This window comes from Rhipicephalus microplus, chromosome 5 (genome assembly GCF_043290135.1).
Source record: "Rhipicephalus microplus isolate Deutch F79 chromosome 5, USDA_Rmic, whole genome shotgun sequence".
Lineage (NCBI taxonomy): Eukaryota > Metazoa > Arthropoda > Arachnida > Ixodida > Ixodidae > Rhipicephalus > Rhipicephalus microplus.
In genome coordinates this window covers 31,723,413-31,867,591 of record NC_134704.1, presented here as the reverse complement: position 1 = coordinate 31,867,591, position 144,179 = coordinate 31,723,413, and positions in this window count along the sequence as shown.

Here is a 144,179-nt window from a genome sequence, read left to right as displayed (position 1 = left end):
CTGACTTATCCCGTTTCTTTCCCTGCTTTCGTTCGTAACTTCCTTTCTGTTAGTCTTCCATATGCATTCCCCTAATGAAGCGTTGCCTTCTCACTACACTTCTCCCTTTCGCTTGGAACGCCATCAATGCCATTCCAAGCGCTCCTTGCTGGCACAGGGTGAACACAAAGCGATCCCTAACACATGTGATGAGACCGTACCCCTGGTTCGGCTGTCTTATCACGCCGTCTTACAAGTTCCCGCTAATGAGAATGCCCGTGCATTCGTAGTTTTGATTCTCCTGTTCAATCAGGAAGACACGACACCTTTCGACAAGCGCGCGAGGCGCAGAAAAAAAAAACTGCTGACGAAAGGCGTACAACACGGTGCGCATACGTAACTCAGAGCCGCCGCGAAGACACGGAGAAGCCGGTCATTATGGTTACGTTAATGGAGGCACCTCGGCTGCAGTTGCAAGCTACCGCGGTGGAACTCCGATTGTATCGAAGCGGCACGGGCGCACATAGAAAACCGTCCGAAGCACGGGTCTGGCTGCATCCAGACAGCGGCTCTTATCTCACCTTTCATCTTGCAGGCGAGGAAGATTATGGCCCGCTGACTAACAGGCAGAGCACGATTTCTATCTGCTCCCTATCGGCTGCCACCGTTGCCCGGCATGCCGCATACACCGTGGACAACACGTAAGCGCAAGAGTCCGCCAGGGGAAAAAAAAATAGAATACCAAACCGTGAAGGAAAGAAGCGCAAAGCTACCGAAGTCAGAGATGGGCACACCACGTGGCGCTCCATAGCTGGGCGACAGGCTCCGCTCTGCAGATGTACACATGCAGACGACGCACATTACCCTCGAAAACCGTCCATTAAACAGATGCTCTATTCAGTTACGTCCATTTGTAGGTGTTTCTTTCATCCGTAAACTCCCTCGAATAACGCGATTCACGCTGGCCTCGAAAAAAAAGACGCCTTTTTGCCGCGTCCAGCGTTACCCCGAGCGCATTACGATGTGCGAGGCCGTGTGTGGTACATCGCTACATATGGAAAGCGTGAGCGCTTTTTCGCACTTATTGCGTGTGCGTGAGTTCGGAACACACTTTTGTTTGGTGCTGTTGTGAAAAGAGGCCACACGATGTGCAGTGCATTCGTGCGCGCCGGTCGTGTTGAACACGTTCACAAACTCGTACACGACTGACTTGCTGGTGTCTCGTATACAGCATGTGTAACGCCTTCAGAGGGGACCAGATCACCCTCAAGAAGTGTGGACTCCACGGAGGTACCTTCGCGTCACGACTTCGCACCAACCGCGGCGAGAAAATAAATGCACGCATAAAAGAAAGAAACACGTGAGGAGGTATATGACCGGTCATTTCTTGAGCTTCAGCTTGTTCCTTCTCGGCTCGCAAAGATATCTCTCTAGTTCTACCATTCCTCGCCAGTCCATTCGTCCGTCCTATATGTTTATCAACTATTTTTGCTTTGTTCTCGAACGCCATCTGCCTGCAAAGTAAAATAACGCTAGACTCGTGACCCAAACTGTGAACGCGTGTCCCTGCGTATACCTTGCTTCCTGCAACCCGCCTCGCTAACATCTCTTCGTCACTCGCGCCTCGAAAAAGGGGGAGTCGATGTGAAACCATTCCTTCGTATGCGCGCGTGCTCACAGACAGTTCTCGCTCGCCGCCACTTCAGAGCGCGTCGTTTCATCTCACCGTTTCATCTCCGCTGGCAACGCTGAAACTGTGGCGCATACGTGCCACCATAATCTCGTTAATGCACTTCTTTCTGCTTCCATCCTGTTCTTTAGCTTCTCTTCTTTGTGCATTTATCTATGCTTTCGGCGTTTTTCCGGCATGACCCGAACTTGTGCTCAGTGACGTTTTCTATACGTGCACTTGTGATATTCCTCGTCTTTTTTGATGCTACTTTTTTGTAAGCGCTGGTAAACGTATGCTTGGAGCTACGCTGCTACGCTCAAATCGACGCTTAATGTTACGGGCCGTCGTGGGTACGAAACCTTCCATTTTGCCGTCTCGCAGCCATGGTGCCACGTAATCGAACACGAGTACGCGCATTCTCTTTTTCACGCGGCTCGCTTCCGCTCTCAACGTGGCAAATGTAATGACGGCTTTCGCGCCACCCTGCCGTTCACGATCGGACGGGCACGCGGTAGGAGGGGTGAAGTTTACACGCGTACATTCTACAACGCACCTATCTGTTCCTCTCGGGGGGCACGCTACCGGCAACTCGCACGTCGCGAATCCACCACGCTTTTTGCGACCTGTTCCACGCAGTATAACAGTAGCGCGTGCGTGTCGGGGGGAGCTAACGCACCGGACCCTAATCAAGTGAGACGCTCCTAGGTGCCTATTAGCGTTTTTTGCGGAAAGGAAATCGGCGTATCGTGTCATCTCACGTGCGGCACGCGGTGATACGCGCACCCCGCCGTCTGGATGTAAGCACCGCGTGGAAGACCAGGGTGACCGACTGTGCAAGCCAACCCCCTCACGCAGGCAGGCCTCTGCAGGAAGCATCTGTTCGTGCGTGCACGAAACCTTTGGTGGGACAGTTTTCACGTTCGGTTGTAGAACGTTGAAGATTTTGTTCAGATTTCGTATCCCCCGGGCAGCCCGTCGTTACGAACAAGGGGGGATCTGTGCGGGCTACTGCAGGAAACAGCAGGAACAATAAAGAATGCACAAAAGGAGTTCCGATTCCCCTCTTCAATTTACTGTCATTCCATGCACCGAGACATGGGCTCGAATGGTTCGAAATTGGAATGGTTCTAGCAGCCGGCTTCGTACGCATCATCAGTTGTATAACGAAGGCGCGGTGTGTTCTTATAACGCAAAAAGGGGCAAGGTGTGACGTGATCTGGAAGGGGCGTCATTCGGAAAACGCTTATTAATGTTTATTGTTGCTGTTCTCTTATTTCTTTTTGTGCTTTTTGTCCGGAGACAGTATGGACACATTCTGAGTCACTCATGGGCTTCTGATCAGGTCGCTCGATGGCCGTGCTAGCTCTTAGCACCCTCCCCACCCCCCTCGCATACTCTGCACGCCAGCAAATCCGACTACGGATGAGGCTATCGAGTAACGTAGTGGAGCACAACACATCCCATTGTTCGCAAGCGGGGTTGGAAAGGTGAAGCTGACATTGTCGGTAGTGCAGCTTCCAAGACAGGCAAGGTGACGTGAGCAAACTCGCGGATGTATTTATGAAGTTCAAAAAACGATGTAAAGACTTCATTGTCCCCTCTTCTCCTCTGCATGCCATTTATAACAGTTTTTCCGATCCACGTTACTTCAATTTTTTTCGGAGGCCACAGAGGAAAGTCAACGTGTACAGAACGGAAACGAATGTGCTTCTTATCGACATACATACATACATACATACATACGTACGTACATACGTACATACGTACATACATACATACATACATACATACATACATACATACATACATACATACACACACACACATACATACACACACACATACATACATACATACATACATACATACATACATACATACATACATACATACATACATACATACATACATACATACATACATACATACATACATACATACAACCGTGAGGTAACGTTTGGAAACCATCTACTAGCAAGAAAAACGTACAGTGTCCTCACTCTGCAACAAGAAATAACGAGTGCGGCGCGTTGGTACCGCACGCGCACGTAGTGTCGTATTCCATGTATCACTTCATTTTACCCGGCAAGGCCCGGATGCGAAGTAAAAAAGGTAAATAATCGAATTCGTGTACCACTGACTGACAATATACACTTAAATACCAAATATATATATATATATATATATATATATATATATATATATATATATATATATATATATATATATATATATATATATATATATATATATATATACTCCTCAATACTGCATGCAAAAGGGGTGCACCACTCAATCCCGAACCCCTTCGCCTCTGTCGCTAACGAGTCGCCAACTTTCATCGCGTTTAGGAACGAGTGAGGTGTCATAAGCGGACGTTCGTTGCGCTAGAGCACGAATAAGGAACATCCCGGGGCTGCCTTCGTTCGACTCGCCCTCTTCCTCGCCGAGACACCACCAGTTGATTGCCCGAGCGCACTCCGGTGCTGCAGGCGCGCAACATGCTGCATTCATGCGCGAAGACCCACAGGCCCGCGGGGTCCACGCATAGCTTGGCGGTGCGATGAATCAAAGTGAACCAGCGGAAGGCCTTCGGGACAGGCGAAACGTATATACATACATACACGCGGGAAAAGTTCCGACGCCTCGTTTGTCCTGACGAACTCCTCGCCCTTCTCGTCTAGTCGCCGTGTCATCGCGGACTCTCAAGCATCGCAACATCCGTAATACAGACAACGGTATATATAGTTTCGTCACGCAGAAAAGAACCATAAAAAAAGAAGAAGGCAAGAAAATAAAAAGGGAGAAACGTAAAGATCGCGCGGCAAAACACGTCTGCGTTATCTACGAGCCGAGAGAGACACACGAGCAAGCGTGCCCCGCGCGTCCCCGTTATTTGCATCTGTTAATTAAGCATATTGTAGTCGCTCGTCAGAGCGCACACACGTCCCCCTCGCGGGCTCCGTGACAGCGCTCAACCGTGTGGCTGGAAAAGAAACGACGCAAAGAGACGGCGAAGGCTGCCGAGGCATGCATGGTTCGGGGTGCGACTTCCCGGAGACTGATGTTGCACGGGGCACACACGCACACATAGACACCAAGCTGCCTAACATCCTCCATAGCATCGCCTCCACCTTGCTACGCATCTCCCCTCTCTCTCTCTCTCTCTCTGAGTGCACTCCGCGCGACGCCTATACACTAAGTGCGGAATTAATTAACTGGCTTATGCAAATGGGTCTCGATGCGTCGACGGGTCTCACGGCGCGCATGCAGCGCGTCTGTATCGACGTTCGCGCGCTGCTCTTTATGTCGCCGCCGACGCTGTGTCGCGAGTGCGTGCGTCTGTGTGTGCATAACGCGTGCCCATACGTGCTGCTGCTGCAGCCCTGCGGCGAAGCCTATGCTCTGCGGGCGCCCCTTAATTATGAGCCCTCCTGCGGCAACGCAGAGTGGCGCGCCGACACACCGGAGTTTGAGTCCGCTCTTTTTGTTGACTCTCCGTGAGCAGAGGACTCCGAACGTTTGGGCATCGCTTCTCGTGCGCTTCGACTTCCTTTATTTCGGGCATTCGCACCCCCTCTTCGTCATCTAAATATGCTGCGCAGAGCGGCGTATAATGATGGCCGCACGAAACGGCTGATATGTGTACACTCAGGTTTTGAGGAGCTCGGACCCTTGGTGCAAGTGCATGTTATAAGACACAAAAGGTTGATAAGAAGCACGGCTGTCTTTCCCGTTCGTGTCCACCTTGGGCTTGAATTTTCAATGATGTACATAATAATATTTACATCCCAAAACCACGATATGATTATGAGAGACGCCGTAGTGAAGCTCTCCGGTAATTTTGAACTTCTGTTGTTATTTAACGTGCACAGGCATTGCGCAGTATACATGGGCCTGTAAACCATTTCGCCTCCATTGAAATGCGACCCCCATGGCCGAGGTTTAACCCGCTACCTTCGAGTTAGCATCCGAGCAACCTATAGCTACTGTTCCACCTAGGTGGACATTCAATTACGTACATTCACCGACTATGTCGTGTTTCTGTTTCTGCTGCATGTTATGGTGCAAGGGCTCACAATGTGCACTACATCTACCCACCTGCAGTGTGTGTTTAGCAGTACCCCCTAGTCACGAATATCATGGCTAGACGTGGTGCTGCCCCTCCACGGTGGTCTAGTACATAAGGTACTCGGCTGCTGACCCGCAGGTCGCGGGATCGAATCCCGGCTGCGGCGGCTGCATTTCCGATGGAGGCGGAAATGTTGTAGGCCCGTGTGCTCAGATTTGGATGCACGTTAAAGAACCCCAGGTGGTCGAAATTTCCAGAGCCCTCCACTACGGCCACTCTCATAATCAAATGGTGGTTTTGGGACGTTAAACCCCACATATCTATCTATCTATCTATCTATCTATCTATCTATCTATCTATCTATCTATCTATCTATCTATCTATCTATCTATCTATCTATCTATCTATCTATCTATCTATCTATGTATGTATGTATGTATGTATGTATGTATGTATGTATGTATGTATGTATGTATGTATGTATGTATGTATGTATGTATTCTGATCTTCCATGTCTTAAACTAAGCAGCAGCAGCAATACTGATTGCAAACGCCTCGCTTTACTAAAGCTTTGCCTTTCATATCATTGCGACATCACTGTGTTTCAGTTAACCTTTTTCCTGTCAGCTCGGGCTGTTTTCATCGTAGTCACTTGATACCCGCGTAATCGGGGGGCATACAGTCTTAACGTTAGATTAATGTTGTACTCATGTGTTCGAGCGCGCGTTTCCGTGGTCGCTTTTGACGCGCGCACTTCCTCGCGAAATGTCGACGCAGCTGCTGTAGTCATCCATTTTCGTTACTTTCCGCTCGAGCTACCGTAAAACCCCGACCTGCTTGGCCTCGTGTTCTTCCGTGTCTTTCAATTTAAGCGCAGGGGCATGGCGCGGTCGTTGTTTACCTTATGACATGAACTATTTTCTGAGATCCCGCATTTTAAAATAAGTGCTGTGGCGTGTTTGGCGTGCTTACATTCTCCTTTACCAGCATTTGTTAGCCCACACAAGGCTGACCGAAGACGCTATGCTGGGCTCTTTTTTCGAAGAACCACCTGCACTTCACTCATTGCTCTTCACGAAGTTTGTATTTGTTATTACATGTGATGCATTTCTTTGCGTATTGCGGGCACTTTGAGTATCTATCTATCTATCTATAGATCTATCTATCTATCTATCTATCTATCTATCTATCTATCTATCTATCTATCTATCTATCTATCTATCTATAGATAGATAGATAGATAGATAGATAGATAGATAGATAGATAGATAGATAGATAGATAGATAGATAGATAGATAGATAGATAGATAGATAGATAGATAGATAGATAGATAGATAGATAGATAGATAGATAGATAGATAGATAGATAGATAGATAGATAGATAGATAGATAGATAGATAGATAGATAGATAGATAGATATCGCCCCGCCGCGGTGGTCTAGTGGCTAAGGTACTCGGCTGCTGACCCGCAAGGCGCGGGTTCGAATCCCGGCTGCGGCGGCTGCATTTGCGATGGAGGCGGAAATGTTGTAGGCCCGTGTGCTCAGATTTGGGTGCACGTTAAAGAACCCCAGGTGGTCTAAATTTCCGGAGCCCTCCACTACGGTGTCTCTCGTAATCATAGAGTGGTTTTGGGACGTTAAACCCCACATATCAATCAGATAGATAGATAGATAGATAGATAGATAGATAGATAGATAGATAGATAGATAGATAGATAGATAGATAGATAGATAGATAGATAGATAGATAGATAGATAGATAGATAGATAGATAGATAGATAGATAGATAGATAGATAGATAGATAGATAGATAGATAGATAGATAGATAGATAGATAGATAGATAGATAGATAGATAGATAGATAGATTAGTGGCACTTGCGACCAAATTCACGGCAACATATAGGTCAGTATTTTTGAAATATTTCCAGCAGAAACTACAAATCTTTCCATTCAAGCGCTCCCAGGCTTAGCAAGGAGAAACCATTAACCCGACTTTCACCCAAGCGTGTCGCATAAACGCCTCCTTCTAATTTCATACGATGACTCACGATAGCGATTGTTCGCGCTTGATCGCCCGGCGTGAAATTCGACGTGTGCGATCGTTCGAGCCAAGACACGGAGCGATGACGGCTCGGCGTCGACGGCTTCCATCTTCCCGCCGACGGTGACGTCATGTCTTTTCGCAACCCATCTAACGTCGTTTCGAAACGCCGTATTCGGCGCGCACTTCGGGACGACGCTCCTTGAAGACGTCGAATGAGCGAAGTAGCTTCGCTTGACGGGGACGCACCGTTGTGCGTGAATGTTCGATTGTACTATACGTGCCACCCACCGTGCGATGCGTTGCGCTTGGAAAGCGTGATGACCCATTGTAGCGCTAAGGTCGCTTTTTTTTTCGTTTCTAATGGATAGAGAGAGATGCTCGTGGAAAAGGGAATGCTGAGATGGCTGGAAGGCTGGTTGGTTAAATATTAAATACGTTTCAGCCAATATGTTTATACTCGCGATGTATTTATTTATTTATTTATTTATTTATTTATTTATTTATTTATAGTGAGTGAGTGAGTTCAGAAATGTCCTTGAACAACCGGATGCCAAATGCAAAGCCACGCTACATTCATATTCATATACCTCGCCTCATCAAGACAATTTACATAAGAGATGTGCTCATAAAAAAAATGGCAGCATATCCACGGAGTGAATGATGCAGAGCGGGGCGAAGCATTCGTCCGTCCATGCGTCCGTCTGTGTGACCGTCCATGCGTCTGTTCGTGCGCCCGTCCCTGCATTCGTTCATGCATCCGCCCCTGCGTCCGTTCATGCGTCCATCCATGCATCTGTCTGTGTTTCCGTTCGTCCATCTATTCAACACTCCAAGTCCCACCATCTCGCATCTTTTTATCATATATTCCCCATATAGAAGCACCGCCATTCAGTGGACATTCCAAGGACTAAACGAGAGGTGGCACACGCACTCTTTCTTACGGCTTGCGCTTCGGGTCTAATTCCCACCTTCAACCACCTTGAGTTCATGGTATATACGAGTTCACTGTATTCATGGCACTGCGGCCCAACGCTCGCTAAACCTTTCTAAAACTAAGGAGGTTACACCCAGCGAGTATAATGTAGCAACCCTTTCTTGTCCGATAGTGCTCAATGTGCATGCCAATGGCTGCTAAAGGGGATTGCAGCGTGCGTGTTGACTAAAAGCCGAATGCTCCTGTCTCCCATTCCCCATTAGCAGCCATTAGGGTGTACATTGAGCACTATTTTTATTGTTAAACAACGCACAAAAGAAATCTCTCACCGGCACCACCTTGGAGGTCAAATGTTACACTTATTTCGGGTATGTGCCACTGGTGGTTACGCACTACGAGGGACGCCCAAGCCACGCCATAAGGAGCTTCGCCCCTAAAAAGGAAACATGGTGACTAGCATCAAGCATGGACGAAAAGCGTTGAGTCTGCAGGACAATGACGGCTGACAATGAATAGACGTAAGCCATAACTATGGGGTAAAAATCCAGAAAATCGCCTCATACAGATCAAACAAGTAGTCTGCCGAATCTTTAACTATTGTGTACGAACAGCGGAGCCTTCAACTACCGTGCGTCTCATAAACACATCGCATAGTTTTGACACGTAACACCCCCCCCCCCTGTTTTGAAAGCAAGAGCCTTAGATGCTTTTTGAACACGAAAAGGCACCGTTCAACACAAGTGATGCAAAAAAATCATCATGTGACATCGTCCGCTTATGACGTCATTGTGACATCATAGGTCACGGAAAAGAGTGACATCATCACACGATATTCTCACTCGTTACAGCGTTGGGCGATCCCGGAGGCTCTTTAAGATCACGTGAACAGAGACGCTCTAGGTGCCGACCAGTGCGGACGCGCGAAGATCGGCTCCTGCTTTCAAGAATGCTTTCCTGTGGTATTCACGAATTTGTCGCCGAGTTTTTGCTCTCATCGTGTGCCTAAGTTCTCAAGAAATCAGCAGATACCACCTTTGTGCCGGTGAGTGGACTTTTAAACCGTTTTTTGGGACATTTTTACACGGCAACGCCACCGGGGGATTTAGGCCTAACCAAGGAGGCGATTGTCGCCGATGCGCCGGCCCGGCGCCAACGCGACTCAACGCTCTGCGCGTTCCAGTATCTGCAACTGAGAATGGAATACCAAGTAGATGGAGAGGACATCTCTCCAGAGGATTGCACGGAAGAAATGGGTTGGAAGGAAGCCGAAACGAGACGCTCAAGGAATAAGCAAGCCGCGGTTAGCGTTCCTGCTGCCAAGGGTTCGACCGAGGCCGGCGTTGCGGGAGACGCTCGAGCCAGTCGTAGTAGGTATGACACCAAGCATACAATCGTGCGAGCTGGACGCATGCCGCCACTACCTAAGAACTTCAGCAAAATTGTGCTACGACCACGTGGAGGATTAAACATCTCGAGAATTGGCACTGGAGCCGTGGCAGACGCGATAGTACTGGCGGCCGGCGTCAAAGAGGAAGAGGCCATGCAGGACATCATCTGTTCCAACTTGCAGCAGAACATTATGGTGGCAAGCACTCCGGACCAAGACAGAGCTTCAAGATACCTCAAGGTCAAGCAAATTGACATTGGAGGCAAAGTTTTCGAGGTTAGCGCGTACGCCGCGGCACCCCACGACACTTGTAAAGGAGTGATTCGCGGGATCCCCGTAAGCGATACTCAGGACATTTTGACCCGAAAGATTGTGAACGCGAACAACCCGCTTGCGCTGCAGGCGAAGAGAATCAAGGACACCGGGACAATCATCATAGCGTTCGAAGGACACAAGGTGCCCAGATTCGTGAGATATGGACCTTCACTTTTGCAGTGCTCCCTTTACCGCAAGAACATCGATATTTGTTACGTCTGTGGAAAGCTGGGACATCGGTCTGACGTCTGTCCGAACCCAGCTGAAACAATCTGCAGAGGCTGCGAGATCAAGAACCAAGATAGCCTGCACCAGTGCAATCCAAGATGCAGGCTGTGCGACGGTCACCATCCCACGGCAGACAAGGAGTGCAAGAACAGGTTCTTAGTGCCATACGTCGTCAGACGCAGACGTTGGGAAAGATCGCGAGCAGCCGCAGAAGCCCGGGACGCATCAATCACATCGAGTCCAGACATCAATGACAAGCAGCTTATTCCAGCCTACGGGACCCAGAGCATCCAGACTACACAAGAACAGGAAAGGCGGCCCCACTCCAGGGGGAGGTCGCGTTCCAGAAGAGGTTCTAGACCCAAGGCCCGCTCCCAATCACGGGGGCGCTCGAGTTCTCAAGGGCACCATCAGGGTCGGGATCAGCCTGGGCGGCACCCGAATGGCTAGCTGCCTGGCGTTCAGTTCAAGATCACGGCTTCACACCCGGGGAGGACGCCTGCAGTTACTTCGAAAGGCAGCTGGGCTGAGCGAGTGCGCAACGGCGGGGCAGAGGTGATGACAGGTAAGCTGCCAGAGCATGATAGAATTGCACAGCTAGAGCAAGAAAACGCGAGACTTACAAAATCGGATGAGAGGCTATCAGCTGAGTTAAAGGAAATAAAAATTCTTCTCACTAAGCTAACCAGCGCGCAATCTTCACAGCCAATGCCTCAGCCAGTTGATGTCCCTGTGGCTGAAAACGTGGGGGACTCGAGAACCGCGAAAAAGAGGGCAGTCATGGCAGAACACGTGGAAGCCAACCAAACGACCATGTCAGATATGAAAGAGGTGTTTGACACGCTCAGCAAAGTAGTAGCCAATCTTAGCGAGCAGATGGGTAGGCTACAATCAAGCGTGGCGGCACTGGAAGAGCATATGACTTTGCGCATTACAAAGCTCGAAGCAGATCTGCACAACAAAGCAAGGCCTCCTCATGCACCAAGCTCACCCCTTCGGCCACCAATACTAGTGGTACCAAACCTGTCGACAGGTGCAGCATCAGGCTCTGGCCGCCCATGTAATAACCATGATGGCAGCGCTACGTGAAGCATTTCGTATCTGGCAATGGAACTGTAGAGGTTACCTTAAAAAGAAGGCAACCCTGCAGCAGTATATCAGGAGCAGCCAAGAAAAGCCTCATATTATATTATTACAAGAGATCCTTTCACCGCAAGCAACGTTGCCTGGATTCCGGCCTGTAATAGGGGATACTGAAGGGAGGGGAGTCTGCACCTTCGTATGCAACAAACTAACGCACGTAACCCACGACCTCAAGATAGAAGCAGGCCGGTTGGAACACGTCTTGGTAGAGATCGTGCCGGGTACCAGCAACCGTCAGAGCATTTTCATTCTTAATATATACAGCAGTCCAAAGGAACAAAAGCAAGGGTTCAAGACGGTTCTAAAGAAAGCTGTTAATATCGCCGGGGAATGTCCACTCGTCATAGCAGGTGATTTCAACGCCCCTCATCATACATGGGGTTACAAGTACAACACTGGTAAAGGAAATCGACTTTGGCAAAGTGCCAGTGAACTTGATCTCACCCTAATCACAGACCCCAGCCTACCAACAAGGCTTGGTACATCTTGCTGCAGGGATACCACCCCGGACCTTACATTTGTAAGGAACATCAAGAAGGCCCAGTGGATGAACCTTGCTGTAGACCTAGGGAGTGACCACTGCATTCTTGCCACTACCTTCTCCGTGGAGCGTAAAAAGCAGAGAGAATTTCACTTCACAGACTGGGATAAGTTCAGGAAGATAAGGATGGAAAGGGAACAAGATGGCCACAGACAAGGCTTGGAGCAGTGGGTCAAACAGATTAAAGATGACATCAAATCCGTCTCCTCCACCATTACCACAGATTTTCCGGTTGAAAGAATGGATAGCCGGCTCGCTCATCTTCTTGAGGCAAAGCAAGCACTACTGAACCGTTGGAAGGGTCAGCGCCTGAACCGAAGACTGAGGAAGAAGATAGCTGAGGTAAACAGATCAGTCGAGGAACATTGTCGTGCACTATCGAGGCAGCAATGGGACGAAATCTGCAACTCCGTCGATGGTCAGATGCGCAATGGCAACACATGGAATATGTTAAAGCATCTCCTCAACGAAAACACCACCAAAACAAATCAAAAGCGTGTTATCGCTCGAATTTTGCATAAAGAGATAGGGCGCACTACAGAACAGCAAGTTGTCCAGCAGCTCGTGCATAAGTACCTCCCAATCAAAAGAGGATTGGCACCACCAAGTAGACAGTACCAGGGCACGCCAAATCCAGGTCTTGAGGGCGACTTTAACATCGAGGAGATCAGAAGAGCCTTGCATGATCTCAACGGCAGGTCGGCCCCTGGCCCGGACGGTATATCAAACAAGGCCCTGCATAACCTTGATGACGATTCAATTGAAACCCTGAGGGATATGATCAATTCAGCATAGAAAGAAGGCAGGGTGCCAGAGCAGTGGAAGCTGGCCAGCACGATCCTTATTCCTAAGCCAGGAAAGCCCCCTAACTTGGACAACATGAGGCCAATATCCTTGACATCATGTATCGGCAAGGTCGCAGAACATGCCATACTGCACAGGATAAACAAGTACTTGGAAGTTAACAACATATATACACACAATATGGTTGGATTCAGGGCAGGGCTATCCACACAAGATGCATTGAAGCTTATCAAACACCAGGTTATTGACAATGAAACCAGAGACGTGAGAGCCATTCTGTGCCTAGATCTAGAAAAAGCGTTTGACAACATCCACCATTCATTCATGCTCGAAGCAATTTCCAAGCTTGGTCTAGGGAAAGCCTTCTATGACTACGTATGGTCCTTTCTTACAGATCGGAAAGCCGTGATGAAGATTGCAGATATCGAGACCGCATCAATCGAACTAGAAGCAAGGGGCACGCCACAAGGGGCAGTGATTTCACCAATGCTGTTCAACATTGCCATGATTGGACTGTCAAAGAAATTATCGAGCATTGAAGGATTGAAGCACAGCATCTACGCAGATGACATTACCATCTGGTGCACAGGTGGAAGCGAGGGGCAGATTGAGAGCGCTCTGCAAGAGGCGATTGACACCGTAGAAGACTACCTTCGCCCTTCCGGGCTCAAGTGCTCCTCGAGTAAGTCAGAACTTTTGCTTTATCGGACTGCACGCCGGGGACCGAAGCCCAGGGGATGGAAGCCGTTAAACCAGATAGACATCCATCTCCGTACAAATCAAGGGGATGCCATCCAGAGGGTCGACTCCATCAAAGTCCTGGGAATGCTGATAGAGTCTACCGGCGCCAACAGCAAATCTATAGCCAAGTTAACTCGGAAAACAGACAGTGCGGTGCACCTCATACGCAGAGTGGCCAACAAAAGAAATGGGATCAAGGAAGACAACCTCATCAGGTTGATGCATGCGTTTGTTCTAAGTCACTTCACATACGAGGCAGCAATGCACAACTGGTCAAGAGCAGAGTCCGAGACACTGAATGTGCTCCTCAGGAAAGTTATCAAGAAGGTCCTGGGCCTACCCATACATACCAGCACCGAGCGTCTGCTTGAGCTTGGCATACACAACACGCTCGAAGAAATAGCAGAAGCCCAAGAGAGAGCACAGTTTGCAAGGTTATCTACTACAAGGTCGGGGAGAATGATCCTGCAGGAGCTGGGCCAACACCCAATAGCAATCAGACGCAATTACAATGATATCGCCGACAACATCAGGGAGACTATCACGGTATCTCCTATACCGAGAAACATGCATCCAGAACACAACGTCGGAAGAAGAGTAGCGAGGGCCAGGACTATACTTCGTCAAGTCTCAAACGAGGAACGAGGGGTCGCATTTGTTGACGCGGCTTCCTACGCCAATGGGAAAGCGTTTGTGGCAGTGGTAGTCGATGGGGCTGGCCATGTCGTCAACTCAGCGACGGTCAAGACGAAAGACCCAATCATTGCGGAACAAGTGGCCATCGCCTTAGCACTCAAGATGGATAACATTGAAGTCGTCTACAGTGATTCCATGGCAGCACTACGGGCGTTCGCCAAGGGGACGGTCTGTGAACAAACGCTGAGAATACTGCAAGGCAAGAACATAACGCATCATCTTCTGAGTTGGTTCCCAGCTCACCTTGGACAAATCAACGATTCCCCTCCCAATCTCAACGAAGCAGCACACGAGGCGGCGCGAGAACTCTCCAACCGCGCCTCCCCGGGGATGCGTTCTACCGGTGAAGGGGATAACCGGGAAATTCTTACAACATATAACGAGCTCACTAAACATTTCTACCTGTCTAGAAGAATTTTCCCTCCACCTCACAAAAATCTAACCCGGCCCCAAGCACTTACATTAAGGCTTTTGCAAACGTGGATGTACCCTACTTTGAAAATGTTACACATCATGTACCCTGACCTATACCCAAGTAATCTTTGTCAACATTGTGGGGAAATAGCTTCATTAGAACACATGCTCTGGCAGTGCACCAAATTCGCTCATTTATCGCACATCACCTCTGCCAGATGGGAGGCGGCAATCCGCAGCTCGTCCTTGGCAGATCAGCTCTGGGCTGTCCACCAAGCCCGCGAGGCGGCTGAGGAGCTTGGCATCTCAGTCCCCACGTGGGAGCTGCCCGCAACACAGTGATCTGTGTTTTGGAGGACCAAATAAAAGTTTATCCAATCCAATCCAATTAAGATCACGTGACGTGCAGAGAGCTTCCGATGCCTCCGATCCCTGAGGCCCGGTTCAGGAAGCTTTCGGGGAGGTGATCAATACTGCGACAACGGACATTACAATCAAGTGAGAAGAAGAAAAGAAAGATAAAGAATGGCATCTTTCAATTTTCTGCCTGGCAAATTCATAAGAACTCGTATCACTTTTGATTAATAAGAACAATAAACTTTGACATCAGTCAGCACTGATTTCCTTTGCAATAGACATGAGAAGATGATTACACGGGACAATTTTCATTTCATTTCATTTATTCAACCTTAAAGGTCCGAAGACATATTACATGAGGGGGCGTCGTACATCCAGGTTGTAAGTTCCTAAGCAATGTAACAATATGAGGGTACACACTGATTACAATGAATAAGCAAGAAAAGCCTGCTTAAGTCAAAGTCGGCCTTCCTCGGTGAAACAGCTACGGTGCTCACCTGCTAAGCTGACCCAAAGTTCGATGGTTCGATCCCAGCATCGATGGTCGCATTTCGGCGGAGCTGAAATGCTAGAGGATAGTGTACTGTGCCATGTCAGTGCAGGTTAAAGAGCACCAGGTGGTCGAATTTCCGGAGCCTTCCACTATTACGTCTCTCGTATTTATGTGGTGGTTTTGGAACCTAAAACTCTAGATGGTATTATTAAGGGTAAAGGCGAGCGGCCACACTGTCTGCCTGCGTTTATACTCTGTTTGAAAATAAACCTCGTCGTCTTGAACCATCTCGAGCGTTTATATTGGGCTCATCGCGGCGTTAAATGCGATGAGCCAGAGAACAATAAAGCCGAAGCAACAAGCTTTTTGTTTGTACTTTTTTTTGGTCGCTGTATTGAAGTCAGAGCATCCGTGCACGCATTTCCGCGTCACGCTGAACGCATGACTACGCAAGAATAATGTCGCTTCGAAGCTTACTCGGGGTGGTGTCAGGCATTTGCAGAGATATATGTGTGTGCTCGCTTATAATGACAACATTTTCTTCACCACTCTGTCACCGCTGCCCACTTCTCTCTTTTCGGGGCACTTCATCACAACGCGGCATCATCGCAAACTGTCGTCATGCGGAAAATCGTCTGCTCGGAAAAGAAATGAGCAGGGTTCATTAGGCACGTCAAGTCAGCCTCCCTGCTGCACACCCTTCTTTTTACGCATGATGAAAGAAAAGAAGCCATGTCTAGTTGATGCCCCAAAGGTACCCTTTGGGAAATGTTTTAAAGAAGATTTAACGAACAAGTCTTGCAGGTGTGCCCAATAAGCAGTCCTAATAAAACTATCGCAGCTTCGTGGGAGTGCTGGCAAGCCTGAAGATTGATTGGTTGATTCATTTATTGATTAAATAATTGATTGATCGATTCATTGGTTGATTGATTGATCAATTCATTGAATGATTCATTGACCCTTTTAAAATGGCGCAGCCCTCCATGTGGGATCGGCCATGAAATTAGCGGTGTCTTGCTCTATAAAATAATTTGTTCATAATTTCAAAATGTTTAGCCAATGGATAATAATTATATAACTTTTCAGATTGATTAACAAGAAAAAGAGCGGAGCTGGGTGGCCTTCGTTGTTTGTCTTTGTCTTTCTCTCTGTTTGTGTTACCGTCGTTTTTTGTATCTGTTGCTTTCTGTTTTTATACCTTTTTGGTACTCTTTCCTTTTCTCTTTCTCGCTCTTTTCATCTTTGTTCATCTTTCATTTCTTTTTTTCTACCTTTTTGCTTTTTCCTCTCCCTCCCTTTTGTTTATCTCCTTCTCATCTACCTTGCTATGTTTTCTTCTATCTCTTTTTTCTGTCTATTTCTATCTCTTCCTTTCTATTTCTATGTGGGATAATCAGGGTTAACAGTGGAAGTGCCTCAGACGGGCTAGCCGACGTTCTAATAAAGGACCTACCTTTTTCAAAGGCGCCTTTGAAGAAGATAGGTTCCCCTATTGGGACGTCAGCCAGCCAGTCTGAGGCACTTGCACTGTTAACCCTGATTGTCCCACTACGTTGTTTACATCTGTCGGCTCTCATCTCAATTTTTTATTTCTATGTCAATTTCTGTCTATCCTTGTTTCTACCTCTTTCTCAGTCTTTCTGTGTTTTTTTCTATCTCTTTATTTGCTTCTCTGTATTTCTTCATATCTCTTTCTTCCTCTTTCTGCCCCTCCCTGTACCTTTCTCTGTTTCTCTTTAATTCTCTCTTTATTGCTATCTCAGTCTCACTACCTGTCTTTTTTTTCTATCTATTTTTTTAGTTACGCAACAAAGGAATTCATCTCACATGGAATTCACTACACAAGAAAGACAAGAGAATAACCGCAAGAAATAATTTAGAAGACAAGACAGAAAATTGAAATTATAGTTCCAAAAAGAAACATTTGCTGCGAAATCAAGCCTTTGTTGATAATTCTTTCAAGGATCTCGTATCCCGAGAAACTAGAGTTGGAATTCGCGACACCGCAGTAATAAAGGTACTTCTCACTATGGTGAGTAAGGTAATGAATTACTTCTGGCGATTAATTTAAAAAGAAAGTTACTCGAGACCTTCTCAGCTAATTTTGACTAAAATACAAGCGTGTCCACACCACTTGTAGTAAAAAAATCATAAAAATAGGAAATAAAAAACAATGATCACAATGATCCGACTTCCCAAATCTCAAGCATGAAAACGAGGCAAACCAATTCTAAAGTCGCGGAGCACTCGAACTCGAAATCCTGATTAAGTTTGCTTGAATAACTGTTGTTAGAGGTACTTCAGTGTCCGACGCGGTGGTTTTTAGTGCTTGGTTACCGTGCTCGGCTACCAGCTGACTCTCGTCTACTAGTTGGCAGGTTCGATCTCAACCGAGATGGTGGCATTTCGTCGAAGGCGAGGTGCTAGACGCCCGTTTACAGTGCGATGTCAGTTCATGTTAAAAGAACATCAAACGGTCCAAGCCTCCGGAGCCCTCCACTACGGCTCCATTCCCTCATAACCATGTCACAGTTTTCACACGTAAAACCCCAGATATTGCCATTAAAGGTGTTTCAAAGTTGAAGTTTCGCGACTTTTCAAAAGTAATAGTATTGCAATGTCATCATCGTGGCCTTCGCGATTCTAGCTCCGGCTGGGTGCCGTTGCAGCGTGCTGCAAGAGACAATCGCGGAGGCCACGGTCATTACTTTCGACCAGCAGTTATTTTGTAAAGGTAATTATCTTCATGTAGTGTGTGTTATGTAAATATTAAAAAAATCTACGAAGGCATTTAATAGTGTAATATAATTAACCTTAGAAATAATTTCACCATCTCTGCGAGAAACCTTCACCACAAGAAGCGCAACACGCATTGCTCACGGCTACGCTGCTTGGATCACAGGAATTTGCGCGCATAAAAGAATTACGCTGCGCCGCTTCGCGCCCGCCTAACCACTATGTTTCCCCTCCCGCTGCTTCCTAGCCAGGCGACCTCGGCACATCGAGGAGTTTTCCTCAAACCGAAGGAACGCCTGTCCAACCTTGGAAACCGTTTCTTTTCCGCCGGCGCCTTATAGACAGTTCCACGATGCCCTCAGACGCGGGCCTGTCTGGATATACACAGCGGCGCGGATATCCGCCAAAGAGACACGGCGCAACAATAAGTGAAGCCTGGATCGTGGCAGCCGGGGACTCGGCGGAGAGCGCGTACAACGTGACTATACGGCGGCGAGCTCTCACACGAAACGCCGAACCGGGCCTATGCCGACCTTCACACGTTGCACTTTCATCTCCGCCCCCGCGGCGGCCAACGAGTATTAAGCGCTAGCCTCGCGTCTCGGCCCTTTTCACTTGCCAACTGACTATGAAGCAGGCCCGCGCGATTAAATGGACCTGTCATGAGCGGCCCGGACGATTGCACGGCTATAGGCTCGCAGGCTGGCGGACACTATACCAGATAGAATGTACACCCTACCCCATTGTGCACCGGGAATATGCGGCCTATATAGGCCAATCACTGTTTGACGCGCCCTCTGCATATCGAGGTATATTGCGTTTATTGAGAGAATACCGGAGGCCCGTTAGAGGCCCTAGCAGGGGTTGGTAAAAGTACGTTACAACACTAATGCATTATGTATGCGATTCAGTTAGATACACGCAAAAAAACAAGGTCGTGATATTGATAACAAAACAGAAACTAAAAGGGTGCTTATAATGTGTCTACAAACTAGACAAGAAATACCAACACAACATAATGTAACAACTTTTCAAGCACCTATATATTCGCGCACACGATTTTTCCTCAGAAAATAATCGCCGCGTCATTTTTAAATACTTTCTTTTTGTGCGAGTGCTTCGACTAACCCAAACTTACCAGTGATGATAACTATATAAACAACACCCGTGTTTTTCCGCATCGCTGAATGCAAGGAAGTGTTATGCTACCCGCACGTCGTAGGAAACGGTTATCGTTTCGAGGTGGTGACCCTAATTTTCAAGACGCTGATGAAGTCACCTGGCGAGGCTTTCAAGGCTTCTCGTGATGGATGTGTGACAAAGAATGACGACGTATAATTGTTACAGCACGCTGCTTGGGTGACGTTTCAACGCTGCGTTATTGAGCACTGTACGTCGGCGTATGCGTACACGTCGCCATGCAGCCTCCCAAAGCTCAACTCCTCAAGTCAACCAGAATAATAGCTTGTACCTGTTGCAGTCACCTGGAAAGAAGCAAGTCTATTGATGTCACGGTGTCATCAACACATTGACGCTCAGACCCAAGTAAATGTCGCACATTGTGTCTGTTATAGGGCGCGCACCCGCTCACAAGCTAGCATAGAGATTTAGGCGAGCGTCCGCAATAACTCTGCTGACGCAGCACGCCTTTGAAAGCGGATGGTAGCCTGCGTCTGCAGAGTTGCGGCGAACGTTCAACTGAATATTTCTAACCTATCCTGAGGACTCGTCACATTTTCTTTTTGTCATCTGAATTATTTTCCCTCCCCCGTCGACACCACAGTTCACTTATGCTTTTACTCTTAATTTCTTTAAACATTCAAAAATTACTGAGCTGTCAGTTGGGGCAATCTGACGTACTTCTTTACTATCTATCTATCTATCTATCTATCTATCTATCTATCTATCTATCTATCTATCTATCTATCTATCTATCTATCTTCAATATGCTAGCTCCCAATTTTTCCTTCATTCATGCTGAGAATCGGACCTTCTCTTACGTGCCCATCAGCGCGACAATTCGATTGCTACAGGCAACGACGACATCCATGCGTTCATATCCGGCCAACAATGGAACGCGGCAATCTGATATGACAGGTGACCTTGATAAAAGATCGACTTACCATATATAAAATGGCTGATCGCCGGTAAGCCCACGGTCTAAGGAGCTCCAGTTATTGAAAGCAACGGCGAATACAATGCGCAAGTGACCAACGCACTTTTGAGGCCCCCCTTTCTGTAGGCTCACCGGCATACATTATAAGCGTACAAGATCAAGTAACATTGCTCGTACCAGAAAATGAGTTGTAATACCTCTCTTGACGAGACGGCTCAGTGCTCTCCTAAGTAGAGTACGACGTACTCACATCGTTAAACATTTTTTTCTAAACAATTGTTATAGCAATGCATTTTCAAGTGTGTGTGTGTGTGTGTGTGTGTGTGTGTGTGTGTGTGTGTGTGTGTGTGTGTGTGTGTGTGTGTGTGTGTGTGTGTGTGTGTGTGTGTGTGTGTGTGTGTGTGTGTGTGTGTGTGTGTGTGTGTGTGTGTGTGTGTGTGTGCGTGCGTGCGTGCGTGCGTGCGTGCGTGCGTGCGTGCGTGCGTGTATGTGGTGGTCAGTATAGGTTTCCTGCTGAGAAACAATCAATTGTCACGTTTTCGTAAGGGTATAACCTCCACTCAGGCGGACGCTACAAGGGAAGGCACGCGTGCGCAGACACCACGGTGGCTTCCTTCGCTGTCTGCCGCGGAGACGAAAGAGAAAACCGGGGGGAAAGTCTTACTACCAGCATGCTGCATCGCGAACCAAGTGATGGGAAACACGGCCTCATATATGGCGGGGAAGGTTGCTCGAAGAGGAGGAGGTGAAAGTTGATGGTGACCGGGGTAAATTATATGCCTGCGGTCGTGTAGAGCTGTCTCGCAGCGCGCGAGGAATTTTGCGATGTTCGGCACGAAGCCGCGGACCCGTGAGAGGCAGCAGCAGCAGCAGCAGCTCCAAAAGCTGCCCAGGCCGCGCTGCTAGCAACGCCCCCTCAGCACGTGCGTATAGCCGGCCCGGTCCGCATTAAGGTCTTGCTGCTTCTGCTGTGCCGAGGGTCTCGCATTTCGCTTCCTGTGCGAGCTTATTTACTATTATTTTGTTATACTTCAGTTCGGCCCTCTTTCGGTCAAAACGCCTATAGTTCGCGTTCATCGGTGTTCTTTTGTTTTGTGTTTTCGCGTGGCGATCCCGTTGCGAGCTCCTCTTGCACCTATTGTTGCCTTCATCGCCCCCTCCCTCCCCTTCCACCCTCTTGTCTATATATATAAGAGAAGGGAGAAGGCGTGTACTGGATATTCGCTTACCGCCATGTTTTTCCCCGGCAAAACACGTTCCCTTCTGTATTCTTAGATCTCGGTTTTTTTTTTTTTCTGTGCTCTTCCTAACTTTCCCTGTGAGAGTGAGGAACGCGGACATTGAAGGTTCCGGAACGCAAAAAAGAAAGCAAAACAAAACAGAAATATTGAAGGGACGACGCTGTTGTGTGTTTTAACGCGCTTCTTTCGCTTCACCTCCTAAAGGTGTACTCCCCTACCTTCTCCCCAACGAAAGGGGAGGAGGGGACAGGGCAACCTTTAGGAGGCGGAGCACGCGCAATTGTTTTCGGATGCCGCACTTGCTTGCGTCGGCGCGGGCACCACCACCAACCACCGCGTATACCGAAACTACTTTTCCTTTTGTTTCTATGCGGTATCTGTGGCACCGCTGCAGCCCACCGACACGGACCTGGGTATGTAGACTTCGTGAGCGGCCGGTAATTCTCCGCGGGCCTCGCGCACGCCCCTGTAGGATGTAATACAAGATGGGCCACTTTTTTTTTTTCTCTCGAAAGCCACGAGCTTGAATAAGACGACAACGCTGGGAAACGTAAAAGAGACACATACAACAGCCCGCTAGAGGCATCGCACGTGATGCGTGAGAGGAATTAGTCGGAAAGTACAACACTCGCACGAAACACGTACGCCTGGAAGTGTATAGTTGACATTTACATCGTGCATATATCACGACGAGATCCTTTCCGAAACTAACTCGGTTACATTGGAATACCAAAGGGGGTAGGTGGCGGAAATGGGATGGCTGTGTACTTTTAATGCGATAACGCTTAAAGAACTCGTTTCGCAGAAATTCTGGCGTCGGCGTCGTTGGCTGTGAGCGAGAAATCCTCACTTTTGCTTGACGAAAAAAAAAATTGAGGAAGATGCAAATGAAATAAATAAAAATTCACAGCATATCCACGGAGTGGATGATGATGAGGGGGGGGGGGGGGCGAAGCGTCCGTCCGTCTGTCCATCCCTCTGTCTGTCTGTCAATCCGTTCGTCCGTCCGCTCCTACCACACTAGAGCGCGCATCATACAACTAGGCGGCCACGTACCATGAGAGATATACATAGAATGGGCAGACCCACTGCTTTAGGAACTTCGCCCTTAAATATTCGGGATCTGAGTGAGGATCGAACACGGGTCGTCTGTGCGACACCCGAGAGTTCTAGCACACAGTCACGCCTCTGACCCGCCGCGGTGGTCTAGTGGCTAAGGTACTCGTCTGCTGACCCGCAGGTCGCGGGATCGAATCCTGGTTGCGGCGGCTGCATCTCCGATGGAGGCCGAAATGTTGTAGGCCCGTGCACTCAGATTTGGGTGCACGTAAAGAACCCCAGGTGGTCGAAATTTGCGCAGCCCTCCACTACGGCGTCTCTCATAATCATATGGTGGTTTTGGGACGTTAATCCCCACATATCTATAAACCAATCACAGTCACACCTCTGTTTGTGAATACGGTGAAAATAACTTCGTCTGCTTGGAAATTCAGTAAAATTAACCTTCATGCTTTACAAACACGCGCGTCATGTATGCATGCTACATAATCCAACATGAAATATCGCCATACTAACGCGTTGTACAGGCGTACACATTGCCATCGGGCGTCACAATGTGGGATTATTGTAATGACTTGATAGTTTAAAGCCAGTCACCCACTACAAAAATCTCACTCGCTACTACTGCACTTTTCAGGCCACGTAGTGAGTTTTAAAATATTTCATTCACTAACCCCCATATTCTAGAACGCCCCTTCGCTCAACGCTTCACCTTCACTTGAGAAAGCCGATGGGAGCGCCCTCTCAAATCACGTGCATATCAGCGATAATGTGTTGCGATTCTCGAGTAGCGCAGAATCATTTTGAGCCGAGTTATGGCGCAGTGCTCAACTCTGTCAAGTGAAGGGTGAAAGTTAAGTCGAGGAGCGTTTGCGAATGCGGGGTAAGTAAGTGCTTGAAGTACGCGCAAGAGAGAGAGAGTAAAACTTTATTGAAGGGGAAAGGGAGAGGGGCGTTTTAGAGCCTTTATGGTTGGGGCCCTACGTCCAGGGCTCCACTGGCCTTAGCCGCCCGCCGGACTTGATCCAGTAGTGCGAGCTGCACCCCTGGGTCCGAGCTAGCGAGGTGTGCCTCCCACTGCTCCATACTAGGTGTTAAAGGTTCGCCAAGAAAATTGGTTATGTCGCTTGGTTTACGATCGCACCCCCACGATATGTGGTAGAGAGTCGGTCTTCCACCGCACCACGGACATACAGCCGGGTAAAGAGTTGGATGTATCGCGTGTAACTTCAGTAGGTGCGGAAATACATCCGTTTGAATTTTTCTAAGGTCAGTGGCCTCTTCCCCATTAAGGGATCTGTGAGGTGTTCCACATTTTTGACGCGTGAAGCGCTGGTGAGCTAGAATCTCCCTAGGTAAAATTGGCATGGTCAATGAAAGAGATGGATTCTCCGCTCGGTTACAAAACGCACGAGCTAGAGCGTCCGCCCTTTCATTGCCTTCGAGACCTGCGTGTCCCGGGCACCAGATCAAGCGATGGTGGTGAGTGAGTTTGGATCCTAGCAGCCTCAGCCCCATTGCTGGAAGGCGGCCCCTTAAAAAGAGCCGGCAGGCTTCCTGGGAGTCGGATAAAATAACTGATGGCTCCCCTCTACGCTCCTGAAACCTTAAGGCTAAGGCTATGGCCATCGTCTCCGCCTTTGTAGCCGAGGTCGTGCGTACGGAGGCACTCGTTAGCAGCGTCATGTTGTTGTCGACAACAGTAATTATGTGTCTCTGCCAATCGAAACTGGCCGCATCGACGTACGCGACATTTGAAGCTGAGCCGAATTGCTTTCGAAGCCAGTTTACCCTCGCAGTACGTCGCTCAGCGTGAAAGTCGTGATGCATATTTTTGGGCACCGGTGCGATTGAGATTCGCCTGCGGACCTCTTGGGCTACGTCGACCAGCTCCTCATCAATGTGCTGTGGGTGGGGCGAAATTCCTATTCTAGTGAGTATCGCCCTGCCTGCTGAAGTTTCACTTAGACGATTCCTCTGAGACATGAGGACTGCGGCACTGAGCTCAGCATAAGTGTTATGTATACCGAGAGCTAGGAGCCGCTCGGTCGGTGTGCTGGTGGGTAGACCAAGTGCTGCCTTAAAAGCGCTTCTAATGAGCACATCCACCTGGCTCTCCTCACTTCTGTCGAGTGAGTGGTACGGTAGGCCATACGTCACTCTGCTCAAAACTAAGGCCTGGACAAGCCGGAGAGTATCCTTTTCTTTCATGCCTTTTTTATGATAAGTGATGCGACGGATCATTCTAGCTATCTGTTTAACCGTAGTCTTTAAGGTGGTTATCGTGTGACTGGCTTTGCCATTGCTTTGGACCCAGAAGCCAAGTATACGGGCCTGAGTAACCTCGGCTATGGCATGGCCGTCTACCTGTAAGTTTATGTCACCGTTACTTTTGTAATACTTACTGTGTATTCTTATGAGTTCAGATTTTTCAGGCGCACAGCTCAGCCCACTATTTCTTGCGAACTCTGCCACAGCTGTCGCAGCAGCCTGGAGGGTCTGCTCTTTCAGCGCCAGTGAACCCTTCGTAGCCCAGAGTGTGATGTCGTCCGCATACAATGTATATCCAAGGTGCGGGATTGCTTCGAGCTCGTGAGCAAGTCTGCGCATAGCTATGTTAAAGAGCAAGGGGGAGATGACTGCCCCTTGCGGTGTGCCTTTATTTGGCATCGAGAACGGCACCGATCTCGTGTCGCCTATCCCAATAGTTGCCGTCCGCCCAGAGAGGAAGGATTTAATGTAGTTAAATGTACGTTTTCCGCAGCCGATTGTGTTGAGTTCAGAGAGAATGGCCTCGTGCGAAACATTATCAAAGGCCCCTTTGAGGTCGAGGGCCAAGACCAAATGTTCGCCTCCCCTGGGTACGCAACTCATGACCTCTTCTTTTAAAAGGAGGAAGGCATCCTGGGTTGAGAGTCCGGAGCGAAAACCAATCATGGTAGCGGGAAACAGATTTTCTTTTTCAATGTAATTTTGAAGCCGTGTCTGTACTACTCGCTCGTAGAGCTTGCCCATGCACGAAGTAAGCGAAATGGGCCGCAGGGCTCCGAGCGATGGTGCTTTACCGGGCTTTGGTATAGTTATTATTTTGGCTTCCTTCCACTCCGGAGGAACGTGACCTTGGGACCAGCAGTGGTCGTTGAGAAATTGCGTTATCTGCTCAAGAACCTCAGTGCTGAGGTTTCTTATCATAGCGTTTGTTATACCATCCGACCCCGGCGCAGAGTTCCGATTGGCTGCCTGGGCTGCCGCGAAAACCTCTTCTTTCGTGATTGCGGCGTCTAATGTGGCATTCTCGCTACCGATGTACTCTAATGTACTTGGCGGAACCACATCAGTACCGATATAACGGTCTTTAAGCGCCTGGATCAACTCTCCGTCGGTGCCGGGGTAGCTGTGTACTATTCTTTGAAGAATGCGGTTCATGGAGGATTTAGATTTGTCCGGCTCCAGCATGGACCTCAGTATCGCCCACGTCTGGCTAGTCCCTAGTGTACCGCGGAGAGAACCGCAAAACTGCACCCAACCATCGGTGGCAAGTTTCGTGGCGTATTCATTCGCTTCCTCCGACAGAGCAGCGATTCGCCTGTAGAGGCAGCGGTTGAGGCGTTGTTTTTTCCACCTCTTGATCAGGCGTCGCCTACTATCCCACATGTGCAATAGGTGCCGGTCTATCGCAGGCGCCTCAACTGTGCGCGCTATTTTCTTAGAGGTGGCATCATGCGTTTCTCGAATGAAAGCAACCCACCCACTGACATCACAGGGCGTTTGCTCCGGCAGAGGGCGCTTTCGAAAGGTCACCCAGTCTGTCATCACAACGTCACCAGCGACACGACGAACTTTTGGTGATGCTATAGAGGTGCTAAGAATATAATGGTCACTACCAAGATTTTCATCGAGGTTTGACCACGTGGCATTTTTAATGTTGAAGGTGAAGGTCAAATCAGGGTACGTGTCCCTGCTAATGCTATTACCAAGCCTGGTGGGTGCTGTTGGCAGAGTGATAAGGGTAAAACCTAATTTAGACGTGGTGTTCTCTAATAACACTCCCTTGGGTGAATCCCGGACGTAGCCCCAAGCGGTGCTCGGAGCATTAAAGTCGCCCACCACCACTAATTGATCTCTGGTGCCAACGGCTCGAACTGCCTCGTTTAGGAGTGGGCCGAAGTCGTCATTCCGGTTTTTGGGAGGACTGTATATGTTTAAAATTTTCGTTCGTACTTTTCCTCGTTTTTGTGGGAAGACATCGATAATTTGGTGATTAATGTCAGTCTGATCGTAATGATCTAGCGCGACTGTCATGAAGTTACTCACCAGCGCTGCAACGCGGGGGTATTTTGGATCGTATAATGTGTAATATCCCTGCAATTTGACGGGACGGTTCCCAACTTCTTGCAGGCATATTACATCAGGTGGGATTAGTGCCGAATGGATGTAATTCTGCAATGCCGCCGCTCGTTTGTGGAACGTGCGACAATTCCACTGCCAGATTTCTAGGTGGTCGGAGTTTTGCGTGGAATTAGTTCGCGCCATGGTGACTACTGCCTTTATTGGGGGGTGTCTGCTTTCTCCGTGATTCGACGGTCCTTCGGTAGTGGACTGCTCGCGGAGGTAACACTGACCCGCTTGTTGATGGCACGCTGAATGCCTACAACTGAGTCATTAACGTATCGTCTTTGTTGTTCCGTTTCTGCTGCAAACTCTTTCCTGTACTCCGAAAACATTTGATGCATTTGCTGCATCATCTGCTCTCGGAGTTCAGACGCTGCTCGTTGCTGTTGTGATTGGAGTTCTCGCATTAAGTTTCGCAAGCTCTGCAACTGTTCCCCCATCTGTAACTGGCTAACGTGGGCCTCCTCGCTAAACCTCTGAGGTATGTCTACTTTCGCCGTTCCTCCCTCCAAAGAGTGGGCTACGGTTGCCCTGGAGATAGCATGAGTGGCGTTGTTGTTCGCCTCTAAGGCGTTAAGCCTGGCTTCAAGTTTGGTTTCTAAAGATGATATGATTTTGTGGAACTCCCGGCGTTCCTCCTTAATCTGGCATCGAAGTTTCTCGTTTTCTAAAGCAAGCTGCTTATTCTCGGCAACCATTTTCTGATATTCGGGATTCTCAATTAAGGGAGCAGATGGAGACACAATCCTCGCCCAGCTCACCGTGTTTGCTGGCTGGCAGGCGGCTGCCTCCGTCCCCTCTTTGGGCGGCGTCAAGATTTGTACCAGCGCTTTCTTCTTCTGCTGCTGATGCTGCTGCTGTTGCTGCTGCTGCTGTTGCTGTTGCTGTTGCTGCTGTTGCTGCTGCTGCTGCTGTTGTTGTTGCTGCTGCTGTTGCTGCTGTTGGTGCTGCTGCTGATGCGGCTGTTTGTTGAGTTGTTTTCTGGACGCAGACTGGGCTCGACCCTTTGAGGAAGCCCGTGACTTGGATCTTGAACGTGAGCGTGATTCCACTGACGAGTCCCGCTCGGAGCTGAACCAGCGTGGATGGTGCCTCCGTTTTGGCTGATCCACTCGGGACCTCCTAGGCGGAACGTGTTTAAGCTTCTTCTTGCACATTTTGTCACCTGTCATATGGTCCTCACCACATATCACGCACTTAGGGGTACACTCGTGTCCTTGTGCGGGTTCACTTGTTCCACACGTGGAGCATACATTGGCGTCGGGCGTTGGGCACACGTCAGTTCGATGCCCTGTGGAGTGGCATACCTTGCAAGCCTGCCTCGTAGGCTTGTGGGGATAACAGATGGCTTCCGCTCCCATGAAATAGACGCACCTAGGCAGTGTGCTGCCCGTGAAGGTAATGATGGCGGTCTTCGTAGATCCGAGCATGCGTGCCCGCTCAATCTTGACCCCCTGTGTTCTCACACGGAGATTCGCCATGAGTTCTGCTTGAGAAGTCCCCGACGGAATACCATGGACTATGCCTCGTAGGACGTCCTCAGGATCCGCCACATACGAGTTGAATGAGTGCACTCGTCCCCTGATATTCAGATGCGTGATCTCTCGCAGCTCTTTGGCTACATGCTCGTGGGGCGTCGATACGATGATAATATTCGAGCCCGGGTGGACGCGCAGCATGAAGCAACCACCGTCGAAGTGTCGGTGGCAAGCGTCTATTACAGCGGTGGAAAGTTCATAGCCGAGTACGTCTTTTACGGCGAGGCCTTTGTGAGGCCTAAGGATGATCTTTATGTCGTCCTTTGGCAGGGGCGGGAGCGGACGGCGACTTCTCGTACGACGTCGGCGCTTCACCTGATTTCCCTGCTTCGGTGGGCTGCTTGACGAGGCGTTGCACTCCACAGCTTCTGACGCGTTTTTCTGGTTTTTCTTCTGGTTCTTCTTTTGCCGGCGTGTCAAAACCGTGTGCCAGCCATCCTCCGTCCATGCGGCACCATCCTGGCGTTCCCCTGCAGACACATTGTCGACTTCTTCGGACGAACCCTGCAGTGACCAGGTCTGAACGTCCATTTGAGTGGTTTCTGTAGCAGACTCCTCATCTGTGTGAACCAGTGGCTGCTCCTGAGGAGACCTCGGTGTTTCCTGAAGAGCGTCCATCCGCCGACGCTTGAGACGCGACCACGACGCAGAAGCCGCTATGCGGCGGTGCGTCTGGCCGGGCGCGACGGTCGCTGCCTCGAAGTTTTCAGCTTGCAGAAGACCGAAAAACAGCCACTCACCGCTGAAATTCGACGTTCACTGTTCGCTGTACTTCACGAAATCCGATGCACTTCAAACAACCAGAAATCGCCGAAAAACCATAGAAAAACTGCGGAGCCGATGCGACGCGCGTCCGCACACCGTGGCCCCCTAGCGGCCAATCTCCAAGTACGCGCAAGAAACAATGCCGCGATTGCGTTCGACTTTTAAATGCGTAGCTTAATGGTCCCCCAATTTTTATCTTCATATGCATGACGATGCCACGTACTTGAAGAATGGTTATCATGTCTGCGGTTTGACGCGGAAATGACGACGCTGTTCTACAAAGCCTACAAAGGAGAGACTTCATGGGTGCGCTTCCATGACGGCGTGTTTCGGCAAGAAACCGGGAGTTGTTCTACGACTGTCGAATGCCTCACTTTCAGACACAACAAAACCCTGACGTCAGGGCATGATATTCTTAGTAAAAGCAGTTTCTGCGGTTATGTATGTCAGGAAACTGCTACCTGCATACCGTAGCACCACTATAACGCCACTTCCCAATTCACATTCTGTCATTGCCATTCCAGAGCCACATATCTTGATTCGGAGTATATAGGCAGAGCACTAAAAACAAAGTATGTAGTAAAGGGGAGAAATGCAGACATGTGTAGTATATCTATAGTCTATATACATTTATCAACCTAACTTCGCAGTCTAAACCTTAAGCATCATCCTCGGAGCTGTTTGTTTTACACGCGTGCAGCCAGCCAGATGCTTTTTGTTGTTGTTGTTAACATCACTTCGTCCTTACTTTTCTCTCATCATCTATTCTTTCCCATCACGTCCAACAATAAATCAGACAGAAATCCAACTCGACATACAGATACGCGAATGAATCTGTCGAGCACAAGTCTTTCTGCTGCGCTAAGGTAAGAAAGAAAACAAGAACAATTAGGTTTCTCCCCATAAATACACCCCCCCCCCCCCCGCGCAACGCACGCAATGATCCAAACAGCAGCGTTATTGCGCAGGATTGCGCTGCCATCTGTCATGATTAGCCGAGGCACAACGTCGCCAGGAGCACGTGCACTATACTCCTACTCTGTGCGGTTCTTCTATCCTTCACCGAGATTGACAGCTAGACGACTTGGGTGGGAGCCCTGGTCTGAACCTCCTTCTCTCTCTCTCTCTCTTTCTTTATCTCGCACGCACACACATGACGTTCCTTTCTACGCGCTTCTTCGCCGCACGGTCTTCTTCACCGATCCCACAACGCGCCACCATGCATTGCACATCCGGCCCGGCGAAAGCGACACCCGGGCTAGCATATGCATCCCCGATAATTAACCCGACGTCGACGCGACCGTGGCGCTGCTGGGGCAGCCGTTAATACGAGCAACGGAAGGGAAAGGGATCAGGCTATAGCATAGTCGCTCCGGAAAACAGTGCGAGCCCGTTCCTAGCCACATATGCCCGCCGTCGCTGCTTTTGGCACGTTAATGAGGTCCTTGACGCCCGCGCGACACCGTAACGCCGCGAGTGAGTGCGCCAGCGGCGACGGAAGCCGAACAGCGCGTAACTTACAGCGCTTTCTTTTCACTCCCGATGAAGAAGCTACACACGCAGTGTGTGATACGGCGGTAAACTTTTTCTATGCCGACCTGAATGATGAGGCGGCGAAAGGTGCGGAAACCACGCGCAATGGTTTTCTCAGTGCGTGTTATAAACGTCAGTCAGCGGTGGTGGACGGTGACTAATAGGTCCTCGTACGCGCCTTTCGAACTGGAGTATTTGTTTAGAAATGACCTCTTCACGGTGTCAGATGCGAGCATGGTGTGCTTACAGGTAGAAGGAAGGAAAACGCGAGAGAGAAAAAGGAAATGCGGGGATGTTAACTAGCTCGGCATAACCGCTATGCCAACCTGTACAGGCTTTAACTTCTTCAGATTGAACTTCTTCAATTAGCTGTAGAGGGAAATCCAGCGCTTGAAGCTGTCGTGTGGATAAAAATTGTTGGACATGTTGGACTCCGATCTGATCCGAATGGGTCCGGATTGATCCCAACTATAGCCGAGTCTAACTAAAATGAATGCAGCACGATGGCGGGAATGCAGAAACACCAATATGTCTGAAAGCCAACGCAAAGCAGCTAAACCCTGCGAAAGGCTGTACGATACGGCAACACGAGATACTTGTCAATCTCGCACAGTCGCATCTTCAACGAAAACCGTACAAAACGCGGGTGCACCCAAAAACAGACGAGCGGTACTCGGAGATTTCCAACAGAGCACACTATAGCTACTGCGCCACGCCGCCAGATTGCGGTACTCGGAAACGAGTGAAAATTGACGCTTTTTTCCTACTGCATGCACTTGTGTGAGCTTGGCCCACCGTCTACGTGTAAACAGACTCGACCCGGCAAAACCTACGAGACAGGGGAAAAAAAACTACTCGACTGTACATAACAAGCGGAACTCGTCACCGCTATTGCGTTTCAGTCGTTGCACGTTCTCCGACCGTGCCGTGTGCAGTCATCCTTCATCGCGCAGCTCACACAAGGCGCTCGAAGGGGTCCAACGAAACATGGCTCCCTGTACGCAACCATGGAGAAGAAAGCCCAGCGCAGACCTATTACTGTCGTTCTGATCCGCTAAATAGCTTTCTCCGGCGCGCGCTGGGCGTCTTGTCCGCACCACCGGGAGATCGAAAAAGGAGCAGCGAGACGCCAATGCCCGAGCTCGGGGTCAAGGCGCCCCGCCGTGGAGAGAAGCAATTAGAGCCGACCGGAGCCGTGGCTAAGTGACCACCCACGTCCCGCCGGTCAGAAAGGGGATTAATGCTCGGCATTCGCGGGTTCGTGAGCCCTGCCTTCCACTACTCCGGGCCACTTCGCTGTGGGCGCCCATTTAGCTTCGGTTCGGCCACATGTTGCGTGCAACGCGGCTGGACACTCGAATAGCTCCGTAAGCCGTAGGCAGCACCCCCCCCCCCCCTTGCCAACTCCCGCGTCACCCGACAATGCCAGTCGATCGGTCTCGAAGGTCTAAGGCGGTGTCGGTATGTCGGCGGCAATCTCGGCACACGTGACATGTGTGCAGACCCGGGAAGCTCCAGTTCCACACTCCTGTGGGATCAGTTTGAAGTTGGACAAGTGCTGATACACAAGGTGGTTAATATAGTTCTTCCTTTTGTTCCGTTTCATCGTTGAGAAGGAGTAGGAACACGGAAGCTTCGCGAACGGTAAATAGACACGTTTTGTCTCTGTTTACTTCAACGAGCGTCTTTTGTGTCATTACGTCATAAATACCGTCTTGGATTGTTCGTTTCACGTTCCAAAGTTCGTGTAAAGCAATAAAATAGTAAAAAACTTTAAAAAAATAATCCGCATATGGTGACTGCGCCTTACGCCCTATCTATCTCGCTCACACTTTCTCTATCACTCATACGCTTAACGATATTACGTTTCCTTTGGAATCGAATAATACCTCTTCAGACATTGGTTTCCTTACTGGTACTTCTAAATATCATTGCTTTACATTCAGGTGTGCAACTATATAGCTTAAATGGCGGCGTTCCGACAACGCACAAACGATGTATTAGGCGTGCACTGCCTCGCAGATTCCGCAGTATAAGCGCGGAGAAGCCACGGAAAGGGATCGGAGCAAGCCTTTGCCACGTCAGCAATACCAGTGGCGTGGCATAACACTGCCGAAAAAAAAAAGCCGAGGCTACTGCTGTTACAGTATGGAGGATGGTTATTCCGCATAGTGTGTTATGCGGTGCAGTATCGCCCGGTCAAATTCGTACGAATGTTTCTTATCAGAATCATCAGTGAGTACGCCTACTTTGAGATTTTCTTAGCCTGCACTCGATGCTGTTATTTTCGGAGGATGCAGTTCATCTTGGAGTTCTCTTGAAGACCCTATTTCGGTATCTCACTTTGTTTTGTTTTTTAACGCACACCAAACTTTCAAAAGTAGGTCGTTTTGCGGACGAATCATTGGTAATTCGAGTCATCAGATTCATGGCCAGAATTTTTTCGAGGTTGATTTAATAATTTCTTATTTATGTTCTTGTGTGTTCCTGTATGCGAGCGTTTCGTGTGTGTGTGTGTGTGTGTATATATACGTGCGAAATTGAAAAAAAATATATATATTAAAAAATTCGAAAAGGGAGTTTGGTCCCCTCCTAGGTAACCCTTTACTCCCTGGCTGTGCTACCGTCACTGTTCCTATACGTACTGGCACGAGTGTTTTGTCACGTGCTATTTCAGAGCTACCATGTAGTTCAATAGACTCTAACGTGTTACTAGCCGACCACATTAAATACAGCAAATGGCTGGGTTCGGCGTAGCACTGCACGCAACAGCCGAGTCACAGGCGCAGCCGCCGTGCATAGTCTCTGCTGTCGTTGGAAACACGGGATTCCCGGTGTGAGCCTTCCTTCCGCCAGAGCGCGTTCGCTCGAGCGCGCGGAACAGGTCTCCCGTTCGGCGGGTTCCGCTCCATTGGCGAGTCTCGCCACCGAGGCGTCGGCAGAGAGCGGCGAGACGAACCCGATGAAAACGCCGGAGCCCGGGCCTCCTCCTTTCTGGCCACGAACGGCTTGATAGAGTGCCCTGGTGGTCGCGACTGGGAGCTCGCCGCAGCGAGCCACGTAGTGCAACGCAGGTACACGCCCGCGACTGGAAGCCCAGCCCACCCGGCGACTGTGGCGACGTTTTTTGTTTGTTTGTTTTACCTCGCAATCGGGCATTCTGACTCATTTTGTGTGCACCGAAGGGTGAAGCGAAGTCAAGCTTGGTGGTTCTCGCTGCCGACTCCGCGCGGTCGAGAGACTGGACCCTCGGGCTACGCCATCTCTCTGCCGTGCTGCCGGTCACGAAATGGGAAGATCGACTCGCGCCGTATATTCCCAGTCGAAGTTATCTTGTTCGCTGGAAGCACGAACGTCGCGACCTTACAGGCCTCCCTGCCAAGCCTCTCGCTGTGGCAACGTGAGGTGGGCCTCAACTGAGCTGATTTTTTAGGTGAACCGCAGCTATATGTTACTATATGACAGTTGTAGTCCAACGCGGCCATATACAATCTGTCTTGCTTCAAGTATTTAAGATTGGTCGCAGAGCATTCGCTTGGATGTATTAGAGCCAGTGATTGTGCTACAAGAGTAATACAGAGAGATTCCTAAACTATGAATGCTATAGCCACAAATTGCAAAGGCTCGCGAAGAACGGCAAGCAACTCGAAACTTGCACCTCGAGCTGAAAGCACGATCGGAATGAGCATGCACAAGACGAGCGCTGAGTAAGTACTGTCACAGCTCGACACTTAAAGCGCGCTGTTTCAATAGAAAGAAAGGCGAACGAAATGAACGCACAAGTAATCACAAAACAAGCGCGAACGACAGTCGCTATCCTTACTTCTTCGTGTACGAGCAGCGTGCTTCTTTCGTAAACGCTGCCGCGGCAGCGAGCGGAGTGACTTTCGTGTCTTCGAGTTCTCTTGAATCACGAGTCTTATTTAATAAGCGCGTGCAGGATATACCATTGTTCGAGGAAGTGGCACTCATCGAAACGTGAGAAGCATGGAGGAAGGAGGCGACGACCTTCAGAGCACGCCCAACGCTAGAGCAACTGTATATGCTCCCTAAACGTAGCATGTACAGTTACTCTACACAACGCGAACTTGTCGCGCCATCTCGCTGCTGATGAAGAAAATGCCCTGAAGTTGCGAAGCCCCGGGGACCTCCAAACGGTATATGGCGTATGTATATTGCTTGCCGTTTGCATTCTCCACAACGTACGTTACGCGGCGAAGTGGTTAGCGCTGCGCGTTGCGGATCGTGAGGTTGTTAGTTCGACACCCCGCGACAGAACCTTGCATTGTCGTTTCCTTCTTCGTCATTTGTTAGTATATATTTTACAACGTCATATCCCTGACGGAAATACGTCAGCAGAGCCATGGTGGATCCCGGCGTAAAACATCTTTGTGTTCACATAAAGCTGTCCCTGCCCTGTCGAGGACATGGCTTCTTGTTAAACTGTTGACTATGGTGACAACTCTGTGCCTCTAACTTTCAAACTCCCCTATCCATTTTCGCCCAGTAAAGTAGCATACCAGTTTTCTAGACTCGTTAACATAACTGCCTCCACTCTCTCCCCTTTCATCTCTCCTTGGCAAAATCAAGCGAGCTCCGTCCACCCTAGAACGTGTGAGCATGCATATTGGCCGCGCATATATCAAGAATACAAACCACCCAAAGAAAGAACAAAATATGAAGACGAGCAGTTGAAGCACGGTTCCATGGGGTGCCTCCAAACAAAGTTTCATGCTGGCTTCCACGGTCTTTCACATGTTGCCCAGATGCTGTGAGCCGAAAGAAGGAAGCACAATTAATTAACATAAAGAACGTCACAGCTAACTGCAGCTAGAATTTATTGCGCGTAGACTTGTCATCATTTCGAGTCCCCGCGTAACCTCGAACTTGAGCGGGCTTTTCTAACAAACGCGTTTGGACGATGCGAAAACCTACATCTTGTAAGATGGCGTCCAGTACCCTCAAGACTCTTCTTTATTGTCTCGAGTATGTGCCCCACAACTAAAACTGGAGCGGTGATGATGAGTATGTACAGATGAAAAGATGGAACGAGTAATGATGCTCACAATATAAACATGTAATCCACAATCAAGGAAGAAGGGGCAATGAAGCTCGAAGTGGGGACGTGTCAAGAAGCAAGAAGGAATACCATTGCAGCCAACATCTCGGCAAGACGATTTGCCACCTTCGTTCCGGCATGTCGAGAAGTCCCAGGGACGAAATGTTGGTATCATTAGTATTCCGTGTTAGAAGACCTCGCATGCCATGTCTAATATATGGTTGCATTTGGAATGAAATTTTTCGGGCTACACTTTGAAGGGCCTATATGGAACGTAGGTACGAGCTCGTGGAAAACCATAAGCAGCGCGAAAGGACAAAAGGACAGAGAAAGACCAAGCGCTTAGTGAGTTTCTGTCCTGTTTGCACTATTTTTTGTTCTCTGTGGATAACTAGCTCTTTTATGTTTCTTTTTTCACTCAATAGTGTACCGAAGCAGGCTCATATCTTTGCAGAGGCACCCGGCATCGCAAGTCGCAGCTCAAAATGATCGTGCTGTTGGTGAAAGACCACTGCTGCCGTGGCGGCGAGTCTTCAGACCAGCCGCTACGTACGCGACCTTCGAAAGGCCGCCACCCAGCCCACACCAATCAGACCTGACGACGTGGACCGAAGCCTCCTGGGAGGAGAGCTTGACCGTGTAGAATGATCGGAAACACGAGACGGGGGCCCACCGCCACACGGCCGGCTCGCCCGCTGGGCCACCATGCGACTCGGCAGCACTCTTCGCCCGATGGCCAAACATGGACTCCCGCTGGGGCCCACACCGGCCCCGTATCGCCGTACACATACTTCTTCGACTCTCTCTTCTGGGTCCGTGCGCGTCATCGGCGCAGTGCGGTAAGCCGCACTTCCTGAATGCCGGCTACATGCGCGCCCGCCGGGGCAATGGACGCGCCCGAAGTGGGTATAAGAGCACGGTCAAGTTGTACGCATGCATGCCGGGTCTATACGCCACAGAACCTCCCGCGGAATTCTCCGCGAGGACAATATAGTGCGTTGTATGAGGAAGCTCCCAACTTGGCACTATCTCCCGTGGTGGCTTAGTTGCTATACATATTGGTGACGATGATGACGAAAAGATAGGAGACAATAAAGACTATGATGTTAGACGTAGCTGCAAAATGAATGGCTACCCTGTGATATTTCGTTGCTAAGTACGGCGCCGCGGAACCCAGAATCAGAATCCTCACAACGGTGGCCTCGTGCATTTTGGATGAAGCGAAACGCAGTTGCGTCTGTGTGCAACAATAGCCAGCCATTTTCTCGGGAGGGGGAGGGGGGAGGCTTACACTATTGGTAACACGCATTCGACCCACCACATCGAATCACGGTCGCGGCGAGCGCATTTCGATAGAGGAGAAATGCTAGACACCCATGCTCTTATATTTAGCTGCGCGTTAAAGAGCACAAAATGGTTAAAATCTCCGGAATCCTCCCCATGTGGTGTCGCTCATAATCGCATCGTGGTTTCGGGACTTAAGACCCGAACAAGTATTATCATTTTTACCATACCCTAAAAAACCCACGTGGTCAAAAGTAAGCTAGAGTCCTCATGATAAGTTGGTGAAAGATAGAGAAGGAAATACAAGTAAAGGCGGGCACAATGACCTTCATGCATGGCTCAACACTATGATATCAGTGGTATGACAAGATAAATATGTATCTTTTCGTGCCCGTCAAATCGGATTATTCCGACGGCGAATGCAGAGCCGGTTTCCTTCGAAAAACATCGCGACAGCGTTTTTTTTTACCTCCGAGCAATGTCTTCACGCAAATCGTCGCTATAGGGCTCATCGAAAGGAATACTTGTATAATATGCACCGGATGACTTCGTGGTACACCGTCGCAGTGCAGAATTTGCCGTATGGGAGCCGCTGCAGCCTCCCTTCGAACAAACGACATCCGTGTATCGTGCAGTAATGCCCTCAGATCGGCGCTGTAGTAATGGTGCACGCCAGGGCCCCACAAGCCGTGTATACACCTCCATCTGCGCGAAACCGAACTGCGCGTGGGACTCCATAAGGCACGGAACGAGCGGCATACCTCGGTCTCCGCTGGCTATAGCATGCAGGGAAGAGTGTCAGCATCGCAAACGACCTTTCGTTTCTGGAAGTCATCTTCGGCTGCGTATATAAACCGCGCAGGCTTTCTTGTACATACAAGGCAGCGGAGGAGAGTCATTGCGAAGTCGATTTGGAAGTCGATTTCGAAGAAACCCGCCTGGAGTCGTCCGGTGCGCGCTTTCTCCACACGCACGCCCTCTCCATTACATAACACGCATGCGCAGCGTGCAAGTTTGTCCTCAGAGAGCCGAGAGACGCTGGTAATAACGACTAGAACAGGCACAAAACTCGCGTTTGCATACATCTTTCACCGAGCAGTGAGCTCTATACTGAGAGCGAGAGTGTGTTGGGCTCCGCCTTTTTCTGGTATGCACCGTGTGCAGCTGTCATTGCCAAGGAGAGTCGCGTTATGCCCAAGAAAGCCGTGTTATGCAGCGATGACGAAGCGTCGGCGCCGAGAGATGCGTCGGATTTTCGGGCGGTCCTTCATTTGCGTTTCTGCCGCGGTGGATCGCGTGAAGCAAGACGAGCTCACGCTTTGCATTGACTCTGAATTTCTCGGAGGTGAGAGTCTTGCGATGCATACGCCGGAGAATGTGAACACGCGTGTGAGTGTTTGCTTAACGTTCCGAGATCGCGCCTGCAGTCAGCCGGTTGAGTTGTGCATCGATGTTTTGAAACCCTGAAAACCGTCTAGAGCGTAAGCGCGTGAGAACCTCGGCTAGAGCGTAAGTCTTCTCTGCCATCAACGAAGCTGTTGACGCAAGCTTGCTTGCCCCGGCATATCCGGTGATGTCCCTAATATGAAGGGCAATAGACGAAAAACAACTTGGAGTAACGTGCATACACACTAAACAAAAATGACCTGAAATAACCTCAAAAACTGGGTAAACCATTTGTCCTCTAGCGCACTACCTTTCCTGGGTTTTTTTTACCACCTCCTATCGAGGTAAAAATTTACTCTCGTGCTAACTGAGTTTTTGAACGTAGGGAGAGTAGTAAATATTTACCCCAGTGAGGTTTTCAGCGAGTACAGAGGGAGTAAATTTTTACTACCTTCACAAGGTTTTTGAGGTGATTACTGGGACTTATTTCTGGTGGCAAAAAAAATAAAAATTGACGGGTGCATTTGGCCAGAAACGACAAATTTATTGAATAGCAGAACTGATTGAATTTATTGAACGGCAGAATTGGTGACACATAGATTCACATACAGACAAACACGCACACACAACAAATGCAGAATTATACACCACTAGAACAGACTGCACGCGTTGCTCAACTACACTTCGACAATCCGGTGTATATATGGGCACGACTTTTTGACCGGCCAAGTAGTACCGGTAGGAGAGCTCTTTTTTTCCATCGATTAACAACAACGCTTGAAGGTGCAAGCGTAAGCTTCAGATGGGCTGCAGGACACTAAATCTCACACCGAACTTTTATTGTAAATCTACACGATCTCACCTTTTTGATTATCCAATAATTTCTTGGCACACCGAGCTCTTTGCCCCACGCGTGTTAGCACTGCTGATGCACAAGTCCATAAAATATGCCTAAGTACACACAAACCATGGTAGCTCAATGATTTTAATAGAGCGACGGTGCACAAACACAGTAGCAGCACGTATTCATCACAACGGGCGTAGAGGAGCGGTGCACGCCTGCACACAAGCTTCTTACCGACGGTGTTCTAGGCCTTTTCGAGGAGCACGGCTATCCGATGAAACACAGCTGGCGATCACAGAACACATATCCTGTGCGAATTTCATCGTCATTTCAGACACAATTTAACGCGTGACCGCTATCTTGCGGAGACGGGGCGGTGTATGCATACTTCCAACGAAAGATCACCATCCGGGCAAGTCCGGGTTTTCTTCGTGCTCACCGGCCGCCGCTTGTTGGTTCCGTCTGCCTCTTATCGGCTTCGTGCTACATGTTTGAGAACAGTTGGTGCATGAGGTGGGCAATTCGGGCAGCACTTTACTCGTGCAGACATCGCCTACTGTGGAACAAAATATATGCGATGCTTCTTTCACCTGCCCCGGCGACACACTCCCACTGGTCACTGGTGGCCGCGGCTCGGTGCCGACGACAGAGTGAAGCATTTTGCTTATTGCTTTACCAGCAGGCAAGCACGGACGACGACAGCAGATTGATTTTGTTACCACTGGCAGATCTGGAGATATCCGCGAATTGGAGATATCCGCGACGTGCAGGTTCGGAGGCGCTCGGAAGAGCACGGTCGCTCGATGATGTAGGAAACACGTGAGATCCATCAGCCCAACCAGACACACAGATACCGAGCTTCTTGCACTGTCTGTCTCCAAAGCCACCGCCGAGCAAAAGCAACAATTTGCGAAAATATGCAGGACAACTTTCCACGGCAGGTTTTCTTTCTTTTTTTTCTCTTTTGAGAGGCCCCCCTCCGTCTTTTTCTTTTTTTTGTTCAAAGAATGCTGTTCTCGCTTGTTGTGCTTATGCTGCCCCCAGTTCCAGTAAAAGTGCGCTGACTCGAAGTCAGTCCAGAGGCACGGCGATGCAAAAAAAAACAAAAAAAAAACATCTGTGGGCTTCACATACCTTCAGTATTCACTGAGAGCGTCACAAGGGGGGGTATGGGGCAAGAGCCGCCGAAGCAGCTGCACCTTGCAGTCACGTGGTAATAAACTCTGAAACGCAGGTTAAAAATCACGTGATAGAAAACTCCCTAAGTGGTAAAACTGGATTTTGACATCCTTTTACTACTTGCCTGAGAGGTGGTGGTAAAACTATGTCATGTACCATCTTTTACTCCTACGCGAGGTAGTAATTTTAAACGCAAAGGAGTTTTCAGAGGTCATGAGCCGGAAAAACCCCAAACTCGGATAGTTTTTGCTTACAGTGTAGGTGTGCTCATGGGCAAGGGCGCGAGGAGGGCGCCCACCTAGTAGCCGAAGAGGGGTCGCAAAGTCAGCTTCACACATTGACGTAACGCAGGTGAGGGGGGGTTGTGGCCCGTGGGAGGGAGGGTCCAAAATTAGCCTCATACATTGACATAATAGGGGCCCCGCCGCGGTGGTCTAGTGGCTAAGGTACTCGGCTGCTGACCCGCAGGTCGCGGGTACGAATCCCGGCTGCGGCGGCTGCATTTCCGATGGAGGCGGGAATGTTGTAGGCCCGTGTGCTCAGATTTGGGTGCACGTTAAAGAACCCCAGGTGGTCGAAATTTCCGGAGCACTCCACTACGGCGTCTCTCATACTCATATGGTGGTTTTGAGACGTTAAACCCAACATATCAATCAATCAACATAATAGTGAAGGGAGGGTGCTGCGGCAAATATACCCCCCCCCCTCTCCTGAACGGAAACATTCTGCACCCGTATGGTACCATCTGCACTCCCGTTATGCTTGCAGAAATATAACCTTAGTGCTTACATCCCCCCTCCCTTCTATCTGCATTCAAATGCTTGTTGCTTGACAAAGAAATGAACCTTTAATCCATTCCGTCATTCAGACAACCACAAAAGCACACACGAGTATAGTTTTCTCGTCCCTGTCATTTAGCTTGCGTTACTGTCAAGTATAGCTGCCCTTTACCCAGCATCTCAGTCCGAAAAAAAAAAGAAAAAGAAGAGATTCCGCGTGCTCAGGCAAGCAAGCAAGCGGCATCCGGCTCTCACGTGATGCCGAGCCTCGCGCCATCATGCGACCCCACGGTCGGCAACATCCCATGCAGAGAGCTCCGATTAACGACCCGCGAGCGTCGTTTTTTGGCATTTCCTGCGCATGGCGGCCGTCCTCCCATTTACATGCGGGCCTGTCACCGTCGGCGCTTGTACTACATACATCGCCTCCTCGTGACTGATTCACCGGCCACCGCCGCTAGGCGGCGCCACGCACGGCGACACCGACGTCGACGCCAGCCTGTCTGTCTCTCTTATGTCGGCCGGGGTTATTCATATGTATTCAGAGAACTCGACTCGAGAACAAAATACCTGTCTTCGGAAAACATGGCTCTTTTTTTGCGCTTCGTTTCGGATTTACCTGCCTGCGCCGTCTCTTTAGCATGCGTGAGCTCCTTTTTCCCTCCGGTTTGCTTCTGCCGCGGCTCTTCTCATTATGCAGCGCTGAAACTCACGTGAAACACACGCGCGTGCTACGTAAACAGTGAGAACAGAACGCGCGAAAGTACAAACAAAACGGCGACAGGACCATGGTTGTTGTCGACGCACGCAGGCCCGAATTTGTCATCCCGCGAGCTTGAAAGCGAGTCATCCGCCGCGTACAGCTCTTTTTCGCGCTTGACGTTGTTTATATGCGCGAGCCAGGAGAGAAACGCGGTAACCTGCGGGGTAGTGCGTGAGAAAGGGTAAAACACGAAAGGGGAGGAGAGAGAAAAATGCGAGCGACGTGCCCCGTCCCCGGGCGTCGCTAGTTAATCTCCGTTATTATAAGCGCGCGCCCGGCGATTAGCGCGGTATACGGTGACGCGTTAGTAGCGAATGCGCTTTTGTATTTAAAAAATATATCGTCACAACGTGATACAAACGCGAGCCGAAAGAAAGCCGAAGCCGAGATGTAGAGCCAGGAATTGCAAGTTTGCTACGTTAATTCGGTGAGGAGATAATGTTGCCAAACAGATGACTCAATCAGAAGTAAAAGAAACTTACATGAACGTAGGCGATCTGTTTACGATCCCAGAGAGCGTACGCGCTGCTTCTTGTAACCGGAATTATGAGAGACATGTTTTAACGACTGAGCAGCAAGGCTTAGCAGACCGCGCATCCCTAAATGCGTGACCCTGCATTATAATTGGAATGTTATAGGGAAGGTTTAAGGCATAGACATGCGCACCTACAGTGAGTTACTGACTCTGGTTCAGTATAGCTCAGCACCGTCCGTGTTGAGCTAGCAGCCCTGCGCGACTCGCGATAAATTGGGAATAGAATGGAAACGTTTATTAAAGGGGAAAAAAAGACGAATAGTTAGAAGCTGGTGCTGGGGATTTTTAGTCCAGGGCTCCACTGGCTTCAGCAGCCCGCCGCACCGGGTCCAAAAGTGCCGCTTGGGCCTCCTTATCCTCGGTGGCCAGCAAGGTATCCAACTGCTCCGTCCTGAATTTTCGCGCCGGAATTTCGAGCGTGTTAATTTCGGGTGGCCCTAACTGACATTGTAGTTAGAAAATGTTCCTAACGATTTAGAGTACTTGGTACTCTATTATGAGAGAGCAAAGAGCCGTCCCGTCGGTACGCAGAAAACGTATGTTTAAAAAAAAAGTGGTTAACAATTTCGAGTACTTGGTACTCTACTACGGGAGAGCACAAATCCATCTCGACCTGGTGTGTTTAGAGAAAAATGTTGAACAATTTTGAGTGCTTCGTACTCAACTACGGGAGAGCACTGAGCCGTCCCGCTGTGTACACACTACACAAAGGTATCCACAAGCGTTAACTCACAATGGGCATTTTTCGTTGAAGTCCCGAAATGTGGAAAAAAGCTTCTATAGCCTTAAATAACGCGCAGGTTAATTTGCAATGCAATGCGCTATTTCGGAACAAGCACCGACAACGTTCAGTCTTATCATGTAGCAGTGGGATCTAAAGCAGAAGGAACACACAGCTTTTATGCAAATTTTCATATAATTCGCGTAGCAGTCAGGTAATTAACAATATTCCGGGTTTTACGTTCGAAAACCGTGATGATTATGAGTCGCGCAGTAGCAGAGGGTTCCGGAAATTTTGACCATCTAGTGATCTTTGACGTACACGGACTTCGCGCACGGTGCATCGACCTCGAGCAATCAGCCTCCATCAAAACGTGACCACCGCGGCCGTGATCTAACCAGCGAACTTAGGGTCAACAGTAGCTAGTATGCCGCGACGTTACAGCTTCAAATTCAGTTATCTAAAGGGAAAGCGTATATAGAAGACGTGCCCCGCCGCGGTGGACTAGTGGCTAAGATACTCGACTGCTGACCCGCAGGGCGCGGGTTCGAATCCCGGCTGCGGCGGCTGCATTTCCGATGGAGGCGAAAATGTTGTAGGCCCGTGTGCTCAGATTTGGGTGCACGTTAAAGAACCCCAGGTGGTCTAAATTTCCGGAGCCCTCCACTACGGCGTCTCTCATAATCATATAGTGGTTTTGGGACGTTAAATCCCACATATCATATCATTATATAAAAGACGAAACGTCTACGCGAGTTGTCTAGCAGCTAAGGCAATTCAGAAAAGGCTTTTGCTAACACTGCAAAAAATATTTTCCCTTGATTACGTAAAAAGGCGTAGGTAACATTCTGCCAACCACTTCCGTAAAAAGAAAATAGTACACCAGTGGTCACGTAGAACACATAGAACGTACAGCCCGTATAGCTTTCACAGAGAGCTTCGTAATGAATAAAAAAAATGGCAGCATATCCACGGGGTGAGTGATGGAGAGCGGGGCGAAGCATCCGTCCATCCATTCGTTCGTGCTTCCGTCCGTCCGTCCGTGCGTCCGTCTGTGTGACCGTCCGTGCGTCCACCCGCCCGTCCGTGCGTGCGTCTGTTCGTGCGTCCACGCGTCCATCCCTGCGTTCATCCATGCATCCGCACCTGCGTCTGTCCATGCGTCCATCCGTCCGTGCAGCCATCCGTAGGTCCGTTCATGCATCTGTCTGTGTGTCCGTTCGTCCACCTATTCAACACTTCAAGTACCACCATCTCGCCTCTTTTGCGCATATGCGCCGCCATCCAGCAGATATTCCAAGGACAAAACGAGAGGTGGCACATGCACACTTTCTTGCGGCTTGCGCTTCGTGTCTACTTCCCACCTTTAAAACCTCGAGTTTATGGTATATGCTATAGTTCACTGTATTCATGGCACTGTGACCCAACACTCGCTAAACCTTTCTAAAACCAAGGAGGTTACGCCTAGCGAGTATAACGTAGCAACCCTTTCTTGCCAGATAGTGCTCACGTACATGCCAATGGCTGCTGATGGGGAATGAGAGATGGAGAATTCGACTTAACGCGTACGCTGCGAATTTTTTATTGCTCAACAACGCGCAGGAGAAATCTCCCAACGGCACCACCTTGCAGATCAAAACGTGAGACTGGTTACACACTACGACTACGACTACTAGAAGGGACGAACGGGTGCCGCTTTAAGGAGCTTCGCCCCTGAAAAAGCAGCGCCAGCCGGGTTCTGTTCCATGTGTGCGTCGGCGAGCCGTTGAGGCTACGGTCCCCATAGTCAGGCCAGAGTAGCGACTGCCGACGGATGAGTGACGATGGCAATGCGCCCGCCGCGGTCTCTTTCCGCGATGCAAGCCTAAACCGCCATTTGGGAACAAATTCAGTTTCGTAGAACAAAAGCGGTGCAGAACACGTCATGGCGATGGATGCGGTGATGGTATGCGACGGCCATATTAGTATACATTTCTGGAGGTCATCCGTATTGCAAATGATTACTTTCGCCTAATTATTTTTTTTGATGGAGGAGACACTTGTTTTTTGCACTATTCAGCAAAACATAATTGGTAAATGTGTCCTGTATCCATTATATTTGTGAAGTGGTGAAGTCTGTGATTCTTAAATGTGTGCTATATCCTTGATGTTCGCGAAGGGGTGGAGTGTGTTTATTTCCTGAACTCTATGTCCACTTTTCTCTTCGTAAATACGCGCCATTTTTCTTTTTTTTTTTTTGCAGTGAAGCTGTTGAGACGCAAGCACTATGAAACTAAATGTAAATGAAACACTGTACAATGCTGTACTTGCGTTTTCGTATGTGATATATAATAGAGAGTTTCAGAATAGCGCACCATAAGCCCTTGCGGTGCGGTCGCTGCTACTGCGCATGCGTTGTATAATGCGAGTCGGCGTTCGCGTTCGCGGACCGCACGCAGAAAATTCGAAATTGCGTGTGGTCGTGGCGGCCCGCATGTGGCCCGCAAGCGCTGTTTTCGAGGCTACGGTGTAGCTGCGATCGTGCGTTGCGGTTCGCAGCAGGGCAAACGCTATTCTAAAGCTCTTATGGCGCCCGCTTCGCCCGCAATGCCCGCAGCGCTTGCAAACGGTATTCTAAAGCTCCCTAATGTATCACGCGGTCCTTTGATTGTGGGTGAGAACGAGTTTATCAAACGCTCAATAAACTGTTCTACAAAAGAGAGAGAGAGAATAAACATTTATTAATAAACAGCAGCAGTAAACTGTTCTACAAAAGAGAGAGAGAGAGAGAATAAACATTTATTAATAAACAGCAGCAGCTGGTCCAGCGGGCTCGCAGGGTCGCGCAAGGCAATGGAGCCCTGGACTGAGGGCCCCACCCAAAGAAGGCTACAAAAGAGAACAATTACTTCCGCCGGAAGATGTTCGGTGTGCGTTTATGAAAAGCGAAAAGAAACGAATTACAATGTACTGTATGTAATCATCGGTGTAGAACAGTTGCGCTCAGAGAAACAAGGAAGTGGTTTAGAGTGTTGTATGCTATGGCCGAACGGCTTTATAACAGAATAGTTGATGATCCATTCAGCACTAAGTAACCTACTAGGTATGAGAGAGCGATAGGCCATCGCTTACGCCGAGTCGCGGCGTTTAGAACAAGGTATTGACGGTTTAAAGTACTGTGCGAGCTCCAAAAATTTGTTTAGAAGATGGAATAATTAGATTATGGCGCACCCCACTAAGAAAGGTGTGAGTCCCTACACGCATTAACAAAGTCCAACATCCCTCTGAGACTTAGACGACGTTATTGCATGCAAAACGCATAAATTCCACCCTGAATTTTCAGGTATTTATAAAAAAAACGATTCTTGACATTTTGGGCAACTGAGTACTCTAATTACTAGTCAAAAAAAAAAAACTCGGGAGAATAAAAAGAAATGCGACTTTTTTTTGCAAAAGAAACAAATTCAGAAACAGGGCCGAGCTGAACTTCATGGTAACGTAAAACACGTCCAAGTGTCTTTAAAATTTCAAAACGTTTGTAATCGAAATGATGTCATTCCTTATTCTAACGACGACTCAAAAAATTAATTTCGATTAAAAAAATTAACTATATCCTGCACCTGCTTGAATCCAATTGACGATTCATTAAACCATAGCTCTGCGAACGAAACAGACCACATGGACGCATTCAACCTGCTTCATTTCTTGCTTTTGTAGCTTAAGCTACACTGGTCGAGGCTGACCAGTTTCGCGTGGCTTATCGAGAGCCGTGCTGCGCATGCTCAAGGAGCAGTGACGTCACACGACGAAGAAGGCCTGGAGGCTCCTGGAGTGACGTGTCACTAGTGCACAGGCTGGCGCTTGAATTGCGTGAGCTCGCTTGCTAGTCCATATGATACTGATGGATATGACACTGATGGATATCACAGATATGGACAAAACGTGAATAAAAAGGGTACGATGCCAACTTCCCTACTACTGCCTGCTGTTGTTTTTATTTTGAGCTTTGCGCCACAGTATCATGTTCTTCGAGCTTTCGCTCCAAAATGGTAGTTTGAAATGGAAGATAAGGAAAATGGAATAAGGAAAATTGATAATAAGGAAAGTTGTTCGGCGCCGATGTATTCCTTCAAAAAACAGAAGTGATCCCAAATGGTCAGGCATAAAACCAGCTAAGAACAGAAAAAGTGAACCATTTTTCAAAGGCCTTTAATAATTAGAACAAAAAAAAATCACAGCATATTCACGGAGTGAATGATGATGAGTCGGGTGAAGCGTCCGTCCATGCGTTCGTCTGTGTCACTTTCCGTGCGTACATTCATGCGTTCACCTGTGCGTCCATCCGCCTGTCTGTGCATCCAACCGTGCGTCCGTCCCAGTGTTCATCCGTGCATCTGTCCGCCCGTCCGTGCGTCTGTCTGTCCATGCGTCCATCCGTCCATCTATCCGTGCGTTCGTCTAATCGTCTGTCCGTGCATCTGCCTGTGTGTCCGTGCTTCCACCCATGCGTCCGTTCGTGCGTTCATCCGTCCGTCCATGCGTCCGCCCATGCGTCCGTCCATGCGTTTGTCTGTGCATCTGTCTGTCTGTCATCCGTCCGAACATCCACGTGTCCATCTATTCGTCCATCTCTTTGTCTGGCTATCCGTCCGTGTGTGCGTCCGTCCGTTCATCTGGTGAACGCTGCAAGGACCGCCATCTTGCATTTTTTGATCATATATTCACCATATAGAAGTACCGCCATCCAGCGGGCATACCAAGGACTAAACGAGAGGTAGCTACCTACTAGTACTACTACTACTACTTCTACTACTACTACTACTACTACTACTACTACTGCTACTACTACTACTACTACTACTACTACTACTACTACTACTACTACATACATCGCGTACGCACAACCCACGGCTTAAGGAGCTTTGCCCCTAAAATGGCGTGCGGTTCCGTACGCAGCGCGGTAGTGTTGCGGCCAGTTTGCGGTAACTGCCAGCGCAAGAACAACCCCAACTCGAAGCCTCCGAAGCACCACATCTTTAGAGAAAGGTGGAAAACAAACAAAAAACACTCTAACCTTACCGCCATTTCTTCTTTTCTCCTGCAATTCCTCTGGAGAGCTGTCCGTAACCCTAGCTCCGGAGCTATTCCTCAGTCCCGTGCAAATCGATGCGTGCGTGCGTGTTCGGGACCATCTCTAATGCGCGGGGCGTCGCCGCAATGGAGTTGTCAACCTTACCACCCCTGACGAGCGAGGACAAGAAACGAACTAACGACGTTTCGGGTGAGCGTGCCGCGTCCGGGGCGACGGTGTCGAGATAAAGAGACATTTACATGCGCAATAGCCTTTCTCCTCCGCGCGTAGTTCTCCGGTCGAGCTGCTCCCACGACCGCGCCGGTGCCTTTTCATCGTCATGGTCGGTCGTGGCACCACGGACGCAGGAAAGACAAGGCGCCTCCACGAGCACTGGCACCTTGCGCCTCGGGCTGCCACTACCACGGCTGCATGCACACGACGTGAAGTAATTAGGACGACGGGCAACATGAAGTCATTACGGCCCCGGCAGTGCGTGCTCAATTTATCTGTGGTGGTGGTGGTGGCTGCCACACTCGTGCACCACCACCACCACCACCACAGTGGCAGCATCAGCAGAACCCAACACCACAACCGACGTTATACAACACACAACCACGGCGCGTCTGCGGAGCCACTTGACTGCCTGCGCTGCGTGCCATAGGAGGGTGAACCATTAATGTTCGTTGCCCCGCTCCTGGAACGAAAATCTCTCCCTCCTGATGGTTCGCTTCGCATCCAATCTTTCTTATAAGAGATGCGCATGTGCGTGCATGTACACGAGTTGCGGTGGGTTGTGTAGCGATTGCCGCAGGCGCGGCGAAGAAGAAAGCAGCTGGCGACAGTTTAGCAGAGGTTCTCGTCCGGTTCTGACGGACGGATGACGGGCTAACAAATGACCGCCATTGTCCGAAACGGTGGCAGCCCCGGCTGTGTAGCCGAGCTCGAATCGGATGTCCATTGCGTTCGCGCATGCGCGCATTCCCCTGCGTCTCTTTGGGCGCTCATCCACCGCCCAAGCAATGCGAGGCCTGCAGTTTGATGTTTGCCAGCCATTTTCGACGCTCGCCATTCCGCCACCGGTCATGACTTTCGATCTTTACGTGCGAGGGCATATCTTTTGCGTACACAGACCGCCACCCCCGTTCTCATCTCCACAAGCGTTTCGTGAACTATGAACAGTGAACGACGGTCAGTGGCAATGTTTGGCCTATACCCTCTCTACTCACGTGCTATACTAGTACTGGTTGAGATATAGGCAATTATAGGTACAGAAATCACGACTAAGGTCACCTATGATTCGCTAAACGTTCCTGTTAAAACGCTGCTGTTGGCTATACGGCTGGGTTACTATACCGGCAAATGACGTAGTGTGCGCTATCCTGCCATATATGTGAGAGGCTAATAGGTGATAAGTGTTGGCAAACATAAGTTACAACAACGTTGCCTTTATTGAAGCCAACTTAAATCTTCATTGAAGTTTAATTCAATTATGTTCTCGCATATATACGAGAAAAAAAACGAAATGAAGTGCATCTGTCCGAATTATTCTTGTACCCGCCATCTATCTATATACTTCCAGCCCCACAATAGCATTTCATACTTTCGGATGAGTGCAACTGTGAGTGTGTGCACCTCTCTCTCTCTCTCTACTTTCAACACTCAAACTGAACCATCTCTTGCCCCTGTGTAGGGTAGCAACCCAATTTTTATTGCCTGATTACATCCCTGCCTTTCCGCTGTATTCTGTTCGTTCTTTAACGTCGCGTATCCCAAGTATCTTTCTTTTGTATTCATTTTTTGCCTGATTGTAGCGCCCCACCGCGGTTGAAGCGGTGCAGCAGAAGGATCTACTGCAGCTCTTCGGCGTTTGTTTCAGTCCTTTTGAGCGTCACTGCATTGTGGCCCTTCCGCGACTGTTGTGCGTCACTGAATCATATCTGTAGCAGCGATCTCGTGCGGCTCTCGTTCGAGACGAGAGGGTGTGACACGGGTCCCCTTTTGTGGGTTGTCGTCCCAGAGTGCCCGCGGGGACAACGCGCTTCAGTTCGCACGCATTCTTCTGTCTCGTTTACGTTATTATTTCGTCACTTCACTGGTTTACGGTTCTTTGCTGACGCTGTCGCGAAGCTACCGGAGCTCCGAGGAACTGCGGCAGGCTTGCCGCTTGAGTGTCGTGACGCGCATGACATCAGATTGCACTTCTTTCTTTCTTTCTTTCTTTCCTTCTTTCTTTCTTTCTTTCTTTCTTTCTTTCTTTCTTTCTTTCTTCAGGCCGTTAACAAACCAGACAGCGAACAAGCTCGTGCTTACTTTTCTGGACACGTGGTAACTAGCCAGTTAACAAGAACAAGGTGTTCGTTAACTTAGTTACGTAAGCGTTTAAGTTTCGTCTGTCACGAGCTCACTTGACTAAGTGAACGGTCAACTTGATCAGATTACAGTGCTGTGTTTGGAAAAAGTGGTTAACGATTTAGAGTACTCCGTGCGTGTAATGAAAATGGCATAAATTGTGTTTACAAAAAGTGGGCAACGATTTAGAGTAGAGGTACTCTTCTATGGAAGAGCATAATGCCGTCCCGTGGGCTTCACACTTCATGAGGAACTACGCCGTTCACGCATGGACCGAAAAGGCAGCGATTGTATCGGTGCCTTGATACTATATGCCGCTCGAGGCAAGCCTGTTTCCAGCCCGCCATGAAGATCTAGTATTTGTGGCGGTCTACAGCTGATTAAAAGGTAGCGACATCGAATTCCGGCCGTGATGGCTGCGTTTCGATGAAGGCAAAATGGTAGATGTCCATGTATTTAATTTAAGTACTCGTTAAAGAACCCCACGTGGTAGGAATTTGTGAAGTCCTCCGCTACGGCGTCTCTTATAACAGAACTGGTAGAGGCATTGTGCATGAGCACGCTGTTAAAACAGACAGACAGACAAAGAACTTTATTCAGGTCCTGAGGAACTGCGTTGTAACGGCCCCGTTTAGGGGGAATCCGTAGCAGTCGCGGGCCGCTCCCACGTAGGAACCGGAAGACCGTGGCCCTCCGCCCTCTCGCAGGCCCTCTGGACAGCCCGAAGTTGAACCAAGAGGTCGCCGCTGTTAAGGGCTTCCTCCCAGTCCTCTTCTTTGTTGAACTCTGCGTCACGTAACGCAGGACATTGCCAGAGCATATGAGGTAATGAGCAATACGTCTCACCGCAGTCCGGACAATGCGGCTCGATGTTGGGCGAAAAATGGCTGAACCTGCCACGCGAAGGGAAAGACCCCGTTTGGAGCATCCTGTAGGCCGATGATTGCGGTCGCGTAAGTTTAGGATGAGGAAGTGGAAAAGTCCTCCGAGATAGATGATAATGAGTCATGATCTCGTGGAAAGTGAGTAGCGAGTCCCTGTATCTTCCGGCGTCCCCGCCTGCGAATCCGCCGGGACCGCCGCGGTGAGCGATAACTCGCGCACGGTCATGGGCAAACTCATTGGCGTTGGGGACATCAGGATGTACGTTGGCCCCCATGTGGGCCGGGAACCATGTAATGGTGTGAAACCCGGCAGCCCCCTCACAGCCGAGGATGGCCGCTGCCTCACGCGAGATCGAGCCCGAGGCGAAAGCCCTAGCTGCGGAACGCGAATCTGTAAAGACATTAGGACGCGATGGGTCCTTCATTGCTATGGCGATGGCGATTTGCTCAGCCACCATTGCCGAAACCTTTCTAACCGAGGCAGAGCATAGGAGTGTGCCACTATGATCGACCGAGACCACTGCGAAGCGATCCGAACGCCCGTACTGGGCTGCATCGGCAAAGGACGCGAGATGCGGTCTGTTTGCAACTGATTTTAATAAGGAACGGGCCCGAGCTATGCGGCGCCCTACATTGTATTGTGGGTGGACATTTCTTGGAAGTGGAGCTACCGAAAACGTGCCTCTGATCGAGGGTGGCAGTGTTACATTACGCTGGTTAGTCGCCGTAGGACCGCAGCCTATGGATTCCAGGATGCGCCTACCAGCCCTCGAGGACGATAGTCGCACGACCTGAGCCATCTGCTGGGCCTCGATCACCTCCGAGAGGGAGTTATGCATGCCCAATTGTAGGAGCTTCTCGGTGCTAGTGTGGATAGGCAAGCCTAGAACTCGCTTTATGCTTTTGCGCATTAGTGTATCAATTCTTGCCTCTTCTCTTTTGGACCAGCGCAACGCCGAAGCGACATAATTAATGTGGCTCATGAGAAATGCATGATAGAGCCGAAGGAGATTGCTCTCGCTCAGCCCGCCCCTGCGGTTCGAGACCCTGAGTATGAGCCTAAGCATGTTCTCCGTCTTGGAGGTGATGCGGGCTATAGTTCGTGAGTTGCCCCCCTTGGACTCTAGTAGGAGTCCGAGGACCCTGATGGAGTCCACCCTGGGTATTTTATGCCCATCCCGTGTGTATACAGCTATGGGAATCTGTTCTAAAGGAGTGAGGTTCCTCAGTCCTTGTCGGGTGGGTCTGTATAGTAGTAACTCAGACTTTGCCGATGACAGGCTCAGGCCCGAACCGACTAGAAAGTTCTCCGTGATGTCTAATGCCTCTTGGAGCGCCTGCTCTACCCCGGCGTCGGACCCTCCCATGCACCACACGGTGATATCGTCCGCGTAGAGAGCATGGTTAACCCCGCGCACCGTAGCAAGTCGCTCCGAGAGGCCCTTCATGGCAATATGGAAGAGTAGAGGAGAGATAACTGCCCCCTGTGGGGTGCCTCTCGCTCCCAAGGTAAATTCCGTGGATTGGATTTGACCGATCCTAATGGTAGCCCTGCGATCCCTGAGAAAAGACCTAACGTATGCGTGGAACCGTTGCCCTAGACCCATAACCGAAATTGCCTCAAGCACAAACTTGTGCGAGATATTATCAAAAGCTTTGGCTAGGTCTAGAGCTAGTATGCCTCTAGTATCCCTGGTGTTGTTGTCAATTATTTGTCTTTTGATAAGGAGCATCACGTCCTGTGTGGATAGTCCAGATCTGAATCCTACCATATTGTGTGGAAATAGCTCTCTGCTTTCTATGTACTCGGATATCCGATGGTGAATCGCATGTTCGGCCACCTTGCCTACGCAGGACGTAAGCGAGATGGGTCGCATGTTCTCCAAAGCCAGAGGTTTGCCTGGCTTTGGGATAAGCGCTACCGAAGCTGTCTTCCAGGATTCGGGGACGTGCCCCGTCTCCCAGATCTTGTTGACTTCCTCGGTAAGCTTCTCGATGGATTTGCCATCCAAGTTACGTAAGAGCTTATTTGAGATTCCATCCGGGCCCGGTGCAGAGCGTCCGTTGAGCTCGTGGAGGACCTTACAGATTTCTGGTTCAGTGAAAGGTGCGTCCAGCTCCGCCACCATTCCACCCCTGTAATGTGGATAGTCCGCATCGCCGGAAGGGCCCAGCGGAAGATAGCTGTCCGCTAACCTCTTCAGGAGGGCCTTTTCGGACACTCCCTTCGCTTTTTGGTTGTGAACGATTCTGTCAATAGCCAATCGCTGATTTCCCTTCGACTGCGACTCATCAAGTAATTGTTTGAGGAGGTTCCATTTGGCCCCCACTCTCATCTGTCCGTCAACTGAAGAACATACTTCATTCCACTGCTGTTTGGAGAGTTCAATAGAGTAGGCTTCGATCTCGCGATTAAGTTGCGCAATTTTCTTTCGAAGTCGGCGATTGAGCCTTTGCGTCCTCCACCGGGACAGGATGGAATTCTTAGCCTCTAAGAGATGCGCGAGGCGTGCATCCATCCGATCAACCGTCAGGTTCGTTTTGACAACCTTGGTCGCAGCATTAGCATCCTCCTTGAGCCTTGCAAAGAGGCTGTCTAAGCTGTCGTATTCATCCTGGTCCTCCTTCCGCAATTTACGAAAGGCATCCCAGTCCGTTACTTTAAACTCCCTGGGGGGAGCTGCATTGACTGCTAGGGTAATAGCCACTATGAAGTGGTCGCTACCTAGATTCTCTTGCAAATTTTGCCACCCTGCTCCGGCGACGTTCTTGACGAACGCCAAGTCTGGAGTTGTGTCTCGGACCACCGATGTGCCAATTCTTGTCGGGTATTGCGGGTCCGTAATCAATTCAAGAGAACAGCTAGATACGGCCTTTAGGAGGTTGTTGCCTTTGGGGGACTGCCTGGCGTATCCCCAAGCGTCGTGCGGAGCATTAAAGTCTCCCGCTACCACGATGGGGGCCCCCCTGGCCAGAGCCACCGCTTTTGTTATGATCGACGCGAACCCCTGCCGCTTGTCCGATGGCGAGCTGTACACATTCAGGAGGAATACGCTGTTCTTGAGCCAGCTGTTGGGGATTATTTCGAGGATAATGACCTCAGCCTTGCTGTTGCCAAGCTGTAGTTTGTGCTCTTGAAAGGAGCACTTTTTTGCGACCAAGGTTGCCAAACCGCGCTTCCCTTGCTCGCGCACCGAGACGACTCGATAGCCCGGGAAAGTTAGCGCATCACCGAGAGTTTCCTGTAGCATAATTACGTGCGGTTTGACCGCCTGAGAAGCAATAAAGTGCAGCAGTGGAGCCCTGCGCCTTTTGAAACTGGCACAGTTCCACTGCCACACGACCAGTTCATTAGTTTTGTCCGCCATAATTACTGTTTTGAGACAGCCAATCTCCTGTCGGGTTGACTGTTACCGCGCCTGCAGGCGACTGTGCCCTGTTCGGGCCTATCGGAGGCGAGCTACCCGTAGCTAGCGCTGCCTGTGTACCTTCAAGAGACGACACCCTTTTCAGTAGGGTAGTCATGCTATCAGCCAATTGTTGAATCGATTGCTGCATGCTTTCCAGAGCCTTGCTGTTGGATTCTGTCTCCATAGCATCCCACTCCCCTTGGGGGGGTGAGGCTCTACGTTTTCCCGAGCGCGCCTGCACGTCCCCTGGTGCGGGAATCTGTTGTCTCTCACCCTGCGAGGAGTAATGTTTGCGGAACGACTCAAGGTCAGCCCTCAGCTGTTGAATCTCTGCCTTAAGGCAAGCATTCTCTTGGATTAACTTAGCTACCCTGGGGTCTTCCCTATGCTCTGGCAATGGTACCCGCGTTACCTCTGGTGGCGGCGCCGCTGGCTTCGGCTTGGCTCGATCCGCCCAGGTAGGTACTTCCTGGAATCGTGCCCGGGAGCAAGAGCGCTCTTTGGTGCGAGCGCGGCCCCTGGAGCGGTCGCGCCGGCGGCCAGCCGGCGTGACGGAACGCCCCTGCCTGGGAGCACTTGCCACGCTGGAATCCCTTGACCGGTCCTCTTCGGCCAGCTGTTGCTGAGACTTTTTGACGCGCTTTCGGCGCCGTCGTCTTCTCCGTCGCACGACGTAAGGAACTTGAAAGCGTTCTTTGCACGTTCTGTCCGCCGTCGGATGTGGGCCTCCGCAAAGGGCACATTTCGGCGAGCACTGGTGATCGTCGGGTGGAGACACGAGCCCACAGCCCCTGCACACCCTCTTGTTGGGGTTGGGGCAAACATCGGCCCTGTGACCAAGTCCTCCACACGCGTAGCACACGTCGGTTTGGCGCTTGTAGAGCGTGCAGCGCAGCATGCTGACGCCGCATATGACATAGTTTGGTACCTTCATGCCGTCGAAAAGCACTACCACAGTGGTGGTGTTCTTGATCCTTTTGGCTTCTAGGGCCTTCGGATTTCGCTGGTTGACAATCATCGTTTGGAGCTGGGCCTCGCTGATGTCAGTGTCCACTCCTCGTATGACTCCTTTACAGGTGTTATCGGGGGCCGCAACATATGCCGCCACATGGTACATTCCTTCGCTTATCCGAATCTGTTGGATCGCGGCGTAGGCGTTTGCGTTCTTCTGCTCCGGTGTGGAGACTACGAGAATGTTCTGGGCGATGTTTGGGCAAACGATGTCCCCTTCCGTCTCTGCCGGGGCAAGAGCAGCCGCCATGGCAATAGCCTGTGCGAGCCTAATTTGGCTTACTTTTCTGACGTCAAGTCCGTCCCTCGGCCTGACGATAATTCGTATGTGGTCCCTCGGCAGCCGGGGGAGCCTCGATGCAGCTGCGAGGCGCTTCTTTGCACCTTGCGGGGCTGCCGTGCGGCGGCCTCCCTTCGAGCCCACATGTGATGCGTTGCCCGCGGAAACTGGCGTTTCTACACGAGCTTTCTTGTTCCTGCCCAGCGCTGTCGTCCAACCTGGGTGATTGGCTTCTTCGTGAGAGATTTCCTCTCCTTCCACCATCGCTACTTCGGGCATGTTGCCCCTTTTCTCCCGTCTCTCGCCGTCGACGCTAGGCTTAGCCCGGTAGGGTTAGCCGAGCCGCGGCGCGTTCCACAAGAAAAGTTCCAATAATTCTGCAAAAGGACCACTCACCGAAAAAAGTCCGGTATCGACGTGATCCTCAGAAGAAACTGCGTCGAATGAAACGCAGCTCGAGCACAGGCACCACAAAAATCCTAACGAAAACATTAACAGAAACGGGAGCCGATCTTCTCGCGTCCGCACTGGTCGGCGCCCCCTGCGTCTCCCCGCTGTTAAAACAAGATGCACAGGAGTGTAAGGCGACGCGAAACGCTGGCAGCCATTCGGTGGCACTTTAAAATATTGCAAATATACTTGCCTGTGTCTCTCTCGTGTATTTGTGCTTCCCTTGACAGTGCCATGCTTTTGAAGTTTGAAGTTTGAAGTTTATTTTATTTCTTTCTGATACAGAAAGAGGAGTAGGACCTAAAGGCCGTATTGCCTGACAGAGGCTCCTACTCCCATGCGCATTCGGCATGCGTGTACATGTTTGCATGCGATGCGAGGATACAAACAATAGAGCAACTAGAACAAATCAAAACATGCATGTACATAATTGTCAGTGCAATTAAAGCATTACAGGTAGACATCATACATGAAAACTCTTCATGAAAACAAACATATCATACAGACACTCCAAGAATATATACCTATACGCATTAAATTGTGAACTTTCAGATTGTAGCACAAACTATATATGCGGTACACGTAGAAAATTAGACAGATGTATTTTATTGATAAGTTATCGATGATAAGTTAATTCTTGGGACGTTAAGCCCCAAGAATTAGATTAGCCTAAACTTGTTCCCGATCACGTGCGACTATTTGTACGGCGGACACCACACTCAAATGGTTTACCCATCAATATGTCGCAGTTAATAACAGAATATAACAAAGACGCCTGATTGTGTATATACGCCACTGTGTATGAAAATACTAGCGTGAATCCCGTAATTCCGCACATTCTTAGCCGATTTCCCAGCACACTTCGATGTTATTGTGCTATATTGAAAGCGAAAATGCTTCCCGAGACCGTGCTATCCTGTCATTTGTCGTAGAAGCTCACAGAAGAAAGATAAGCAATACAGAGTGGCGTGCTCATTCTTAGCTCGTGGTCCGAGTTTATCGCCCCCATTTTCGCAGCTGTGCAGTGCGTTCACGACAGCTGCGGAGTTCATAGCAGTATCAAAAGAGATTTTATAATTTTAGTCCCTTTTCTTTTTTGTCTAATTTCTGCTGTCGAGAGACTTCTTTTGTTTTGGACCGCTGTCATGTTGTGCAGAATGTTTCGCATGCCTGTAAAAACCAGCCAGTTCTTAGGGGAGCATGATTTATTGCCGGCGGTGCGTAAGCCGCGTGACCGAGAGAAAAGCGTTTTCTCACGCGTGAGAGGGCACATGTTCGTTGAAATTCAAGCACGCCAGATTCTTCGGCAGATAGAGAGAAGAGACACAGCAGTGCATGCTAGGCTGAGTACCTGGAGCATGTCTTTGTTCTGCTCACAAACATCCTGAAAAACATCCTTGTCTGGTTTCGGGGTTTATCGCAGAGGTTTCAGAAGTTTCCAGCTATAAACAATACATCGCCCACTCTCTGCGGAGTCTGCGGCACAAATCCGGAATATGCGAAGCAGATTGTGTATGCGAGGTTAACTATACCCATTACTTAAGCTCAATTTCTCAGTTCTACTCGCTTTTCATCTATGAAAAGTTAAACACACGCGCGCACAAAGGGAAAATATTTCAGTGTCAGCAGGAGAAGAACGAGTTGAGTGGTTACGAAGCCACCATAACTGTACCAACCTTCTTTTTTTTACTGTTTTGTCAATTGTTTGCGCAAACAAAATGGTCGATGTCGCGACCATAAGTGTGCGTCCGTGCTCTATGTTCACCTTTGTGTGTTCCTGACTATATTTACATAACTTCGCTTTCATAAGGGCTGATTTTCATAGGCCGGTTGCATCCTTTTGCTAATTTCTCCACAGTAACCTTTGGAGTCTTGCGTTTGTTAAAATTGTTTCCGTAGTTGTTCGCTGACATAATTGTTGCAGGGTCCTTAAGAACCATTGGAACATTTTTACGAGGGGACACACATGGTGTATATATATTGTTACCATGGCATGCATGGGAGGGTGACTGCGTCCACCTCGGTGAATCAGTGGCTATGGATGGTCAAAAGTTCCGGAGCCCTTCAGTACGGCGTCTCTCAAAATCATATCGTGGCTTTGGGACGTAAAGCTTGCATATTATTATTATTATTATTATTATTATTATTATTATTATTATTATTATTATTATTATTATTATTATTATTATTATTATTATTATTATTATTATTTGCGCCTGCATCCCCACATGTCCCTACTGTCACCCTTATGATCTGGCTTGCCGCAGGACGCTTAAGGAACACACTGGTTTATGATACACGTGACTATATACCGCATATATGACGCGGATGCCCAGTGACAGGCTACTCGGTCTCAAATTATTCCCAGTCATCACTCGGCCTGGCGTCCACAACGCCGAAAATACGTCCAAAATGTGCTCCGTACATGTGTTCCTTGTGGTTGCTTGCTCAGATGAGCCAAGAGGCTTTGATGGCGTGCGCTGTGCAAACTGGCGTTTTTTCCTGCGCAACCTATAGTCGTGACCGCACGCTCTGACTGTCCCTGCCCTCGGCGGAACCTTCGCGATCGTGTCTGCACGCAGTGGATGGAAGCCGTGGGGCTTATTAGACGCGCGTGGCGAACTTAAGCGTCGATGACGCCACCAAGCCACGCACTGCGGCAGCACTATTCGCAGCTGTGTTTGCGCGTTTCGTTCGGTTTTTCTCGCACGCGATCGGTAGACGTGTATACAGCTTCGCGCTTCTTCTCCGTTTCGCCTTCGGGCGCGCCGTGCCACCACGCGGCGCAGCCGGCGGTGAGCGCCGTAATTTGGGTCAGAGGTAACACACGCTCTTCGTTCGAGGTGCGCGCGGGACTGACCTTTCTTCGGAGAAGGGCACGCGGGACGTGCAACACGTGGCATGGAGTGCTGCGTGCAATACACCGCCGCTCTGCCACGAACGCTCCTCCAAATACTCGCCAACGGTGCGCACAGTTCGGTGCAGCTCGGTGAGACGACTCCCAGGAAGTGCCGATTGGGCTGTTCAACAGCACGACAGTTGTATAACTTTTAATAATGATTGTGGGGGGTCTTGTACGTCCCGAAACAACGACATGGCTAATGAGCGACGCCATAGTGGAAGGTTCCCGAAATTTAGACCACCTGGGGTTATCTCACCTGAACGCAAGTACACAAACCTTAAGCCTTTCTCCTCCACCGAAATGCTGCCACCACGACCGGAATTCGATCCCGCGACCTTCTGATCAGTAGTCGATCTATAGACCACCGCGGCGGGTAGCACGGGCGTTTTTGAACTTCTCTGAGTATGCATTACGTGGTATATCAACTTACCGATGGACGAAACCATATGAAGTGAACAGGCACTCGACGACTAGGAAAGCGTATGGGCCGTTATCGACATTTTCCAATTTAAGTTTGACAATTATGAGAGACACCCAACTGTCATTGCAAGGAAAAACGATTCACTGCCACTGGTATGACATAGCCTCCGCATTTACGCAGGTTGGATCGAAGTTACTTACTGATAGAACGCGTCTGTCACTACTAACTGTTTTTCGTTATATTTTCCACGATTCCTGGGACGCTCCCTGCGTCCCGCCTTGTGGCGATGGCAGCGGCGACTTCTACAGGCCCACGTGGTCAAATGTCAGCGCCCTCAAGCTCTTCTGTGGCTCAAGGCTCATGGTCCATCACCAGCGACGGCTCAAGAGATGCTCCTGCTCTCGTGCCCATGGACGAAGAACGAACTGCTGGCCCGTCTGGCTACAGCTCAACATTTGTAAGCTCCGCAAGGAAACGAGGCTCTTGGTGCAGCTCCAGTGAAGACACGGACATCTACTCAGTCGACGGCGACGACTCATCAGATGGCAGCTTCGTGTCTGTGATGAGCCGCAAGGCCAAAAGGAGGCTAATCAAGACGTCATCACCAGCAAGCACGTCAACCGTGAAGGCAAGGAATGAACGCTGGCCGCATACCATTCTCTTCATGCCCGTGGATCCTTCCGCCAGCCTTCGAAAATTGAACAGGCAAGCCATTTCCAATGTTCTTGAGGGAATAGCACAGAATGAAATCAAAGAGGTCCGGCTAAACACACGTAAGAACGTTTTAGCCGTTGACACAACACATGCAGATACGCTGGAGAAGCTTCGAATGATGACAGAGTTTGGAGATGTCAAAGTACGAGCGGTCGTACCGATGACTGGAACCTGCACTGCAGGTGTCATTTACGACATTGACTTGGCAATCCCAAACACGGATCTACCCATTCTGATAAAACCAGCGTACGAAGGAGTGGTCATTAAGCATATAAGCCGCCTCGGGAACAGCCGCTGCGTTAAGCTAGTCTTTGAGGGCGACTCAATCCCTACGCACGTCAAGGTAGGACATTTCCGGCATGTGGTACGGCATTTTGTCCCAAAGCCACTTCAGTGCCACAAGTGCTTCAAGCTCGGTCATGTCAAGGGCGTCTGTGCAAACTCCACCGTATGCCCCCGGTGCGCGGAGGCGCACACGGTAGACACCTGTTGTGCAACAACTTATAGGTGCGGCAATTGTCGAGGTACGCATGAGGCCACGTCTAAGGAATGCCCAAGACTCAAGAAAGAAATGGGTATCCTGAAAGAAATGGTCAGGGATAACTCAACCCATAGAGAAGCTTCACAGAAAATCCGGCGTCGATGTCGCCACCGACGGAAGCGCTCCAGTCATGGTGATATTCATGCACCAATTCGGTCTACACCACCATCAACATCTAGTAGAAAGCCAGAGAGTACAAGAAAACCTCCACCGGCGAAGCCTCTCTCCCCTGAAGACTGGCCGGTGCTTGCGAACGCACGGCCTTCCGAGCAGCCTTCCCGCTCTCTGCTCCTAGTGAAAGCCAATGCTGCTGATGACGAGGCTCCAAAAGCAGATCGTCAAATTATTCCTATGCTGCGATCCATTGTGAGTGTCATCAGAAGTCTTCTGACAAGCATCGACACGCCAACTGCTAGGAGCGGCCTACAGGTGCTGGACGCGTTGAGTCCGGTCCTTGCAAGCCTCCAGTAAAGCCATGGCCGACAATAACAAGTCGTTCCGTCAGGAGGTCAGAGAAGCGTCCATCTTTCAGTGTAACGCAAGAGGTCTGAGATCTCGCATATCTGATTTTCGCCAGTTTGTTCATCTGCACCGATTTCCCATCATGATTATATGTGAACCGAAATTATCGCACCCAATCAGATTATCCGGCTACGAGTCATTTTTCTCTTCAAGTGACATCGAAAGTAGCAAAGTTGTTGTATTTATTCGCCGGGAACTTACTTACGTCGTCCAGCCAGTGCAACCTCACGACAGCAATCAGTATGTGTGCTTGTCTGTTAAAAAAGGAAAAGTGACATTCGCACTTCTAGGCGTGTATATATCCCCATCAGGTCATTTCGACGCCAACAAACTAGACGGCATATTAAGGGCACATCCGGGTCCGTGGGTTATCACCGGGGATTTCAATGCACATCATCCCATCTGGGGAAGCTCAAGGCTTAATTCAACGGGACGACGTCTAGCATCATTGGTTTCCAGCCATGGTCTCGTCCTTCTGAATGATGCCAGTCCTACGTTTTTACGAGGCACTACATATAGCAGCTGCCTTGATTTGTCCTTTGTTTCACGCCGATTTGCTACACGGGTAAAGTGGTTTTTGGACATTGAAACACACGGAAGCGACCACATCCCCACTTACCTGAAGATCAAAGGTATTTCGAACACGTACTTCTCTACCACAACACAAAGAATAGATTGGAGTGTGTTTAAGACTCAACTTGAGGATGCTTGTGAAGAAGGCCTGTCTAATGGTCTTCAGCAAGCTATTAAGGAAACTGCACATGCGACTACGCGCACAATAATACGCTCTTCGAAGTACTCTGAATATGACCTCGAGCTGGAGCGACTTCGTGCGATACGCCGTCGTGCCGAAAGACGATACCGACGCACCAATTCCACAGACGATCTACGGACAGCCCGGCGCATCCAAAAAAAGATACAACGGCGCCTTGACAAATTAGACACCCAACGATGGAGGAAATTTTGTGCGTCGCTAGATCCTCATAAACCACTGTCTCAGATATGGAGAATTGTGCGAGGCCTACGTTCTGTTCCAGAGCAGCGTTTTCCCTTCAAAGCACTTGCACTTTTTCATCGCCGGCATGAAATTGAGGTAGCAGAAGATTTCTGCGCTATGACCGTGGGCCAGACAGCGTACACAAGCCTACATACAGTGAATCAAATCCCTCACTCACGGGACCCACGCATGGATCTACCGTTTACATCACAGGAGCTCGATGCGGCGCTCGTCTTATGTAATAAGTCGTCGTCAACTGGCCCGGATGACATCTCATACAAGATGCTGTGCAACCTTGGTAAACGGGCACGAGAAGCACTCCTTAACATCTTCAACGATTCCTGGCAAGCTGGCGTCGTTCCGCAAGATTGGAAGATTAGCCGCTTGGTACCGATCCTTAAGCCTGGCAAATCTCCCCTGGACATTGCCTCTTACCGACCGATCGCACTCTCAAGTTGCGTAGGAAAGGTAATGGAGAGAATGATCTTGGCCAGGCTTGAATGGTACCTGGAATACTATGAGATATATCCGAACGCCATGGCTGGTTTTCGCCGTCACCGATGTTCGATCGACAATGTTATAGATCTCGTCACATATGTCCAGCAACAAAAGGCAGGTAAACGACTATCTGCAGCCATGTTCCTTGACGTAAAAGAAGCATACGACAACGTTCTACATGACGCCATCCTCGAAGCCATTGAGTCTGTGGGCCTAGGCGGGCAACTGTATTGTTGGACACGCAGCTATTTACAAGGGCGGACGTTGTTTGTGAACACTGCAGGTGGTCCAACTTCCCAACACCCAACGCATCGTGGAGTCCCGCAAGGTGGCGTCTTGAGTCCAACCCTCTTCAACCTCGTTCTCATTGGTCTTGTAGAACGATTACCAAGTGTGGTCAAGTTATCCGTGTACGCTGACGACATCTGCGTCTGGACATCTGGCGTGACAAGGCCTCAGGTACGCGCAAGACTTCAGAAAGCTGTGACGTTGGTATCATTGTACCTCAAGGACCAGGGTCTGAAAATCTCGCCAGCGAAATGTGCATTGATTGCTTTTAGTCGAAAGCCAATGAGACCATACGCTATATCAATCGATGGCCAAGTCATACCGTATGTCAAGACGCACAGATTTCTAGGCGTATTCATTGATAGAGACCTCTGCTGGGGCCCACATGTGGCCCACTTGAAGAAGAGGCTGACAGAAATTGCTAACTTATTCAAGTATCTCGGAGGAAAAACCTGGGGGACTTCAGTACATGCAATGATGCAATTGTACAAGACGCTTTTTCTTTGGCTATTTGCGCTACAGTTTGCCTGTGTTGACCAACACGTGTAGAACCAACATTCGGACTCTCGAAAGCATCCAGGCCATGGCTCTGCGAGTTTGTCTGGGGCTACCGCGATGTTCATCATCAGCTGAGACAATCTAGATCGCTAATGAATACCCGCTGAAGACGCATATCATGATGGAAGTGCTCAGAGCACACGTGAGGCATCTTACTCGTGCCCCTGCCCATCATCTAGCTTCACTGCCAGAAGCCCGACCTCGTGCCTCATTCTGCCAGACAGTCTTGTCATATCGCACACACATTCCTGCGGGATATACAACTCCATCGAGGATTTCAACTCCCCCATGGAGTATGACCTGTGCACATGTGGAACTCACGGTTCCAGGCATAGGGTCAAAAGCCCGGCTCTCGTCTCCAGCGCTAAAGCAGCTTTCTTTTCTCTTGTTATGTGAGAAATACAGTGACCATACTCATCAGTATACTGACGCTTCAACTAAATTGGATGGGTCTGCAGGATCGGTGATCTTTCCTGCAACAGAGACAACGGTGAAGTTTCGTTTATCCCACCAGACATCATCGACAGCTGCGGAACATGCTGCTCTACGTAGCGCAATTGAAGTCATTAAACACCAAGAAGCCAAGAAATGGAGCGTGTTCACGGACTCTAAGGCAGCACTACAGTGTTTGACATTCGCCTTACGCCGGGGACCTCATGAACAACTAGTGCTGGAAATTAGAGAGCTGCTTCACCACCTCTTCGACGAAGGACACAGAATCACGTTTCAGTGGATTCCAAGTCACTGCGGCATATTGGGCAACGAACATGCCGATGCAGCTGCCCGATCAGCACGCGAAAATGGTGAAGAAAAATCTATACCATTTTCAAGGACTGATGCTGCAATGACCATCCGAAAAATCGCTAATGCAGAATTAAAATCCCTGTGGAACACCGAGTGCTTACGGCACACGCGACTGCGTAGACTGGACACGTCTCGTCGACTCCGGCCTCCGTCTGGATTCTCCCGACTCGAGACAACGGTGCTTTGCCGACTATGGCTTGGTGTCGCCTTCACCAAAGCTTTCGCCTTCCGAATCGGCATGGAAGACAGTGCTGCTTGCGGTCATTGCGGCAGCGATGAAACTATGGAGCACGTTCTCTGTCACTGCCCTCGTTCCAGCGTGTAAAGACGGCAACTAGCTGCTGCGTTAGCTCGCCTTGACGACAGACCTTTGTCTGAACAATCAGTGCTGGAAAGACGACATGATTTGTGTGCTCACAGAAAATCAGTGAAGGCCCTACTGAACTTTTTGCGTGGCAGCGGACTATTGTATAGACTGTAGCACCCCAGCTACCCCCCCCCCTTTTTTTTTCGCGCGCGTCTATTTCCCTCTTCGCTTTCTTTCCAATCTTTCTTCCCCATTCCCCCTTCCCCTAGTGCAGGGTAGCAAACCGGATGCTCCATTTTCTGGTTAACCTCCCTGCCTTTCCCTCATTTTATTCTCTCTCTCTCTCTACGCAGGTTGGCTATTACGAAAAAACACCGCCCGTGCATTTCACGAAACGAAACTGTTTTTGGAATTTCTCATGGTGACGCGTGGCCTCATTGAATTGTTTTAGTTCATTGAATGTCGTGGCGTTGTTGTGTAATGTTTTGTATTTGTAGAGCGCTGTATATGTAATTCGCAGGGTACCTAAACAGCAATAACTACGAAGACGAGAAGAACACGAACGACAGGACTGGCGCTTTGTGGATTTAGTTCGTCCACGCCACTCACACTGTTCACGTATATACCTGCAAAAATGAACCAGCTCGCCCAAATTGAGGTGCTGTTGCGTAAACCACTTCCTATACTGGCCGGCTGAAGCAGCACGCGAGACTTGTACGAACACAGACCTGATTCATCACCGCTAGCTAATTCGAGAAGCACCGCGCGTCCCAGCTGCTGTTGTGAACATCGCACATATAACATGCAGAGTTTACGAAATAGATTGTGCCATCGAACAGGCTATACGGCGGTCGCTCTGCGGCCGCGCAAATTGCATTCAGACGCATCTCGGCGAAGAAGCGACTGCGCACAACTCCGAAGACACCGAAGAAACACGAGAGGGTCAGAAAGCACCAGTGATAAAAGAATATATCCACGGATCTGCGTATATAAAATGACCAACACGTCGTGCTCTGTGATGGACACGCGTCTTCCTTGCGTGGTTTTCGTACACGACGAGCGCATTATGCACGGCTACGTTTATAGCCGCATCGGCTTGGGCAGCGCTGGCTTTGCGTCAACAATTATCGGCGCGTTGCCTTACCGTCACTACATATAGAGAGAGAGAAAAAAGAAAGGAAAGAAAGAGAGGCGCAAGTCCTTTCTTCTTTCTCAAGCGTTTGTCGGAGTCAGCCGTCGTCCCTGTCCTAGATGCTGTCTTCGCCTGTCTGTCTTCTCATCGTCCCACCCACCTCGCTGATTTCCGCTTCTTCCTCGCCCATCGCGCAGCTCTCTTGCGTTTGCCTTTTAAGACGAAAGCCTTCTACACCTTATAAATTGCGAAAAATTGATCGTCGACGTTATCACGAGTGATCTAAGAGATCACCGTCACGCGATGACGCCGCCATGTGACATCCACGACGTCACGAATCGCCTAAATTTGTGAAATCTTCGTGATGTGACTATCACGTCACATAAGTGCACTGGAATTATGACGTAATGAAATGATGTCATCGTGACTAGGGCGATCACGGAGGCAGTTCAAGACCACGTAAGGTAAAGAAAGCTTTCGTAGAAGGGTTGGATAGGATCGATACATGGGCTGACAATAAAAGCCTTCGAAACCACTCGAAAGTCTTGGGCGAATTCAGAAGGGGCCCTGTAAGCTGTTGTCGTTTCGCCTGCTGCTGCTGCTGCTGCTGCTGCTGTTGTTGTTTTTGTTGTTGTTTTTGTTGTTGTTGTTGTTGTTGTTGTTTTCGTCGCATGGAACAGCAAACAAAAGCGTCACTATACCATGAGTACTTGTTTTGATGTCATGTTTATGTTTTAAAGTCTGTGTGTGCGTTATAGAGAGAGTAAAAGGAAAAGAAATCGACGGATAATTACGGTCTGGTGAAGTAAATGTGTGCATGAGAAAGAAAAGGCAGCAGTAAAGATGCTTCACAAGTTTAGTCATATTTTGTTCTGTCTAGGCGACTCACCTTGCGTACCTCAGGACATCCCCGCAAACTACATTAAGAAACCCCAATCCTGTTAACTCGCATCCAGAACACTCGATATGATTCAAGTCAACGGCCTCATAATAAAATATGTGAACGAAAGTGTTCACGTCATGCCGAGCAACACAACAGCTACATTTAACGTTGCGTTTGCGAACATTGATTGCGTATGCGAACACCACACGCACTGCGCATGTGAGCAGCATCACTTAACGCACACCACATCATAGAACAGTTGTCTATACAGCTCCCCACTTGTTCATCGTGGATGTGAAATGTACAGGGTTGCCTAAAATGCTCTTGCCTCGGTAACCGGATGCTTGTATGTTCATATCGGTAGCTTCGTCGCCTATCTGACACCCTATTTCCGGTCTGTGTTAATTAAGAGTGTCGTAGCAGCATTTGTCATCCTGACATATATGCTGTATTATCAGTACTCTCCTTTGTCCACAGCAAATAGTCATTTCCAATGAAACAAACAGTGCAGATACGCCTTGACCGGGAACTGGGACAATTGTTGTTCTTTTTTGTTTACTTGTAGCGTTCCGGGCGGTTGATGAAATTCGACGCCCGTCAGTATGACTCCTCCAATGCATTGATTGTGCGCATGCATGCTGCGCATAGTTCGATCCCTATCGTGTGAACAGGCTTCGTCATTCCCATTGTCTTTGAGGGCGCGTAAGAAACACAAAGACTGGCTAGCCAGCCAGTACTGTATGCTATGCCACTCACTATTCATTCACGAATTACACTAAAACGATATCGCGTGATCCCTTGTCCAAACGCACAAACCAATGCATCTCCGGCGCAGTGCCTGCAGTCGAGATTGAAAAGTTCCACGGGTACGTTTCATCGACTGCGATGCTGCAGACTTACGGTGTATCAGAGTGGGTGAAACAAGATTTTCGCAATTTCTCGAGACCAAAAAAAATCACATATAAAAATTTAAAAAAATACAAGCGATATAGCAAAAGCTGTCAGCTCTACAGAGGGCGGAAAAGGGTGTGGATTGAATGTTCCGGGAAGTGTGACAGCAGGTAGGTAGGCATGCAAGCCGGCAGTCAGGTTAGATATGGGAGAGAACACTTGAGTCTGCATGAAACAAGAAATACTAAAGTGCAAAATCTAAGCGATACAACGTTCAAAGCGGCGACGGGCTTGACAGGGTATATAGGAAAGGGAGAGAACGAACGCATGGGCGTTGTAAGGGTTGAGGTTACGAAGATTCAATTGCCAACTTGGCGGCGCGGGCAGTTGATGATCGACGGGGAAAAGGGTTACGCAATCGACTTAGCAGCGCGGTCACAGAAGCAGCGGGAAACAAACGGAGGCGCTCTACGACTGGCACGGCGCGGCTGGTTCGGCGTGAGAGCAGCGCTTAGATTGACGCGCGAGATACAAACGGCCGGGCGGAGCTGCGCGGCAGCTCCTCAGGCCGCAACGCACAATGGCTGACTCCGAAGAAAAAACACGCGCGCATGACGAAGAGGCAGGAAGGCACGAAAAGGGCACACCTGCTCGAACTCTCCGATATGTTGTCCGCTCGGGCAAACGTGGGGAGTCTCATTGGCTAGAATGAGGGCACGACACGACGCCGCATAGCGTCGATTGATAATTAGGACACATCAAGAAAGCAGACGATACCTCGCGGGGTCTGCAGGCACGAAGGCGCACGTCGTCTGCTCCCCGTTGATGTTCGTCTGCTACGCTGTTTCTTCGTCTGCTCATGCCGCAGCTGTGTTCCCATAACCCCTGCCCATGCATCTAAAGCTTGTATTAGCTACACGTATACCTGTATAGCGGGAACATGCGAGCGTGGATGAATAATGGATGCCCGCCAGTATGTGCTTAGCGCTGTATAACTCGCCGAAAAAATGGCACGCAGACGTGGTCCGAGATTTCGGGACCGCTGCACTCGGCCGTGCGTTAGGGCACGATTATAACCGGAATACGCACACGATCTGGATGCTGAGCGCGCACGATGGATATGGTACACGTAAGGGTCTTTATATTAATGCAGCTGCATACTGTATCGCGTGCCTATACAGACTCGCTTTTTCCGGTAATTTGCCGTCTGCGCTTTGACCTATAGGACGGAAACTGGCCCGGCAACGACTCTCATGTAGGAACGAGCGCGTGGCAGAGTTACGTAAATCGTGAAGAACCGTTTCCTCCCCGGTGTCCCCAAGGCAGTGTTGTACAGAAAGATTCCTCATTCGCTGCTGATAACATATAGCTTTTTGTTGTTGTTGTTGAATGGCTATGCAGCGTAAAGTAAGCAGCCAGCGGCGAAAGCGCTTGGATTTAGTGTGGTGTGTCAGCTCGCCCACGGACGATGCAAGCAGCAAAGCCGAGAAAAACGAATGCGCTATACCATATAACTTCCTCCTTCTGCATACTCGCCCATTAATGGATACCCCATCCCTTTCACCTAATAATCCAATGCACGGAAAGCAGCGCTGAACGCAAAAGCCTGCTTGATTCCCCAGCAAAAAAAAGCACATAAAGCCATATACACTACAGCAACAAGTCGATCATCTTCGTTATTAGTGATATCCGCGCTCTCAGAGGTAAATGTAGCCCCAGTATAAGAATAAATGAGGTCCACGCTAGGGAACGCTACCAAACCGGACTGAACCGTATTCCGCCAGACCACCGTAGCCGAGGAACGAACCGAATCGTTTAATACGTCTCGGTCTGCGCGGAAAACGGGTCTGAGCGACGGCTGTGTGTTGCGAGAGCCGCACCTTTTCAAATCGTCGCTGTGCTGCTATGGCGCGCCCTGACATCTGGAGAAACTCAAGCAGCGGCATTCACTCTTTATCTCGGCGTTATCGACTGCCTTTCAGCTAAAAGCGTCTCCCCCTGGCGTAGGCATGTTTTCGTCACTACTCCAGGAAGCTCTCTCTCTCCCGCTTTCCCGCGCAAGAAAGGAGTTGCTTACGACGGCGTCTCGGACCTTTGCTCGTGCCGGGTTCATCGCTTCGATCTCCCGTCGCGTTGGGTGGGTCAAGAGCAGCTTAAATTGGGACCCCACGGCTGCGCATTAAGTTGCAACCCCGGCCGGGGCCTTTTTCTCCCTGTTCAGGCTCACAGAAAGTGCGTGCATCCAGAAAAACGGAGATCACCGGCCGCATGTCCTTGCTCCTGCTGAAGACACAAAAGCGTGCTTCAGAGGTCCACCCTCTCGGATCAAACGCCGGTGGATGCGCTCGTCCGCCGCGCCAGGAACAGATCGAGTCGTCGACATGAGGGAACAATTCACCCTTTTTTGTCGGTTGTCAATACACAATGGGACAGAAACTGCTTTCTGTGGGACAGCCAGAATCTGTCTCAAAACGATCCGCTTTCTATTTATCTTTTTTTTCCTCCCTTGGGAGGAGGATTGGAGGGTATTGTAGCTGCCTCTTAGCTTGACCCCTATTTTAAAGTGCAACCGAGGGGAAAACGTGGCACAAAGCTGCGCTTTTACAAGGATGTCGAAAATGTTTTATCGCAGTGAGATTCAGTCGAGCTGCAGCGTGTCTTGGGCGAGATGCGCAAGCACCGGTGGAAGCATGACAACAGAATCCTCAAGACACTGCTTCATTTCATACGCAACTCGTCTTACGGCGCAACTCGTCTTACGGCGCAACTCGTCTTACGGCGTACATATACACACTAAAATATTGTGCCTTAAGGGCAAGTCTGTGTAGTGATGAAAGAGAATATATGGGCTGATGTGTTTCGTAGTCTGCCGTGGCGAGACTACATATGTGAAACTTGAGCGCGATTTATCGCCCACGATAGCCGCAGCAGCTCCATTTCTAGAATCAACAGCAAGACCGGTTTACATCGTCAAAAAGTTGGGAATTACAAGTAATGTATACGCCGCTGAGAATTTGAGTTTAAACACCTGGATTGAAACCCCGTGGACAGAGAGCTGACTTGGATACTGTCGAGCGCCCTATAACAAAAATGTTTCCGTTTTCGACAGCATACTTACTGTACGGTACAGTTCTCCTGCTTCTCACGACACCCGATAGCAAGGTTATGCCTCTTGAATACTAAATAACGGCACTTCAGGCAACCAAAGCGATATCACTGACCAGCGATGTCATTGTGCTTCTTAGTCATCAACTAAAACAGACTCGTGTAGTTCACATTCTTGCAACACGAAGTTATAACTGTCGCCAACAGATTCTCTTAGTGACCGTTATAATAAATTAACAATTTTTCTCAGTAGACTTTAGGCACGACCGGCCTTTTTAGGCCTATATATCAATGACGGCTCGTCAGCAATTCAAACAGATCTCCTTGCAGTTCATACACCTGCTTTTAGAAAATCTTTATCACTAAACAATCACCCTGGTTCTCCCCAATGCCAAAATTGAGCGGAGAAAAACAGTAATAAAAAAGAAAGATGACACATCAACTCTTGGGCTGCTTTTCGACTGAAGAATAGCAGTACACATAAAACCATTTAAGAGCACAGTATTGCTGCTGTAATCTCACAAGAACTTTGAACTGCGCGAACAACGTTTTGACATATTTAGATAAAAAGCTACTTTGCCTCCAGATTTTTTCGGTAGAACCGCATCTTCTGCGGCGGAGCCCGACGTGGTGGTGATAACGTACCAAACGCAGGTTGATGCGCTTGGTACGTTATCGTAACCGAAAGGAGAACGTGTCAGAGTAAATGTCCATTCGCACTCTGACAACATCGCAGCTCCGCACGCAGTCCGTTAGGTCTCGATGAAATCAGTCCGCTGGCGGGCCTCGCCCGGCGCCGATTGTGCGTTCGCACGCGCATTTACCGCAGCCACCACGACAGGACTTCCTATACGACGTGCGCGGGCTTCAGCAGGAACACGGACAAAGGCGACAGCGCGAGAGAAAAATAAAGGCTCGCTTGCCAAGCATCGCGGAAAGGCTGGCGCGGTGAGTGACAGGCCCCGCGATAAGTCCCGGTCCTTCGGTATAGCGGCACACCGTGTATCTGCAGAAACTGCGGCGCCAAAGCGTTCGCAGTTTGCCCCTGCACTCTTGGTCCTCCGTGAGACGTCCAGGCTATATACACTGCGATGGACTGCAGAACCCTGCCGCTTCCGCTGTTCGCTCGGGGGCGTACACGTCGATGGCGAGACGCGCAGAGATAGCGATCGCTTTGGAGAACTCGGGTCCGCGGTCGAGAGGCTGGAAGCGAAAGCTTGTTTGTTTGCCGAGCGTGCCTCGAGAGAGACGCGCTCGGGCGGCGTGGGGATCCCGCAAAAACCGCCGCCGCAGACAAGAACGAGAAGCGAAGTACAGGGTGAACACTTCCTTTCCCTTCGCCTCGCCGTCGCCTTGTTGGGCACTATGAGGCGTCTGGAGAGCTAGCCAAACAAGGGAAGCCCTCATGGCGAATGGTCTTCGTGGAGAAAAAGAACATTTGCTTCCGCAGGTTGATGCATTAGCGTCATGCGCTTTAGCCTCGCACTGCCGGAACGCACACGACGCAGCTTGAGGTCTCGTCAAAACACTAGTATCGGGAACCCAAAGCGGATTGCGTACTCAAATCCTTATTGCGTTCCTATGTATCATCCGTCGGTGCGCTTGGGAGCACAAAAAAAAAAAAACGTAAGAGCGCGCGTACGCGTACGCACGCTCTGTCGTGCTAGCAACTTGGGGCCTCACTGACTACAACTCTATTAAGACGGGGACGGGGACATGGGAAGTATACATAAGGGGGCGAGTGTTGAGATTTTCGAAGCATATGCGGCTGCGATTACCCGCTCAGTCAAGTATATCCATTCATGATGCCGAAAACGTAAAAGCGAAATACATACTTACACACTACAAATCTATGCCATTCGAAACACCACGTCGGCATAATGACATGATCATTGTACCGGATGTACACTTACTTCGGCTTCGCTGTAGTGACTGAGAAGCGGTCAGTCCATGTCTTCACATGTACGCCTATTGATTAGCACGCGTGATTGTCTTCGTCATATTGCGGCCTGCTTCGCTGGCAAAGAACCTCTTGCCCTGATGCCTCTTCACGCAGATGCAAGACTGTCGCCTGCTGCTAACGACGACTATTCAACGACCACAACTTCAAGTGCCACAACCAATCTTGATCTCCCTGCGGCGCAAGAGCTTCTGGTTTCTACTTCGAAAGCACAGTGCTTCTTTTGGCATCCACTCAAAGCTTCCGGGGCACGCTGCGTCGCAGTGCACCGCAACTAAACTAAGGGTAGTTTGATCATACGCCGCCGACCGTACCACATATCTGCCCCCACAAGCGCAAGATCATCGAAGACAACGTCGGGGACATGCTGAAACGAGACATCATTCGTCCCCACCGTGGTGGCTAAGGTACTCGGCTGCTGACCCGCAGGTCACGGGATCGAATCCCGGCTGCAGCGGCTGCATTTTCGACGGAGGCGGAAATGCTGTAGGCTCGCCTGCTCAGATTTGGGTGCACGTTGAAGAATCCCAGGTGGTCGAAATTTTCGAAGCCCTTCACTATGGCGTTTCTCATATTCATATGGTGGTTTTGGGACATTAAACCCCGCATATCAATCAATCGAGACATCATTCGACCATAGTCAAGTTCTTGGTCGTCTCCTGCTGTGCTGATCCGGAAGAAGGCCGGCTCGGTACAATTTTGCGTCTGGTATTGACACCTCCACCACTTGTAATGCTAGGTTAAACTGGATGCAAACGCTAGGCTAAACACGCTAGGCTAAACAGTATGCAAACGGTACACTACAGAAGTTACGAACAGGTTCATACAGAATCCCCAGACTCATGCGCGCCATGCATCTAGATATTTACACTACAAACATGATGTACGTCATGTGGCAAGGTTGTCACTCTTAATCATATGTTGTGGGAGTTTGAGGGCCTAACAAAAAATTCGAACAGGGCCGATTCATCCGTTTTTTCCACAACCAGAACTCCGCTCGCACTGGAAGACCCCACTGTTTAGTCCAGAGTTGTGCTGTCACCGCACAACTCTGGGCCGTCAAGCGTGCCGAGGAAGCCACTTCGAGACAGGGTCTCGGAACTGCACCCGCGGTGGGTGTCCAGGCTCACTAAGACACGCCGGACTCGAATATTCTTGATTCGGAAATATAGTAGATGGTGTAGCTGATATTTTGCCTCCCACTTTCCCCCTTGCCTCGTACGACCTTTCTGACAGTTGTGGCCCTCGTGAGACTAAATTTTGTTATGAAGCCCGTCAGCTGAGGTGAATGTGAGAACCCTGGTGCAAGCGGCAGTGATGGAGAGTGGCAACTTATAAATAATCCCGTGATATAAATGACGCTCCCTTTAGATTCTCTGGGACACAAATATCCCATGCTTTAAAAATCAGCGTAGGGGCCTTTGACCGCAAAACAGGTCACATAGTTATCGAAGAAGAAAAAAAAATGGTTAAACTGCCGAACGAGAAGTAGAATATAGTCTCGTTTCCGTATTGGTTCCGGATTCAGAAAGGCGTTCACGTGCAAGGACAATCCATAAAAAAAAAAAACTATCCAGTCGGCCAATCGCGTTACCAAACAAGACAGCCGCAGAAACAACCAGCGGCATGTGACAAACCAACTCTCACGATCAGAAATATTAAAAGAAAACATTAAAAAAAAAGTAAAACGATCTTGCGCTCCTAGCCCGCATCAGTTTACCCATTTCTTTCGAGCACATACGACAACAAACGAACATTGCGCTGCCGCATTTCACGCGTCGCCGCCGGTCTGCTGTAAGCACGCCGCAGACGCACGAAGACACTCGCAGACGGGCCTGATGCGCAGTCCAGAAGGATTCTCCGCGGTACTTTCTTTCTAGCGCTTATGTGTATATCCTTTTCTTACTCCCTGCCCGTACTGCGACTATAAGCGTGGCGCAGGAAGGCGTCTGTTGCGAAGGGTTATCGTCGCCCGGCGCGTCTTGCAGGGAAGTGAGGCAGGCAGGCGGGCAAGCCGAGCAGAGCGACGAACGTATGGCCGACGCAGGCTGGAACATGCCGAGCCCCCGGAGGAGCCGGGAAAAACGGCAAGGTAGGCGCCTCATGAATCTTTCAACAGCGCGGCAATGACTTATTCGAAAATGTTTTTTTTTTCGCCCGGGGCGAAAAACGAATGCTCAGTCGCAGCAGCATCAGCGCCATGCCGTGTCCGCGGTCGGTTGAAGGCGGTGTTTTCTTTGGAGAACGGGCCGCTGTTCTGGTTGTGCACTTGGGATTCGTTTCTTCGCAGCATGCGCTTCCGCTAAGGGCTGCGAGAATTGCGGTTGGGGAGGAAACGAAAGTGGAGAGAGAGAAAGTTTTGATCCGACGTTGATGCAATATTTCGATATCATCGCCCGAGCGCTGCGTGTGTAAACATGTCTCCTGGATTGCGCGATCTGTGCCGTTACGATGGCCTGGGCACACCTTACAGAGAGATAGAAAGAGAGAGAGATAAAGAAAAACAAAGGAGAAGAAGAAGAAGCTTTAATGTTAGAGGAATGCGGTGCATCGATCCGCATATATAGGCGATTTGATTTTTCGATTCGCGGTTGTCCCTGCCTCGGGTTTCTTCACGAATGATTTCGCAGGATTTGTATCTGGCGACATTACATTATAAAAAGTCATGGAACACCAACGCATACTTGCAGCCACATGTGATTGTTCTGCGGCATCTTTCATTAGTTGTTACAGAAAAAGAAAAAAAAATGCAGCGTTATAGAAAGCCTGAGAAGGCCGCACTGTCTACAAAGTAGTCTTGATGGCTCTTTCTGTCCCATTTTCCCCGCCTGTCTACGTCACAGGCAAGTTTACATATGAATGCTAAATAGCTGCAAGAAAACCATGCAACTGCGTATTTTAGCGGAGAGTGCATTTGACACGCAATAAAGAAGGGGCGCCAGACATGCCGGGCAAAAGATGTCAATCTCCATACATTTCATTGAAATAAAAAAGAACAACAAAATTCGAAGACTCTTGTCGTATTGCAAACTTAGAAGAACAACAAAAAAAGAAGAGACGCGCTTCAGCACCATCACATCTGCATGCGAGCGAAGCTGGAAATTAACTGGGCCTCCTATAGGGCACTGCAATGTTTCGCAGCGGCAGTCTAAACACTATAGCTATACGATACAACGCGGCGCTGTCAAGAAGTCGTGCGGAAGAAGAGCGTTTTCGTGCACTGTGTGCCTTCTATAGTTTGATTTGTTTTCTCGCGAGTCTTTCAATTTATGCATCCGACCACATCACTCGAAACCCTCGGCAGTCTCGCGTAGTAGTTAACTATAGCCGTCTAATGTGACGGAACGAAACGACAGGATAATTGGCTGGTTACTCGCATGCATCCTCGCGCATTCCCTGTTAAGCGCAGTTGCGCTTAATCACAACTGGTTAGCCAGTCGTGTAGTATAGTTGATCTCGTGCATGGAAGTTTGCGGCGCGTGTTGTTATACGCACGAATGATATCGGCAGGCGGATCTCTGAGCTTTCTGTAAGCACGCCTTCTTGTTCCGACTGGTTAAAGAAGATCCGCTTAACGACGATCAGGCCTGAAACATGCTCACCGTTGTATGGTAGGCATAATTTACTCCCCCCTCTCTCTCTTTCCTCACCCTTAAGGATATCACTGCCCTTCAACCCTTTCCCCATATTCAGAGCCTGTCTTGGAGATGGGATATTCCTGTGTTAGTCTCGAACACTGCATGTGTGTTGCAGCTGCCTGTTATTACAGTGCAATCGCTTAAAGGAACACTAAAGAGCAAAATATTTCTTCACGTATTTGTAACCTACAAATTCACAATCCCAGAATACATCATTCTGTGGTCAGATTTGGGCACAGGTTAAAGTACCCGAGCTGGTCGAAATTTTCGGAGCCCTCCACTACGGCGTCTCTCATTATCATATGGTGGTTTTGGAACGTTAAACCCCACATATCAATCCAATCAGATGACACCACTCTAAGGCCGCGTTCACACTGAGCATTCCGGCCGCCGAAAGTACTCCGAATCCGGTTCGGCGGCGGCGAGATCCACCGAAAGGGCGCTCTCCGCGCCGATCGCTCTCGGACCGATTTTTGCGGCGTCTGCCGCCGAATCGGTCACCTTGGACCAATAGGAGCGCTAGTCAAGGAATTTTGAAAAATGGCGGCCAAGCCCTAGTCATTTGTTATGCCGCAGTGCACGTAACTGAATGTTGAAACAACGGGAGTTTAACCTACTTTGTGCCTACTTCGCCTCCGTATTTCGTGAAAGAGGTGACCGAGCTTGCTGTTGGCGTGACCGAGCTTGTAGCGGTCTTGCAGAGCAAAACGAACCCACCAACGCCACTGGCGTCGGTGGTTTTTCTGCTCTTCGTGCATTACAAGACAGCCACTTGCCAGCAAAGTAAGCAGTACTGTCTTTTCTTGCTTCTTGCGTACGAGAATCGTCGAAGTATACACCACCGGATAGCGCAGTAGCGTTTGCGAGCCGCGACAACAACCGCGTGACAGCGCATCCATCCCGCGTTGGCCCCGTAGTAGATGGCATATTCGGCGGCGCGGGGCGCGTCCAGTACGAACGACGCTGCGTTTCGGCGGCAGGGGAATTTCGGTCACTCTAGAAAGCGGATGTTTCAGTGTGAACTAGGCTTTACCGTGACACGATGCTCGGTAAGCGAAAAAAACGCGCGAAAAGCAAATGCGGGTGGAGACAGCACCGTGAGATCCCCGCACCGGGACGTATATAGTAAACTTTGAAGGCGTCTGCTGTGGGTCCTTCACGGCTTCTACTATAGATAAAAATGAAGTACATGTCATCTGTTGGAGCCATGTAAAATATAGCAGACGAAATTTTGGAAAATTTCATCTAGCCAATGTCGCGAAAATACAAAAAACACATTTTGCAATTTAAGGGTGATTTGTTACGGACAATTTCTTACGAGCAATTTGCTAAGTCACGTGCCGAGATTTCGGCGCGATATCTAAATATAAAACTTCAACCTTGGTTTTCTCCGCTAATGTTGAACTTACGACAGTAAACATTGTGGCAATAGATTTCTCAAAGTGCAGTTTATCAATCTAAACCAAATCATTGTTTTCTTTCAGTGTCGCTTAATACACAAACGGTGGTGCAGGAGCATCGTAGCATCGTTTTTAAGTCATAATAAGTGCCCCGGCTTACGGCCAACACAACGATATGATTGCGAGGGATACCGCAGTGAAGGGCTCCAAAAATTGTGACCATCTGATGTTTTCTTTGCCGTTAACCTAAGTCTAAGTGTGCGTATAGGCACCTAGCTACATCGAAGTGAAATGCGTCTCGGTCGGGATTCAACCCCGCTACTTTGGGGTCCGCAATCGAGTACCCGAACCACTAAACCGCCATTGCGGGCAGCGCTTGTAAATCGTCGCAGCCATGCGAGGCTATTGCGTTTGAATGAATAGTCGCTCGTGAATTATAAAATACGGCAAATACTAAATTAAGCACGTCGCTTCAGCAATACATCAGAAATACAAAGCCTTTTGCAAATAAGAATTTGCAAAAATGAGGTTGTAATGAGGTTGTCTTGCCACCCTATATAGTCTTTTGGTTTACGTAATGAACAATTCTTACCTGAAACACTCTCTACAGGTGTTCGGAGGGTCTAATCGTAAAATGACTTTTGGTCCGTAGTGTGGCCTGATGAGTATGGTTTATTTTCCACAAAACCAAAACAGTCTTGTAGAGGGCGAATGGGGAAAAAAGCAGCCAATTGCTGTTTGACGCATCTCCAAAACCCACAGTGGAACCAGCTCATGAAAGTGGAGCCAGCTAATAAAAAATGCGTTTAATATTACTCACATTAAGTTAAACATCTTTGTTAACATGTCTCTGTTATGTTTGCATCACAACCGCACGCTCGCCCAAGCGCAGTGCAAGGAAAAACACCGGATCCTGTGAGCCGCCAAAAGAAATGAGACATCATAGGTCGAGAACCTCTGCATAGCACCTGCATGGCTTTCCAAAGGTTTCAGTTTAAATCTAATGGTTAGATAGTAACGAAATGACGCTTGTGCTGTTTTTTGGTAGCGCAGACAGCTTGCGCATACACGTGACAGGGCTGCCTCACTGTAATCGTGAGATCAGTTGATCAATGGATACGTTTAGGCAAATGTTTACCAGTGATAGCAAGACACTGACAAAGAAAGAACAATATACCTCTCGTCGGAGAAAATCAGAACATCAGGTATCAAAGCATATCCGGCCTAATATTTAGTGGCTGTCTCTCCTTCAGACACATATATCCAGGAAACCACATATAACAGGTGTCATACATATCCAGGAAACCAGGCTAGAAATTATTGTGTCCCGACTATGGCTATAGTACGGAACGCAGGATTCTGATTGAGAGTATCAGAACATACGCGGCCTAATATTTAGGAGCTGTCTGTCCTTCAGAAAAGGCCATACGTACACTCTCAATGAAGTCCTTGCTGATAGTACCACCTATACTAAGTAATTAAACTTAAGGTAATGCATTCTATAACACAGAAGGAAGAACATTGGTAGCTAGTGTATAAATGCAGCCTGAGAGAAACACTCGGATGATACGGGGCTGTCGCGATGACGTCACAGTGTAGTGGCGCTTCCGACAGTCGCCGGTGACGAGGCAGAAAAAGAACAATTGGCTTGGCGCCTACTAATCCCGCGATATACGAGGCAGTCATCAGGACATCGCATGTTTCTATGCGGGCTTTTGCAAGACCGTCGCGCCGCATATCTCTCCCATGATGAGCCTCTTCGTATATTAGCGCGCTGCGTGAGTCAACCGAGCGTTCCCGTGCCAGCTGACGAAACTATATAGGCGCAGAACCGGAACTATGAGCCAGCCAGAAACACGACCACTGCACGTATTTGTGCACGCAATGTATACCGACGAAGCGGTATATAGACTGCAGGTGCACGTTTTTCCCTCGGTGACATCTACCACATTCGAAAGCTTTCTTTCGTTTTTGTTTCTTTGTTTTTCTCTTCCTGGTAGTAAATTATTGCCTCATACTCGCATGTGGCGAACGGCGAGCACGTTTGATCATTTCTCGTTGCGTTGTGACAAATAGGCATCGACGGGATAGGCGCACAGAAACGAGACAGGAAAAGCATGAGATATATTTGTTTTGTGAGCGTAGCACGGCTCTCGATGTAGGCAAGTGACAGTAGATGTACTGACGACCTGGCAGTTCGTCATTGTTTATCGTAGCACGCTTGCAAAGTGATTAGATAGATAGATAGATAGATAGATAGATAGATAGATAGATAGATAGATAGATAGATAGATAGACAGACAGACAGACAGACAGACAGACAGACAGACAGACAGACAGACAGACAGACAGACAGACAGACAGATAGACAGACAGACAGACAGACAGACAGACAGACAGATAGATAGATAGATAGATAGATAGATAGATAGATAGATAGATAGATAGATAGATAGATAGATAGATAGATAGATAGATAGATAGATAGATAGATAGATAGATAGATAGATAGATAGATAGATAGATAGATAGACAGACAGACAGACAGACAGACAGACAGACAGACAGACAGACAGACAGACAGACAGACAGACAGACAGACAGACAGATAGATAGATAGATAGATAGATAGATAGATAGATAGATAGATAGATAGATAGATAGATAGATAGATAGATAGATAGATAGATAGATAGATAGATAGATAGATAGATAGATAGATACCATAGGCGAAACGTATGCGTGCCTCTCATGTCCTTAAGTGTATACTTACCGCAGCCAAGCAACCACTGCATTCGTTCGGTATAGTTATTTGCTCGCTCCTGTTGTGATGTTCAATTCGGACCAAAAGGAATGCATAGACATACGCCGACCCGCAGGGCAATGTCGACTGCGCATGCGCAGAACCCATAGCGCGGCAGCAGCTGTGCGGCGCGACCAATTAACGCGGCTCATTCGGCATCTGCCACTGAATATGCGCGCGCTGGCCAGCGGCAGTTCGGGTCACCGACGGGAGTGGCCCTGCGCCTCGGGGTGGACCGGCGAATGCCTCGGCGACAGATGATAATGCTGATAATAACACACGCCAGGCCGTCGTCTCGCTGCACCGACCCCGAGCAACCCATACGGCGAGACGCATGCCGCGCCCGGACAAAATGGGGTGGGTGGCCGTGGATTAATTCGGACCGTATACCTGCACGGGCGCTTTGTCGGGCGATGGTCGAAATGACCACTCGCATTGGCGCCCCCTCCTTCTTTACTTCGTTTCTTCTTTTCAGCTGGTGGCATTCTTCGGCCGAGAATCGAACCTTGGACTCCACGAACAAGCATGTGCCTAAATTAGCACTATGAGTATCGCGCATGCACAGTCAGCATATGACCCGTTCGGCTCAATGCATGCCTTTCGTTCCGTCGGGCCAGTGTATCTCACTCCTCTCGGATGGTACCGAGCAATAGAATATGTAGACCAGAGAAATAGCACATCAAAACACTTCATGCATATATATATATATATATATATATATATATATATATATATATATATATATATATATATATATACAGTTCTGGTATAATAAGAAAGGTTTCAAGAACGAGGGGAAAATATGCACATGATGAATAAACTACGGATATCTATCTATCTATCTATCTATCTATCTATCTATCTATCTATCTATCTATCTATATAAACATGTAAGGTTAAACTGCTATCTACACAAACTGCTATGGTACGCCCACGGCCACCGCACTACAGTGAACGAGGAACGCCGCGACCCAGCGTCCGTGCACCGCACGCATGCACGTACGTCGTGTACCGTCTAGTCGCCACATGAAAGCTGACCGAAGCGCACGTCGGGCTGGGCTACCGCTCGCCACGATGTACACGTACTCGACCCGCATATCCCGCTCGCATAACCTATAGCTGTCCGCGCGTCCTTCCAGTGTATGCTTGCTCTCTGCGTCGCGTTATCCCCCGCGACGCAGCGTCGCCGGTCGTGTCACACGACCGTGGCGCTCGAAGCAATGCTAAACCCTCTCCCGCGCGGCAGCCAAGCGCGCATAAACCGAGGCCGCCGAGAGGGAGTTCAAAGTCAAGGTCTCGTCCTTTCGCGGGATGCGACGAGAGCGTATAGTTTGTGCGCGCGCGCGATTGCGTACATGCGCGCGCTACGTTGAGCCGGCAAAGCCGCGCGCCGACGGGATTATGCGAGAATGGGGATGAAAAGTGCGACCGGGCGATCCGAGAGCTTTGACTGTGCGTGTGCTGTGTCCAGTACACAAGCTCCCGAAGCGCCTAGCGGTCGCATAATAGAAACCGCCCGTGCATGTCCATGTAAGAGCCACGAGGCATGGCTCGCTTCGTGCTGAACAGGGAAAAAGGTAACGAAACTTTGCCCTGTGTGTTCGCTGAAAAGAAAGAAAGAAAGAAAGAAAGAAAGAAAGAAAGAAAGAAAGAAAGAAAGAAAGAAAGAAAGAAAGAAAGAAAGAAAGAAATGACCGTAAGTTTCAGGACTTAAAAATTGCGCTGTATTACACGCTGCAAGCCTCGGGTGGTGTGTAGTGGTGGCGGCACGACATGTGAAGCAGGAGGGAAGGGGGAGACGTAATGGGCGACTTCCTTCATTACTCTTTCGTCCTCTTTCTCCCCTTCTTTCTCTCTTTTGTTCTTCCGAATGCGCACGCGCATACCGGTTTTGTTCCGCGCTACTCTATATTTCACCCATACGGCTGCCCTTTTAGGCATATACTTACTTCGCCGCTTTTTCTTTCTTGTAAAGATCGATATTGCACCGGGCGGCCGGCAATGAGTCCACCCAACCCCCCTTTCCCCCTCGCCGTCCTCCGTGCCGGACTAACTGCTCCCCCTCCGAAGTCATTTTCGGCGAACTGCCGAACATACGTCTCTCGCCGTGTACACGACGGCGTGCATATGAGCGCGCGCAGGCTAGGACTTCTTTTTCTTGGTTTTAATAATGCATAATTCCGACATTAGGGATAATTATGGTCAGCCCTATTAGTCGACGCCGTGGCGCGCGCGATGTGCTTGGGTTTTCCGGAAAGGCATGCGAAGCCGCTGGCTGAACTCTGCCGCCGCGCGCCCTCTGTGCGCGGTGCGACCAATGGCGCGGCGACGCCAGTCTAGACTATTAGGCGAAAGCACAAAGAAACGTAGCGTCGCGTTGCACATGGCCTCGAGAGCAGAAGTGGCCCAGTATTAGACTAGCAGACGACAAAGAAAGCAGAAGGAAAGAGGGCGGGCATGTGGAGCAGCCTAGTGGGGAACGGACGAGACGTTCAACATGGCGTCTTAACTTCGCCGCCCGAAGTCCGGCACCTCCTCCCCCATCCACATTCTACTTCGTTCTTTCTGGCGCATGATGAAAGGAAAACAAACAACAAACAAGTAGTACAAGCCCCGCTTGGGCGTCGCTGACGGTGGAGGAAAAAGGGGGAGTAGAGAGTGTGCTAGGTGGTGGGCTAATCGGAGAGACTGCCTCTAATATCGCAAATGTTTATCATCGAAATGTTGCCGCCCCCACCCCCGTCTTCTCACTCTCTCTCTCTCTAGTATTCTCTTTCCTTTCTCAGCTGCCTGTAATTACTGCGTCCGACAGCCGCACCATCAAGTGCGAGAATATACATGAAGGTGGAGCGAACAGAAAAAAAGAAATAGAGGCGGAGTGACGGAGGTAAGAGGCCCATACAATGAGCTATCGAGAATCTGTAAGAGGATCCGTTGTGTCCCAATATCTGCCGTCATTCACTCGTGCATAATGTTTCGCCATTTCACTGTCATTCATATCCTCTAAGAAAGACTAAGTCAAAAGCTATATAAAGCAGCTTAGTAACGAACACAATTTGGGAAATCAGGAACATTATTGCAGGTTAAATTACATAATGTATATCGTTATTAATAGGGCGAACACACCAAACCGTAATATGGATATAGTTGAAACTCAATTTAAAGAAGTCGTGAAGAATTCTTTCGTTAAATCGGGAAGTCAGCAAAATCTGCACAATGGATTTTTCGGCACTTTCATCGCCAATCGGCAAATGCTGTTTTTTGGTCGCTCGTTCTATACAGGAGGGTGCGCTATAGCCCTGAGATTATTTAACACCAATAAGAGTGCAACAAGAGTGTCTTTTCTCTCCTTACACCCGCTGGTTACGCTTAATTAGCATGAATATTACGCAACACACTTCTTAATAAGAGTGTTCGTCCAAGAACACCACCGTTCGTCGAGCGTTTGCATTTCGCCCGCTTTTTTCTTGGCTTGCGAAAAGCGTAACGTAAGTCACTAAACTGAAAATCAATAAGGACTTAGCGACTGAATTATTCACCGAAGCTGCGCTCGGATAATTAACATAACACCGCCCGAGAAATACAACGCCGGCAAACTTTTCGTTGCAATTACTTGGAGGCCCCCCGCTGGTGCCCTCGTTAAGCTACACGGCTTATCGACCGAGTTAAGATTATGCAGGAGCGGCATGCCTTCAAACGAAATCACGCTCCCCCGCTCTGCAGACAGATTAACGAACTCCTATACGCAACTTGAGCTGCCGTTAGGCCACTGCGGTTATGGATTTTATGCGAGGGCCTGGATTCGGCTCTACGTATGCGCACCACAGCGGCGCGAAACACTAATCATTTGGCGTTGTGAAACGAAGCAAGCCTATTTCTCTAACGGATTTGTCAATTAACGCCCGCGAGGCTGGCGAGTGTTACGCCAGCTTGTTGCCATCTCGAAGCCGTGCACCTCCGCTTTTTCCAACGGTTTGAAAAAAAAGCGGAGGTGAAGAAGTCGATAATGAAAACTAAAAGTCGCTAATGGGTATACCACGATTAAACGAAGGCAGTGTTGCTATTTATAGCAGCGTATCGTCGACTTCAGCCAACGTTACCAATCAGGTAGCCAGCACTCGCCTATCACGGTAATATAAAGGGTCATACGGTAATTGGATTCAGTCGCAGGTTATTATCAGAAGTCATCACATCGTGTTAAAGAATGCTGGTAGGGAGATCCAAAAAGGCATTGTTGAAAAAACAAATAACAAACAAATTTGGCGGGTCCCACAATTGTTTTTCTTGTAGTCATATACATGCCGTGTGTTTAATAAACTTTGAAAGTTTCAAACGTCTTGAGTCTTGGGAAACGAACATGTACACTTACTGTACAAAGATATTCGCGGGCTGTGAGACCCGAAACAACGAGGCTTTTTCATAGCAACAACTGCTTTTTTTTTTTTAATGACCAACCACGTTTTGTGCTTGCTCACTGTGGCCTCCGCAAGAAGCGCAGACAGTTCACAGAGGTGGTGAAGTTTCTTATTCAGGGAAAGGCACGATGTTCGCCGCCGTGTACTCAAGCTATAGACTTGCGAACATTCAGGCGGACTAACTCAACTCCTTGTTGCGGCTGTTGTCACTTAAGTCATGCCACCTACCTTGTGCCACTTGTTTGTTTCTTTCTTTCTTTCTTTCTTTCTTTCTCTTTAGTCTCCGACTGTGCGTTTCCTTGCAGATTACGTCGGACGCACCCCACTCAACTTACGTGCACCTGTCTCCGCTCTGTCACCATCTTAAGCAGCCTCACTGGGGGTCCGGGCCGTGGGTTCCAAAAGATAAGCACACCAACGGCAGCTCTCATACGTCACACTTGTCGTAGCTCAGCACATCTGTACATGCCATACACTGTCACAGTGTTCGTTGGTGAAGAAATAGGTTACCATTAACGCTCGAATGAACTGACAAAACAGTAACGCTGTCGAAAGTGCACATTTTAGATGCCGACATTTGCGCGTATACAGTTGAGCCCAGTCAATTCGTGTTCACTGCGAAGTTTTATCCGCACAGGTAGCACCACCTCATCGCCTTAAAAATAGCGAAACAACCACAAACAAAAGAAGCTGTTTTCTGACACAAAGGGAAGCTGCCAGAACAGCATAAAATAGAGTATCATGCTACGTATATAGACTTAATCTCTAACAAAACGAGTCTATCTGCATTCGTTTGTGACCCCTACCGATCAATTGACCCACATCACTGTTGGATGACTCTAATGGGTCATTTTTTAACACCACATCTGAAACGAGATTAAAAATATAATTTGTTCGTTGCCGCCTATGTGACAAACATTATTTTCATTTTCATGTCAGCAAAAAAAAAATGCGAGCGTTAGATAGATCTCTCGAACTGTAGTATAGTGATTACTGCAAATAAAGTAGCATTGATTTACAATAAACGCAACCTATTTCTCACACTCATTCTCAGCCAAAGACATTCACGCACACTCATCCCAGTGATGTGAAACGTGCCAACAATCAGCACACGAGCCAAGCGTGGCCCCAGATACCAAGTGTCGCTGTCCACCTAATGGAAAATATTTTGCATCCGTTCGCAATAACAATGAGCCTTTATTCAATAATGACGATCCGACGCGCTTCACATACTCTTCTAAGGAAAGCAGCACCACGTTTTGTTCAGCCTGCATAATGACATCGTAATGCACTTTTTTTTTTGGATGGGACCGAGTGGCCGAGCATGACGGCGTTATAGGTCCACGTCGTGGCTAGCACATCAACGAGCACGCGTGTATGCAGTAGCCTTCATTTCAAAGCGCATTTTGCAGTATACGACACGAACTGCACATGTCCGCGCGTGCTAATCTTCACGAAAGCGGCAGTAAAATATATCCGGTATTCACTTTTTTACTGCCCATAAGAAAACCACCCATCCACGAAATGTCGGCTTTTTATGGGCGAGAATTGGGAATATCAAATACCGAAAGAGGAAAAGTGAAAAGGACATCAGCAGGCAAGCATGACAGATTGACCCCCTCCCCCATTTCTATTTCCTAACTGTTTTCTTTCTTTCCTTTCCCGCGGTAACTTCGTTCAATAGGTGTCGTTCCAGGCAACGCCGTGACACCACCTAGCCAAAAATAATCGGCTTCTGTAGGTTCCAAAGAAAAAAAAGCGAAGTCGGGCAGAAAAGACGAATAGAGGAAGTATCCGTGGCCGTGTAGCCGCGAAGCGATACATGGACTGACACTGAGACCATATAGATGAAAAGAAAGCTGTAGCGAACCATTCTCCGAGAAAACTCATTCTCGAAAGATGAAAGTATAACAATAAGGAACCATATAAGCGACGCTTTGATGATGCCAGTTTCTTTTCTGGCCGCGTTTCTCCCCCCCCCCCCTTTTTTTTTTCGCCGCCCTGGCTGAGACTTCGGGACGCAACACGACTGAAACCATTAGCTGCGCAGCTGCCGCCCCTGCAGTACAGTTTTCAGACTTGATTTTTTTTTCTTTGTCTCCCTATTCTTAGCGCCTCTAAATTTGATGCAGCGGAATCGTCAACGGAAACCATCGCGCGTCCTAACACTTAACTCCGCGGCTAAGGGCTAAGAGCTAAGTCCCTTCATGGCAAATGGATTCTGTAGCTTATACGCAAGGCCAGACTTATCCGTAAGGAATTGCCCTAGTGGTTACCTATAGTGAGCTCAGCAGTAGTTAATGATCAGAAAAGGTGACCGCGAAACCGCATGGATCACAAATAAACTACACTATGCTGTACTGAGCTTCTGATCTACATAAGCTCGGCGTTGTTTCATTAAGACAATAATCGCAAGTACCTCTTCGTGTTATCTCTTTCGGTGTTCAGTGTGGTTTTTTGGTTACCAATTGTACTGAATGGACGAAATTTGTGGGGTAAAGGCGTGTGCGTGTGAACTTCGGTAGAATTTGGAAATGTTTGTGCGGGCGTCCTAGGAATAGAAGGACGGTGACAAAAAGAAGCCGAGCCAGCGACAGGTGGCGACAGGTGGCGACAGGTGGCACGTGCGGCGGTCACACAAGAGGGGAAAAAAATAGCAGCATATCCACGGAGTGAATGATGGATAGTGGGACGAAGCATCCGTCCATCCATTCGTTTTTGCTTCCGTCCATCCATGCGCGCGTCTGTGTGGCCGCCCGTGCGATTGATTGATTGATATGTGGGGTTTAACGTCCCAAAACCACTATATGATTATGAGAGACGCCGTAGTGGAGGACTCCGGAAATTTAGACCACCTGGGGTTCTTTAACGTGCACCCAAATCTGAGCACACGGGCCTACAACATTTCCGCCTCCATCGGAAATGCAGCCGCCGCAGCCGGGATTCGAACCCGCGCCCTGCGGGTCAGCAGCCGAGTACCTTAGCCACTAGACCACCGCGGCGGGGCAGGGCCGCCCGTGCGTCCGTCCGCACGTCCGTGCGTGCGTCTGTTCGTGCGTCCGCACGTCCATCTGTGCGTCCGTCCCTGCTTTCGTCCATGCATCCGCTCCTGCGTCCATCCATGCGTTCATCCGTCCGTGCAGCCATCCGTGCGTCCGTCCATGCATCTGTCTGTGTGTCCGTTCGTCCACCTATTCAACACTCCAAGTATACCACTATCTCGCATCTTTTCATCATATAGTCGATGGATGGATGCTATGAGCGTCCCCTTTATAACGGGGTGGTGACAAGTATGCCACCAGGCTCGACAAAAAGAAAAAAAAAGAAAAAAAAATAAAAAAAACTTTTTTCCTTTTTTTTATGTTGGCCTAATGCCTCTACTTCGATAAATTCTATCTTAATGGAAAAAAGGTAAATTTTCAGCTTAAGTTCTCTGCCATTTACGGCACACTGTCCATATTTTATTTTTCCAATATTTATTTTTGTCCTTTCTCTCTAATTTTCTGCCACCAATACTCCAACCGTCTCTTACTTATTTCAATCGCGGGTGTGTTCAGCTTTCCATTGTTGTCCCTAAAACCCAAGGCTTCCTGTAGGTTCGTGCCCAAACGTACACCTGGGTGGATATCTCCACATTCAATCAGAACATGTTCCGCCGTTTCCTTATCTTTCCCGCAGCATGTGCATTGTTCTTCTTCTTTACTGAATCTTGCTTTATAACTACGCGTTCTAAGGCAACCCGATCTCGCTTCAAACAGTAAAGCGCTTCCCCTTGAATTATCGTAAAATGCCTCCCTCCTTATTTCATTTTTGCCCTTTCGGTAGTTACTCAAAGCCGGTTTTTTCTCAATAGCTGCCATCCAGTAAATCCTCTCCGCCTCCCTGACTTTTCCCTTAACGCTCTTTGCTGACATATGGCTCACAATACCAGCCGTATATTTACTAGTGAGTCTTCTAGTTCTTTTTCTCCACTGTGTGTCCACGCTCTTCCTATACAAATAACGGAACACCTTCTCTGCCCATCTACTCTCCTTCATATTTCTTAGCCTTTCTTCGAACCTTATTTTGCTCTGCGCTTCCCTCGCCTCAAAACCTGCCCACCCCATATCGCCCTTTACAGCCTCGTTTGTCGTCTTCCCGTGAGCACCCAACGCGAGGCGTCCCACAGTCCTTTGATTTACATCCATTCCCGATTGCACCTCTGCCCTCATGCACACCACTGAGTTCCCAAAAGTAAGCCCTGGAACCATTACACCCTTCCACAGACCTCGAAGCACCTCATACCTATTGTATCCCCACAACGCTCTGTGCTTCATTATTGCCGCATTCCTCTTTCCTTTTGCTGCCGAGGCTTTTTCCTGTACCTCCATGTATCTATCACTCTCATTTACCCATACTCCAAGGTACTTGTATTCACTTACCCTCGGTATTTCTTGGCCTTGTATGGACACCGTCTGATCACAGGGATCATTGAATACCATCAAACCACACTTCGTTACACTGAATCCTAGTCCAAGAGCTTCACCTTCCCTTCCGCATATATTCGCCAGCTGCTGTATATCATCTCGACTGTCCGCAAATAAGACGATATCGTCCGCATAAAATAAACCTGGAAGCTTCTGCTCAATCATCATGCCGCCCTGTTTGTGTGACAGATTAAAACCAATGTTGCTACCTTCTAGCGCTTTTTCCATACTCACCATGTACAGCATGAATAACAGTGGGGACAAAGGACATCCCTGTCTCAGACCCCTGCTAACCTCAACGTTCTCTTTGCTACGCATTCCTTCCCACTCTATGCAAACTGTATTTTCTCGGTATATCTCCCTCAAAAGCTGTATACAGTCGTCGCCCATGCCCATTCCTTTCAGTATATCCCACAAAATTTCCTGATTAACGTTGTCGTATGCCCCAGTGATGTCTAGAAAAGCCACGTACAAGGGCCTATTCTCTATTTTAGATATTTCTATACACTGAGTGAGAACAAACAGGTTATCGTCTAACCGCCTGTCGACTCGAAATCCGTTCTGAAGTTCTCCCAAAATATCGTTATGTTCGGCCCATGTTTCTATTTTCATTTTTACTGCTTGCATCGCCAACCTGTATAGTACCGATGTAATGGTTAGTGGTCTATACGAGCGAATCTTGTCCTTTTCTCCCTTGCCTTTATAGATTAAGTTCATTCTACTTTGTCGCCAACTGTCCGGTATTTGTCCGTCCTTTAAGCTTTTTTCTACTGCTTTTAACAATGCTTCTTTAGTGTTATGTCCTAGTTCGTTAATGAGGCTAACGGGAATCCCATCTAAACCCGCGGCAGTGCGCTTTGGAATTTTTCCTTCGGCCTTTTTCCAGTTGAAATTATCTAGTACTAGCTCTTCCTCTGTTGCTTTCTCCGCCACACTTTTACTCACTGGGGAGATCCCCTGGACGCTCTTTTGAAACGAATCGGCTGTTACCTTTTGGATGTAACCTAGCGCTTCGTACCCTTCCAATTGATTTCCTCCTTCATCTAGAATATGTTGTTGCGTTGTGACAGACTTCCTACCTAGCGCCTTTATGTGGCTCCAAAAAATCCTAGGCGCGGCCTCCTTTTTTTCGTGTATCTCTGTCATCCAGCGTTCACTTTCACCTTTAATTTTTGCCTCTACCAATTTCTGTACAAGGGATTTTTTCTCCAAATATATTTCCCATATTTTTTTGACTTCGTCCTGCGGCCGCTTCTCCTTTTTTGCCTTTCTATGCTCCCGTGATGCTTCGCGTCGCTTCTCGATCGCCTCCCGGATTTCCTTGTTCCACCAACTTTTTGGCTTCCTTTTTCCTTTCCAGCAAACGGTTTTCTTCTCTTTCCCTATCTCCTTCGTCATTAGATGTAACAGCTCCCTATACTCCCAGTCCTTGCCTGGTATTTCGCCTACTTCTTTCTCGACTCTTGCGGCTATATTTATTATTTGTTTGTCATTTAAATACGAGCTGCCAGACTTTGATTCCATGCTCGTATTTTTAGTTTCGTATCCCATTTGTAATGTTATTCGTTTATGATCACTACCCAAGCTGTTAATGCCTTCCTCGTCTATCCTCATTTCTGTCAGTTTGTGGTAAATTCCTTCAGTCATGAGACAATAATCAATGCTTGATTGCTTGTTTCCGACTTCCCATGTGATCTGGCCGTCACATTTAGGCCCTGTGTTAACTATCTCCAGACTATGTTGCTCGCAAAGATCTAGTAATAACTTCCCATTGGTGTCTGAATATCCGTCAAGGTCATGTATGTGGGCATTCATGTCCCCTAGAAGGATGATTTCGGCCCCATTACCAAATTCCTTAATATCCGCACTCATGCAATCCACTATCTCCTGATTCTTTTCTCTGCAGTTATTCCCCGTCCACAAGTAGGCTACCCCTAGCCACGTTTCCTTTCCACCTACTGTGCCCAGAACCCAGAGGTGCTCTGAACACGTCTGTTTCACTCTAACCCATTTGGCTCCGCGGTGAATTAGCATTCCTACACCCCCACCTTTCCTTTCCGATATGGTCCTGTTACACCCTTCCCAAACATAATTTTTAATATGTGGTGGCTCTTCCAAGTCTCTAAGGTGTGTTTCTGTAACCGCATACACGCCTATCTGTTCTTTGTTTAACTGCTCCTCAATCTCTAACCATTTTGCCTTCTTTCTGCCACCCTGCATGTTTATGTAACTAATTGCGACACGCGCCTTTTTCCTTTTTCTTTTACCTTTTTTCTGGTTTTTCGCAATTCTACCTGTCAAAGCGTCCTCCTGTTTGTTTTCCCCGTTACGAGCTACCCCGGACTCCGAAGGGCCCGTGAGCCCCCCAAAAAAGCTACTGCGCGTCCTGCCAGTCGCCAGCCCACCTCGTGTCCAAGCCTCTCATCGAAATGAATCCTGTCTCTTTGGAATCCACCCCACCTGTGCACTTCCCTGTTTAAATCCACTACCTCGAAACCCTTCTCTCGACTAATTCGCCATATCTCTTTGTTTGCGTCGACTACCGCTCTTTGCAGGTTGATGTTGCGTACTGGTACTTCCGGTACTGTGCATACTACAATTTGCACCTGGGGGGACACGGTGCGCATGTCATCCACCCCTTTCGCCAAGGTCGTCGCTAGTCCTGAGGATTCTTTTTTTAGGACGTCATTTAACCCTCCCGCAATTACAACGATGTTGCGATTGTTAGCTTTAGCTGCGAGTTTTTCACCCGCTTGACTCATTACTGTCCCCAGCGTTTGTCCTGGGAACGTCCCTATCGCAACTCTCTTGTCGCCTTTCACCCTTTCTTTGATTGCCGCTGCGCATCGGACTAAATTTGAGTCACCGGCGATGATGACCTGTTCAGACATTCCTTCTGAAACCTGCACCTGGCTGCTGACTAGGTGACTAGCGTGAGTCACGGCTGCTGGTTTGCTCCCTCCCTCCCTCAAAACTACTTCCCGGTAGCTGGGCCCTGTGGCCAATGTATCTGCCTTTGTCATGCCTGTTTCCCTCATCTCTCCCGCACGGTGGGTCGTCGCCATAATGCTTCCGCCGTCACCTGCGTCTTCGTTCCCCTTCACGACCTTCGATAGGCCCTTCTCGGCTGCCCGGAGCCTTTCCTCCATGGCTGACGTTTTCTCTCGCTCCTTCGCCAATGCATTCTCCAGCTCTGCGATTTTCTCCATGAGCCCACTCTGGACCGCCATCATATTTTTCATTTTCTCCTCGATCTCGCACTGTCTACACTTGGCGTCATCTTCTGCTTTCTCTTCCGCACTAATTTCCACCTTCAACTCTATCCCGCACTCTGAACACTTTACGGTCTTTTTGACCATGGCTAGCTCAGTTTACCGATGCCCACGTGTTAGAAAACTGTACTAAAATACACTGGTCTAAGCCAAAAAGAACCACAATAATAAATAAATACGCTACACTTCACAGCACCTGCGCATGCACGTGGTCGGTCTACGCGCAGGCCTCAGCCACGTGGTGGCTGGAGAAAAAAAAAGACACAGTACAGAATACTAAAAAAAAAAAACCGTACACCGTACTAGACCTAATCAAGCTTTACGCTAGCGCCTTACGTTCTCATAACGCTACATACAGAGGCAAGCTGGAAACATGCAAAAACACTTATCTGTAGCTGTCATTCCGGAGCTCTCCAAAAACACGTCCGACCTCGACGAAGGCACCTCACGAAACCCCAGTCCTCATATAGAAGCACCGCCACCTAGCGGACATTCCAAGGACTGAACGAGAGGAGGCACACGCACACTTTCTTACGGCTTGCGCTTCGTGTCTACTTCCCACCTTTAATTACCTCGAGTTCATGGTATATACTAGTTCACCGTATTCATGGCACTGCGGCCCAACGCTCGCTAAACCTTTCTAAAACCCATGAGGTTACGCCCAGCGAGTATAATGTAGCAATCTTTTCTTGTCTTCTGTGCGTTGTTGAACAAGAAAAAATTCGCAGCGTGCGCGTTAACTAAAAGCCGAATTCTCCTGTCTCTCATTCCCCCTTAGCAGCCATTGGTATGTACATTGAGCACTATGTTTTATTGTTCAACAACGCACAGAAGAAATCTCTCACCGGCACCACCTTGGAGGTCAAAATGTTATACTTGTTACACCCTACTACAACGGCTACGAGGGACAAACGGGTGTCGCTATAAGAAGCTTCGCCCCTAAAATGAAGAGAAAGAACGGAGGCGCGTGGAGAACGCGCATAGAGCCGAGCAATACCTAGCCGAGGGGCACGTCGGACCAGGGCGCGGTCCTTGGAGGTTTCGTGGCCGTGCGTACAGTGGGCCTGGTGCTCGCCTAGTGGTCCTGACGGTGGCTGACACGCCGGACCAGGGCTGTCTGTAACCTGATTGATTTGTAGGGTTTAACGTCCCAAAACCACCATTTGATTATGAGAGACGCCGTAGTGGAGGGCTCCGGAAATTTTGACCACCTGGGGTTCTTTAACGTGCACCCAAATCTGAGTACACGGGCCTACAACATTTCCGCTTCCATCGGAAATGCAGCCGCCACAGCCGGGAATCGAACCCGCGTCCTGCGGGTCAGTGTCTGTAACCTGGGGATCGAGGTCCGGGAGGAGAGGTACCTGTCCGGGGCTACCGACGCCGGGTGCGGCTCCTGCTACGTCGGCGTGGGCAACACGGACGACGGGTTCCGAATCACCGCCACCGCCTGAAATGGCTGAAAGCCATCTACAAACGTGAGGCCTGACGAAGGCCTTCTCTCCTGCTGCAACCGCACGCGGGGCGTGCCACCTGCGTGCCTGAGCTTGCTATACGGGCAACGGTCCTCGCTGTGCGTGGACTGTCGCCTCCTCAGGACGCTGGTTCAACAAGCTGTGAGCTATTGTGTAGCCACGTAGATTGGACAGATGGAAGGAAAATAGGAGAAAAAGAACGGCAGGGAGGTTAACCAGCCTATAGGCAGCCGGTTTACTACCCTGAGCATGGGGGGGGGGAGATGGGGGACATGAAAGATAGAGAGCAGAGAGGGAAGAGAGATAAACACAGCGCATTCGGCAGCACACACACGCGCGCACACTCAGTCATTGTCCAGTCTTGTTTTTCGCGGTGTGTGACATTGCTGTTAAAGCCGCTTGTTCAAGTCCGTGTCGCGTAGATTGGACAGCAGCCACTCGGACCTTAGGTAGTTTAGGTGTGTACTTCTGTGCTTGTCGTTGTGAAAGTCGACCGAGTCCCTTGTTCCTATAAATGCTGTTCGAGATCTACTCCGGCGTCATCTCTTATCGTTCATTTCATTGACCACGCATGGGGAAACGTGACGAACCACCTCGGTCGTTACACCAACGCTAATTGCGAATCGCCGACTGTTGTACACCCACAATAGCAAGCACCTGTTGCTAGACCACAATACACCAAGGACGCTGTCATGCGCTTGTTTACCTGGTTTCCCCCTCTGAGGGCCTTGGTCGTTTATGTTGAAAGTCACGGTCCTATACACACCACATTTGAATGCCTATTGCAACGTGGGACTCGTGTGTTCAACTATACCACCACCAATACGAATGTGGTCTGTAAGGTTAGCTTGCAGTGGCGTGATCGTGGCTGCGATCGTATACGGTACTGGCACACTGGAGAACCTGTTGTGTGTAAGTGGAATGCGTGACATTGAGGTAGGCGCGTCTTTTCGAAAGAAGGAAAATGATTGACGGAAATAATCCGCTGATAAGCGATGGCAGTAAACAGCAGAGCGACTCCCGGGCGACTACAGCCGCCGCTATGTCTGGGTCAAGAGAAGCTGTACCGTTAACGCCCCTAGCGAATCGACATTGATAACGTTCCCAGGCACCAGACCATCGCATCTTTCTCGAATACACTCGCTCTATAAGCCAAATGTGAAAAACAAGTGAAAGCACTGACATATATAAGCTATATGGGCCGTTTCCATGGGGATAGACATAACTAACTAGTTCGCAAACAGTGCAGCGCGTGGTGGTGCGATGATAGACGACTCGCGTCCCTTCCACCGCATATAGAACGAAACCACAACTCGCGTTCAATCATCGTCAACTTTTTCCAGCCTTTGAGCACCGCGCCCTGTGTATTTCGACGTTGGTGCACATCTGTAAAAGTGCTCCTCGTGCACACAGTCATTAAGCTTCTCCGTATACTGCCTAACAGAATGGCTGAGCACACAGTATAATGTTCTTATAAAATGAAGTACATTCAATAACAGATGTTGGTAAACTCCTACGTACATAGTTCTGAAGATTGATGTGCTTCTCTTGTGAGATCGGCAATACATAATCATAGAAGCAGCGCGGATATAAACTGCACTGCCTCTTGATGCAGGATTGATAGCAAATGGCGTGACACTCGAAGTTATTGTATATGAATGCTGGTTTGCGGGGGGAAAAACCTTTAACTTTCAGGATGAACATTCGTACCGGATCGCAAGAAGGAATATTCAGCAGGGTAATGCTGGAGTTTAGTGTCAGCGTTTTTATGAAAGCCGCCACTGCTCGCGCTTATCGTACTTTGACGTATGCGTTCAATATGCAACACACTCGGTCGCCCGTTCTATTCCATTCAGTCAGATCAGCATGCCTAACTATAACACTTACCACGCAACCGCCTCCTCTGAAATCATCAAGGTGCATGATGTACCGCGTCCTTTGCTTCGTGCTAGGAGGTAAACTTAAACCTACACATTGTGCTAAACCTAATGCTGGCGATAATGAAGAACAAGAAGGATGTTTCATGGGGAGCGCCGTTCTGATTTTTCAGCTTCGAATGCGCTCATGCATTTAAGTACTTCCAACACTGTGGTCATGCATTTTACTTTTTCGCGCCGTATTGCACTTATTATTCAACCAGCCACTTGAAAAGCTAGAAAAGAAATGTGATAGTGTTCAAAAACGGGATCTATGCTGGATCGGCGGTATACAATCAGCAATGAAATGATGAGTGGTAGTACATAACGTATTGCACAGAACTTCAATATAATATGGTTGCGAATGCGTTTCTCAAACAGTCTGCTAAGATTATGCGTGCGCTAAGAAACGCGCATTTCCCGGGAAAACTTCGGCCGATGAATGCCACATACAGCGTTAGAAATGCTTGTCTAGGACGTGCTTGTCTAGGGCTACGCGAACATTGGACAAATCTATTGCGCAACACCGTCAATTCTCTCGACACGTTGACAAACGATTCACAGTGACAGACTTCCTAAAGAGCTACAATATTACAGCTATATACGAAAATCCCCATGCAACGTGTGCTCCGTTTCATACATCAGACATGCAATGCTGGGGAAGATATATGAAAGAAGTGCGGTCTCGCGCTTAGATTTCATCACTGTAAACATAGCCTTCGCGATTAGCTCCAGCTGCGCGCTACCGGTGCCAATATTGGAGGCCACAATACGAAATAAAAGGGACGCTATAACCGATAGAGACCAATCGTGCTAATAATGAGGTTCCAAGGTGCCAAAAATCTCCATTTATCACTCCATCTGACGAAAAGAATATTAACGTATCTCCCCGAAATGAACCCTGCATGATGATGGGACGAAGCAGTGTGCATAAAATCATGAATCGTGGCCTTCTATTCGAGTCTGGTTAGGAGCTTTTTTTTTATATTTAACAATTTGTTTTGTCGCATGTTTTGATTGACGGGTGATTTAATGCCGGTGTTTTTAGTGTGCTGCGACCTTTATTTCTTTGCTTGTTTGTTTGTTTGTTCTGTTAACAGCTCTTTGATAACCTTTTTGTTGTTCAGAGATGTTTCGGTTTATTCTCGTGCACCGGCACTACATATGCCGTATAAACTACGGCGGCCAAATGGAAGTTGTGAGGTATATATATATATATATATATATATATATATATATATATATATATATATATATATATATATATATATATATATATATATATATATATATATATATATATATATATATATATAGTGGGAGTAATAATTCAATGGGCCAGTTAGTCTTCGTGAAGGTATGGGATATGGCACAACGGGAGCGTTGTCAACTCATCCCCTGATTAAGGGAGGACCCCTCCCGAAACTGTTGGGAAATAAATATATCCTTGTTGACAACGCTCCCGTTGTGCCATATCCCATATATATATATATATATATATATATATATATATATATATATATATATATATATATATATATATATATATATATATATATATATATATATATATATATATATATATATACACGGTGCCTTGTCCCTAAAATACCATTACGCATGTCAAAACCGTTTAACTGTTTCCTGGGGCGAACGCAGCTACTACAACAAGTCTCCCTAGCTTCCCATAGCATTGCACCTTATGTGTGAAACGGAACAAAACGACAGAGCCCCGAGCCCCGTGCACAGCCCCGCTGCACACAACCTTGCCTTCCGGGCTCGAAACAACGAGCGACTGAGGGGCGTGCGGTTTCATTTCCACGGGGTTTCGGTCGGCTATATAGAAGTCTTCGCGTTTGCAACCGTTCCGCGGGCGCCGAGCGAAGTCGAAAAAAAAAAAAAACGCGTCGCCGGCAGCAACAGCGCCGCGGCGCTTCATGGTGCGCTTCATGGTGCGAGGAAACGGCGGAACATGTTCTGATTGAATGTGGAGATATCCACCCAGGTGTACGTTTGGGCACGAACCTACAGGAAGCCTTGGGTTTTAGGGACAACAATGGAAAGCTGAACACACCCGCGATTGAAATAAGTAAGAGACGGTTAGAGTATTGGTGGCAGAAAATTAGAGAGAAAGGACAAAAATAAATATTGGAAAAATAAAATATGGACAGTGTGCCGTAAATGGCAGAGAACTTAAGCTGAAAATTTACCTTTTTTCCATTAAGATAGAATTTATCGAAGTAGAGGCATTAGGCCAACATAAAAAAAAAGGAAAAAAGATTTTTTTTTTGTCGAGCCTGGTGGCATACTTGTCACCACCCCGTTATAAAGGGGACGCTCATAGCATCCATCCATCCATCCATTAGAAAATGCAGCGGCGGGGCACCATTTCGGGCACCGCTGATGGCCCTGTCACGCGTCGCACACACACCGTTTGCATGCCATCTCTCGCGAAACAAGTATATAAAGTGTGAAAACAGCCGTTCTAATATTCCTCTCTTATCCCCTTCCTTTCGGACCGCTTTCTTTATCTCCACGTAAATACGTGTGTGGCTCTGTGTCCTCTGTATATAAGGCGGTTTGGCTCCTCTTTCGTGAGCGTGAAGGCGCCGCCATTGGGCTAATGACGTATATATACATGTCTGTCCCCTCCTTTCACGCTGTTTCGTGTAGTCGCGTTCTACTCCGGCTTTTGTGTTTTCCTCCGGCACTGCATGAGCGTGGGTGCGACTTGACTGTTCCTATAACGCGTCAACTGCATCGTCCGAGAGCGCATGGCACGGGGCAGGCATACCTCTTTCTCCGTGGCGCATGGCGATGAACGTATAATGCGTGTAAGCGCGTCTCCGGACGCGTGCGTTGGGGCCACGCCCATTTCTACCGAGTTACGCGCTACCTTTATATTTCCCTTTCTGTTCCTTCTTTCTCTCTCGCCTAAACGCACTGGCAGCTAGGATAACGCGAAGACAACGTCGTCGGCACGAGATCCGGACACCCTTTGTTTCTTCTTTTTTTTCTGTTTCCATCAAGCATCGGCGATGGAAGCTCCCGGAACTGAGTCAAGAAGTTTCGCGATATTCCGTCAGCTTACACGTCGCCTTGCATCGTCGCCTCCCTGTAGTCGTGCAATCAGTGTAGATGTACGAGGAAAGGTATGGCAGCGCTTGCTGGTGTCCACTTTTGAAGCGTCGCTTTCCTGAGAAAACATCCCTGTACTCAGTACAGAACCTTACTCATTTGTATTCCTGCTGTCGTAATGCCTTCGTTTGTTGACCTTAAAAGCGTGAACGACGAAGACGGTCGGCTATGGCGCAAAATCTGATTAGATTTTGGGAACATGGAGGCACCATCCGAACGATCAAGAGACAAAGTTTATGGCATGCATATCGAGTGAATTAATTGATGCTTATGATTGAATGCTCCATCAGTGCACATGTTCGAATCTACAGGCGTGTTTCTGAAACAATTCCTCTTCGTATGAACCACCGTAGAGCATCATTGAAAAAAAAAAAACTGTGGTAATTCAGTCCTGTATCGGCGTCGCGCTCTATTCTGATCATTTTTGGAAGTCTTATTGTCTGTGAAAATTATTTTCGACCAATTCTGTTCAATTTTAATTGCTCATTGCAATGAGTGAACGACCGCTTCAAGCGATGAGCGCAAGCATGACATCCTGACAGACAAGTACGAAAGGTAAAATAAAGTTAGGTAAGAATTAGCTATAGCACACAGTATATATGGTCAGATTATAACAATTGTTCAAGTTTGACTTCCGAAAACCACGATATGATCGTATTGGAGGGCTCCGGAAATTTTGACCACCTGGAGTTCTTTAAAACTTGCACTTAAATTTAAGTACACAGGCCTCAAGCATTTTCTACCTCCATCGAAAACGCAGCCTCCACGGCCGAGATTCGATCCCGCGACCTCTACGTCAGCAGCCGAGCACCATGCCCACTATACCACCGTGTCGGATCTAGTTAAGATTTAAAAAAGCACGTGCTAACGAATGTTGGTCACGTGCGCCATTAACGTGAGGGTACGCATTTAATACATTGCCACTTGCAGACGTTGCGTTGAACTAAATTTCTATAGGTGGGCGCAGGGTGCTCCATTAAAAGGGCGGGGGGCAAGTTTCACAGTATATCCTTCCCACCCTAACCAATTGGTCAAACTCTAAGGAAAACAAGGTTTGAAATGAACGCAAAAAAGAAAATGCAGCGATTGTCACACCAACCTGCCGATGACGTATCCAGCTTTCCGCGGTAAAGTTTAGAATTAACAGTCGTTTAAGTGCAGCGTACGAGGTTGGAGGTAGCCATTAACATCGAGAAGCATGCGCAGCCATAACCTTGCCCAATGAAAAAAAAACATACGTGAAATTTCCAAATAAAGCGATTGAGCCGAGCTGACGAACCCCATAGAAGATTCAGGGGGCTCCGTCCACTGAACTGCTCTCCCTCCCTCCTCCAAATTTTAGTATTGCTTTCGGAGTCTGCCCACATTTTTCGTAAAACAGGCATCTCCTAAAAGTGGTTTTGCTCGCTCGTAATGTCATCACCTTACGAGAGCGCTCCAAAACTGAAGACTTGTTATTCAACACAACCTAGGAAGCATGCATTGTGTTTACAAGCCGAAACAGGTAGTGTTATGGCATTCTAACAATCGTATAGCAACGCTCCGTTTTATTCCCTCGAGGCAGTCACTTGCTGGATCCGTCCTGTCGAAACAGCTTCTCGGGAAAAGAAAGTTACAAACGTGATAGCATTGTTGAGGACTGGGTAAGTTGATTTCGCAGCATGCATAAAGGAAGGGACATCCGAGCAGGCCAAAAAGAACCGAGCGCTGTCTTTCATTTCGAAGTTCGTCAGAAGTTAGCGTTATGTTCCTTTCGGCTAGCTCAGTTGTCTCTTCTTTCTTTGCACATTGCGCTGAGCTGTTGTAGTTTAAGAATGCATACGCTATAGTTATTTCCGGTGCACGTGACAATGCTTCGTTCCCTTCAACAAAGCAATGTGTGCGGAACAAAGTCAATCTAGTTAACTTGACCGATGTCACATCTTAAAGTTTTACAAAGAATTGAGTATTCATTAGTAAACATAGCTACAGTCATTAGCCTACTTGTTTGCCTACCCGACACTGAAAATTCCATTGACCGCGCTTACGCAAGAACCCAGTGCGCGGCGTTAAGAAAAAGACTATCCCCCGTATTCACAAACGCTCCTCGACTCGACTTTCACCCTTCACTTGGCAGAGTTGGGCACTGCGCCACCAACCGGCTGAAAATGACGCTGCGCTGCTCAAGAATCGCTGCAGACTATCGGTGATATGCAGTGACTTGCCATGGCTAGAGATGGCACTCCCATCGGCTTTCTCAAGTGAAGGCGAAGCATTGAGTGAAGGGAGGTTCTAGAATACGGGGGTAAGTCTGCGCAGTGTTTTCTCGCCAGCCTGTCCTGCCACAGCAAAGGGCAGAAGCCGGTTGTATCGAGGTATGCAGGGCTGCGGCTCTTTCTCATGATTATACAGGGCGTTTTCTTTATTTCTTGTTTTTCAGGCAGTACAGGTTTTCATAAGAATCCTATGCCAGTCAGCGTCCTGACGTTTTCGCGCATGAACTCGATGCGTAGATAAGTTTTCGCAGCTAAAATGACGTTGACACGGTCAATGAACAAAATCTCATCAATTCAATTTTTTCCTTATACACTTGAGTGCAGTTGTTTACGTCATGAAGATGTAGTGCATGATAATTTATGGCCTGTCCGTTTTTTGTTTTTGTTCTTCTAAAGATCCCTAAATTCCAAGGGTAAAGTTAAAACTGAGCGGGCCAACTATATATCAGACCTGGATTGCTATAGCGACAAGTTATAACCTCTTACCTCTCAGCGTATACGATGACAATGAAACTGCGCACTAGGCTACGCATCACGAGTGGTTGCGTATATAGGGCGGTTTATAATTGAATGCTATCAATTTTGAAGGTAAGAAAAAGGAAAACCGTTTGCAGCCGTAAATAGGACGACGTTCACGCGAATCTTTGCACCATGTAAACTGCCCCGTTTTCCCGTGCCAATGTACCACAATGCTTTCGTGCAGCTCCAATAAACGCTGCAAGTATATAATAGCACCAGTTCTCTCCATAGTAAAGTTTGAAACTTTATGAGAGTATGCGGCTTGCACATGGCGTATGCTACGCTCGTTGCAAGAAACCCGCCCTTTGGCAGCTGCTACAGCACACAGAGTGTGTCACATGCGGCATCGGATTGCGCACGACATCCGAGTCCCATGCAGCCGAGAGGATCCGGGTGGGCCTCTGCCCTGTCGGCTGTGTGGACGTTCTAGACGGCGATCGCGCGGCGGGTCGACGGGCGCTGCACTCGCAATGAGCGGCCGAATAAACAGTCACATTTCTCCCTTCCCCACGCCAGTCTCCTCCTCCGCAAAGTCCTAACACGCGGTGCGTCGTGTCACAGATGCCGCCCTGTCGGGTTTATATACACATGTGAACGCACATACAGACACGGGGTGAAATGTGCGCGCACACACACATGGTCCATATAGGAGTGACGGCTTGCGATGGGCGGACCCGTGGCGGAACACTGCGCGCGGAGATTTCGTATACGCCAAGCCGAGCGACTCTCGTCCGTCCAAACAGAGGGCAACGAAGCGTCGCGCGGTCGAGCACAGAGCGCGCACACAGGGACAGTGTACACAGTCGAACTTCCTCGGCTGCGGTTCAGAGTTCACTGTGGACAGAAAACGCTTCGCAATGCGTGCGAAGAGGGCCTGTCGCTCCGTGGATGAATTTGTGACGTCACGCCCCGCTGAAAGGCGACTCGGATGACAACGCGTTGCGACAAGGCCAACGTTGCACACGCACGCTTTTATATATCACGCTGTCATGCATGACGTCATGACATCGTCCTGCACCGCAGCGTCCTCTGTAGCACAAAGGCCTCTCAAAATGATTCCAAACCCAGCCTGTCGTGCGCGAGATGATACGCGAGCGATACCGGCGTCCTTATTGAGCAGCTTAAGAATAGGGTACGCAAAGATTTTCGTTAGCGTTTGCCGCCTCTGCGAATGCGTCATATACGATCCCCCTGCAATCGGGCACGCACGTTAACTCACTAAAATAGCGTATGGCATGGCCAAGCAACGCTAACGCGTGTCCCCCTTGCTACAGCTATACAGCGCAATTTTACGCAACATATATCAACGCTAACGCTGTCCGTCCACGTATTTCCGTGCACCATATTAGGAATTTAACCATCTCTATAGCATCTGAATTCTATAGCTCAAGATAGCTCAATGCGAGCATAGAAACCCCGATACTATACATATTTCGCATGTGGTTGCAGACGCTAGATTCCAGTCCGAATTCGTCTCATAGGCCACAGACTAGCCGAGATTAAATTCTTCGAAACTCTACAGCTCAGTTTCCCATTATCCTGTGGACTCACCTATTGTTACTCGTTGTTTCTGTCGCCTTGTCTGTTTCGTGGAGACGTCGCGGCAGTGACCACCCATCAAACCACACCAGAGTTCATCAAAACACAATAGAGGTCTGATGCTAGACCAGGGAAACGTTCACTGAAATTTTAGTACGAGACACCCACCCCCCTTCTCTCTATATGGTTTACTAATACCAGAGTCCTTCAATACTTCATTGAAGGACTCTGCAAGTATTGAAGGACTCTGCTAATACTAATATCTGTTTTTTTTAAATTTATTGTGAGGTGTTTAAGAATACTGGCGTTCTGTACAGCTCTCGCTACTTTTTACTGGTAAAGTATTATAACATGTTAAAATCACAGCAATTAAAATAAAATAAAATTACACCAAAGAGCAGCCAGGCAGAGTTGATGACTTACGTGCCCCAAAATCACGATATAATTATCAGGCACGCTATAAGGAAAAACTTCGGAAATTTCGTCCACCTGGTGTAAGCAGTAGTCGTAATATGCTTCACAAAACCCTACCATATCGATAGTTATATCGCGAGAATAGAACGACGACAAACAGACATCGTTCTGTTCTCGCGCTAGCGTCATGCCATACCAACTAGCCCAAGCTACCACACTTTTAAGCTACCATGTCACCTCCACCGATAAGCGACCGCCTATAGGCTGGGGTCGAACCTACAGTTTTCAGGTGATGAGTGTGTTTAGAAAAAGTAGCTAACGATTTAGAGCACTAAATGCTCTACTATGGGAGAGCTGTGGTGGTGGTGGTGGGGGGGGGGGGGGGGGGTTAGGAAAAGAGGTTAACGATTCAGAGTACTTGGTACTCTACTATATGGGAGAGCATAATGACACTCCCCGGACCTCACATTTGATGAGAGTTATGGGGATCGGAGCCAAACATTTCTCCGAGTGGCTGATTGAGGAGGCCATTTGTGCCGTTCCTGCCCTGAAACGGATGTGACAACACGACTAGTGTGGTCATGTCAGCAACGCAGCACCGTAATCCCGCACCAAGGCGGTGGTCCATATATGTCTCACGGCCTTTTACGGAGTTCTCAAAGTGTCGTCACACTAAACACACACGTACAGGTGCCCACAGCTGCTTTTTGTTACTATCACAAAGACCATTTATCCCCAAACGAGAATCGCCCTCAGTGTGCGAGTACATGCGCAGAAACACAATGCCCGTGCATCGCTCAGGAGCCGAGGAAGAGAACGAAGGCGAGGCTCGCAAAGCGCAATAACGAATTGCTGCGGCGCAGTCGGATCCTGTTACTGCGTGGCGAAGACCGGGCGGCATCCTTTCAAACTGCACAGCGTGCGCGCGCGAGCACCCCGGCGCGTTGAACGCAAATCATGCAGTGGGTGCCCGAAAACGATTTGCACTGTAGCCAGGCGACGGCCCGCGAACACGATTGCTCAGGTGCCGCGGCCTGTTTGCTGCCGCCGCCGGCGAACCGCCACTTTTTAGAGAGCCCATAGATGCGTAGAAGTAATGTGTACCAGGGCTAGAAACATTATATAAAGAAAGGAAGAAAAAAAAAAGGCGCACCACCTCCCGCTGCGTTTATGCTACTACTACTATTCCACTAAGTAGCTCCGCGTTCAGGCGAGAGCGAGGCATTCAAGGCGCGGTCGCGTCTTCCCGCCGCCCACGCTTCTCAAGCCGCTCGGAGATGAGCGCGATTTGCGTCGAATTAACGCCCTACCCGGCCCCGGCTGCGTGCGTCGAGAGCATGCCCGAAAAGGGGAGGGCCCCGCCGGATTGCCACGTGTTACACGACTGGAACGCGTCGCCCGTGGCATAAAACTATATACGCGGCGCAGACTGTTGTGCCGCACGAAAGCCGATGCCACAAGTGTGACCGCTGCAGTTATAATCCTGACCGAACGACGAAAGCTTCTTTCTCCCTGAGTCGCGAATCATCTGATTTGTATGGTATGGCGATTTCGACCACCCATCGGAACAATCTGATGCTTTTTTTTTTCATTTCATTTATCCGCACTGCCCTCTGAGCCCCGCCGCGGTGGTCTAGTGGCTAAGGCACTCGGCTGCTGACCCGCAGGGCGCGGGTTCGTATCCCGGCTGCGGCGGCTGCATTTCCGATGGAGGCGGAAATGTTGTAGGCCCGTGTGCTCAGATTTGGGTGCACGTTAAAGAACCCCAGGTGGTCTAAATTTCCGGAGCCCTCCACTACGGCGTCTCTCATAATCATAGAGTGGTTTTGGGACGTTAAACCCCACATATCAATCAATCAATCGCACTGCCCTCTGACGTTTCGATACGGCGGCGGATGGCTCGCGGGGTGATCCGGTACAACTGGGATCGCCAGATCAAAAACGAAACCACCGCAGGAGCTGTGAGACCATGAAATGTAAATCATGACATTCGTGACATACATGTCATGATTTTCATGGTATGACTAGTCACATATGTTCTTCATACAGTCATGTTATGCCATACCAAGTTTGGTATCGATAGCATTATCAAAACGGCCAGGAGTTGCTAAAAGTCGTATAGGCGGCTAGATAGATACGCTCAAAGTGGCCGAAGTTCGCTAAGAAATGCTTCGCATTTAAAACCACCCAGGTGGAGAGGTGAGCGCGCGGACTTTTTATATGTACAACAGCGTTTCGAGTCTTTCCCGCTAGGGCATGAAAGTATGCGCTCTGGCACCGCGAATAAAATGACGGATTGGCATCCGGAGAATATATAACGACATGTTTGTTCTTCCTTAATATGTATATATATTTCTTCTTCTCCTTCTATCCATCAATCGGTAAATGCCCCCCCTTCCCCCTGCCATGCAGCCTGACCTGTGTCAGCTATACGCTTGCATTTCTGTTGCGCAAAATGTACAGATCATACACGCAGTCACCCCTGTATCATATAATGGATTCAGATATGTAGTACATCGCTTACATATCGAGAACAATACGTGCGAAACAACACGATTCAGCGACAGCGGGAGTGATAAGAGAAGATGGACGTCGCGAAAAGTCGGCGAAAAAAAAGTGTAAAATTATGATTAAAGGTTCGGTCGAATAAATGTGACCAACTAGCTTCACTCTTTTTTTTTTCCTCCGATGTCGGTCAGCAGCACTAATAACGTTCAGTCGCTAAAGGCTGTTGAAGCGTTGCTATCACTGTTTTTTAGATTTCCGGAAGCCCTCGCAAAGCATGGCATAAACGCAATTATGGTTTCATTCTCCAAAATGTGGATTCATCACGGTTTCTAGATGACGTGCGCCATGGTGTGCACGAGAGTATTTATCAAGTTCGGATGTACGCACTAGATCACACTATACTTGCTTTTAACACAACTCTGGTTCGATCTCAGCCATGGTTGTCGCATTTTTCGATAGAGGCGAATACGCTGGAGGTTCGTGTTCTTAGATTTGTGTGCGCGTTAAGGAATCCCAGGTGATCGAAATGTCTGGAGCCCTCCACGACGGCGTGTCTCATCATCATATTGTTGTTTAGGTATGTAAGAACCAACAGTTAATACTATTAGCTTCATGATTATTTATTTATATTTTGGTTGTTGTCAGGGCGATGTAAGACCGATGAGTACAAGATGAACAGCGGCCACTCACCTTCTGCCGTTGGTGAAGGTCCAAATTTGCCGGGTGCTTTCGTGAACCCCTTCTACTGCGTAAAGTCACGATGAAAGATATGCATGCCCCACACAAAACAAACCGTAACGGAAAAAACATTGGAAACAAGGAATGACAGCAACTTCTTTGTCACGACCGCCTCTCAAGCGATGGATGGCTAACCCCCGTATTCTAGAACGTCCCTTCACTCAACACTTCATCTTCACTTGAGAAAGTCGATCGGAGCGCCGTCTCTAGGCACGACAAGTCACGTGCATATCAGCGATAATGTGCTGCGATTCTCGAGTAGCGCAGCGTCAATTCGAGCCGAGCTGTGGCGCAGTGCTCAACTCGGTCGAGTGAAGGGTGAAAGTCGAGTCGAGGAGCGTTTGTGAATACGCGGGTAAGTCAGCTGAACTGAGGACTATCGGCGGCGCACTTGAGGCACACAAGATGGAAAAGAGAAAAAAAAAAATTGATAATAGCGCCTTCTCAATTCTCGCGTCACCTTCCGTTGATGTAGTAATGCCCAAAATAGCTTTTTTCGACAGCAGGGAGGTCGCTTTCTGGTCCAGTCCCATGACCAGCACACACCGATGCCAGGAAACACTGTACTTCAAAGATAAAGAAACGTCGCGCTAAACGAGCCTAAACGAACAATCGTTGCACTAAACGAGCTGCTTCTTGCACACAAACTGTAGCACGACCAGCGAATACGAGACATCTGATGGTGTGGTAAGGTAAGCTGATGTTAAACTATAACTACTGCCGTGACTCGAAGAATTTCCCACTTTTCGTGCCATTGAAAGCAGCCTGAATCATTTAAAAATTGTATTTGAAGTACAGTTCGAAGTGCTGAACCCAAGTACAAGCAAGCAATGATGAAATGTGGGGTTTCACGTCCCAAAACCACCATATCATTATGAGAGACGCCTTAGTGGAGGGCTCCAGAAATTTTGACCAAGTGCGTTTTTTTAACGTGCACCGAAGTCTGAGCACACGGGTCTACAGCATTTTCGACTCCATGGAAAATGCAGCTGCCACAGCCGGGATTCGATCCCGCGACCTGCGGGTCAGCACCCTAGTACTTAAGCCACTCTAGACCACCCCGGCGGGGCTACAAGCAAAGAACGCAGAAACACTGTTCGGTGTGAGTAACATTTTTTTTTATTAAATGTATGTAAGGAGAGGTTGGTGCCAATGCGTGGCGCCGGCTACTCCTCTTCTCTTGCACAAAAGTCAACATCGCACATTCAGTAGCAAACACAAAGCTATACCTATGTACATAGCACAACACTTACACAATGAGTTCACATTTTTCCACACTGAGTGTCCACACCACACAGAAATGAGTCCACACTGTGTAGAACTGTGTCCGCACCACACTGAGTTTGTAAAAAACAAAACAAAAGAAATCCACACAATAATCACGCCAATTGAAGTGTTCACACAAAAACGTGAAAGTTCAATAAAACGTGTAAGGTGGTCTTGTCGCTTAAATACTGACATGTTTTCAGAAAGGTTTTCCCAAAAATATTGTATAGTGAAGCAGGAAAATACTGTTTCGAAACATACCGCGGTTAACATTTGTTTTTTGTTTAGTATTTTTGAGCTATTTCTGATTCCTCCAGAAAGTGAACGACTGCACGTGCTACAGTGGCTTGTAGCTTTCCTTTTGGCCATGGACCCAAGATTTTTGCTATTGATGGAGGTCGCTTATCCAAAGAATTGAGTTTTTGAAATAGGTTCTTTTGAGGTACGTCATGATTTTTACAATGCAGAAGAATATGCTCCATGTCTTCTTGAGCTTCTCCACATGAGCAGGTGGGACTGCCAGCTCTCCTTTTTCTATACAGGAAAGCCTTCGTGTAGGCTGTACCAAGTCGAAGCCTATGGATGACTGTTTCTACCTATCGGCTGACCTTTAACGGAATATTCAATTCTATACCGGGATCAATGTTATACAACAGAGAGTTTTGCGCACCATTTTCGAACCAGGTTTTCTTAGACAGTTGACAGCTCATCTTATTTATAAGACAACGTGCATCGCTCATCGATAGAGGTAGCAGTGATATATTATTTTCTTCATGTGCTGCACGTGCAATGTGATCAGCTATGTCGTTTCCTGTGATTCCACAGTGGCTTGGCACCCACTGGAACATTATAGTGTGGTTTAAATCTTTTGCTATAGCGTACGTCCGCTGTATTTTATATGCGAGCTCACTAGCTTTGTTTCCCAAGCTGATTCCTTTTAAAGAAACTAATGAGCACTGTGAGTCACTGATAACTATATACCCATCGAAGTGGACCTGGCTGTAAACATATGAAGCGTAAAGCACAGAGTATTGCATAGAGTTCTGCCGTTGTGGGTGTTGTGAAATGGCTGAGTTTAAAAGCTTTTCTCGCTTGGTATGCAGGTATAAAGAATGCCGACGTAGAGCTTTGATTCAGGCATGATCCGTCGGTGTACACGTGAATATAGTCTTCATAGTTAGTATAAAGATGTGTTAAAGTTAATTGATTTATTACGATTATGGGCAAACCGTTCTTACAATTTATTCCCGGAATCGAAGTTGTAATATCTGGGCTAGAGAGTCGCCATGGTGGGTAAGATGCACATGGAGGCCAGTATTCGTGCGTAGGCAGTAAACTCTTGAATTCTAGTATATTTTTATGCATTCTTGCAGCTGATCTCTCCTGAATAGCTCAGTATAGGGGATGATTAGCGCGTTGAGTTGCCAACCGAAGATAATGCCGGCAAGTTTCCGTAAATCTCATAGCATGGAAAGTCGGTTGACGAGACTCCGCAATTACTAAAGCACTGGCAGACGCTCGCGGTACACCAAGACATATACGAAGGCTTCTGGCCAACAATCTTTGAATCCTCTCCTCTATAAGTTACGTAATATCCCATGTAAAAGCGGGGCAGAGTAAGCTATTCTTTGTCGAATCATTGCTGAATGTACACGCAATAAAGAAGAACATGAACTACCCCATCTCACTCCGGTCAGCCGCCGTGATATATTGATTAGGGAGTTGACTTTGTCCTCTAATGATTTTATCTGTGGTGCCCAAGACAGACGTCTGTCTAAAATAACCCCTAAAAATTTGTGCTGCCGCACAAGTTGTAAGCGCTGAGAGTCTATCTGAAGTTTGAATTTCTTCAGGCATTTCCTTGTGAATGGAAGTACACATGTTTTCTCATGAGAAAGAACCATGCCTCATCTCTTCAAGAAGTCATTAATTATTGCCAGCCCATCTTGAAGTTTTTGCTGAACTGCTTGAATGCTCGTGTCTGATGCCCAAATGCACAGATCGTCTGCATATATGGAATATTTCAAACTAGTAGGTAAGATATGGGATATTTCAGCCATAACGCAATTAAATAAAAATGGGCTTAGTACGCTACCCTGTGGGACTCCTTGACTAACTTCATGCTCTTTACTTTTACCGCCAGCCGTGTCAATGACGATTTTCCTGTCTCTTAGAAATTCTGCAATCCATCTTAGTGTCCTGCCTGCTATTCCCAACTGAATTAAACCGTGTAGTACATGAGCGTGGCTGGTTGTGTCAAATGCTCGCTTTATATCTAAAAATACTGCAACGACGATTCTTCCACAGCTCCTCTCATGGTCTACATAAGTTAAAATGTCTAGAATGGCATCCATGGTGCAGCGTCGTTTACGAAAGCCTGCCATATTTTCTGGAAGCACGTTCGTACATTCCACCCACCACTGAAGTCTAGCGTCTACCATCTTTTCCATAAGTTTACAAAGACAGCTAGTCAGGCTGACCGGACGGAAAGAATCTATGGATAAAGGCGTTTTTCCGGGTTTGAGAATTGGGACCACTCTTGCAACTTTCCAGGAGGGTGGAAGGTACTCTGTTGTCCATGCATTATTAAATATCTTCACCAAAGTATATGTGGCCAGAGGACCCAGGTTTTTTAATGCTGCATATGTTATTCTATCAGGACCAGCTGCTGTCCTCTGTCGGCACACTGCAAGAGCATTATTTAATTCTTGCAGTGAAAACGGATGATCTAGGTCATCATGGTGTGTATTGAGAGAAAAGGTAAGCAGTGCTTTAATATTCCCAACAGACTTAATGTATTCAGGCGTGTGCCCGGCTGCACTAGGTCGTGTAATATGCTGACAAATTCGTCCGTGAGTAACAATTCCTTTTATCATTCGTTACTTCTATTCGATTTGTAAGAAACGCTAGTTTTGAAGCCGGTCGTCTCTGAAATGCGCATTAAAAAATGATTACGCAAGCGGGCCGTCGTTTGCAGAGTGTTGTTAACACTAAGACAAAGAAAGAAGACGACGCCTCGGCTCAAACGGGGGCCCAAACAACATAACATTATATTTTTCCAGATCGCCATGGAGTCGCTGGTGTTCCTTCAGGTGCACGTGTAGACGCGAGAATATCAATAAAAAATAAAAAGATAAAAAAGAGTGAATATGTCAAAGCAGCTCTCGCCAGCCTTTTGAGCTTACTGCCAGATTTCCTGAAACAAACAAAATCATTTCTCCTCGCAAACTAGTTTTTCGGAGGTCCTTCTTTGCCATTATGCTCCTACAAGAGAGAAAATACACGGCGGCCAACCCTGAACCATGAAGGGGAGGGGCTCGCCATACTTTTTTTTTTCGTTCTTTCTCTTTCTCTCTGCATCTCGATTGTTCATCGCTCTCTTCTCCTACTAAGGCTCTACGGGCACTCTCAGGGGAAAAAAAGAAACAAAACACAACCAATGCATCCTCTGCCTCGAAAATAATGAGAATGAGAGAATTACCGCAAAAAAAAAAGAAAAGAGCGAGAGGGAGGGAACTTCACGAAAAGTCCCGCCCAACACTCCGCGCCCAACCGGAACCAATCCTAGGGAACGCCTGGGGACGGAGCAGCCCCACAAGTTGCAACCTGGGGAATGCAATTTCGCCAATCGAGAGATCTGGGGAAGAGACGCCTAGGGAAACCAACTCCTCGCCTTTCGCGCTCGGCAGATGCGCTGAGCCGGCAACGAGCCGCGTCCGCGTTTGCCAGTTTCTCGCCGGCCTGCGCCGAGACCGGTTGGGTGTTTCAGTCGGTCCGCTGTGTTGTGCTTCGCGAGACTTGTGCGCCAAGTCGCGCCCGGACGAAGATACTCGGCCGACCAAAAAAATATTTCGGATTCTCTCCCACCTGTTGGATTCTCAGCGAGTACTGCTTCCCTCTCCTGTGTTTGTGTTGTGTGTCCCTTCACTCATACAGGATATTTTTTTTTTTTCCAAGACCACGGATTTTTTCGGGAACGTGTTGCTTCTCGTGAAAAAATCGACGCTTGTGTTCCTCTGCGAGAGCGAACAGCACTACGAGTTCGTCGGCGGGCGGTGTTTGGTTGTTGTGCCACGACTTGACCGGCCATCGCTTGGGATCTCGTCTTGAGGACCCCGGATTTGAACTGTTAATTTTTCGGTGAGTACCGACTTCTTCACCCTTTAGTCTACAAGCTCACTTTGCTGGAAGCAAATATTCTGGCGTCGTTCGCACGGACGCAAACTTTGCTTCTTAACCTTGCCTCGCATCCGCGTTTACCAACGCCGTGCTGCATTACTCGAAGCACCGTTTAATACGACGTTCCCTTACCAAATTTGACGCTACGATGCAACGCGACCGTCTCGCTCAAAGTAAGACGCGGTTTAAAGCGCTGTTGCCGTGTTTTTCCTACGCATTCCACGCTGTATTGGCGCAGGCGCTTTCCTTCACGCAAAAACTTTGGGGCTTGCACACGCAAAAAGATCTTTCGTACGCAAAATGTCACCGCAAACTTCATGTTCGACGCATTTGTTAGCAATAAGGACGTAATCCTCACCTAGTTGAAGATAGTGAGTCGACGCTTTTGCTGGTCTGACTTTCCTGTTTGCCCGTCAATCGTCTTTTACCATTATCGACAAATGTGGTTGGCCGATAGCAACAGCACGCAAGAATTTAAAAATGTTTCGAATACCAAACGCGCCCGATTTTTTTTTTGTAGTGATCCAAACGATTTTGTTGTAGAAAATAGCAACTTGTTCTTACACATGCAGAAAAGCAAGCGCTGATCCGTTACACTGTAGTCATTTCTTTATCGCTATAAGGCCGCGGGGTCATTCGATACTTTTCCTGCTACCTCCCAGCCTTGAGGAAAACCCCAACGCGGCGCGCGTTTCACGGTAGCGACACGGGACTTTGAGACGGGACTTTGAGATTGAAATGAGGCTGTATACTAGCCGGGCGGAATTCACGACGCCGAATACAACCGGGCATTTGGCGTGAATCAGTGTCAGCGGCACTTTTTGCGTGATGCAAATGAGAGCCCTCCAATGACCGCTGCGACGCTGGCAAAAACGTGCTTACGCACTGGTAACGCAAACAGCGCTGCGTTTCGCGCAACACTTCGCCGCTTCTCGTATATCTGTTTATACACCCCGCGGTATACACTGTATCCCTTGGTTCTGCTGAATATTTATTCTCCCATAATATTGAGCAAATATGTACTGTACGTTAAGTACATATACACCCTAGATGAAAAAATCCCTACTGAAACGTTCCGTATGCGATGTCCAATAATTCCGTGTGTTTCCGTAAGAATCTTACGGACATATATGGAAAATATATGGGAAACATATGTATTCTTTACGGAAACATATGGAATTATTGGACTCGCATACGGAACGTTTCAGTTGTGATAGGAAAGATGTGCATACCTCCTTGAGGCGCTCTAACGAGCTCAGACCACCCCGGGTGATCTACAGGCCCGGCCGCTGATCTGCAGTTTTTAAATTAAGTCTATCCATCCACAGAGACAGGCAAAAGGGACTAGTAGGAACGCTGGTCTTCATCTACACACCGGGAACTGGCTTTTTATTTACAGTTCACCGACGCTTCAATGGGAAATGTTTCGTATCACTTTTCGCAAAAGGTAGTAGGGAGTTTTAGAATAACGCAAAACGGAGCCCTTGCGTTCGCGCCCCGCAAACGCTGGTTTCCAGGCTTCGGTGTCGCTGCGATTGTGCGTTGCGGTTTGCGGGAGAGCAAACGCTATTCTAAAACTCGTATAGCGCCCGCAAACGTTATTTTAATGTTCATTTTTGCGGCTTCGCTTTGTATGCCGCGCAGTTTGCGTATCATATGTTTCGTGAGCCAGGCGGCTTTTTTTGTTTTCACTCTCGTGTGATGTGCAATTTGGTGCGTACTGGAGTCTTTTCCGATGGTCAGGTGAAAACACGGTCCACACCCGCTGTTCCCCTGGCATTATACGTATAAGCTGGCATTATACATGTCTACTCTATAATTTTTTCGTTGGAATTTCAAACGTTCCGAGAGAGCCAAGGCTAAATAATCATCGGAACGAGTCAGAAATCTTGTCAAAAATTTTAAAAATCATACTTTCAGGCTTTTAATAAAACGGAGCTCTATATCACGTCGTTTATTTTGTTTTTTAATCGGTAATACCGGAAAATAAGGGAGCTTTAATCTTCCGAAAAAGCACGGGTTCATTAGTACATGGCGACTTCAGAAAAATCCTCCCACTCTCTGTCTTGTTGCGGACTCGCTCTATCACGAACGTCGTTCTTTCTCGTTTATAGGTCGCCGCGCCTTCCGTAAAAAGAAAAAAAAATAGCGTCGCGGATTTCCCAGCGCGAGTCGAGGTCCCGCGAATGAAAATTATAACGCCGGCTTTTTTTCGAAACGGCCGGAGATTAAAGCGCTGTGTTCATACGCGTGTCTTTAATCCGAGCCCTTGTTTTTTTTTTTTTTTCTCGCGTGCTACCACGTCCTGTCGCAGTCTTTCAAATATTAGAAATTAACGAAAGAGTCCCCTCGTACTACTATTATTTGTTTCCTTGATTACCGCGTTGCCGTGGAAACCGGCGTCGAAACGCGAAAAACTGGGCAAAAAGTTTTCGTACACGTGTTTCACGGGACCGTCGCGACGTAATTCTGAAATTCCTTCTTCACCAATGTTTCTTTCTCAGTTCTTTTTGTTTCTTTTTCGTTAAATGTTAATAACAGCTGTATGTATCGGTGAATAGTTCTCTGCTCCCTAGTTAGTTTGTTTGCGTTTTATTTGCGTCTGCAACGTTCAACGATCTAATCGGACACACGGTTCTATGTTGGCTTGAAAGAAAACAATAACCATGCCCATTTCATATCATTTTACTAACAGTATATTTGCGGGGTAATGACAAAATAAAGATGCTCGAAAGCGCTGGAGAATCTATTTATAATTTGAACGCTGTGAGTGAACCACTGAAAGAAAGCACGAGAAAAAACACGCTACTGACATATTAAATTATACTCCGTTCTTCTACCTATAGCTTAAGCTCGTCAAAATGCGTTTTCAGGCACCCGAAATCGGTGTTTATAAATGTGGATTTATTATAACCAGCGTATATAAACTAGTGCGTTTTGCCGCCAGCAACGGTATGAAATAAACCATCGTAATGGAAATAGAACGACAGCAATCTCAGATTCAACTGTTTTTACGGATACGACCTATGGTAGCAAGGGCGTGCACAAACTTGTTATATAAAAAAAAAACACAAAGCAGAGAGATTGGGAGAGACCGTGGGTTATGGAGCGGCGCTATAGCGTGATCGGACATGTCGGGCAGCGAGTTCTGGCTCCGGGAGACGCTTCGTTCGGTCCGTAGAGGTTGCCAGAGTGCGTAAAAAAGCCTGGCATGAGCGTCAACGTTCTAAAAAAGATATACTTTCAAGGATAATGCGCAGAAGGCAGTCACGAGGTTATACACGCATGCAGGACGGATTGCGCTTATGCGCCGATTGTTGCGTAAGCTGTTTTGAAAAAAAAAAAAATTCTTTTCCGCTTCACGTTTTTACGTATACTTCTATTCGTAAGACGAGTGGTCTATAAGATTTAGCCAGAAGATGGCACACTGGGCCTGTGCTCCCCATCACATACCCAGATTTTTTTTTTTTTTCATCACCACGGCATAGAGAGTGGAATATGACTATTCTAAGGGGGTGCAACAAAAAAAAATGTCTGGGTATAGGTGTTGCGAGAAAATATTCACAATACAAGAGCTGGAGGCCGTTGATAAATGCTGTTTTTATTCTAATTATTAACTGTGTAGTGGCTATAAATACTACACATATACCGCCACAGACCCGGAAAGGAAAAAAGCAAGCGGCCTTTGATTCACCACAGCCCTTGGGAAATTTAGCGTCTTCGCTCCCGTTGGTCAGAAACTTTTATCGCGTACGTGTGGGAATTTCCCAAGCGCTATTTCTGGCAAGCCACCGCCGCCAAGCTCCCAACGTTTAACGATCTTTAAAAAACAACGAAAAGAAAAAGTCGATCTCTATACACGTCTTCGTATAAAACTGGCTCCGGAGTCCACTTTCTCGTGTTTTTTTTTTTTCGCAGAACCTGCATATATTTGCTAACCGAACGACTGACCGGGAAGTTAAAGGAAAAAAATAACTTTCAAGTCGTCGTTTTAATTTTTTGTTTTTCGCGGCTTCCGCAAAGCGACCACGCCAGTTGTAACTGAAGCCGTGCGCCGTTTCGCACTCAGTCTTGGACTATTGATTAGTAATCAAGGGTTTTAGCGTTACATTTTCTTTCGTGCGCCTCTCTTCTTTAGTTTCCGCTTAGCCTGACATTTCACGGTTGATACGACGAGCAGCACTACATTATTATATTGCACTGGTTCTCGTTACTTCTTTTTGTAGCATTGTTGAGAGCCTCGTGCGGCGTAATTTCACCTTGCAGACCCGGGCGAGTTACTCTGCCTTGCGAAAGTTTACCCTTGCGTGCGCACTTGAACGGCAAGCAATACTCTACGTCGTACATAAATGCGCGATGGTAAGGAGGATACACAGCTTATTTAGAAGTTGTAGTACTGGTGCACCAAACTTATCTTTCTATAAAGGAACACTGATCTGTCCTTCTTGTGTATCTCTCGTCGAGTAGCCGTCGACAACCTCACTTTTTTTTTCTTTCTGTGCACTGCGCAGAGCATATAACATTGTTCGTTTGTAAATAACACAGGCGTCCATGATAATAGCCTCAGCGCAAGCATTACGATGGGAACAGAAACAGTCCGCAATTAATGCTGGCGTATACGCTTAGGTTGCCCTGCAGTGGGTGTAGTCAGCCTCATGATGCATACGCTTAGGTTTCGGTGAGACACTGATACATTTTTGTCAACATGCGCGCCTAAGCGTGAACGACAGCACATTAATCCTCAAAGCCATGTCGCCGTGGTGCCCCGAACTAACGGCGGGCCAACAAACCGTGACGCGTATAAGCGCGAAACTGCAGGCTTTCCTAATCGAACGCAGATATATTGCGAGCGGGGAATTTTTTTACTTTTTTTTCGGGTGCCCGCTGAAAGGTCCACTCTTCTTCCCCTGCGGCGCGCTTTGAATGATTTCAAAGCGTCCCGAGGGATCCTCCTGCACGGCATGCATCGTCGGCTGCTATTAGAGGCTTTCAAAAAGTACAAAATGCAACAACACCCTCACGCGCCATTATCGCCAAAGTTTCAGATGCCGAAATCAACGCGGCGTGCCGCTTCCGCCCCGGAGCGCTGCACGACAGTTGAAATCCGGTCTCGGCTCTTCGTGCGCCGCGGGCCCCGCTTTTTTCGCATTTGTATCTCGCTGCTGTAAATCGCAACGTTGTGCCAGTTGCAGTATCGGCGTGGTTGAGGCAGCTATGAAAGCACAGGAGCAGCGCTCTGTATCGCGACTGACAGATTTATTACGAAAAAAAACACACAAATGAAACACAAAGCCCAGCTCTAAAGACACGCGCAAGACAGGAAAAGTTGAATGGTCTGTCTAACGTGTCACTTAGACGTTGAGGGGAAGATAGAAGCTTGAAGAAATGACAATTCTTCAACGCGGGTTTTCGCTGCACGGGCTCACGATTTCGCCAGGCAATCTTGTGTTCTTCAAAGCAGCCAGTGACTGCCTAGCTGCCGTGTAAGACGAATCATTTCAATTTTTTCTCACTTGAGCGTATGCCTACTAAACTCGGCTTTCTTATCATACGCGCTTTCGTTTCCACACCAAATTTGTTGCGCAACAGCGTTCGTCGTGAGCTTTCCGTTTGTAAAAGCCTTACAGCGTTGCGTCAAGCATGCCTAATACCACGCATTCCGTACAGTATATGGCTGCCCACCGCAGAGGGAAAAAGGTGCGATGCACGCGCAGACTTAGTGACCTTAGCGCGGGCGCCTCTGGCGCACACACATTTTCGTCTCCCACCGTGCGTCCGTCCATCCCCGGGCGCGCATACGCAGAGGCGTGCTGAAACTAATTCCCGTAATTTGTTCCTCGCGTTGAGCTTTTCCGCGAGAGATATGCCGCGCGATTGTTGAACGTGAGTTCCGTGCGCTTCGCTCGTGATGAGCGTCTTTACCGCGACCGGACATGCGGGCAGACCCGCAAACCACCGACGGGCATTTTTGCGCCACGGCAGTGGTGGTGGGAGAGGTCCGTACACTTCTTTTTTTGTCACTTTCTTTTTTATTCTATGGAAGCTAGGCGCTAATGGTGGCTTGCCGCAAACCGCGCTCTCTCTGGTGTTTGTGTGTGCTGGTTGTTGCTGCTTTCTTCTTCCTCTTCTCCCCGTCATCTCTTCGGCCGAGGTCACGCAGAGCACGCTCTCTTCTTCGCGCTGTGCCGGCCGGCCCCTGGCAGTGCGGCGTTTTCATTCTTCCTGCCTTGCTCTTCCAAGGCTGACCCCTGCGCGGTTTGCTGTTGCTGCAAGCGTGTGTCTTTGCTGCACGCCCCGTCCTTGGGAGGCGTTCGTTACGCGACGAATTAGCTTCCTATTGCTGTGTGCCGTTTCCTTTCACTGCGGTGAAAAAGCCTCGCGATAGAAGGTCGTTGAAATGAACGGAGACGGGGAGGGAAGAACAGCATCCTGCGACCACGTGCCCTGAAAACAAACTCGATTACTTTTTTTTCTTCTTTTTTGAACATTCCGCGACTGTGTGCGGATGATTGTGTAGCGGCGGCAAATTGGGCGATGTGTGAAGGCTGCTTTGTGGAAGCTATCGGCGAGACCTCTTGAGGGATTTCCTATAGAGTCTCGAGCGTGACGAAGTTGTGGCAGCGGTAATGAGTTGTCGCAACTGAAGTTTGCAGGGCTAACATAAAGGAAAGGAAATGTTGCTGTTGCACAAGTTTGTATCTGTGACCCTGAAAATCGAAAACTGCGAAGGAAGGGCTGTAAGGGACACAGTTCGAAGACGTGGTATGACGGTGCCACCACACCAGATTATCCGTAATTACTCCGACTAAACACGGGCTGTTTTTTCTTCGTTTTTTCTATTAATACCAGTACTGCGAATGCTTTTACGACCAACTTATTTAAAAACGAGTGCTTCGCAGTGACTGGCTCGACTAATTCGCGTTGTAGCCCATCAAATATTTCGCGCCGTAGTGAAGCAATGAACCTGAAAAGCACCAGATCAACGCTGCTATAGCTGTCGACCCTACACACAACCGTTTAGACACAACGCGCGCACAGGTTCTCTACAACCCCGCGTCTTACACTAAGTACGTAGAACATGTCGCGCAATAAAGTCGAAACGTAGCACCGAATTTCGTTGTTGCGGGTAACAGTGTGCATACAAAAAGGCTGCACCCCAAGACACGTTCACGCTAAACAACAGATATCCTCGCGCGGTTCTCCGTAAGCCCCAATTACGCGCTCAAAGTGGCATGTTCGGTATCCTGAAAACCATTCCTTGTCTTCGGGGCCCGTGCGACTACGTATACGGACTTTTCGCATAGCAATACGCGGCCGAAACGACCGCCTATGGCTCTCGCTACCTAACCCCTGCAGGCCGGTTCGCTTCGCGAAGTCTCGCTGCTCTTTCGGTTCTTTGTGTCATTGGCTTTGGTCTGTGCCGTTAGTCGTAGGCCCGCCGGCGGGATTAATAGCCTCGACCGAGTCGCATGCACTCGGTTATTACGGAAACTGAGCGCAAAGAACGGTGTCATCAGTGAATGAGCATGCATGCCCCGCGATGCCGTTAGTGGCGACCGTCCGCGCAATTTATAGGAGGAGCGTGATTGGTCGACCCTGAGTCACCGCTGTGAAGAAAGAAAGAAAACCACTCGTATTGTGTGTACCTGCTCATTCGCGTATGACCGCGTCAAATAAAACAATGAACGGCGATGCGACCAGTGTAATTTGTTCTGTGACCCTCTGATTTTTCCGGCGTCCTTACTATGCAATGATTCACAGACGCGAGTGTCATCTCATGAGACGGGAGTGTTTGTTTGTTTGTTTTGTTTTGTTTTTCTGATTATTTTATTAATGCAGTAAGTCCTGATAGGCTCATAGAGAAGACCCAACGAAAAATACAAAACGTACATATTGCTAATACGCATCAGATCCAGAAATCAAAGCTCGAAACTGTTTGTTAATTTGTCGTTGTAGAAAGCGAAATTAGCCCCAGCGCCAAAAACCGGGACTAGCACGTGCACCCATGTGAACACTGGAAGGCGAGCGAAACACAATGATAATGAACGTACGCACTTGTACACTGATCTAGAAACATCTAGAAACCTACCCCGGGTTGTTGGGTGAAGAAGAAACGCGCTAACACGCGAGCAAACCAGAGATGCCCCGTTTGTCCCTCTGCGCAGACAGCATGCAGTGCTGAAGAAGCTTGGTCTATCTCTCCACGATCCTTGTCGCGGATATCGCGATCCAACTGAACGATTGTCTCCAGCATATCGTCGCGGCATGACACGGCCGTTCGGTTTCTATAATGGCAATGATGATGGGGTTACAGGACATGCGCTTGATGCGTTGTCCTATAGGTAATAACAACAAGTGAGCCAGGATTCTTACAGGTGCCGAGTCGGAGGGTATACTTACTAATATACGGGGAGGCGAAATTATTTCCCGAATCTGGAGTCGGGATCTGTGCTGCAGGAGGTTGGAGCGCGCCGTCTTCTTGTGTACCGCATTATCGCAAACTGCCGAGGCACGGCACTGACCATGTGTGCGTGTGTGTGCGTTGTCGTCTTCACCCAACCCCGCATATACGCTGACCGCCGCAAGTGGGCGCCTCTGTTGCGGAGATTAATGACGCTGCGTGGCGCTCATTTTTCAAACGAACGCCTCTTCAGTGCGGCGCATCTAGCGTGACTTGCGTTTTGTTCTTTTTTGGAGGAAGAGCGCGTCCTCGTCCTAAGAGAAGCCCACCCCCCTTTCCCCTCGCGCTTTTTGTGCGCGCAGTGAGCGTGACGTTTCGGCGTTATCGCTCTTACCGCTGCTGCTGCCCCCTGGTGGATAAAATAAGGAGGGAAGCCTCGCGTGTGTCCTCTGTACGCGTTGTACATAGCGAAGTGGATTTTTTGCCATCAACGCATACAGAGGAGGACTCGAGCGTTGCGGAGGCTTGACTAGACGTATGACCCCTATTTACCTTTCTTGCGCTTGAGGCGAGAAAACATTGGCCAATTTCCCACCACTTCGTTCTTATCTTTCTCTCATTTGAGAATGTGTGGGCCATCGTTAATTTCAACCGTGCGGGAACTATTCTGCAAGCACTTTCTTTCTAAAAAGCTTGTTGGCATGGGCCCATCGCGTCTGGCTTTGCTTTCTATTTATTCTCCTTCTTGATTTGTTCTGCCGAGCTTATAGCAGCTTTATTATTGTACGTCTTCTGGATTCACATTAACTACAGGCCTAAAGAAAAACAAAAAATTCGTCCTGTGTTGCCAGTGATCGTGCCTATTACATATGCGCACCTCGCGACAAAAGCGGCACTTCTTTCGTTTTTTGAATGTGCGTGTACACACAAAAAAGGAAAGTGTTCTTGTGTACGATTGCGAACAAAAGCGGCACTTCTTTCCTTTTGTGTGTCTGTGTGTTCTTGTGTACGATTGCGACAATGGTTGCAGTGTATGTGTCGCGCTAGCTCTATCTTCAGCTAAAAAAACAGTCAAAATGTAGTCTCAGTGGTGCTCGGCAAAAGTTGAAAAATGTTGCGAAAAATACTCGTAGCTGAAGCAACAACAACAAAAAAAAACGGAGCTTGCCGTATACGTGCGTTGCTCTCCGTCACGTTCTCACGTGTTCAGCGAACAGCTATGCGTTCCGCAGCAAATTGTTTGCAACAAACTTTAGCTACGCTTTCTATTTCATTCGTTGCCTACACGTTCCGACGTTCGCTATGCTAATTTTATTGCAACTTACTTAAAAAAAAAACACTCGCGCCGAATGCTAATCCTATAATGCATCATTTGTCTTCATTACCTCGGCATAAAATCTTGTTAAAAAGTTATAGCGTTGTCGAGTCTGCGTTGTGTGTCAGCAAGCGTTGGATCAAGAGGCGGATGGCGCCAGAGAAAAACCTCAATGACTACGTTTCGAGAATGCTAAACTGAACTTTTGTGTGTGCCGTCTGCTGGGTGCGAAAGCAGACGACGCACTGAAAAAAAAGAAAAGTGTGCAGGACTGATGTTGAACGATCGCACCAGTGGCGTAGAGGGACTTCGATTTGTTCGAGAATCAAGCGTAGATGACCAAACGTGACGCAATCGCCATGTTCGATTTCCCTTTTATTTGATTTATTGGTTCGTTTGTGCCACGACTGAGAGTACGGCGAATTCCAGCAGAAACCAACGGCTAGCTATAGTGCTCGACACAGCCTGGCATTTTCGAACAGTTTGCTTTGCGGTGCAACCCCCCCCCCCCCCTTCCCTCTTTTGCAGGCTCTACGTCGCATAGAGTGAGGAGAAACTTCATTCAACTTCAGGACGATTTCGAAACTAGTCGGCTCACGTTTGCAAGCTTACGTATATTGGGACTGTGGCGTTTTCTAAGCGCTTGAAATGACGCGATACGAAAAGGTCCCGAGGAACGGCTTTAGCGGGAAGGATGTCTGTTGAGCGGGCGTTTGTGTGTGTGTTTGTAAGGTAATTTCGGAAATGCCGCGAATGGCACACACAAAAACGTCGATATATATTTGCGACAGAAATACATTAGTAAAGTTTCGAAGCAAAGTAATGGCAGAATACAGCCAGATTATATATATATTAGTCAAGAGCCGACAGAAACTTCGGCAGTGGCGGGCCATTCTCCGTGCGGTACCAATACATCAATGAAAAAAACCTTCGGGTATGAAAAATCGCCATTGATTTCTCATCACCTGTCTGAGCGCAATTTCGTCATTTGCCAGGTAACAGTCTCCCACTCTAAGACACGGTCGATAGCCACATTCTCCTTTCGTGTTATGCAATGCTAGCAGAGAGGAAAACTATGGCACTTACCACACGAACTTTTCGAAAAGCCCGCACTTTTTTTTATTTCTGCCGGTGGGTTGGGGTAAGGAGAAGAGACGCTGGGAGAAAAGTTAGCGCTTACAGCACGAAAAAAAAAAAAAGCCGGCGCCAGTTTTAGTTTTTTGGACGCGGAGAAAGCGAGGAGAGGGAGGAGGAATTGGAGCTTATCTTTTGCATATTACGCACGCCACGAGAGTAATTCGCAGGGTGGCACATGTAGTTCCCCTCTCGCGAGCAAGAAAGGCGCACACTGCTGTCCTCCCCCCCCCCCTTTTTTTTAAGGGGTAACTGCTTATGGCTCGAGTGCGTTGCGTGTCGAGGGTAAATCAAGGGGCGACGACGAAAACAGTCGCAACACGTGATGAAGCGGCGCGTCCGACGAAATAATAAAAGTCGCGAAGAGCAGCTGTATATACGTTGCGTGGGTGGGTTTTAAGAGTTTTACTTTTCTTGTCTGGTCCCTCCCCCGCTTTTTTTTTTCTTTTATTTCTCGTTCGCGTAATGCATGTAAAAACGTTTCGCCTTGAACGCCCTTCTTGTTTCGCAAGCGGGAGTGGTATAATTAATCGAGGGACAAAATGAGTGAGAGGCCTCTATCATCGGGAATATCGTGGAGCCACTTCACAGCCGGGTTTACCGGGACGCAGATGTGATCTTTTCGAAGCTTTCTTTTTTTATTCTTCGCACCCTTGTTAGGGTGTTCAATATATGCGTCTCTCAGGAGAGCGTGAGGGGCAACGCAATTAACTATTTGTTGTTAACATCCGTCACCTATTGCGGGAGGAGAGAGAAAGTTGCTACTAGAGGGTTTGACGTATTCCTCGGATCCCGTTTCTTGTCACTATCAATGACATAGCGCAAGATGTATATATGTTATGATGGCCAAACGAGTCACGAAGGGGCTTCACGCTGCTTCGAGTACTCAAAAAAGCCCGCGCTGTGCTTCCGTTCTTCCGATTACACTGTTTCGACTATATCGTAAGCCAGGCAGTTTGTCTCCTGGCATCGGATCACAAGACGTATAAAGCCGTCTAGAGAAATCGGAAATGCCACAAGCGGGGGGGGGGGGGGGGGGGGGCCCTCCGCTTCGTAACAGGACGAAATCTTTAGCAGACGACGTTAGTGACAATCTTTCAGGCTCGTTGATTCGGCGCCGGTTCAGTTGACTTCGACGGCCAAACTAATTCGCGCTCTCTCTTCCAAGGAATGGAGGGAACGGTCAAAGGTCGCGGAGTCTCGTTTGAACGGTAAAAGCGAGAAGCTCGAGTTGACGCGAACCTCCCTTGCTTGACGCGAGAGGCCCTCAACCTCTGACACTCTATCTCGCTCTTTGTCTTTCGAAGCCTCGCAAAAGCCCGAATCCATGGCCCGCGGCCATGGAGACGTCTAGCCGTTAGTCCACGGTCGGGGTCGAGGCGTTGACCTCGCGTGGCCGCCCCAACCGAATCGCCTCTCCGGCGCGGCGATCTTTTCTATACGCTAGTATACGAATCAGGGGAAGCGGGTAGCGCGAGAGGAAAGAGAGAGAGGAGGAAATAGAGGGCGCCAAGCGGGCACGTCGGCGACGGTTCCGATAAGCCGTGTGTCGTCGAGAGGAGGACTCTCTCCCACTCACCATAGCGCGCTCAAGTCAATTCGTATCTTTTCTTGGTGCGAGGGTTCGCTCCCTCTTTCTATTTGTTTACCCGCTGCCAGCGTCTTTCAGCTCTGTTTATTTCTCGAGCCATAGCGTCAGCGTAGTATAGGCGCTTGCTGCGACGGCGTTATGGAGGCGAGAGAGAAGGAGACCGCGAGCTCGTCACGTAGCGAGCTCGACACTTCTTTTACGCGGACCCGGCGGAAGTCATTCATCAATCGCTGTTGCTCCTCGGCAGCCGCCTTTCGGGCGCGCCCCCGATGCTGTCGGCCATTTTGTTTTACTTTCTTGCCGCCGACGCGTGCGCGCGCGAATCTTGGCCAGTCGAGCAAGCGGGCGACGACCGTTTTCACCATTGCTGCGACGAGCTCCGAGCTGTATATATTTGTAACGCCCGGCTGGCAGGTTATCTCCTTTTCACATTTCAGTGTCAGATTAGCGAGCTTCGGGCTAGCAGGGTCGAGGAACGCACGGCACGTGTGGGCGAGCCTAGTTCAGTGCTTTTTTGATAAGACTTGCTTTTTCGCCCCTTCATGTAGTACATATAGGTGATATCCGTTGCAGACCTTGGGAGCGCCGAGGCGAGTCTTGTACCCATAAACCTACATCCGAAACTGGTTCAGGGTAAGCACTGACTGATCGCGACGGTAAGACGCGATCGCACGTCCTTTAGGCGTCCACATTAGGACGTCGATGTGTACGATCAGGTATATGAACCTTAGTTCCACGGGCACGGTGACAAAAGCGTTGTTTCCACTGCATGCATGCAGCGGTATATCATAGTGGTGTCACGAGGGTAAATGACACGCTTCAGCCCAGCCCCGCTAATACGGTGATACGTTGCATTCGACGAGATTTCCGGAGCCCTCCACTACCTCGTCTCTCATAATCATATGGTGGTTTTGGGACGCAATCAAGATGCACATGGCAGCAGTTGGTCGAAGAACGTGATAAGAGGATCGCCTGTTGTACGGAGATTAACCGCACAAGTGCGCTAGTCCCGATACCAGTGGGTCCTTCTTGTGGCTCATACGAAATCTCGGGCGTGTCTTGTCCGTAAAGTGTTAAACGCCCGCAATGCGACACGAGAAAAAAAAATTAAGGAAAGTCACCACGTACAAAGCAGCCCTAGCAAAACACGGTGGGGGGGGGGGGGGGGGTAATGCGGTGGCTGTGAACTTAACTCATCACCGCCTCCCTCATTTACTGCACACGAAGAAACAAATCGGCGTATACGCTGGCATTGTTTGGCGCCAGCAATCGCTCTCGCTTTCCGGCGTTTCGTGTCCGGCGTCCGTCTTCTTCACCTTCAGATCCATCAGCTTCCTCCTCTTCCTTCGCTTTTCGGCTCGGCGGTCGCTAATTCCCCGAGAAACGCGTTCGCGGCGACAGCGGGGTGTTCCTTTCCGGACCAGCAGATTGGAACGGCGCGCACAACACACCTTTCCGAAACAGCCGCCTCCGTTGCCTTCGCACGGTGCACCACCCTCCCTCCCCCGTCCCTTTTTGGATCAACCATCCCCTCTTCCTTCTTCCTCTCGCTCTGCGCCGCGCGGTATTCGCTTTATAGTGGTCGCGCCCGAAAAACCTTCCCTCGCACACCTGAACGGACTTGCAGGCCGTGAACCGAGTCCTTCACTTTCACTGTATCCTTCACTCTACCGAACAGCGCCAAGAAAAGAACCGATTGCGTAAGATATTAGTATATAAACGCACTGACACCATGTTTGACAAAATCGATACAAGGTTGACGGATTCATGAGTCCGTTCACTCACTCCCCTTCGGATCGAGCCGTGAGTGAGTCCGGGTGAAATATTTTGTTGAGATTGAGGCTGAGTGAGCCAAGTTAAAGAGAAGTTCCGTAAGTGTAAGTCCTCGGGAAAATTTTTGTTAGCCTGAGTCCAAGTGAGTCCAAAGTGGAAATATATATTTTATGAGTGAGTCTGAGGGAGCTCCAGAAGTTTTGCCGACTTATGGCAATAATACTAAAGTGGTTTAGGGACGTAGAACCCCAACAATGATAACTAGCCTGCCATGCGGAAGGAACACAAATATGCGGGCGGCGTTGGCAGAATCGCAGAACGTGAACAAAGGAATAACATGCGCACACACAGTAGCCAACGTTCTCGCCAGAAAACTGAAAACGATTGGCCGGCTAAAGAGCGAAAAAAGAAAAATTTCGAAATGAACAACTATAGATAGGGAATGAAAATATGTGAAGCGGACGAGGAATGCCCCTAGCGCTCGTTCTAAAATTGCTTCCGTGCGTAGCTGCGGTTCTCCCGCTTTTGTTATAAGCCACGTCTTGTGCGAATTCCCCATGTAGCTGTCCCAGCCCCTCCCCCGCACATTCGCTTCGTAATTTCCTCTCCGCGATGCTACATATTTGGTCGTGATTTGGTTTTCGATGTTGTTTTTTTTTAATGACGGTGGCGGACTTGTCGCCGCAAATCTTGTTCCCTCCAATAATTAGTCTTCGATCGCCACGTAGGCAGCGGGCCGGACCCAACAGCGTTCGATGCGCCGTCTATACTCAGCGACAGCAATATATATAAATTTGCACTCAACCTTGATTTCCATTACTCCTTTTTTTTATCGTCGTTTTATTTATGTGTGGTGCAAGGCCATTACCCACTTTACGAGAAATTTCAATTTCCTGGGCAATCCTTCTAGCGTCGTTCATTTTTTTTTTCTTTCTCGGTCTTGAGTATAAGCCTAGTTACCGGGTTAAAGGATAATACGGGCATGCTTTCTGTACGAAATTGGGAATTTTTTCTCTTCTCTCTTTTTGCTTGCCCAGCATATTCTTTATTGAGGGCCCCCTGACAGGTCGCCTAGAAACACGGGCGTTTGAGTCCAGGCAATATCGAATCACCTCTACCTGACCTTTCGTAAGTAGTAAGTAGTTCGTGGAAAAAAAAAACCTGCTGTCGGAGCTGAAGCGAAGGATACTTAAAAGAACACTCCACAATAACTTTTACTAATATGCGCTTTTTTCTAAATATTAATACTTTATTTGCTATTTCAACGAAGTGGCCCTTCGTTTGTTTTCATATAAACTGTTGCTCAGTGTCTTCTTCAGCTTGCATGCATTAATTGATCGTGAAGCCGCCCTTAGGTGCACGCCAACCTTGCCTACATTCGCAACTGCGCATTTAGTAGTAGTAACAGTATAGTAGTAATAGTAGTAGTAAATCAGATTTATTGCCCCGTATGTGGGACACGATGAGCGTCCAGCGCTTGTGCGGACACCGGGAAGATGTGGAAGAAAGCGTAACTACGGAAGAACGAAGTGGAGTACTTCAGTGTATGTCTTTCAGCAAGGGGCGTTTTGGATATTACCAAATGCTGCCATATGAGCCAACTGTGCTTCACTGGCAGCCTAGGCCCGAGCACGGCAACAGCCGTTATAGAGTTCATTCAACTCAACTCGTTCTCAAGCGATGTTTGGCACTCTCGCACCACCAGTCGGTCAGATTTCGAGGGTTTGGTGTTGTCATAGAGTGGCTGGGAGCTGAATTCTCGCTACCGTCGTTCGCTGCTGATTTGGCGCTGGCGGCTCATTGCGTCGGCTTCTTTGAATGCCCCATTTTCACCCATTTTCTGAACTTCCTTATTTGAGGTGTGTGTGTGTGTGTCTGTGTATGAGAGAGAGAAAGTGAGAAAGATGAGTCTTTGTGGCAGCGATTGGGTGCTCGGCATTTCGACCCCACCGGGAGGGTTGCGCACACGCAATTATCTCCCATCTTTTTGGTCTCGGTGTCTTTTCATTTCGTGCTTGCCGTAGTAAAGCGACGTCGAAATAAGCGACGAGACGCCGTCCCCTGCTTTTGATGCGCGTATTTCGCCACCGCTGTCGGAAGATCATCAGCGAAAGTTTCGCACCGAAGGCGTTCTCTCCGTCGGTGATGAAGGCGCTCATTTGTGCCGCGACCCTCCCTATATGTACCTCCGAAGCCCCCCTGTCAGTTATACGGGGGCTCCTTCGTCTTCGCAAGCCGTCGTCGCCTTCGTGACGGAGCGCTGTTGTGTGTAGCAAGTGCGCCCACTTCCCGAAGACCACCGGGCGCAATTAAGGGACGCGGCCATTTCCATCAACGAAGACGAACCACAGAGAAACAAAAAAAAAATCGCGTGTCTAGTCCGTTCCCCGCCAGCAGCGCCCTCTAAACACCCCCCCACCCCCGGGCACTTTACCACCGAGGGTCGTGTACCTGCCCACCGCGCTTCATTTTGGGAACCGCGCGTTTGTTCTTTGGGCGCGTTTCTACCACTTTTCCCGGCTGCACCGCTTCTCTTTGCCATGACGGACTGCTTGGTGGAACGCGCACCTTCCATCAGCTCTGGGGCGCGTTTCCTCTTCCCCATCCATCGTGGGGGCCTCGGCGTGGCTTGGTTCGGCTCTGAGAGGAAGGCCGCGTGGATCTTTCGTTGGGGCTGCAGGTAATTCTCGACCCCCAGTGTGAGTAATCGCTTCCGTGGCAAGCCGGTAATGCCCTCTCCCTCGCCTCGAGCCTGCCAGTGCAATCGCCCTGCTTTCGCCCTCTCCTATCGGTCCTCCTCTCCCGTTACTACATTCGCAGAAATGGCGGGTCTTATGCAGGTTATTAGCCAAGTTAGTTTCTTCGCCTCACTGTGTCGCTTTTGTGCTTTTGTTTTTAAGCCACGTACATGAACAATCCTGGGAACGGCCACTCCGTATAACGCACGTTCCAATGCGGGCCAGGCGGTGTACGAACGACCCTAAATTGAAGTGTCGAAACGGAATGAATGAAGACGCTACTTTTGTACGTACATGGCACGGGTTGGGCGAAAAAATGCGTTTCCTCGGGACTGTTCGGCAATCGCGGCAGTTCAGTTCGCGAGATGGGGGTGTTTTGAGCGCACATTCACGAGATCGCCGCGTTTATTATTCGGCATATTTTGACGTACGCTACTTTAGGGGGATGGCGAAATCGAAAGCTTTGTGTATCCCCGGGCCGACGACAGGTGCGACTTTTCTCGGACACTCCCTGCTCCCCTCGACGCGCGGGTCCCCCCCCCACACACACAAATGTTCACGACCTCACTGAAAGCGTGAAATGGTTCCCGTAGTGGTTTCACCACTGTCAGTTTTTAACCGGTTGTGTTTATTATCATATGCATACTTTCTGGTGACGACAGTCGTACATCACAATGATAGCTGTAAAACGACGTTAAGCGTCTTAGACAGGTAAGACAGGATAACTAGAGCCCCGCGATAAGGAAGTTATTTCTAGGGGGTCGCGACAGCGCTAAGTTGCATCCCTCGTGAAATTACTTTCACTATCACAGTTGCGAAACTTCTGACGCTAAAGTGGTCGTCACTCTTGCGTGCGTGCTGCCACGTGCGCGTCATTTAGTGCCCCCCCCCCCCCCCCCGAAAAAAAATGAGGAAACAAAACTCAATGACGTCGTAATGTATAAACCAATGCGAATATTCGCGTTATATATAAGTTCGACCAACATAGCCCAGTATTGTTATTATGCCAGATAGATTGGTAATGCGTGTAGTGTTAAACGGATGTATCCTGGTGAGCGATAGGCGCCGTGAAATCTTGGGAATTTATGCGAGAGCGTAAGTATAATTTATCTAGCGTATTAATTAAGCTGTTCGTAATCGCGCGCCAGAGTTCTGGATTACACTCACTGTAGGATTACCCGCTTAGACAGCGAATAACTTGGGAGCACCCTGACTGCAAACTTTTCTCCCTTATTCTGCATACAGAACTTCCTGCCTACCCCATTTGACACCTGGTGCTCAGAGGACTTGCGCTGCCAGCTGCGTTAGTCACCTCAACAAGCTTCACGGTCCCCTCCCTCCCCCCCTGCTCACTTCTCCTGAGCCCCGGTCATTTATTTTTGAAACACCGCGCGCTTAAGTTTGCCGTTAACGAGGGACGGCTCGGCGTGGTCGTGTTTAAGACCGCCCCTAATGCATGCACTTCGTTATCATTCGCGCACGCGCCTATGTAAGCGCAGACGCACACTCTTCGTCGGGCTTTTAAGCCTCTTTGCTCGGCGCGTGCAATGGATTAATAGAGGTAGGGGATATTGTAAAGAAAGGGGGAAGGGAAATGTTCAAAAGCCTGTTCAGCTATCCGCCACGGATGTATGTACGGAAGAAGCGGTGATGTAGGTAACACACTCTCTCATTCCGGCTGAACGCCAAGAGGTGCTCGCCACATGCCGCGCGCGCCGGTCAAAGTGCACTTGCGAAATAGGACATGCGGGAGACGGTATTCGGCGACGGAACCTGAAAGCGACGCACATCTCGCTAATTGCGTCCGCTCCACACCCGCCTTTTCAGCCAGGTTCCGGCTTATATGTGGTAGCACTGTATAGAGGGCTTGCATTGACGTCACTAAAACCGCCGCGAGTCAGCATGTGAGGACGTGACGTTTCCGGCGTCAGGTTAATGTCATCGAAACATCACGTGCAGGTTATTTCGTTATTCACGCGCAGAGTTGTTCCTGCCGTAACTCAATGCAACACGTGGACCACAACTTGTTTGTCATCAAAGCCGCCATCGTGGAGTGGCAGGACGTCCGGAAGCAGCGTCCATGATGTTACGTGCAAGCTATCAGCAGACTAACTCGACTTCTTGCCCAGCGGCTGTATAGACGTAGTCGTCGTTTGACCGCGTCGAGCAGGTGGATTAAGTTTTGTGAGGCTGTCGAAAGCATGGACGTGTGCGCTCGTTTGTAATGCTTGCGCTGGGTAGTGCGTGGCATGACCTCGTCACGAACAGGGGTTACGGAAAGAGCGGGACTCTCATTGCAAGACCCGGCGAGCTCCGCGCGCATGTATATAGCATACACGCGAGCCCACTAGGTTCGCTATCGTGTTCCGTATACGTGTATACGTGCCGTACATGCTGTACAGTATAACGCCATCTCTTTTCGCGAAGGGCGTTAATTGCGCATCTCGCCAGCCCCAGCTCAAAATTTGTCCCTTTCGCGGAACTGCGGCGGCTCTCTTCTTGCGCCGCGCTGATGATGTGTCGAGCGCGTCACCCTCCCTTGATGCCCAACACCGCCGAAAAGAAACAAAGAGGCACAGGGGCCATAGGCGGTGTCCTTCCTCCCTAATGGACGTCGTCGCGAGATTAATTTCTTTCGGAGCGCGCGGACGCATCACGCGATGCCCTCTTCGCGCGGTGTTCCCCGCAGCTTATCGCGAGCGCTCTGCCGCTACTGAAATTCGGGGCACGTGTCGGTGACAACGATTAACGAAGTCTTGCGGAAGTGTACGGTACACTCTAAAACTTGGCTTTTAACTCTTTGTTTTTTAGGGGAGGAAGGGGTCTCCGTCGTCTTTGCAGTCGCCTTCGGGACTTAGTGTAGTGGTATAGTGTGAGATGCTTGCAGCATGGTGACCGGATCACTAGAAGCTCTCTCTCTCTCTTTGTGTATGTATTAGTGCTTCACTCCCTCTAAAGAAGATGGGTCCGGCGCTCTTCATTGGAAAAAGGCGCGGTCTTGCCCTTCCCAAAGTTCCTCCCCCGGCTAATGATTATACGGCTCCCGCTATCGCCTCGCAGAGATCAAACGTGCCGTCACTGGTGTGATGAGTTTTCTGGGAAGGGGACGTGCAGCAGTTCAATCTGTCTGGCGTGTTTAAATATTCACGGTCGGAGGTGACAGACCCAAGTGCGCGCGCGTGTATGTGTGCGCATGCGCGTGTGTTCGCGTACGCTTCGACTTGCGCGACACACGTGGGAGGATGCAACGCGCTCACGAGAGTGCCAGAAGCAATGACGCGATTGCATCGTTGCAAGTTTCGCGCAGATCTAAATTGTGTTGCCGCAGGACTCTTTATAGCCGCAAAGATGCAGCTGCAAACAGCGGCAAGTGTGTGTGGCCGGCGCTTCAGGTTCCGAACGTGCATTGACCGCCTGCTTCTATGCAGATTCAACAACGTATGCACGTATACCCATTCTCTGTATGCGGCGCTTGACCGTCGGAACGCCATATCCCTTTCGGCCTCCTGATCGGAGGAGCGTTGATTGCGCGATGTAGCTCGTGGCTCATCGGCTGACAGCTCGCCAGCATGCGGCCACCGGAGGTGGTGATCCATGACCCTCGGCGTGGCATGTACAGAAAGGAGGGGGGGCTTTGAGCTACGAAGAGGAAGAGAGAAAGAGCGATTGTGCCGAGTACCGTGGTAGAGGCATCGCCTTGTCGCTGACGCAGGTGGCGTTGATTAAGAGAGGGAAAGGGGCTCTCGTAGTAGTACTGACGGTGCCGGATCGACTGGAGGGGAGAACGACGCAACAACGGCGGGAAACCACCGCGGCGCTGTTTCCTCCTCGCTTCGCTCCTCCATATATGCACTCCATCTTGACCCGCATGCTGAAGCTGGCCACGTGTCCAGCGATGCCGCACCCTCTTCCTTCCGAGACTCCGGCGCAGTCGGGTCGCGGAGGGCAACGCAAATGCACACAGTACGGCGGCGGCGAGAAGATAGGAAAAAAAAGGGAGACCGGCTGCGGGCCTCGGCGATGCATTTCGTATACACACGTATATAGGGTATATACATAAGTGGGCGTGGCGTTTCGGAGCAACGCCGGTGCGTACGGGGGGGGGGGGGGGGGGGGGTTATGCTGCCCTTTGCGTGCCGTTCTTGTGTGTCTATACGGGTTCCGTATGGCGTCCTGTCCCAAAGTCGCCCGCATTTCGAGCTTTCTCTGTTTTCTTTTTCTTCGCCGCCGCCAGGGGAAATGGCAACTTGTCGGCATGCGCTCTCGCCACCCCCCGAGCCCGCTTCAGTTTTCTTGGCCATTCGTAACGGATTTCGAGGGTAATGATTCCAGTCCCTAAGTGTGTCGGCGCCGCTCGGCATGCAACGTTTTTTTATGCCCTCCCTGCCTCGGAAATTACAGCGTGGATTCGGCCTTTCTACGCATCTGTTTTCGACGATTTCTCGCCCCCATGGCCGAGGTGGTTGTGTGGCGTATGCTGACGCTTCTGACCTCGTGACTCGTTTTTTTTTATATATAAAGGTATACAAGTTCCTTTGTCAGGGCGGAGCAACATCTGTGCTGGTAGACGCATGAGAAAGCTGCTGGTAGACGCATGAGAAGCTCAGCCGAGGTAACATCAGTTTTCGCGATTTATACTTCTTGCTTCCAGCTGACTATGGAGCGCTGAGTGCTATATACTCAGCAACTGGGCGACGCTGATATTTAGAAATACTGAAAGTGTACAGTATAACTTGAACAGGGCACTGCATGGCTCACGCACAGGAGCGTTCCGTTTTCATTCCGCAGATCTCGTCTCGGCGCACCTTATACTCTTCATGCAATTAATATCCACGCAATACTCGAACAGGGAACACAGGTGTGCGTGTTTGCAATCGACACTGAAAGCGAGCTTTGTTTATTTCTACCTTAATTCTATTATTTCCTGTCGCTCGAGTCACTGTTGCTTCTCATTCCCGGCTTCAGCATCGCATCCATTCTGGCCACTGCGAGCACCTTGGGAATGCGCGCGAGACGCCACCTTCACTGTTCGGTATTTCAGTTGACGCGCGCTCGCTTGGCCTTATCTCTTTTCGCGCATTCGTTTCCTTTGCTTTCCAGCAGCGCGCTTCTGTTTGCGATCTTTCACTCTCAGGTGGAATATACGGATGCAGAGGAGAGGACGGGGATATATGGCATGTGGGGGCGCCGCCTCTTTCTTCTCAAGTGGAGGTGCCCACATTGAGCCAGTACAGAAAAAAGATAGAAAAAAAAGCTCAAATGAAACGTGAAACGCTCGTATTCAGGATATAGGATGAGAGACACGCCCTGTATCGGTGACGCGCGCCTCTATCAACCTTTTGTCTTTGTGGACATTTTTTTTTTCATTTCCTCACTTGGAGGTGCGTTCTTCCGAAACACTGTGTGTCGCTGCTTCGTCGAGGATCGAGAAGAAGCACTTCATAGGAGTCGCCCTTCGTGAAACGTACGTGTGTGTGTGTGTGTGTGTGTGTGTGTGTGTGTGTGTGTGTGTGTGTGTGTGTGTGTGTGTGTGTGTGTGTGTGTGTGTGTGTGTGTGTGTGTGTGTGTGTGTGTGTGTGTGTGTGTGTAGGCGACCGTCCCGGCGCTCTTCTTTTCCGAGGAGGTGGTCCTCGTCGTGTACGAACCTTGCGCCCCGAGGCAAGAAGTGCAGCAGTTGGAGAGCCAGGTTCGGTCTCGTTCGATTGCGTGTTTGCCAATTCCCCTCACTGCCCGTTCCTATACAGTCGCCCATTTCCTTCCCGTACCCTCCGCAGTGCCACTCCTGTTCCGTTTGCGGAGATCTCGAGAACGTGCGCCACCTGAGCTTGGGAAGTGGGGGAAAAAAAAAAGAACACCGAAGAAAAGCAAGTGGACGAATGAAAAGCCTTGTTGAAGGAGAAGGCTGGTGCCGAGTGTTGTCTCAAGATTTTATAGTGCCACGCCTCGTCCCTGCGGAAGCCTAGCTGTCGCTCATAACGTACGCGCTGTAGACTGACGAGACAACCCCTCTTGAAGAGGAGTTTGATGACGTCAGCGACGACGCTTACGTATAGGCCACCTCGCGTTTGGTTTCTATTCCGAAAGCGAGGCGATGGCTTCGCGTCGCGATAAAATGAATAACTTACCTCGAGTTAGCTTATAAATCATTGTCACAACGGAGGCGCACTTCACGAGGACGCAGTGCCCGTGCCTCGTATCGTCTACGTGTCTATATATTTTTTTCCCGTTGAGATAAAAAGCACACGTGCGTCACTTTCGTACTCCTCTAGTGTTTTGCCTGATACGATGGGCGCGTGATAAAGTCTGCGATACCTATATCAGAGTCGGATGCGTGTGCGTGCGCACAAAGCGAAAGCCACCGCGTGTACCGGTAACACTATAGGTCTCTTGCTCTAGTGCTATCGCGGCTTCGTAACGCCTTTGCTTAGAGCAATACGTGGGAATGTAAAGCATCCGCTCACCTGCTGTATGCTCTGGTTTCAGGGACAAAAACACGGGCTAACCGCAGCGTACGGTGAAGTTCTGCTTGGAACGACGTAGGATTGAGTTCTAGTTCGAAGCCAAAAAGAAAAAAATATATAAACGCACACACGCGGACAGAGTCAACGCCTCCTAGAAAAAACTATGCCCGAAACGTCGCTCTCTTTTCAATTGGGAGCTTCTTGCCAGCACGTAATCTCGGAGGCCATGCCTCCTGCCGCGTGTTGCGACAGGCCGCCGTGTGAGACCGCTTGCCTCCGTACCGCTCAGTCACGTGACCGCTCTGTCACGTGACATCACGGCTTCTCGGAGGCAACTGTGAGAGCATTGCTGTGTTCGCTGAGGGCGGCCGTCAGAGACGCTCGCCTCCGTACTAAAGGAGGAGGGTAAAGTGAGAGGGTAAAGCGACTCACGTTTCAGGCATATTTTTTTTTTTTTAGGAGGCGTTGACAGAGTCAAGTGACACAAACGGCGTTTGTTATTTGTTTATCTTCATTTTTATTATACCGATGGCTGCATGATCCAGCCATTCTTCCGCGAAACATTGAGCTGCAGCTTGGAAACTCGTGCTTCTATAGTTTGCTCTCGTAGAGGTATACCTAGTCCTGTACAGGCTGAAGTAACGTGATACAGTGTAATTCGAATTCCAACGCTGCAGGATAATGCTCGATGTCAGCGAGCCACAAAAGGAGTCGTATTACAACAATCGCTAGCCACGTTTCGTCCTGTAGACGGCGAAACAGGCAGAGATGATGCGCGAGGAAGGAAGCTCCTTCAGTTGGTATTGTGGTTCCCAACAGGGTGGCAAGAAGTATGAACAGCGTTTCTTGTACATTCTTAACAACGCAAGTCGAATTCCACTGCTAGGACAGTATACAACTTTAAATATAGGGTACGGAAAACTTTACGTTAGCGCTTGTCACCACTGCGAATTCCTCATGTACGCTATCTTCCTGGGCACCCACGTTAGGGGTCGAAAATAGTGTACATACCCAACGAACGCTATCTTTGCGTACCCTATAGTCTAAAACAACCTAGTGCTCCATTCAGCGCCAGTCGGCTACATACAGCGCGAGTCGTATACATTGCAACGGTCGCTAGCAATGTTTTCGTCTTGTAGGCAGTGAAACAGGCCGAGATGATGCCATGAGGTAAGAAGGAGCAGTGACTCCTTGGGGTGGGCTCCCAGCGGAGCGGGGGGTGGAGCGTAGAACGGTGTCTTCGCGAAGTCTATTAACCAGGAGGTCGATAAACGCCCCCGGGTCTTCACCTGTGCCCATCGCCATCGATCATGCATGATCCATCGACCTCGGTGCCTGCGCTGTTCCTCTTATTCCCCCCCCCCCCCCCCTTTTCTGTGGATGCCTCCCTGCGCTAGAAGATGATGAGACGCGGTGCCATCATATGTCCGGATACATTCCGCCGCGGGGCACCGCGAAGATGCAGCTTTTCTTTTTCATTTTCTTTCTTCGGTATAACAAATATAAACATTAATGCGATCTCGCGCCGAACAAGACACCTCAATACTTCAGCGCACGCGCATTTTAAGCTTCTTTTTTCTTTTTTTCGTTCAAGGCTCTCTTTATTTTTAATTTCTGCCGCGGCGAGATTGTTGTCCCTGGCACCGGTAATCGATGGGGCGTCAGTTCAGGTAATATCTATTTACGGTCTGGCCTAGAGTAATTATATCCTCACTGCTTCGTCATATAACGACGTCATTGCTGCGAGAGACATGTCGCTGATTAGGACCACACGATAATCTGAAATGCATTAGCCTTAGAGTAGAATGGTTGTCGCGCAGGGAAGCTCTTGAAATGTCTTGTGGATGTCTTAGGTTTGCCTTCAAAAACTCTCTGCCAAGTTTGCTGTGCACTTGAGGTCGACTGAAGTTGGGCTAATGGGAATATCCAGACCGTTTAACCTCGATGTAGATATATCATCCCCCTTCACTTGATACGTAATAATTAAACACTATAGTTATGATACTGCGATCGAATTGCACCTCTTTCACGTCACGTGTCATTTTAAACTCTGATGATTTAGGAACGTTTCATTGTACCGAATGGTGCACTGCAGTGTAGCATCTTAGAAGTTCCTAGTTCATCAAGCCAGTTGTGTAGGCATGGGGTGGTATTCCAGGCTCGTGCTCCCCCCTTCCGCTACCCCCAATTTTTTTCATTACGCGCATATAGTGCAACATGACCATTTGCCTGCCCCGGCCACCACATTATATCAAGGAAGTCCCCCCTTTTTCCCCCGAAAAAAAAATTCTGCATACAACCCCGAATCAAGCTTTAGAAAAGCATACCGTAGATGATGAGACGTTGAAACCATAGCTGACCGCGTCAGCACCTGGGAAAACTGCATATATGTGCCTTGAATACGATCCAATCTTCTCAAATGCCAAATTGGCTGTAGTGGCCTTGCGATGCTCTATGCCGCGAACCTATTTATTAAGGGTGCATTGGAGCTTAACTTCGCTAACAAGAAGTATAGATAACTATAGAGTCAGTGCTCACAATTGTAATAACTCTTGAAATCTGTGCCTTCCTCGTCACAACCCTTCCACTACGCAGGTTAGAGTGTTAATTAAGTCAGACATCATGGCCTTTCTGCCATCTATCTCACCACAGCCAGTGTTAGCATGCGAGCGGCTTGACTCTGGCGCGACGGCCGAGGACTGGATTCGAGATGCAGAGTGACGCATACAATATTGTATTACAGCTCCGATATTAGGGCATCGCTGTCGCCCCCCTATAGCGACCGGTGCACAGATGCAGCCTCCGGGTCACTGCGGCTAAGGTCGCCCCTCTTTTCTCGGCTTGGAAGTTGCAGGCATGACATGAAATTCCGGGTTGACCGGACGCTGCATATGCAACGCGTACGTAGATCGTATATCTGTCAGCGCACGCCACGACCGCGTCCGTCGAGTCACCTGTTGTGCGACAACGTGTGCTGACTGTGGGGACTCCGACGGATGCAAATATGGCGTCGGTGGCGAGGTTCGTTGCTCGTGCATGCATGCACTCGCGTGGCAAACGACTCCTCAGTCGTCGTTACGGGACCCTTTGTCGGCGCTGATTTTCGAATGCTAATGTTTCTGCGCCTGATTTAAGGTGTTCGTATTGACTGGGGATGCTTGATGCATACGAAATCAGCTTCGCAATGGACTGCCGTCTCTGAAGAATCACAGAGCCCTTCTTGATGTCGGGGATTCGGGGTTGACGTGAATAACGGCCGTGACCTTCAATGAATCCCCCCAAAGAGGCAGATAACATATGCAGCAGCCATCTATGCTTTCGTTTGCGTGATTTAATACCGCGGAGTCGATTGGACGAAACTCTCAGTGCGCCAGGTGTTTGGTCGGTGGGCTGGCGTTCGCGGCAGGACGCATGTTATTACTCTATCACTTTAATTGATAGCGACACGACTGTCGTGCGAGCGCTCAGCTACTCCCAAGCAAAGTGGTACGTGTGCGCTCCCTCCTTTCTGTCGCTCACGTGAGCGTATCGCACAACCTGGTGTTATTCCTGAAAAGCCCCCCCGCGTTATCTGTTAGATAATAGGGCAACACCACTTCGCCGATCATGCGCAGTCTTTGTTTTCAGCTCGGCGCCCTTGTCTCCCCGTTTCTGCGTGATAAAGCCGGTTCGATAAAGATACGCGTGAACGGTAAACGCCACCTTATTGATCCGGGCTGCCTTACGTATAGGTACGAAATTCGTTTATCACGTGTGCTTGGCTAACCATATTTATCAACACTACTGCTAGAAAGAAAGAAGCAAACGATGCTTATACGAAGTCTGTCCTCTAATTATAGTTAGGTGTCAGTGAGCAAAAATAATTATAGCCTATGGACGACCGTCCAGGCACACACACACACGTGTGTGTGTGTGTGTGTGTGTGTGTGTGTGTGTGTGTGTGTGTGTGTGTGTGTGTGTGTGTGTGTGTACACGTACTGGGGTCGTTCCAATGCCTGACTGAATGTGCAAACACGGCGTACTCTTTCACGATGGCAGTGGTCGCCCACTCCTCCCTTGTCTTCCGAAGGCCTCAAAAAGGAAGAAAGAACGGGAAGTCAAACATGGGGAGTCGGAGGAGGAAAATAAGGCTAAACAATGCTCCATGGCTTCCTCTCCAACGGCGCATGCCGAGTGTTTTGGACGCCCGCGTTCAGCTCTCGCTATACTTTTGCGAGTGGTACAGTGCCTCGGGGTTTCGTGTGTGATCTGTCCCAAGCAAGCACGTTCCACACACAGACACGTCCGGTTTGGCTTTCAGGGGCGGCTCTCTGTTTCGCCGGCGCTGTCGCCGCGCTGCTGTTTGCTTTTACAGCCAGCGCGCGCGAACGATAAGGCACGAGCGGCCTTTTTGAGCGGCTCCTTGGGTTCGTCGCAGGCGTCGGCTGTTTTATCTCGCCGGCGGAGAGTCTTCGCAGCGTTGTTTGCCAGGATTTTCGCGTCCGTTTTCGTCGATATGACTTTGCTGTGACCATATTGAATTCCCCCCCCCCCCCGAGGCATATTCTGCCTCGTAGCGACGTCCATTGAGGCGTAAGCTACAGAAACTCGGGCTCGCATTGAAAGAGCCATACTTACGCCACATCAGCTCCTGGCCAGACCGATGTCGCCAGCAAACGTTTTAGAACGTCGTTCTGACCATGTATCCCGGATGAAGACGTCGAAGGACACCACGGCAGCGCTCGTGTGTCCGCCTTTTTTTTTTCTTTTTTTTTCGCCTGTCCCTGTTTTTGAGGCTGTGTGTTTATTCCGTAATGTCATACAATGTCGCCCAAGCTTTCGTGCTCGTTGGACGAAGGTTCTGTTAAATTCTTTTTTTTTTTTTGGCAAGACTTGCACAGGTGACTATAGATCAACGGTGATGTCGTCACTGCCAGGACTTGTGCATGCTCCTCCTTTCGCTTTTGTTTTGTCCGCCTCTTTCAAAGCTCCTCTAATTGATATTGATTGAGTGAGTGAGTGATTGATATGTGTGGTTTAACGTCCTAAAACCACCATATTATTATGAGACGCCGTAGTGTAGGGCTCCGGAAATTTCGACCGCCTGGTGTCCTAACGTGCACCCAAATCTGAGCACACTGGCCAATACAGCATTTTCGCTTCCATCGAAAATGCAGCCACCGCAGCTTCGAAGCTCTCCTATCCCCAGTGCAAGGTATACCATATGGGCGCACGTCAAGGAGCTTCGTTTAAGCGTAATTAATTCGGTATACGTCTATACGCTGACCGAAATTATACAATACCCGCATGGGCGAGTCTTCGAGGTCCCAGCTGGCGAGCCTTCAAGCGAGAGATTTGTCGCTCGCAACGGACCGGGCCGACCCGGTCCGCAGTATTTCTGTCGGCTTTCGAGACGCTTAACGTTTCTTCCTATACGCCCTTAAATCGGCCGTTGCAAACTACGAGCTTCGTGGGTTTCCTCCAATGGTGCCTGCATTCCCTCGTTTACATGTTTTATTTTCTCTTTTATCGCTGGTCGTTCCACACGTATAAACCGACCTTTTCGTCCATCCAACCCTTAAGGGGTAGGGGTGCGGTTCCGAGGCGTTTTTTTTTTCGTTTTTTTCTTTTTTTTTCGCCGCAAACCCAACGCCGCTGTGCAATGTCTAGGGACAGCTACAGCAACGCCCCCCCCCCCCCCCCTGCCAGCACGCCATCGCAAAATTTATGCATGGAAAACGCGCCGTCGTCCTGCTTTCTGCCGTCGAGCGCTGCTGCGACTTCTCGTGTCCAGCTTACGGGAAAGCAAGAAAATTTCCAAAAAGAAAGCGTCCCGGTTAGGCCACGCCTATGACGCATATTGCTAAGGTGCATGCGGGTCCGATGCATGGTCGAGGCGAGCCCGGCGGACTCGCTTCCGACGTCGAGGCCAGCCAGCGCCGTTAATCACGTTCCGCATTACCTCCGTAGCGCGCGGAAACAAAGCTGCCGCCCCCGTTAAAACCGTTATGCGCGCCGCTGTAACATGAACGGGGTGCGCTCGTTTCGCCTGGAGTCTGTGCGTGCGTGCGTGTGTGTGTGTGTGTGTGTGTGTGTGTGTGTGTGTGTGTGTGTGTGTGTGTGTGTGTGTGTGTGTGTGTGTGTGTGTGTGTGTGTGTTTCTGTGTCCTCAAACTGTCTTCTTCATCCCCCTGCGCATGGCTGCCGCTCGCATTGAGACGTCTGGAAAAAAAACGGAGGCCCACCAACGCAACGCCGCGCGCATTTACCTCGGAGAGCTCTCCTTGATCGACGTGGATCCTTTCTGACGCGCTCATTTCCCAGCTCCGTATTCTCCGACGCGTTGCGTGCAATCGCGTGACGATAACTCGATCGGAAAGCGAGTGTTTTGTTGTCCGGCGCTATGGGGTGTATCACGCGCGATATATACCGTTTGTTTATGCATATGTATTCTTGAACACGGATTGTCGCTGGAACAGTGTTTCGACGAGTAGCCTTCTCTACTAGGTTTAGCAGTTGACATATTAAAGTTGAGTTGAGCAAAGTTTATTTGTTTTCTTGAACACATGGTTGCCTTATAAAGACAATCCTTGTTGATGAACATTCATTTCTTCAAACATTCACCTTCTTCTGAACTTCTGCATAGTCTATGCGTGCTCGATCAGTGCGTTTTCCCCGTGCCCACAATCAACCCGTTAAGTTGGACTGTATACGTGTCACGTGAAATGGCCACTGTCTTGTATTTTATACGCTAGTCTCGGTAGTAAACGTACAGTTGGTGACACCAGTAGACCAACCATTGGCAGTGAAGGCTTGTATTAAAAAAAGCTTCGCGAATCGGTGCCTCAGTTACCTGTAGGACGCATTTTCTGACGCGTTAAAGTAACTTTGTCTCTTAAAAGCCAGAGCACCTGCGCTTTTTCTAAGCCTTTCCGCGGTGACTCTTCCACAGCTTTTAATCATCGCCGTGCGACGGTAGGGGGCCCTCCAAAGAAGCCGGCTTGCCCGTAGTTGATACGCTCGCATTCTGGCAAAAAAAAAAAAAACTCTGCTCTCCTATTTCGCGCGTTATTCTGGGCCACTTACGCCATTCGGCAGACCACGTTCAGCCAGACACATCGCAGGATCA